This window comes from Pituophis catenifer, unplaced genomic scaffold (genome assembly GCF_029215685.1).
Source record: "Pituophis catenifer annectens isolate HBS135680 unplaced genomic scaffold, rPitCat1.0.hap2 SCAF_3, whole genome shotgun sequence".
Classification (NCBI taxonomy): Eukaryota; Metazoa; Chordata; class Lepidosauria; order Squamata; family Colubridae; genus Pituophis; species Pituophis catenifer.
In genome coordinates, this window is record NW_027256883.1 from 121111511 (window position 1) to 121255689 (window position 144179).

Below are 144179 nucleotides of genomic sequence, written 5' to 3' on the forward strand. Positions count from 1 at the left end.
TGCACTTAGAAATGGAAGATTTGCAACTGACATATCTGATTATTTAAAACATTAAACAACAGCAACAAAAGATCTCTCTCTCTCTCTCCCTATTCAATGTTCTAATTGAGTTTTTGTAGGGCTAAGTGCATGGGACACCTCCATGAATGATGGCCCCAAAATTAGAGTGAATATTTTTTTTGAACAGAATAGTATGCTATTTAAGGAAACAGAAAGAAATGAAAGGAGGGAAGATATTATCTTCAAAATACTTTTAATATTGAGGCAAGTAAAGATAGTCTTACGCTTACAACCAAAATTGAGTTCAACATTTCCATTGCTGAGCAAGGCAGTTCTTAACTGAGTTTTGCCGCATTGTATGACCTTTCTTGCCACAATCACTGAAGTTGTTAAGCTAGTAACGTGGTTGTTAAGTAAATCTGGATTCCTCATTGACTTTGCTGGTCACAAAAGGTGATCGATCACGTGAACACTGCAACAGTCATCAGTACATGCCAATTGCCAAGCCTCTGAATTTTGATCCTGAGACTATGGGGATACTGTAAAGGTTGTAAGTATGAAAAGCATCCATAAGTCACTTTTTTTCAGCGTTGTTATAATGTCAAACAATCGCTAAATGAATACTTATAGCTTGAGGATACTTGTACTAGATTTAGTAGCAAATCTAAATTACTACTTAGTCATTTAGATTTACTAAGTACTAAATGTTTGCCTGCTTCATATCTAAAGCTGAGAGTGGTAAAGAAACCAGGGGTACGGCATTTTCCGTGGGCACCCCTACCCTCTGGAACGAACTACCCACCCAGCTCCGGACAGCCCCGGATCTCCACTCCTTCTGTCGAGGCCTGAAAACTTGGCTATTCTAATGAATGGGCTGATTCTGATCCTTGGGTTTTTATTATTTATTATTTTAATCTGGTTTTAGTGGGTTTTTATTATTGTATATTTTTAATCTGTGTTCGCCACCCTGAGTGCTTTGGGAGAAGGGCGGCATATAAATTCTGTAAAACAAACAAACAAATAAATAAATAAAATAATTAATTCAGAGACAGTTCCATTGAACTCACTGGATCTTAATAAATGTTCTTGAATAAATCTGTCAACCGTGGTGGTGCAGTGGTTAGAATGCAGTATTGCAGGCTACTTCTGCTGACTGCCAGGAGTACGATCTTCACCGGCTCAAGGTTGACTCAGCCTTCCATCCTTCCGAGGTTGATAAAATGAGGATTCAGATTGTTGGGGGCAATATGCTGACTCTGTAAACCGCTTAGACAGGGCTGTAAAACAATCTGAAGCGGTATATGAGTCTAAGTGCTATTGCTTTTGCTATATCATCTAGTCTTGGTTCTTCCCCATGTTATTATTGACACTATTCCAATTCATCATCTTTTTCTTTATATGTTTCCCATATGTTCTCTATAATGCATTACAAATTTGCACTGGGGAAACCACCCTTAATTACACTGAAAAATGAAAACAGGATTACCTTCATTTTTTTTTTTAAAAAAAAGCATGATTGTATTTAGATTAATTTATTTACAGAAATTAATTAATTTCTTAATTTGGTTGTGTAGAAGTACTCTGTGAAGTATTAGGGAGGAGCTGTCTTCATCCTCTCCCTCTCACACATGATAGGTGGATTGAGGTATCTATTACTCCTCTGGAATACACCCCCTCCATCCTGAGAATCCACTTCCTCATTACATTCCATTGCACCTGCAGAACCAAAGATCTGGCCAAAATGAATATAAATACAAAATAGGATCCATGCCCTGAGAAAAACTGGTGAAAAACTCTCAGATACTGTATGTGCAGGGCAATATGATCCAAAACCAACATGGAGATCACACACACAGAGACACATACAGAGAGAGAGGGGGGGGAGAGGGAGAGAGAGAGAGAGAGAATGCATTTAATACACTAATCTCGAAAAAAAACTAAGCAATGTCATATCTGGCCAGTATTTGAAACGATGAGATCTCAAGGCTTGTAGGCTAGACGGGGAAATATTTTTTTAAAAAAAAAATCCACAAAGAATCAGCACACAAATTTATATTTTTAAAATGCTTATTACTCTCCTCAATCCCAAAGGACTCTGAGCAGCATACAACATCAAACAAAAGAATGAAAACTTAACTTGATTATAATTTACAAGTAGATACAAATCATGATCAGAAATAGTCAACCCTAAAATGAAAAGCCAAGGCAAAATCTGAAAGAGACCCACTCAAAATAACAGAATAGCAGAGTTGTACCTTGAAGGTCTTTTAATCCAACCCCTTGCTCAATAAGAAGACCCTACACTATTTCAGACAAATGGTTGTCCAATCTTTTCTTAAAAACCTCCAGTGATGGAGCACCCACAAACAAGACAAACTATTCCATTGATTAATTGCTCTCTTGGGAAATTTCCCCTTATTTCTAGCTTGGTTCTCTCCTTGATTAGTTTCCATCAATTGCTTCTTGTTCTGCCTTTGTCTGCTTTGGAGAATAGGTGGACCCCCTCTTCTTTGTGACAGCCTTTAGATATTGGAACACTGCTATCACATCACCCCTAGTCCTTCTTTTCATTAAACAGTCAGCTGATAGTATGCTGAAATAAAACAGGTTTAATTTATTTATGGAAATGCAGAAAGAAGGAAGGATACACATACTTTTTGGAGAGTGCAGATTCCACAAGGTGAAGGCTACTGCAGAGAAGGCCTACTCCCTTGTGCATACATATTTACAAAGAGGGTGAGATTATTGGCAAAAAAAAAAAAAAAACCCAAAACCCAACAACATTGATATTTCCACATAATGTTTAGGAAGGAAGGATAATCCAAGAGGGTTTTTACTGGGTTTGCAAAATATTAATTATGTGCTACTAAATCAGTATCAACACTTAGGGCCTACATAGATCATTTTCTCCCTTGAGGGTGGAGACAGCAGCCAGACATGGGTTGTGCTCATTGGTCAGAGGTTGGACTGAGCCTGTAAAATCTTCTTAAATCCTTCCCCTGTTGCTAGGGCACCCAGTTTTTTGCTCAGTCATCAGACTGGACAGTTGTGTGGAAAGTGTTCTCTATCTCCTTATCGAGTTAGGGATATATTTCTATCTGATTGATTCTGTGTTTTTGACTTTGGTTTTCCTACTGACTATTCTCTGGCCTGTTGAATTTTTTTCGGTGGACCTGAATTTCAGCAACTTTTTGTGAGCTGCTGAATGGTTTTCTCTCAGCTACGATTAACATCGACTAAAAGGGTTAGTGAATTCTGGTGGAGCTTTTTGCTCCCCCCCCCCTGTTTAGGGGAAAAGGGCAGCTTCTCGCCCTATTTTCACTAATTAACGCAATTACCTGGCATTTGTAGCCTGTGGAGCCTCGCGCCCCCCCCCTCCCCATTGGCTTCGACAGTCCTTTGACTGTTCCAATATATTGTGGAGTCTCGCGCTGTCCTAATTTAGCCGCTTGTCGGCTCTCGCAATCCCTCCTCTCTGACCTGCTTTTGAGCCCGTGCACTCCAAGGGGTCTTCTAAGGACTCCAATCTTGCGAACGGAGTAGCGGCGGCTATTCGTTAGCTCAGCTGTTTGGCGCTCATAATTTTAGCGGAGCGGCGCGCTCCCCGCTTTAGCCGTTTGTCGGCTTTATTTAAAAGGGGCTGTTTTCTTCTTACCTCAGCTAGCGTTTTCGGCTTTGGGAGTGCCTTTAGCTACCCCTCTGCTGTTTTAACTTCTCGCCCTCACCGGCCCCTCTTCCAGCAGATTGGCGCCGAGCGCTTTGCCTTGCTGAAGAGCCTCGCGCTCTAACGGTCGCTCTCTGGGGCGCCATTTTGTAACAGGAGAGTTCAAGCTCTTCCTGTCACTTGTCGGGTCGCCATTTTGAGGAGGAGGGCGGAGTCTGCAGGCCTAGTGAGCCTCTCCCTCAACAGTAAAATTCTCTGTGTTTGTTTTTTTGGCCCATTATAAAGGGTCCGTTTCTGGCGCTGTTGACATTGCTACCCTCTCTAGTCCTTATTGCTGACCTTGTGATTTTACTGTAAACAGTGGGTCTTAATTCCCCTCATTGGCCTACCTGGTTTGTTTGTTGTTACTTTTCTTTAGCCATGCCTAAGGCTCAATCTAAATCTAGGCATGGCCGTAAGGCCTCGGTCCGAGAACAATCGGAGGCCTCTTTGCGTGAAAACCAGATTCAGGCCCCAGACAACGGGGTGCGAGCTCCTGTTTCCACCACCAGACGACCCTCGCTAACTTCCAAGGCGCTTAAGGCCCAGGGGAAACCTCCTATTGAGGTGTCAAAGAGGCAAAGTGGTAATGAAGCCCCACTATGTAGGACAGCCAGAGAGTCTTCTGAGGGCTTGAGACGAGAAATTTCTTTGACTCCGGATCAAAGATCCTTGCAGGACTTTCCAATGTCCGTAAATTCAGCAGAAGTTTGGGGATCAGCTCCCTTAGCGGGGATTCGTTCTACAGTGGAGTCTAGCGCCCCCTTTTCCCCAAGGGTCCAGCCTCCTATTACTTCTGCTCCGGTCCGGGCCTCTTTGGAGGCCGGCCCGGCTCCAGGTCAACCTCCGGTAAATTGGCAGCCGGAAGACATTCAACGAATGATTTCCGTTGCGGTACATCAATCGTTATCTACCCATTTCAATCCGGCTCCGGGACCTGCTCCCACTCGCTCGGTCCCTTTAGAACAGACGGAATCTCTGACTGGGTTTGATATGGATGATGCCATTTCTCTGGCAGGCTCAGACTCTCCATCTGTTTCCGGGGTCAGTGATCACTCCAAAGATGTGAACATGGAACCCCAGGAACCAGAGCTCTCGGAGGATGAGGGATTGCCCCCTGATCAACCAGCCTTCATGGGCCTTTTTCCCCAGTCTCTTTTTAAATCACTGCTGTTTAAGGCGGTAAACACAGCCCAACTGGGGCCCACTTCGCTGCCAGAGCCTCCTCCATTGGCGGGCTCTTTGAATCCGCTGTTTGCCGAGCAACCTAAGGCAGTGACAGCTGTTCCTACGCCTCCGCTTTTCCTGGAGGTCATCCAAAAGCAGAGGTCTGCTCCCTCCTCGGTTCCAGTGCTAACTTCCACTGACAAAAGAAACTTCGTTGTTTCTTTGGACCTAGAGTCTCTGCTTCAGGTTCCCTCAGTTGACGCTCCTGTGGCGGCATTGCTTTCTTCTTCTTCCATTCCTGGGAATCCAGAGGAGGGTCTTCGCCCTGAGGAGCGTAGAGCAGAACAGGTTCTTCAGAGGGCCCACCTTAGTGTGGCTTGGGCTATTAAATCTGCATCCACCGCATCGTTTTTTAATTGGACGACTATCCTCTGGCTTAAACAATTACAGGAAAAGATGTCGTCTGAGGACCCTAGGTTGAAGCAGGACTTGAATAAAATTATAGCTGCGGTACAGTTTTCTGCAGATGCCACCTTGCATGCCACTCGATTCGCAGCCAAGTCTCTGGCCTCCTCCATTGCGGCCCGCCGTTTAGTGTGGCTTCACCATTGGCAAGCTGATGCGAGGCATAAATGGCGTCTGACTTCAGTGCCCTTCTCAGGATCAAAACTGTTTGGCGAGCACCTGGACAAGTTTCTCGTAGAGACCAAAGATAAAAGAAAAGTCTTGCCAGCAGTTTTCTGCAGGGGGGAACCTCGCGTCTTTCCTTATCCTCCTCGTTCTCAATTCCGTCCGGCGGAAGGGGGACTGGGTCCCCACAGAAACACGGGTAATTTCTACCCTGGGTCTTTAAATTTTAGGCAGAGGAATTTTTAGGACAGACCAGCTAGGGGGAAGAATTTTGGTCCCCGGCGGCCCTTTCGAGGGGGAGGGGGTCGTTCCATCCGTCACCGGCGCTAGTAGTACCGGGGATCCTCCCATTGGCGGACGATTGGGCCTCTTCGCCAAGGCTTGGGAGGGTACTACTTCAGATTGCTGGGTCCGGGCTTCCATCTCTTCTGGACTGGCCATTGAATTTGTCTCCATCCCTCCTATGTCCTTTATCCGATGTCCTCTGTCCCACATGGCCGATCATCGAGCTCGCATGGACGCGGCTATCGACCACCTTTTGACCATTAGGGCTATTCAGCGGGTCCCTCGCGACCAGGTGGGACAGGGGTTCTATTCTAGGGTCTTTTTAGTCCCTAAGTCATCGGGTGGATGGAGACCTATTCTGGACCTAAAACATTTGAACCAGTTCGTGGTCTATAGAGGGTTCAAAATGCAATCTTTGTCTTCAATTCTGGCCGGTGTTCGGAGGGGCGATCTCCTCTGTTCAATAGATCTCATGGAGGCTTACCTCCATATCCCCATTCGCCCTTCTCATAGGCGATTCCTTTGTTTTTCTTATGCTGGGGTTCACTACCAGTACAGGGCATTACCCTTCGGTCTTTCCTCCGCACCCCGTAGTTTCACCAAGATTTTGGCGGCCTTAGCGGCCCATCTCAGGCTTCAAGCCATTCGTCTCCAGTGCTATCTGGATGATATCCTTATTATGTCCTCTTCCCATCAGCAAGCCATGTCGGATCTTTTTCTTACGGTTCAGACACTGGCATCTCATGGGTTCTCTTGAAAAGAGCCACCTAACACCCTCTACTAGGATCCTTCATTTGGGGGCTATTATTGACTCGTCACAGGGTAAGGTTTTCCTTTCCCCAGACAGACAGGCTGCCTTGAGATCCATGATAGCTAAGGTGATGGGGGAGAGGAGGGTTTCCCCTCTATTTCTTTCCAGACTACTGGGGAAGATGGTTTCGGCCATCTCCATTGTCCCATGGGCCAGGTTACACCTTAGAGACCTTCAATGGTTTCTCTTGCCTTTTCAGAAAGTGGGCAAGGGATCCTCCTTAACCAAGGTGGCAGTTCCACGGGGAGTGCGGTCATCCCTTCGTTGGTGGACATTTCCGGCGCTCTCCAGGGGCTGTCTGTTCCTAGAACCCCAGCGGGTAACGGTGACTTCCGATGCCAGCAAGTCTGGCTGGGGGGCCCACTGCGGGACTCACTTCATGCAGGGGACCTGGTCCTCCGTGGAGGGGGCCCGAAGCATCAATTGGTTAGAGCTGAGGGCAATTTACCTGGCTCTCCGGGCTTTTCACCATCTGCTGTCTGGAGAACACATGCTGATTTTGACCGACAACACCTCGGCCAAGGCGCATGTCAATCGCCAGGGTGGCACCAGGTCACTCTTGCTGATGCGGGAAGCAAAGAGACTAGGTCTTTGGGCAGAGAGGCATCTGGCCTCCTTGAAGGCGGACCATATATCGGGAGTCTCGAACGTGACTGCGGACTGGCTGAGTTGCCAGCACTTAGACCACAGAGAATGGAGCCTTCACCTGCTCCTATTCTGGAGAATAGCGGCTCAATTCGGAACCCCACTAATAGACCTGTTTGCTTCACCTCAGAACAACAAGTTACCTCGTTTCTTCTCCCGCTTCCCTTCCCATCAAGCGGAAGCTGTGAATGCCCTGCGCTCCCCTTGGCCGCAAGGTCTGATGTACGCCTTTCCTCCGATTCCCCTCATCCAGAGGGTGATTCGGAAACTATTACTGGAACAAGCAGAGATTGTACTGGTGGCTCCACATTGGCCGAGGAGGTCATGGTTTGCAGACCTCATTCATCTGTCAGTATCTCCTCCTTGGAAGATTCCATGTTTCCCGGATTGTCTCAGCCAAAGGTCGATTGTCCATCCAGAGCCTCAGTGGCTTCAGCTGACCGCTTGGTGGTTGAGTGGGCAGCTATGCAGCGAGACCACATCCCCTCGGACGTGATCCATACCATCCAGGCCTCACGGCGAGCATCGACGGAACGGATTTATTCGGCTACTTGGCGATCCTTTTCCTCGTGGTGTTCATCCCAAGGTTTTTCTCCCCTTCGAGCTTCAGTCTTGCAAGTTCTTCGGTTCCTTCAGTCGGGTTTGGACAAAGGTCTGTCTCCTAATACCCTCAGGAGGCAGGTCATGGCAATTTCTTCCATCCTAATGTATAATTCCATACATTCATTGTCTCAGCAACCTCTGATTCGGCGTTTCCTCCGAGGTGCAACCAATCTCTACCCTCCGGTTCTACATAGGTATCCCTCTGGGGATCTTTCTCTAGTGCTGGACTCTCTTATGGGGTCACCATACGAACCTCTTGATTCGGTCAGCTTGCGCTTATTGTCTGGCAAGGTGGCCTTTTTGGTTGCAATTACGTCGGCGCGTCAAATTTCAGAACTAGCAGCATTGTCCATTAGAAATGACTTGTGTGTGTTTCATGAAGATCGGGTGGTCCTCAGATTGGATCCGACTTTTGTGCCTAAGATTAACTCTCCCTTTCATCGTTTGCAGGAACTAGTCTTACCAGATTTCTATCCTTCTCCTTCCAGTCCTGTGGAGAGCCGTTTACACACGTTGGATGTCCGCCGGGCACTGAGCCTCTACCTCCGGAGGATTGCTGATATTCGGCAGACAGAATCACTGTTTGTTTCCTTTCTACCGTCTTCTTTAGGACAACGAGTGACTTCCTCCACGGTGGGGTGCTGGATCCGTACGACCATTACAACAGCATGCGAACTCCGGTCGTTGCCTCCTCCTGCTTCCGTCACAGCCCATTCTACCAGAAGTGCTGCGACCACGGCGGCGTGGACCTCGAAGGCTTCTTTGGTTGAGATCTGCAGGGCGGCAACTTGGACGTCTCCTTCACCCTTTATTAGACATTATAAACTAGATAAGTTCGCCTCGGCGGAGGCTGACTTTGGGAGGCGTGTGTTACAGGGTGTTGTCCCTCGGGAGGGGTTTTCGGCCCAGACTGTCCCCTCCCGTGAAATGGGACAGTGATCTTTGGTATGTCCCACGTCTGGCTGCTGTCTCCACCTTCAAGGGAGAAGGGGCGTTGGTCCTACCTGATATGCCCCTTCTCGTTGAGTGGAGACAGCAGCCATCCCCACCCTGGTTTTCAGTCTGGTCGTTAATCTTATTGGTGTATCTCATTTCTTTTTTCCTGTTTTTCTTTCCACACACCGAGTCTGTTTCCTTCTCCTTCGACAAAAAACTGGGTGCCCTAGCAACAGGGGAAGGATTTAAGAAGATTTTACAGGCTCAGTCCAACCTCTGACCAATGAGCACAACCCACGTCTGGCTGCTGTCTCCACTCAATGAGAAGGGGCGTATCAGGTAGGACCAATGCCCCTTCCCAGAACAATCTGTTTCCAGTTTGGGCCTTTGAGCCTTCCAATGGTGTACCCACTAACCTTGTAATTGAGTCCATCCACCTTACAATGAATTACCGTTTTTTTTTTTTTTTTTTTTTGTTCTTCTTCCCATCCTTCCCAGAATTATAGACTTCTCTCAGAGCTAGAGCTTTGTATAATGTATCCACAGTTACTAAGTGACAAATTACAGTTTTTAAATTTTAAATATAGTGGCTGGTTTACATTACGTTAAGACCTATACTAAGATACATGCACTGTGTATGAGATACAGGCAGGCAGTTTTACAATCAAGAATCAATGAGCTGCAAAATTCCCTAAAAGAGCATCCAGATAAAAGTCTTTGAAACAGACAATAATACTTAATTTAGGGGAAGAATTCACACTCTAATATTTATAATAGTCAGAGTTCTAGCACCCATTTTATGAAAAGCCTTGCTAAGATAGCACATAACCAAACAAATGCATAAGACAATTAAAAGAAAAAAGATTTTGGCATTGTGAAATGTGGCAAAATCTAATCGGCTGAAAAAGTGAGTATTATAAGAATATTATGGCATCCTTAATTATATCAGCAAAGAATTCAGAATGACTGAAATATATTTTGCAAGAGGAAAGACTGTGCTGGCCACAATTGGACTAAAATGCACGTGCATACTTCACCACCACCACCACCACCCAACAACCCAATAATTGCAAAGTCCTTGGCAAGTCTCAACTGCTTTTTTAATTATTTTTCATTTTATTATGGAGCAGTTTTCTTTCTGCTTGCATTGTGCTGAATGCTTTGAGATACAGGACGAGAGAGAGAGAGATTGTCTTCACATGTTTTTACTGCAGCAAAAAAAGATAGTAATCAAAATGCACTAAAAATAAGCCCTGAGAAAAATTCAATTAAAGTTTGATTAATGTGTTACCTGCATGTTTTGGCTTTACAATGTTGAATCCCGCTCCAAGGTCACTTTGTGACATCCTGTATCCATAAAATATTTCTGTATAGAGTTTACATGTGACTTGAGTAACCTTGTACAGATGGATTGAACGGAACATCTGTATCTCATAATTTTGAAACTAAGGCTATATCTACAGCTCACACTTTAGAAAAATATTAGTGGTCCTTTGGAAACAATTGGCAAGTGACAAAGTGGTTACCATTTTATGATTCTGTTTTGCTGTTTGAGAGACATCTACTGTATACACTATACATCCTAATGAATATTAGGATTTTTATGAGAGGCTCCTTCAATGCCGACCTCACTTGTAAAAGTATGTGTGTTAACACATCTGGTAACCTCCTCCTGTGTCACTCCCAGACATAAGAATATACTCAGTAAGAATTCATTTGGGATCCACTCTCCCTGTTCTTAGAATGTGTATCAACAGACCTCTTCAATTTGACACCCTAAATTACTTTAATTGTTTTAACAAGTACTTTTATATGTTTGACAATCTTTTTTTACAGTATAAATTGCAGTGAATCATTTTATATCTTGGCTTGTGCTTTTTCATAGTGTTACTCATCCCAGTTGTTAGGGGTGAAAACACATGCTAAAGTAATGCTGATCAAACTCAGTCAACTGCACCAAACCATATCCTTGTAAATTTGTGATAGTTTATTGTTGCATGTTGTTCAAGATGTTTAGACTTTAACAAATTTCATATTGAAGGGACTAATAAAGCCAGTTCCTGATATGCTCTGTTGCCACATCATTGCATTAACAAAATGATTGAATTTCAGGAATTGGGAAATACTGTATTGTTAGCATACTAAATATAAAAGATGAACACGTGATAGCCAAAACAATTATCCAAAGGAACACATGCATTTTTGACAGTTGACTGTGTTTCTCTGCTGGGACAGAATGAAACTCCAAAGAACAAAAAGTACAGGTATAAAGCAGTATTATATCATCACATTCTATTGGGAAAGATGATTTAATGTTAGAATGGATAGACTGGTGAAGTACCACCTTCATCAATTCTTATTTTCCGTTCCTATTACTTCCTATTGTATTGCTTATAATACAAGTCAGGTAAACAGAAGATGATAATATGCAGAAACACTTGAATTTTTAACCTAAGCATACAATGAAGTGTACATGACAGTACACTTACTTGCTTGCTATACTATTCTCTACTATTCTAGCTCAGGAGGTTAGTTGGAAAATTATTCTATTTACTGTACACAATCAAAAAGTTTTAGGTGCTAAAATATACACCAAAAATTGGGTTCAGCTTATCTTGAATGGAGTTATCCACAAGTATACAGTATATGGGAGACATTTACATTTCCCTCAGCTGCACATTTTTTTTTTTTAATTTGATTTATATGCCGCCCTTCTCCGGAGACTCAGGGCGGCTTACAATGTGCTCAGCAATAGCCTTCATCCTTTTGTATATTTATACAAAGTCAGCTTATTGCCCCCACAACTGGGTCCTCAATTTACCTACCTTAGAAAGGATGGAAGGCTGAGTCAACCTTGAGCCTTGGCGAGATTCGAACCTGCAGGAATTGCAGGCAGCTGGTCTTAATAACCAGCTTAATAACAGGGTGCCTTACTACCCTGTACTACCAAGGCTACCTGCAGATTTAAACTACCTGCACATTTTTAAAAAATAATCTTTATTTACATTTTTCGTTAAAAAACATAGAAACAACACATCATAAAAAGATAACACACACACAAAAAAACAAAAAAACAATAAACATACACACTTCCTTGCTTCTTTGCAGTACCTTAATACATAAATTACCTGCACATTTTTTTTAATACATACACATATGTGTTTCATGTATATGTTTATCTACTGATAAACCAAACCTCAAATTTTTAATGAAAATACCATGAAAAGTGTGCCACCCATAACTAATTGTGAAAATTAAAGCACACTAATTTTTGAGGGGCAGCTTTTTCTTGGAATTTTGGTTAAAAATTTGAGGGTTGACTTATCTACAGGACAGGCTAATGCAGAAGTCTATGTGATATGATAGTTCCATTCAAAGTGGAGCAATATAATTACTCATTGTAAAGCCCACAAATGTCTACAACTGCAGTTAAGCATCCATGACTTCATCTCTGGCATTTTGATTTTTCAAACAATGTAAAAATGGCCTTTCTGGCCAAAATGACCATGGAATGAATCCCCAATGTGGCAGTGATTCCTCACCTTCAATTTTCCGAAAAGAATTGCAGGAAGAAACCCTATTATCTTTCTACAGCCTTATCATTTTTCAGAAGCATAAGGCCCTTGGGCCGTTGTGGTCATAATTATCAAGCAACATCACTACTCTATAGGTTTGATTCATGAAGCTCTTTAGATACATCTAAGTGCTTGCTCAGTATAGGGCTTTTAAATTATTAGAACTGATTGATTCTCTCTATTGGCAGAACTGCCAAGACATTTATCGTTTTGATGGGTAAAGCTTTCTTTCTTTCTTTTTTTTAATCAAGAATGATACAGTAGCTCTGTTCAAAATCTCATTATTATTGATCAAGTTATTTGAAATCCACAGTTTTAGCCAGCAAATACTGAAGCTCTACCGATTGACTAGTGTTTCAGGAATTTAAAGAGGCTGGTGTGCTTTTTTTTTTTTTTTTTTACTCCAAAGCAAGTCTATTAAAGTTAATAGAATCACTGCTGAGTTAGTGAGCTGTAAATTGTTGCCCAAGTCTCCTTGCAAGAGAAAGCGAGAATGATTTTGTTAAAAAAAAGTCCCATCATTTTGAACATGTATTCTGGGTGTTTTATATTTTTAGTGTGCAGCTCTTAAGAAGCAGCTGCTAACTTTTGGTCATCCAAAAATCACTTTCTGCTATAGAAGTCAGACTATCATTTCACCCTGTTCTAAAGAATATTGCAGCGATGAATAACTTCTAATTCTCTTACATGCCAGCTTTTCAGCATTAGCGCAATTTTACTCAGAGCTGAATTTACAAATTATTATATTGTCCCTCTTGCGCCCTGAAGCCACAGTGAAAAATTATTACTTACAATATACCAAGACTAAGTTAAATATATTTTTATTTTATTTATTTATTTATTTATTTTTGTCAAGAACGTATTTGGTAATAAGTATAAGCATGGATTGATAATAAGTATAAGCATAGGAGCCTTGGTGACGCAGTGGACTGAAGTGCTGTTAAGTAGCACTTAGCTGCCAGCTGCCTGCAATTACTGCAAATTCAAATCTCACCAGGCTCAAGGTTGACTCAGCCTTCCATCCTTCTGAGGTAGGTAAAATGAGGACCCGGATTGTGGGGGCAATAAGCTGACTTTGTATAAAAAGAACACCACTTGGGGGGGGGGCAAAAGCCATACTAAGCAGGTATATACAAAAGTATGAAGGCTATTGCTTAATGCATTGTAAGCCGCCTTGAGTCTCTGGAGAAGGGGGGCATATAAATCAAACCAATAAATAAATAAATAGGATAGGATAGGATAGGATAGGATAGGATAGGATAGGATAGGATAGGATAGGATAGGATAGGATAGGATAGGATACATAAAATAGGTACAAATAGAAGAAACATTAGGACAGGGATGGTAGGCACGCTGGTGCTCTTATGCACGGCCCTTACAGACTGCTTAGGAATGGGGTGAGGTCAACAGTAGACAGTCTTAGGTTAAAATTTTGGGGGTTTGGGGATGAAACCACAGAGTCAGGTAGTGCATTCTTGATATTGACCACTATGTTGCTGAAGTCGGCTTTGTTTGAGAGATCTTCACTTCTGAGCAGGGGTGAAATCTAAAATTTGTTACTACTGGTTCTGTGGGTGTGGCTTGGTGGGGGAGGGGTAATGTGACTGGGTGGGTGTGGCCAACTTTTTTTTTTTTACTTTTAAAAGCATTTTTTCTACAACCTTAAGAGGTTGCAGAAAAAAATGCTTTTAGAAGCCTCTGACGATCAAGCATCTCAGCTGGGATCATTAGAGGCTTTTAAAGGCTTTTTTTTTCTACAACCTCTTCAGCAGAGGTTAAAATGCTTTTAAAAGCCTCTGACGATCCCAGCTGAGCCACACGATCATCAGAGGCTTTTTTTTTTTACTTTTAAAAGCATATTTTCCACCAAAGAGGTTGTAGAAAAAATGCTTTTAAAGGTAAAAAAAAAAAGGCTCTGATGATTGCGCGGCTCAGCTGGGCATGGAAGGGGGCACAGGGATTTTTGCTACCGATTCTCCGAACCACCCGCCACCATCGCTACCCGATCGGGTGATCTGGTCCGAACCAGAAGCATTTCACCCCTGCTTCTGAGGCATCAGCTGTCAAGTGGAATTCCCTTTTCAAACCTCTACCCTTTTCCTGGCCTTCTGCTCATGGAGAATTGGATTATCTTGAGTAGTAGAAGCTAGTTCAAGGTAAAGACCTTTAGGAAGAATTTCAGAAACTGTCAATGGTGTCATTCATTGCCTGATGACTAATGGGATGAAAATGAAGTCATGTCTTTAGATCTACCAAATTCAGTTAGCAAAAATCTGACCTACCCTTAGGTAGCAGCAAAGAGATTTTTCTCTGTTTTGATCATCTCGTATTGGCTTTCTGAATTTGTACCCTGATGATATACATAAAATAGTTCTCCTCCTCTCTTCTTAGGTGCTATCTTGGCTCTGTGTTGGTATAAAAGAATAAATACAGTCAGAAGTTTTTGTTTCTAGTTAGTGAATGGTACTATTTGGTTGTTAAATTGTAAATTACCCTATCTGAAGATTACCCAGTCTTCACTTAGAACTTCTACCACTGGAAATTCTGACGTTCAGAAAGCCCTGCCAGCAATATACTGGCAAGCTGGGTGCCACAGGAAGGATGCTTGTTTCATTTTTCCTTTTCCAGTTTATTCTGTCAGTGCAATTAATGGTGGTAAATTTTGCTCTTTTTCTGGCATCACATTTTAGCTGTGGCTTCTGTCCAAGTCAAAGCATTGTCTTCACTAAATCTCTGTATACTGTGAGGTTTAACTAGCATATAAATGCAAAGAAGAAAAGAAAAAAAGTTACTTGGCCAAGCTTGAATTTAAATTTAGTCTATACATTTTCAACTTAGTGGCACAATAAATACCATGAATGAAAAGGGAAAAAAAACATTAGTAAAATGTAACTTGGCTCCCTCCAAAAAAAATTGCTTTTGTAGTTTGTAATTTATGGTTTAGCTACTTGTTCCAAGCTTGATTCTGAAGTCTAAAATAAAAATGCCACACCTTAAGGGGGAAAGAATCATATATCTGTGCTAAATATGAATGAGGGTTATAAGTATTCTGCAGTCAATCTTCATTAACTCTATTATATAGTATAAGAAAAGCTGGCTTCAGTTGTTGCTTGAGCTAGAATAATAAATTGACCTGGGGAACTGTCTAAGTCACACCAGTAGCTTTTCTTGATATTTTTACAATTACTTTGGGATCACTGCATACAAAACAAACAAACAAACAAACAAAAAAGATGCCACCTAGAACCAGAGAAATACATATTTAAGAAAGTCCAAATTATGTATCTCTGATTTTGAACCATAATCCTATAGATATCTAAGGATAGAACAGGGTGACAGATTAGACTACTGTTCATCCAAAAAGAGCACACTAGATACAATGTCCCTTTGAACAATTGTGATACTAACATGTGACTGAGAATGTGCACAAATAAGCCTTGAGCAGAACTTGTAGTCTAGAAAAATATGAGTAGACCTAATTGATATAAAAATTTATTAAGCAGCATTAACAACAACAACAAAAACCTTACAAATTGAGCAATTTCATCTTGTCTATGTTCTTTGATGATGGTTCTATGGTAATAACAGTAGTGAGCATTCTATATGTAAAAAATATAATACAGGGCGATGTTTATATATTAAATAAGGCAGAAGTAGAAATGAAAAATCGAGGCAGGGACAGTTCTCTAATATTTAGAGTGGGCACTCTCTGGAAATCTCAGGACTTTAGGCTAAATTGGAATTTTTTTTAAAAAAAAATAATTTATATGCCGCCCTTCTCCGGAGACTCAGGGCGGCTTACAATGTGCTAAGCACTAGCCTTCATTCTTTTGTATATGTATACAAAGTCAGCTTATTGCCCCCACAACTGGGTCCTCAATTTACCTACCTTAGAAAAGATGGAAGGCTGAGTCAACCTTGAGCCTGGTGAAATTCGAACCTGCAGTAATTGCAGGCAGCTGGTCTTAATAACAGGGTCCTTTAGACCACTGTACTACCAAGGCTCCTTTTAATTTAAAAAGAAACAAACCTTCGTTGCAAATGGAGATTGCAATTTCTCACTAGGATCTATCACTATCTCTAAACATATCCAACTATTGTTGTAGCTTAGTAACAGTAATACAGATAGGCTTGAAATTGTTTCAGTGATTACCATTGCTGGGTGATCCTATCAAGTTACTGTAAGTCATTGGTATGGAAATGGCCAATAATAAGCAACTTCTATATTCAAAGAAGAAAAAGAAAAATGGTGGGGGGGGGACTGAAATTATGGATAAGTCAGCAGAAGGTGAGCTTGATTTGAGAGAAGCTTCACTTTTCAATCATTGTAGTATCACTGTAGTTTTCAGTTCAGATATTCCAGAGGCACACTGGGGAATTAGAGTAATTGCATTGTTACACATCAAACACATTATGCAGATACTGCTTGCATCAAGTACCAAGTGACAAGTGTGTAGATAATGCATACATAGGCATATTGCTCTAAATCAACATAAATCCATATACCTGAAAAGTAAGTACCCCTTTAGACTTGATTTATAACCATCTACACTCAGGTTGTCATATTTTGATACTCAGCATGTTCTGCTAATTTAACTGATTATAAGTGAAAAACAGAGGGGTACACATTAATAGGCCTATTAAAATGGATACACTGGAGAAAAAAATGAATACATTGGAGGAATGACAAAAGGATATAAAATCACAGATTGAGAATATATGTGTCAAAATGCATGCATATTTGAGCACAATTCCCTTTGTACAGATTTAATTGCTGCAGATGCAGTTTGAAAAATGCAAATAAGATTGGTTTTGCACTAAAAACGAGCTGCACTAATTTCTCCCACTGTACTAGCCCTTCTCCTTCAGTTACCTCCCAACCATACTGAAAGATACTGCTGCTACTCATTTTCTCCCATATTTAGAGTGGGCACTCTCTGGAAATCTCAGGACTTTAGGCTAAATTGGAAAAATTTAAAAAGAAACAAACCTGGGTACCCATTTTCTTGAAATCCCTCTTTGAACCACAAGTCCCCATTACTTAACAGAAGAATAAGGGGTGAGATAGGTGGAAACTTCTATTGCCCTCACAAATAGAAGGTAAATAAAACAATATTGAGAACAAGGGAAAAGGGACAAGAAGCCATCTGCAGTTGGAAGACTTACCTTTTTTTCTGCCTAGGGTTTTCCTACAAGTGTAGGGTCCACTTTTTTTCAGATCAACCAACTATTGATCCTGTTGAACTGTTGAGAGGACTGGCCCAAAGTCACACAACCAGCTTTCATACCTAAGCAGGGGTGAAATTCAGCAGGTTCTGACAGATTCTGGAGAACCGGTAGTGGAAATTTTGAGTAGTTTGGAGAACCGGCAAATACCACCTCTGGCTGGCCCCAGAGTGGGATGGGAATGGATATTTTGCAGTATCCTTCCCCTGCCACGCCCACCAAGCCACACCCACCAAGCCACACTATGCCCACCAAGCCACGCCCACAGAACCAGTAGTAAAAAAAAAATGAATTCCACCACTGTACCTAAGGTATACATGATGTTACTAATTCTATGCCAGCACAGGATGCACAGGGTCCCACCCACGGAGAGATAAGGTAGGTAGCTGGTGGAGGGAGGGAGGCCTTTTTATTATATTCATGATGGATTTCCAAGTGGCAACCTTGAAACAAAGGATTTACTTGTAATGACCACTCTATGACTTAAAGAGAAGGATTTCTCAGAAATAGCTATTTTAGTCCACTTTTTAATTTACTTATTCATGACTCTAAGCAACTAAAAATTACACACACACAGAAACACATAAAGAAAAAGAAAATATAACACAAATCAAAACAGCAGCTAGGGTAAAAGCAGACCCACAAACTGCAAGTTAGCATTATCAATGTACGGGCTCTGCCTCACCTCATGACCTGCAAGCCCAATGCTTCACCCAACTGCATTCTCATATCTTCTTGACTGGAATCCTACCTGGTTTAAGTATCAACACATAAACACAGGTTAGCAGTACTGTCTGGTTTGCTGCTGATAGGAAATCAGTGACGACTGAGAGGAAAAGCAGTAATTCTCATCCATCATTTTAGCACACTTTACTATGGACTGAGAAGAGATAAAGAATTCTTGTCATAGTGCAGTTTCCAACTTCTGCACATTTCTTCCATTTCCTGTTTCAAAAGCCATAAATGTTAGTAAAGGCATTTATATCTGTGAAATAATTTCCATGAGGAAATGCATAACTAATTAGAAATATTGATGATTGTGGGTGCGTGTTTGTATCTGTGTGATATTTTAAACCATTCCTTTAAAACTTAACTACCCCAAAGCTTTTATTCTTATAAATTGTTTGACAAGGAGACTTTTTCGTACCTTTGCATGTAATTGACAGTTATAGCATTATTCCTTTCCTTGATATGGCAGAGCAGTTGCTGTTACAGCAGTCATAAAGCTACATGCATCATCTCTTTATTTGGTGTGTCACTACATTACTGGTTTAAGCTTCTTTGTGCTATATTAAATAAATGATCTTGCCTGCGGAGTGCCATGTTCTTAAATGTCATCCCTGAAAGAAATGTTTCATTTGGTATGGCAAAACCTCTTCAGGGCACAAGAGGTCTTTGTCAACCTAGAGGACAGTTGAAGTTAAGAAAACATTGACAAGGAGCAAGCCACAGAGACTTGTGAAAAACTGAGAATGAAGGGATTTAAACAGAGGGAAGGATAGGTTCTGACTTGCTTTAAGACTCTTTGAGGGGGAAAAAAAGTCAATAGTAAGCAACATGAAGCCTTATTTTATTGATTGATTGATTGATTGGCTGATTAAACTTCTATGCCACCCAGCTTGCCAACATGACTCTAGATGGCTTACAGTCTTTTTTTTTTTTAAATTATATTTTATTTTTTATTGACTTTTTCTCTTTACATACTGTATATTAATGGCGGCAAGGATTGTCTTTGCACAGTATTGGAAGAAAGATAGTATACCGCTGGAGGGATTAGTAATTCAAAAAATATACGCGGAAATGGACAAACTCACATTAGAGTTAAAGGGAAAGGATGATTCAGAATATTATGCGGTATGGGAGAAATGGTATGAATGGATAGATAATAGAAATAAGGAATGGAAATGTATATAAAGGAACAGAATGTTTAGAAATAGAATGTATACAATGTATTGAATATTCTAATTGTATGAATAATGTCACAGATCTGTTAAATATTTATTTATTTAATAGATTTATTGATTTATTTATAATTGAGTTATAAATTTCAAATCATGGAAAAGGAAAGGGCTACAGGTATTATCATCTCAGTATCCTTTTTCTAGGTTGTTGTACAGGTAGCAAAATTGGCAGACTTTAGACAATTTCACTAACTATGCATGACAATCAGAGGAGATCCATGAACAGTTGACCTGATCTTTATTCTATAGCTGTGATGGCGAACCTAGCATGTCCGAAGTAGCACGCGGAGCCATGTCGCCTGGCACACGTGGCATCACCTGTTCCTCTTCAGGGTTTCTGGCACATATGCACACGCGATGCTGGCCTTTGTGCGTGTGGCAGTCCTGGAAACAGGAAGAGATCATCTTCCAGTTTCCAGCATGAGCATGCACGCTGGCCAGCTGATTGGTGCATGCGCATGCATGGTAGTAACTGGAAGACTTGCTTGCTGGTGCCATGCATGCGCTGGAAATTGGAAGTACCTTATTCAGCACACGCATGACCCCTGGGCAGCTCCTCTTACTGGTCGCGGCCCTGACAAGCATGCACGAAGTGCTCCCTTTTCGGCACTTAGTGCCGAAAAAGTTCGCCATCACTGTTCTATAGCATTTGAAAAAGCCTGAAGAATGAGTCTGTTTTCCTATCCTATCCCATCCAATCATCTGCATAATGAATAAATAACTGTTAGAGCTGGCTGAATCCTCCTAAATTTCTGAAAGGAATAAGATTGCCAAAGGGGGCTGAATGCTTGCTTTTTAAATTTTATATATACAATTTAGAAGTAACAGCCCTGATAAATAGCAAAAATGAAATCAAGGAAAGATATTCCAGACACATAAAAATGAGTGGAGGCAAATTCCAATAAAATTAAACAGTTACAGTCTATTAGGCAGTAAAATATGTAACAATTATTATCCATAATTATTATGCATAACTTATTTGACACAATCTCTTCAAATACTTATGACAGGGAAAAGAAAACGAATTCCACAGACATTTCTAAAGAGAACTAAAATAGATGTTTCTTGTTTAATTTCTATGTGTACATTGCCTTAATTGGATATTTTATTTTTGCTAACTTCTCCGTATCTCATAATTTTACAAATCACAGTGATAAAGAAATTAGATAATTTCATTTCCCTTCTAGTGAGTTTGTCCACTGTTTATCATTCACTAGAATTTGAGGAATTTATTTAGCTATTGACCAGGTTAAATCTTCCATGTCACCTAAAGGAGAAATTTGTACTGGAGTCAGGAAGGAAGATTTTAAAAATGTCTTCCTAGAATTTTCTAATTTCTATGAAAATTATCTCCTTTCATGTACGATGCAGATAGTCCTCCATTTGCAACAGTTTGTGTAGTGACCATTCAAAGTTAAAATGGCATTGAAAAAAGTGATTTATGACCATTTTTCACACTTAGGACCATGCAATTTTTCCATAGTCACATGATCAAAATTCAGATGCTTGGCAACTGGCGCATATTTATGATGGTTGCAGTGTCCCAGGGTCATGTGATCACCTTCTGACAAGCGAAGTCAATGGAGAAAGCCAAACTGATTTAGCAATGGTGTTACTAACCTCACAACTGCAGTGATTGACTTAACAACCATGGCAAGAAAGGTTCTAAAATGGGGCAAAACTCACTTACCAAGTGTCTCACTTAGCAACAGAAATTTGAGGCTCAGTTTTAGTCACAAGTTGAGGACTACTCATATTCAGTATTTTTAGAAAATACAGAAATGGTTATGCTTTTAAATGAGATTCTAAAGGAATTAAATAATTAGCATTTTCCCCAATGCCTACTGTCACTGATAATGCTAAATTCTAGTAAGTGAGTAGGTCTTCATTTGAACTGCAGCTATTTGGAATAAAAAAACAGGAGAGTCATCACTTTAATACCTTTTTGGATAATCATAGAAAACAAATGGCTTGGCCACTGATGGAAATTCAGTACTAAAACATATAAAATCAAGCAGTGTATGAAATTTTCCTATTGCCATAAGGGCTTTCTCCAGAGTCAGAATTGGTGGTTAAAATTCCTTAGGACACCCAAATAAGCCACACATGTTGTCATACCTAACATTATGATCAAGCAGCAGCCAACTGTATTATTTATCATTATCCAAATATTTATCATTTTCTTGGGACAATGGTCTCTTCATGATTGGCAATTACTAATGAGTCTAGAACATATTTTTTATATTGAAGGTTCTTAAAAGAGAGGTCACTGGTTACATTGTCAATGCATACTGTGAACATGTGAAAATCAGACCCACAGATTAACTAGATAATTGTGAAATTTGGATTTAATTTAATTATAAGAAATAGAACAAAATTTTATTCATAAAAAATAGGACATCGCTTTCCCTTATCTCTTTTATGCACTAGGAGCATAAGATCAAAATATAATGGCACACAATCATTCATGGTTGTAATTAGAGCAGCATAAAAAAAATTAAACAGATCAAAAAGTCACTTATCAGACAAAATAAACAGGAAGTTCTATAGGCCTGAGAAAGTGGCATCTCTTAAAAACCTTAGCCTTTCATAAATCAAGGAAAAGTGAAGGCACAGTAAAGATACAATGGGAAACTTGTTACCGATGGCTTTGGGGTCTTGTCAGCTTTGTGCTCTTTATAATGTTGCAATGTTTTATGAGATGGGTAAAAAAGTGAGACGGTTGGAGAATAGAGACCAGGTTAAAATATTAAAAGAAGTGGCTAAGCAGAGAAAAGTAGATTTAAAGAAGCTTTTTTTTCCAACCTGCCCTGACCCATTCCAAGTAAACAGTAGTCCAATAAATGAATGAATGAATGAATGAATGAATGAATGAATGAATGATCAAGAGAAACTGTCCATTCCTCCCCTGCACTTGGACAACTTCAATATGAGTTGTACATCTTAGTCATTGCATTAGCAGTGTACAGTAATAAAATGGGTTTCCTGACAAATGTTGGTAATAAAACTTGAGGGGTCTTTGGAGCTAGCATCAAGGATTTGGGAGAGCTACCATGAAATATGTGTTGAGCTTTTTTTTTTTTTTTTTTTTACAATAATTAGCAAGTAAATTATTAGCTCTAGGAGATCTTGCACTATGGACCCCAGAAGTTCTAGACCATGTGCTTGCATAGTATTGTACTGAAGAATTAACAGAAGCTAGAAAAAATGCAGGCTAACAATAATAATTTGGCATCAAACAACATCTGCCAATCCCAGGTCCTTGGGAAGGACTCAATAGGTGGATAAAAGTGTCAAATCTAGTCTGAATATCTGTCTGACTCTGCAACAAATCATAAAAATAATAGAAGAGGAAGAAAATGTATTGGAAGAATATCTGAAGAACATTGAAGGAGATGCACTGAAGTTAGTATACCATGAAGGATTACTAAATACTGGAGAGGCCAAACTGATTTAAAAGAAAAACCAAATAAAGATTAGAAGAGAGACGTGGCAAGGCAAAGTATTACAGGGCTAATACATTTTAAAAAATAGGCAAAGCAAATAACAACATCACCACCTGACAATGGCTAAGAGCACAAAAGTTGAAGAAGAGACAGAGGGGTTTAATTCTGGCTGCTCAAGACCAAGTCTTAAGAACAAATGAATATGAAGCCAGAACTGAGAAGGTAGCAATTGATAGCAAATGCCGTCTCTGCAAGGAAGGTGAAGAAAGAAGGGACCACCTAGTTAGCTGCTGCAAAAAGATCCACAGGCTGACTATAAACAAAACAGCAATAATGCTGCATTAGATGATCTGCAAGAAACACTACTTGCCTGCAAGTGAGAACTAGGGAGACAGAAAAATAGACAAAGTAAGAAATGAAAAAGTCTGCATTGACTGTAACTAAATAAGAAGAGGGTGGGGGGGGGGGAAGGCTTCCTTAATAGAAATCAAGTTTTGGATCAGAAGAATTGCCAGCCACAGATTGTCATTGATCAAATTCTGTGGGTCAGTGCAAACACTGAGAGCTTAGATAGCAAGGACAATGAAAAGAGAGGAAGAAAAACAATGACAGTCAGTAGCAGCTATAAAACAAAAGCAGCAAAAAAAAATTTTTACAAAGATTCAGCAAAGTGAATGTTTTCTTTTGCCAGACAATTGGAAGTCGTCTAACCTTGGATTGTTCTTGATCTTTTTGTGAATTACATTGACTTACTCACTGTTTTATCCATCTCCGTCTGTTGCTTTATAAGTGTTCGCTTTTGCAACCGTAATTTATTTCAGCAGAGTTCCTTTGAAGATGATCCCTGCCGGTTGCCCTCCTTGGGATTTGTACAGCTAAAGCACCACGAGACACGCATCAATTGCTTCTTTTATATTCCGAGCTCTCTCCTTCGCTTTAATACCATCCTGCCCTATATTTGTCCAGCTCTGAAACAAGATTTGGGGTTTCAATTAAATGGCATCCTTGTTAACTTGATGAATAGTAATTAAAGCATGCTGCAGTCGTCCTATTCTACTCATCATCTTTTGCAATTCGGGAAAAGATGGGTATTCAGCCTTATCATAAGGAAGCTGTATGGCTCTGGGATTTGCATGTGCTAATTAACTATAAACTGGGCAGAGATGTTTGTGGGCAGAGCCTCTATTAAAGAGGTTAATTAACTGATTGAATGGCATAAGCACCATGATATAGAGACACTGAATAAACTCTAAGTAATTACGTACTATACATATCCAGGAATTCCTAGTTTTTTTAACGAGCAGAGACAATTGATTTATAATGATTTAAAATGCCACTGCTTTTAGAAAATACTCCCAGAAAAAAAGGATGACTTTCCCTCACCAAATTATTTGAATATCTCATCTTGTTCCAATGAATGAATTCAGTGACTATTATAAGATACACCACATACAGTAAATGTGAATTTTACATTATTGGAGTTTTCAAAAGAGAGCAAGGTAGAATTGAAAAGAAGCCTTTGATTAAGTAATCAGCTATTTAAAACCTTATTTAACACATAGTATGTGTCCTTTCTTAAAAAGAAATATCAATCAGGAATCATACATTTCACAGACAATGCCTCTAATTAGACTGGTTGTTTTTCAGTAATAGTTTCTTAATTTTAAATCTTTCAAATTTTTCTGCCTGGAATCACATTGGGTATTATATTTTTATTAGAAGCAATGCCATAAAAATAAGGTCAATCCAATGTATCCTTCACTTGAGTAGGGAACTGAAAAGAGACCTTATTATAGGTAGGAAAAATAATCCTGTATTCCATCCTGAATAATTTATGCTGGAGCCACATTATGAAAATGCTACACTTCTACTAAGATATTTGACATAATGATATCCAGGGAGCTAGTAAGACATGGAAACAAATTACCTGTATTTCATTTATTTTCATACCTTTCCTTTCTCAAGATTCATATTGGTTAACAAACCAAACAGAAGCAAATAAAAGAAAATCCATAGAACACAATCCATGAAGCACAAAAACCCCCTTATCATCTAAAATCCCAACTCCATGTCCTACACATGTGAAGAAAAGGACATGAGGCACCATTGCTGGGATACCCATATTAAGAACTAATGTAGTACGCTAAGGTGGGTAAAGGTTTCTTTGTACACAGGCCCTACTTACTGGTCTAGCAAGAGCCATGGATCTAGTAGGGCCCCTGGGTCAACTAGCTGTTTCTTCTGATGAAATAAAACTTTACAGAATCAATTTTGGAGCCAGGATGTTGACGGTTACTCATTAATTCTTGATTTTAATTTGAGTTTATTTCATCCCATCCATAGCCTTCAGAAAACAATTGAAGTTTTCCATAACATCTTTAGCTTAAGCTGGGATAGAGATGCATAACTGAGTGTCATCAGCATAATGACACCTCATCCCATCCCAAACCAAATAAAATGAAACAAGTTTTCTGATTTTAAATCCAAAATTAACATACAGTAGATGCTGGCAGTAAAAACAAATTAAAAACAACCATGGTTAAGATTTAGGCCTATTGGAAAGCTTATCCTGCTATTAGTGGAGATACAATGTTTTGATACAATATTCAGGCCTTCTTGCTAAATATATGTCATTTCAGGTAATACGTCACCGTCTCCAGTAATAAATTGTTTGTCAAATGTATCAGAGTCACCTGGCCTGATTTTTTTTTTTTTTTTTGTAATTAAAGGCTGACTTAATCTTGCTTAAATATCAGCTTGTCCCATGCCAACAGATGGCTGCACCATATCCAGTTTGAACCATGACTAAATAAACCACATAATCCACGATCTTCAATAGCTAACATTTTGCCACCTGCTCCAGAATCTTTCCCCAAGGAAAGATTGGAAACTCAACAGTTGTTGAATATAGCTGAATCAAGAATGGTCTGTTCAGGAAATGATGTAGCATGCCTATTCCAAAACTGCACATTACTATTTCTTATACTGTAATATATATGCCACCCATCTCACTAACACAATGACTCTGGATGGCTTACGATACAATAAAAAGTCAAATAGTGCTAAAAGCAATTAAAGTCCGAATAAAAAGATTAAAAGTTAAGAACCAAGATGATAGGCAGCCTGGGGATGAGAATCTTCTCTACTTGTCAGCCACTCCCAATGTAGCTGGCCCCCTGTCAGGTCCCCAGGCCAAGTTGCAGAGCCAGGGTTTTAGGCTCTTCCAAAAGGCCAGGAGTGTGGGGCAGGATGTGACCTCTGATTGGAGAATATTCCAGAGGGTCTCCCAAAGGTGCTTTTTCAGGAGGCAACTGGACTTTCTTGTTTTTTCTTTGAAAACATTTCGTTTCTCATCCAAGAAGCTTCTTCAGCACTGACTGGATGGTGGGGAAGAAGCTTCTTGGATGAGAAGCAAAATGTCTTCAAAGAAAAAAACAAGAAAGTCAGTTGCCTCCAGAAAAAGCACCTATGGGACAATCATGACCTGGATGACTGAAAATCTCTACAGAATTTTAGTAATTCCAGATAGTGGGAGCCATAGCAAAAAAGACTCTTCTCCTGGACTCTGCCAACTGAAATTCTTTAGCTGACAGGATTTGAGATAGGCCCTTTCAACTGGAATGAGGGGGGGCAGGTTAGTCCTATTGAGGTAAAGTAGTTCCTCAGATACCTTGGACCCATGCCATAAAGGGCTTTAAAGGTGATGACTAACACCTTGAATTGGATCCAGAAGCAAACTGGCAGCCAGCACAGCCCATATAACAGCAATGTCACATGGACCATCAGTGGGGCCTCCAAAACTATTACTGTGTTCTGTACAGTTGTAGATTCCTAATATTCTTCGAGGGTAGCCTCATGTAGAAGATACCACTTCTGCTCAAAGAGGAATTAATTATCTCCTAAATCCCATTTCATACACACATGCAGAGAGAGAGGAAAAAAAACAAAAAACACCATTACTTTCCAGGTGAGGCGGGTCGGGCATGGTCATGGATCTACCTATTTTTTTTTAAATTATTTTTTTAAAAAGAGTGACAGGAGTTTTATGGCATTGAGTTTTCCCCTTTGTGGGATGTGGTAAGTGCTAATTCTCTTTGCTCTTTAATTTTGTTTTATTTTCTTTGTGACAGTATATATGAAAATGGCACAGTTAAGAAACCTGCAAAAGATCAGTATGGTATGTTCAAAGGCTTGGGATTTTTAATAAATATAAATAGTTAAGAGGGCTGTTTTTGTCTTTGGGTATTCTGTTTAATTAGAAGAAAAGTTATAGAAATTGTAAAATGATAAGAGAGGGATAAAAAAATAAAAGCAGAAATGTTTTTTCCATGCTGCGCTCTTCTAGCCCAATAAAGTCTACAAATATTAACATTCTGTTTCTCTGAAATTGGATTAGCAAACAGGGTTGAATGCTGGAACATTTTATGACCTTGACATTCATCAAAGATCCCTCCTGCAAAGTGTTGTGATTAGAAAGCCCAGGTAAAACTATTCATCGTGATTAGGAGCTACAGCTGCCAAGTCTAAAATGACATGGGAACTTCTTCTCTTCTCTTTCTCTGCTGTTATTTTCTTCATGGGGAGAGCCTGGGGAGAAAACCAATTTCTGAAAACAAACTATCTTTCTCCAATTTCCAGTTTGCCCACAAGATTTTTAGAAAGGTTTGGATTTGGATCCAGACTGCTTTGGAGAAACCTCACTCAGATTGTGGACGTGTCTTGAATCCATCCAAGTCAGGGTGATTTTGTTCTGGATTTATGATAGGTCAAAATCTAGTGCACCTCAGCTCATTTTGTATATGCAGGGCACTTTCCATCAGACTTCTGCTAGTACATTCATACTGCTGTGTTCTTTCCTCTCCATCTGCTCACTGTAAAATTAATGAGCATCTTTTTATATACATCAAAGTTTCTTCGCATATACATAATGTATGTACAGTCAGAATGCCATAAAATGTTTGGCTTGCTCATGTTTCAGGCTTTTTCTTAAAAAAAAAAAAGTAGCTTGGCCTACTTTGATACTGTTTTTCAGATTAATTAGATATCAATATAATATTGCAGAAAGTTGTGGAGACAGAAAATAATATTGCTTATTTATTTCCAGACACCAGCTTCTGGATGTCACCACTTCCATTGCGTTCAGTGGTACTGTATTACCTGAAAAATTGTACATTCAGCAGAAACAGGTTTCTTTTATTAGAGGAAAAATCCCTTTCATTCACAGTAAATGAAACATGCTTAAGGAATTTAGGAGTCTACATGCTACCATTGAATCCTGTGCACAATTCTTGATCAAAACGTAAGTTCCTCTTGGTATCTGCCTTCCTCTTTAAATGTACAAATGTACAAAGTCCTTTGAAGGCTTCTCTTAAGTTTATTTTGCTAATTTGCAGGAGCTTCCTACTCTGTGTTCTCCACCGTGCTTCCAAAATGTCCTAGAACAGTCTTTTGGGGAATTGTGGCTGGGGAATTCTGGGAGTTGAAGTTCACACATCTTAAACTTGCCATGTTTGAAAAACTCCGTCCTCTATATATCATATAATGCTTTCCTGTTTTTGCTTGCACAATATTTTTTATCCAAAAAGATGGTTATCCCCAAGTACCAGTCAGGGCACCATCCCTCTCCCCACTTCCTGCCTTGCCTGTATAATTGGTATAAAAAGAGTTATTCTACATTAAATTCAAAGGGACATTGTATGGTGGGACAGCAAGCAGATTAAACAACCTTTTCCCACATAGACTGAATGGAGGTCATGAGGTGTTGTCATTTCCACAGATTTTCAAGAATATTTTCAAAGCATGGGTGCATGCTGTACTTTGTACCTGTTCCAACTGATTAAGCAGCTAGACACTGTAGATAGCTAGTTAACTTTATGGATGGTCAAGGACCAGGTGTCAAGAAGCAGTAGACATAATAGAAAAGGGCACAATTATAAAGCAAGACAATAAAAGGGAATATTGAAATTTAAAATCTGAAAGATAGAGGAAAGAATTAACCTTAGCCATGGCACAGAAGGAAGATAATATACATGGAAAATTAATAATTGGAGAACCTAAATTGTTAACTCGTGAAAAGCAATACAATTTGCATCAAAATTGGCGATCTTCCTAGAAGCTTCTGTATACACAGCAGCCAATAGGAGATAAACTTTCTCTTGAAAATTATGGTATTAAGTTTCTTTAAATCCTAGCACTACATTCCAGGAGCTTGAGTAGAGTGAGATGTCTGTAGTTGATTGTTGGCATCCCAACAATCAACTCCAGATGATGATTGCAGAACCAGGTTTTGTCCTGGTTTTATGGTTTATGTCTATGGAGATTCTCAGTCATTCAGGTCATGGTTGTCTCAAAGGTGCTTTTTCAAGAGGCAACTGGACTTTCTGTTTTTTTCTTTGAAGATATTTCACTTCTCATCCAAGAAGCTTGTTCAAGAGCTGAAGAAGCTTCTTGAATGAGAAGCGAAACATCTTCAAAGTAAAACGTGAAAGTCTAGTTGCCTCATGGAAAAACCACCTTTGGGGTTTATGGTTTATGTTTTTTGTTGGCTGGTTGGTTTTACAGTCCTGGGTTTTATCATTGTTGTGAGTCAGCCAAACTTATGTTTTAAGATAGGCAGCCATACAAATCTTTTAAATAAAATAAAATAATAATATAAAAAGAGAAATGCAATGCTACATGAGTAACAGGCTCAATATCCTCAGCTTGGTATGAACATGGTTGAGCCTGTGTTAGAGCATTATTATATCCCACTTAAACATAGATGGCAAAAGAGAAGATGCTCTTTAATGCATCAGATATATAAATCCAATAAATAGCTAACTGGAATGAATGTTCCTTTGCAGAGACTATTCCTCTCATGTCTGTATGGTGGTGGTGGTGGTGGGCCCACTTCTGAAGAATGGTGTGAAGCATAATTTGCTTGAAATTCAGGTTAGGTCCCTTGAACCCAAGTGAAACCAAATATTGGGTTGAAAGACCACAACATCTAAAATATAATCCAGATCATTTTTCCCAAGAAAATGTATACCCTGTTAAAACAAGACAAGACTAAAATGGTGAAAGGGGCCCCTCACTATTTGATTACTACCTTCTTATATAAGTTTTCACACACACATACACACACACACACACACACACACACACACACACACACACTTTTTAATGAGGTTTTCAATAGGAATAAGAGTGTATGTTGTTTCAAGTTTGGATTTCAGAATCTCTCAAATTTACTCAAAGGGAGATTTTTTTTAAAAAAGGGAAAGAAAAAGAAAGAAAGAAAGAAAGAAAGAAAAGGGGGAAGCCAGCATACTTAAAAGAAGTTTAAAGGGGACATCATTTATGATTTTTTTTCTTAAGTGTCTGTATAGAAACACTGTAACATTTAGAGCAAACTAGATCAAGACCACTCTAATCAATTATAATTATATCTAACTGATAGAGAGGAGTTTCAGATTATGATCTCTCTTGTTCAGTCTGTGCTTCAAACTGCAGATAGGGAATCGAATAAGGGGAATTCTCAGCATATAAACTACCAATGTCAGGGGTAAGGTTCAACTAAAACCATCTTCTCGACAGCTGAGTTTCCCTAGAATTCCTTAGTGTCTTCCCATTCAAATATGGAGCCTTTCAGACTTGAAATCTTGATAATCTGGTTGTCTGTTTTACCTCTTATAGATTTTTTACCAACATTTGACACAGACAAAACTTTATGATGAAGACTTGGGAAGTTTTAAGAGTCTTAATTCTTGAATAGAGCAGAGTGCCTATGATAGTTGGTTAATAACTTAGAAGACAGATTCATGCATGCATGTCCCAGATAGGTATCTGAATTAATCTGAAAACATTTCAAAGGGTGGAAGCTTTGCTGATTTGGGCTGGTGGTGGTGATGGGAAATAAGGGAAGAAATTACTGGTGGTAATCTCACTCATACAACAGAGGAATAAGTAGATACTCCTTTTTTTCCCCTTTTGTTCACCTAATAGGAGTATATAAATCCGGTAGAATGTTTCCTGGGATGGATTATGTCTATTGTACACATATCTAATTTAAATGATATCCCTGTAGTTCTATTGAAAGAAAAGAAAATCCAATGTATTAGCATAAGGGTCTTCTCTTTATTTTTTTTTTGGGGGGGAGGGGAGGGTTTCAAAGGGCATGATAATACAATAACATCACCAAAAAGTAAGTTACTGGGAGTTTCACCTCCCTTTTAATTGAGCAAATATTGGAGTATCACTTTTCACATTAATTTATTACATATTAACATGTTGTATATTTATATATTACATATTTTCACATATTATTTATTTTCATTTCCAGCCCCAAATGTATGAAACATGTCTTGCCATAATTTAGGATCTATCCTCTGAAATTTGGCAATGCAATCTTGGTGATTTGGGGGCCACATGTGAACTGTGAGCTATTGATTAACTATACCTATATAATGCCTTTCCTCCTTCCTTCCTTCCTTCCTTCCTTCCTTCCTTCCTTCCTTCCTCCCTCCCTCCCTCCCTCCCTCCCTCCCTCCATCCCTCCCTCCCTCCCTTCCTCCCTCCTTTTTTTATTTACAATTATATAGCTGTGCACTTGTCAAATGACTTTCCATGTCTGATAAGCAGTTTGGTAAATGGATTAACCAGATTTTAGGCAAAGTATTTAACTTTCTCAAGTTGGTACTTCAAGCGATGCATTTATATTTCTTGTTGACTATCTTCATGGTTTCTAAGTTATTCTATATATATTTTCTGTAATCTGTCAACCCTTGTCAACATGTCATTGATAACTAGACCATGGATTTGTTATGCTGATATAGTGGTAAATGGAATTTTATTGATTTCTTGGATTTAAGGAAAAGTAATTTTCGTGTTGTTGAAACTCACTTTAAAAAATAGCACCTATAGTTCTGAAAACCTTTTGAATAATTCATATTAAATATGGAATAAGTACTGAAATGATACCTACCTCCTCTGCATGTAACAGGAATGTCCATGTGCACACATACACTTCCACACAAAAATATAATTGTTTTCATCATCTACAGATGATAAAAGTAGTTGTCCTCTTTGCATTTGTGCATATGTATGTGTGTTACCTTGGAAAGTACATATTTTATTGAAACCTTTAGCTGTCATCACCTCTACTTTTTGCTTCTTGAAGTAGTGGCAATAAATGTCAGATGTTAATACCTGTTGTTAATACCTAAGTTCTGAGAATTATGTTTTGCCATGTTCCATATACCATCTAAGTTGGTATATAAAGCTGTAATTTAGTAGCAGCTGAAACCACATGGTGTCATACAGTTTGTATATAATTTTGCTTCCATTTCAAAGAGGAAAAATAGATTTCAGCTGTGCACATATAGTGCTGGTCTCTGCTTCCTCTAAATATTAATCTGTTCCAAAAAAACAACCTTAAAGATTGTTGCATTTGAATCAGAATGTATTTGTTTAAATTCTTCTAAATGCTAACATGTTATTGATGACCACATAGAAATGACCAGAATCCTTAGATTTCTATTTCTTTCTTCTATGGGTTTGTGCAATCCTGATAGTTTCCCTTGCCCTTTCAACATACATTTTTTTTAAAAAAAAATGTATTAGTTTGATCTTTCCATCTTTTCTGTTATCATTATCAACAGACATGAATGACTATAGTCTCTGAGGGTCACAAGAAATGTAATTGATGATTACATGTGATAAAAGTATTTTTTTTGTAACCCTGGATAGTTATTTGGTCTGTTTATTTGCTTGTCTAAGAAGATGGAGAGGCTTTAAGGATTAAAATTGGTATTTTCAATCTTGTAGAGGCTTAGATCACCCATTTTGTCCTTTAACCCCTTCAGATTCTCAAAGCACACTTAATATTTTGGACTTATTATTAAGGTGGCTTCTGGTACTGTGAGAGTATTTTAAAAATTGCAACAGAGATGCTTGGATATATAATACACCAACCCACAGATTGTGCACATATAAACCAGATAGACTCGGTCTTTTCTTTATTGACTATAAAATACTACACTATAAAATGTATTACTCCAAATGTTACAACAGCCGAAAACAAGGACAGTGACAGTTTAGTTCACTTGCACAACAATGACAGATATACAAAATACTTGATCTTGTTGGATCTACTTGTGCATAGCCATAGCGATCTCTCTTTCTTTAATCTCCTCTATTTGGTAAATTTAGCATAGATCCTTTGAAATTGCCCTGGGAGATGCAGACATGTTGTTAATGCAGGAGGGAGGAAAACATCCTAACATTCATCTATATAGCCGCTTTCAGGCTAATTTAAAATAATGAGCTCTTACTGTACAAATGCCAACACATTTATTTCTTTAATGTGGAATGGATGTGTTCCATGGCAACTTCTGTATAGCATAGTTCTCCTCTGGATTGATGGCTTCTGTTTGCTGCTTTAAATATCTTACACTGCCCTAGAATGAAACAAGCATCTGCTTTTCTTCATGAAAGGCCTGATATCTCTGATTAAGAAACATCTCCATTAGCAAACTTGAGAAAAGCTCTTCCAAAATGATTGTGGACTAGATTAGCCTATATTGTGAAAGAGGAATGGCACCTAACAGATTGTTCTGTCCCCAACCACACGCACACACACCAACAGACGTTCAAGAGTTAAAGACCAAACCAGCTGGCAAAATCCTTTTCCTTATGATAACTTGGAACTTGGCAACAACCTAGTGGCTGCCTGCCAAGAGTTTATTATTTACGAAGAGGAGAGATAACTTCTCCCCACTCCTGGTACATCAAAAGAAACAGCTCAATAATTACAGAATCAATCAAGTCCAGAGATAATCCAGCAAAAGTCCGGCAATGCAGAATGGCGTGGAAGCTTTCAGCTTTGTTCATCACAAGGTTTGACTGGCCACCACGCTCCCTTTTATATCCTGTAGGGTGTGGTCCAGTGACTCAGCCTAATCTCGGGCACGCCTTTTCTTCTGTTGCACGCGCTTATCTCTGCGATGCTGGCGTGGATCCAGCCAAGATACATTACCCTCATCACTGTCCATCTGTGGCTGCGTGGACATGCTTGGCCCCGGCCCTATCTCTTGCCCTTCAGCGGACACCAAAGGCATTGCCAGAGAGGAGGGTCCTGGAGAGGGAGGCCTTGCCAACTCCTCTCCTTCACTCTCGGAGTCCTCTCCTGCCGATGACACAGGCTCAGGTAACGGAGCCACAACACAGATCTGAATAACCCATTAAACGTACTGAGCTTTTGGCAAGAATAACTGGAGATAATGTTTATTATGGAGTTATATGCTTAGAACGAATGGATTCATTCAGTTTGGTCAGGTGTAAGTAACCAGGAGCATTCACTGAGTTCAAAGCAAAAAAGAGGTTATTATTGCTACCTATACACAGAAATCTAATCAATCAATGCTCAAAGGTAAATTGACCATAGATAAGGATCAAAAGAATTCATGTGGAACTGGACTTGGGTCCTTGGTGGCAATGCAATGACTCCAAACTGATGACACATTTAACTCTGCCTTCTAGCTCAGCCTGCTCTTCTCCTACAGTTCTGGGTGCCACTTCCTTATGACTTGTGGGAGATACTTCAGTATTACATAAGAATTTGTATGCTACTGCTCTGGGTTGGGCTTGGGGCACCCATATTTTTTTGTACATTCCAACACAGTCAATAGAAACAGAGCTAATATATTTTATGGGAGGTTGTGGGATGTACTAGTTAAATTAAATGGATGGATTTACTAACAAGGATAAGCCAAATTTTACAGATTAAAAACAGAGAAAATATATCTGATGAAACAGTTCTGTCACTGAGTTGAAATATTACATAAGTCGATGGGTTGAAAATATTATATCATCTTTTTACAAAATATTACTCTGAATAGTATAGTCTTAGGATATACCACAATTGTTTTTATAAAACAGAATGGACAACCATTCTAGAAGAGAGAATTAGTTTTCTGTCTTTGTCTGCCTTTCCAGAAACTGCTGTGTGGGTACCACGAGACTTGTCACAGTATTACTTCATTCTTGATGCATTAGAGGATGCTAGATCAAATATCACTCATTTAGTGCTTCTGCAGCACAATTTTGAACATATCTATTCTAAGAATGCTTCACTGAATTCACCACTATTGTTGATTCATGCATATAGAATTTTAGCCTAAAAAGATTGCTTATTCTTTTTTTCTTAGTCTTTCCCCAAAGTTCTCAAAATGAGACTTACCAAATTACAATGCATGGGGGATGCAATTTATTCTGATGAACTGTTAACCCAATGTGAAGATTTCAGCATTGCTTTCATTGTCTCAACTTGCATATTGACATGGAGGCAAGTCAGTGTCTCTAATATAATGCAAATGATTGGATACATATACAGGTAAACACTGTATATGATAACACTGTATACAGAAATGCAAGCACCTTACACTTAGAATTGTTTTTTATTTGATTTAATAAAAAACAAAGATAACAGATATAAGTATAAACATAATTATGAATACAGGATAAGGATACAAATAAATGGGGACAATAGGACAGGGAGGGTAGGCACGATTGGTGCGCTTATGCTCACAGACCTCTTAGGAATGAGACGAGGCCAACAGTAGACAGTCTAAGGTTAAAGTTATGAAGGTTTGGGGAAGGAACCACAGAGTCAGGTAGTGTATTCCAGGCATTGACGCTGTTGCTGAAGTCATATTTTCTGCAATCGAGTTTGGAGCAGTTTACCTTAAATTTGTATCTATTGTGTACTTGTGTATTATTGTGGTTGAAATTGAAGTAATCATTGACAGGTAGGACATTGTAGTAGATAATTCTGTGTGCTACGCTTAGGTAAGACTGAAGGCGGTATAGTTCTAAATAATCTAATCCCAAAATTTCAAGCCTGGTGGCATAAGGTATTCTCTAGTGAACAGAGGACTGGAGTACTCTTCTCGTGAAATATCTCTGAATTCGCTCAATTGTATTAATGTCCGATATACAGTGCGGGTTCTAGGCAGATGATCTGTATTTGAGAATTGGTCTAGCAAAGGTTTTGTATGCCCTAGTTTGCAGTATAATATTACCGGAGAAAAAGCTTCGCAAGATTAGGTTAACAGGTCTTAATGTCTTTTTGACAAATTGTTGCAGTGAGCTGTGGCACTTAGGTCATTTGAGATGAGGGTCCTTGATAGAATGAGGGTTGTCTACGAGGTCGTATCTGCCCAGCTTGTATTTGATGTTCTGATTTTTTATTTATTTATTTATTTTCCTGATTTTGTTGCAGTGTCCTACAGTCATGTGATTGTGAGTTCCCTGCCAGTCTCCCACAAGCAAAATCAATAGAGAAACCAGCAGTTAAGGTTGCAAATTGCTTCCACACCCATCTCTTTTTCTCCTGAGAAGTTCACTACAGTAGAGTATGCCTTCCCACAACACCCCACACCCACATTCCATAATACACACCCACCCAACCAATTGTATTCATACTCTGCCATAGCAGCCTCTGCCTGGCCTTGCTCACACCAAATTATAGCACCAACCCACTGCCCATGCACATCCATGACACAGTGCCTCTTCCACCCAGTTGCATTCATACAAGGCTGGGTCACAACATCCACCCCTTGCCCATCCACATTCCCCAGCACTTACCCATCCTCCTGCTTGCAACCCACCTAAGGCTTGTTATGATTCGAATTTGCAACTTCTTGCTGGCTTCCCATTGACTTTGTTTATTGGAAGCCAACAAGATGTTGCAGATTGTAGTCATATGAGACCCCTGCATAATGACCCATGTTCTTCACTTAACAGTGGCAATGGGATTGCTAGGATTGCCATCGCTAAACCATATGTTCACGTGAGGTTATGTTTTATGACTACATTAATTAGTAAGAGAAATTCTGGTCCTAATTACTATTATTAAGTAATGACTACTTGTAGAAATATGGGCAACTCATTCATTAGACAATAACCCCCAGGGAGGCACTACCTTGATGTGGTTGTGGGATTTGTGTGTTCTGAAAAAGCTAAGGCTATGCCAAAGGTTCAACCATACTGAGCAGGTCTCATCAGAGGAACCAGATGAAGAATGTCAGCAAGCACTTTATACTAACACAATCAGAATATTACTGTAGGCAGTCAGACATATATGGATGTCACTGGGAAAGAAAATAAGCATTGATTCCATGAGAAATTTGAGTTGTATTTCAGAGCAGGATAAAAAAAGACTTGTCCCATAACAATGCAAGCCTTTAAGGGATTCTATTTCTTATTCCATCCATAGAAAAGCTGCCCAATTATTCTGTGTTTTTGTTCTCTCTTTTTTAAATTAGTTAACAATCCATAACAGTAAAAGGGGATGCCTTCAAAAACTAGTGTCTGTAGGTATATGTGTGTGCCTCTATATGAGATAGACCTCAGTGGTATGCATGGATAATTGTCCACCCATTTCATCTTCACGTCAAAAGTACGAGTGTTAGACTGAAATATCTTAATTGGCTAATAATGGCCCCCGATTGAACTTTGGGGCTAAAGAGGCATTTGAATGGGCCTTTACTTTCCTTGACTCAATTGATCACTTATATGCCAATAGGTCAATGCCAACTTTTAGCAACCTGCCTTTTGCATGCTCCAACAGTATCCTCATTGCCACTGTTGTCAATCATTTTATGTTTTCGATCCATGTAGTTTTCTTGGTGGAGTACAAGAGTGGGACCATTGCTTTCTCCCATGCAGTATATGAAATGATGTTTATGCCTTGAGATTATATGCTCAGGCATTTTTTTACTCCTCTTTACATTTAGATAAACACCTTCACACCACCATGATGTGGTAGCACAGCACATTCTTGGGGGGCTGGGGGGGGTCTTTAACTTAATAGGTAAAGGTAAAGGTTCCCCTTGCACATATGTGCTAGTTGTTCCCGACTCTAGGGGGTGGTGCTCATCTCCGTTTCAAAGCCGAAGAGCCAGCGCTGTCCGAAGATGTCTCCATGGCTTTGTGGCCAGCATGACTAAATGCTGAACGCTATTACCTTCCCACCAAAAGTGGTCCCTATTTTTCTACTTGCATTTTTTATGTGCTTTCGAACTGCTAAATTCGCACAAGCTAGGACAAGTAACGGGAGTTTATCCCATTACGTGGCACTAGGGATTCGAACCACTGAACTGCCGACCTTTCGATTGACAAGCTCAGCATCTTAGCCACTGAGCCACTGCATCCCCTTAACTTAATAGTCTTTAATAAAACACGATTTATCATTATTTCACAATGAGGTGTGAAGGGTGAGCTTAGGAAAATAGTAATTGTGGTTTTATTTTATGTTCAGTTCTCTCACTGCGTGCAGTATGTTCTAAAGATTTAGCAAATAGTTCTATTCTGACCCAGTTAAATATTTTTACAGGGAAAGAATATCTATGCAAAATTATATGTGGGTTTACTTCAAAGGTAAGCTTCACTGAATTCAAGTGGGTTTACTCTCAGGGACCAAGCCCTTAACTGGGATCAGCTGTAAATCTCAGGTCCCCAGATATTTAAATCCTTATTCCTCAGTTATCAGTAAGCTCTCAGGCAAAGTTTGGCTGGTTTCTCTATTTTGAGAAGAAAAAAGTTATAGATACAAAGAAAGTAGCCCATTTCGCTAAATAGCCGTGTTTCTGCCTTTCCAAATCAGTAGTAGATATTTGACCATTTTCTTGAAACTCAGAAAGCACAAGAGCTATTTTGAAATAACTGTTCTGTTTACTCTTGTGCCTGTCTCACTAGCTTTACTTCTTATACCCAAGGTTCTTATTCACTGTGCATTTATAAGGTGAAACGAAGTGGGGGGGGGAAGTTTTATATGAATATTAACACATATTTTATTCATGTAAGAGAAAATTAAATAGCTCCATCTATCTATGAAATGCTTTAATATCTTCAAATGGATTAAGTGATCTAATGAGTTTGTTTATATTAGTGGGCAACACTAAACATATTTCTAGATCAGGTACCTCTGTATTAGTTTATAATACATATTAGTTTAATCTGGACTTTTGGGAATAATTTGTTATGGCATCTGCATGGTATTGTCCTTTATTTGTAAACCTCTCCTTTTTTTTTCTCACCACTTCTCTTTTTTTGTTCATGAGAACATCTGTTTAGATGAAAAAGATGGAATAGCTACATAATCCCTTTTCATTGGCAGTGCTTCAAATGTTGTTGGTTTTTTTTTAGAAAGCATTTCTATTTTAGAAGCATTGCTTTCTTTTCTTGTTTTTCTCGGAACCCTCAAAGGTTGGACAGATATGCACAATGCCACTACACCAGGGACTTATTCCACTTATCTGCTGAGAAATGCATAAACTGGCTTTCAGTGTTGGACTCTCAGGTTGGTTACCAAATAATATACCAGCCATATCATCCTAGTTCATTAAAACTATAACAAAAGCTGCAGATGATAAACATAGAAAATCAGCCGCAACCCAAAACTCTGAAACCTCAAAAAAAGATATGTTAAAGACCATGTGAAATAATATAAAGATATTTTTTATTTGTGCATAATAAATACCCATCGTGCTGTTCCTTTTTGGGGTAAGCATGTAAAGCACAGAAAGAGAGCAACAAAGAGTAAGCAAAAAAAAAAAAAAGACATACGATAAGAAAAAGAAATATAAATCCATCTAATTTGCATCAGTAGCATTCACTGTAGTTTTCCATATCTTTTCCTTCTTGCATACTTTAATCCTATCTTTTTTACAGGTTAAAGGTAGTCCTCGACATACAACAGTCCATTGAGTGACCATTCAAAGTTACAACGGCACTGGAAAAGGTGACTTATGACCGTTTTTCCACAGTTACGACCTTTCCAGCCTCCCCATGAGCATGTGCTCAAAATTCAGATGCATGGCAACTGGTTCATACTTATGACCATTTCTGTGTCCCAAGGTCATATGATTGATCCACTTTTCCGACCTTCTGACAAGCAAAGTCAATAGGGAAGCCAGATTCCCTTAACATCCGTGTTACTAAGTTATCAACTGCAGTGATTCACTTAACAACTGAGGCAAGAAAGGTCATAAAATGGGACAAAATTCACTTAACAAATGTCTCACTTAACAACAGAAAATTTTGGGCTCAATTGTGGTCATAAATCGAGGACTATCTATATTCAGTTTTTCAATCCCACTGCTACTGCCCATTCATTCATGATCCTATTTCTTCTTGTTTTACACAACTTAAGAAACTTATTCCTGCTGTGTTGTCCTTAATTTTATTTTCGCCTGAATACCCAATTCTTACTTCTGTTTAACAAGCTGGGCAGAAGCATGCTCTTTTGGATTGTATTGGTTTTGCCTAGGGGTGAAATCCAGCAGGTTTGGACAGGTTCTGCAGAACCAGTACCGGAAATTTTGAGTAATTCAGAGAACCAGCAAATACCACCTCTGGCTGGCCTCAGATGGGGTGGGTATGGAGATTTTGCAATATCCTTCCCTCAGGAGTGGGGAGGGAATGAGGATTTTGTAGTATCCTTCCCCTGCCACACCCACCAAGCCACGCCCACCAAACCACGCCCACAGAACCGGCAGTAAAAAAAAAATTGGATTTCACCACTGATTTTGCCTATTCTTGTTCATTGTTGTGTTGTATTTTTTAATACAAAAAAAATATTATTATTTTAAAAAGTTTTGTTCTTTTTTTTAATTGTGAAGCAGCCACAATTTGGGATAAGGGTTAGGATTGAAATGAAAGCTGAATTCAAGCTGAAAGCTGAAGGTTTTGGGGATAATAATGAGCAGAAGGATTTTCTTTCATTGTTGCTGTAATTGTTTGTTTTCACTTTATGAATCATTGGTAGAGAGTGGAGGTGTTATTAGAGTTGTGATTTAATTTTATTTGTTTGTTTCCTTATTGTGAATGTTTTATTGTACTTGTTTCTTCTTTGGAGTCTGAATGAACATTCAATACAACATCAGCAACATCAAATGTGTTGTATGACATGTCAACACATATACAATTTATATTCAAGTCGGGTTTGGCAGTAGTTTCAATGCAAACCATTTTAGTAATTAACTTATACACAGTTTAACTTGAGAATGCAGTGCAATATACTTTCTGGCACTGTGTTTATTTAGTTTATTAATAGCTGTATGAAATTAAGTTCTTAAACAATTGAGGATTTCATCTGTTTCTTTCTTGTTAGGTCTGAAATTTTGTTTTCTAAAGCTCCAGTGCTGCCTAACAGTCCCGAAGTCTTTTACATTCACACCATATTGTCTGTAAAACATTCCATCATTTATTCTAAAATAAAATCAGTCTCATTGCACAAGAGACAAATTTCCTTGAATGTGCTTTTTTATATCCAAATTTGCCTAATCAGTCAAATCAGAAAATATAGGCAAAATGAAAGGTGTGCTGTAATTGTGTGTGGTTGCCTCTATGGAGAAAGGGGAAAGGAATACCTTTGTATATCCATGGACATATATCCAAAACTATAAGATGGGCAGGCAGTACATTCAATGATTGACAAAAAAGAATGTGTCCTGATTGACTTACTGTATTTTTCAGAGTATAAGACGCACTGGAGTATAAGACACACCTTAGTTTTTGGGAAGGAAAATAAGAAAAAAGCTGATTGGCAGATGGATCAGCCTCCCAGAATACCCCCAATCAGCTGTTCCCAGAGGTGAATTTTAGCAACAGGTTCCTTGGTTGTGAGCTCTGTGCCTTGCTTTTTTTTTTTTTTTTTTTTTCTGCTTCTGAAACTCTGTTTCAGAAAAAACTTTGTTTTCTGCCTCTGAAAGCCTCCGAAACTACTTCAGAAAAAAAAGCCCCTGAAGCTCTATTTGGGGCTTCTTTTCTGAAGGTCTGTTTGGGGACTTCTTTTTTCTGAAGCTTCATTTCTGATGCTTTTTTCAGCCTCTGAAACCTCCGTTTGAGAAGCTGGGCAGGGCTACATTCAGAGTTTAAGACACGCCCAGATTTTCACCCTCTTTTTTGGGGGAAAAAAGGTGTGTTTTATACTCTGAAAAATACGGTACCCTCTCAGTGGTCAAATATTTTCTGGCTCCATCTGAGCAATGATTGGCTGAAGGTATCCTCTTTGATCTTCAGAATCACAGGCATATGGATAACACAGAACAGAATGCTTTTCAGATCTGAAGCTCCATAGCAGTGATTCAAAGGGAATAATTTGCATATCAAAGGGTGATGGTATAACAGAACTCCTTTTGAATGGTATGACAATAGCTCTATTGCTCTTCAGCCAAATGCATATAAAAAGAGATAGCTTGGTGTCTATTCCTTAGTGGGAGGAAGTATGAAGCAGCAGGAGGAACCAGCTAATTTCCTTCTGTTGGCTAGCCAACAGGCTTCAACAGAGGCCCTCTTCTTCTTTCTTCCACCTCAGTTGTTCATGACACAATGTACTGCCTATATACATTGAAGTAGATTATTGAGAGTAATGATTATTATTCTTTGAACACATCATTTTATATTTTTATTCATTATACCTTGATGCCATTTTTTTCTCTAGGAATTCAGAGTGCCACACACAGATTTTTTTTTTTGAGAAAGAAAGGCCACAGGTTTGACACCGCTGGTGTATGGGTTTCCACAAGTAGCTATATTTGAAGCCCTGCTTCACCTATGTAATCATAAATATGTTATAAAGATCATATTTGCCCCAAAATGACACTTTAACTGTAACATTATTCTTGTAACCTCACTCACATTCCATTTTGGGAAGGCAAACATAAGGGTTTTTTTTTTTTCAATTTGGGCTACTTCCATAATGTCACTAGCCAGCTACAGTTCTAAAAACAGATGTTATAATTAGCTCATTTCTCAATGCACACAATGTGTTTACCAGACACCAATGAAGAAGATTCAGGAAGAGTACACATAGTACAGGCAAGAACAAAGAAAATGTCAGTGGCTTCCTATTCACAAGGCCAGTCCTCTTTCTGCCTTCACCTAGATGGAACCTTCTGTATTAACTACTCACCTGTTGTGGTCTGCCAGCAGCCTGTGGAGCTGGCAATAGAGTGAGACAGTAAGGAGGCTGGGGAGGAACATGGACCCGTCCTGGAGTCTGGGGAAGGCTCGGACAAGGGTTCTGCATTGGAGGCAGAGAAAGGGCCATCTGGGAGGTTCTGTATGTGCTGCCTCCGGAGCCTCCAGAGTCGGACCTCAGCGAGGCAGAGAAACAGGGGGAGCCTGTTCCCAGTGTGCTCATGTGCAGAACTGCCAAAAGGCTAGAACAGTTAAAACAAAAGGGATGACTCGGGAGTAGGACTTGGAGATGATTGGCCCCTCCCATAAGACTTGAAAAAGGAGGAAAGGCACTTGGGCTTTTGCAGGAAGCAACGCTGCTAATTCTGTTCAGTTTAAAGTCTGAAGCTCTGTTTGATTCTGGACTCCATGTGGCTTTGCCAATTAGGTCTTTGTCAGTGTGTCATGGGAAATAAAGGTGGGTGATTATCAGCCTTATCCCGAAGAACTCTTTACAACTATTTGGGACTCATCTGTGAATGAACAGAATTCACAGCTGTTGCAATAAAAGTGGTTTTTGGGACTACTTGTGCGTTTTACTGACTCAGGAAGTCTAGGTCAGAACATCACTAATAACATCATTTCTCCAAGACTTCTCCCAATGCTACCCCTCTGTCATTTCTGTCCAATGTCTCTCTTCTCTTACATGCAATGTCTTCCTGCTGAACTGTGAGCAGATTCAAATAGGTAATAGGCTACCCATAATGGGATGTCTCAAGGCCATCAGAACTGTTAGAATAGCTTGTTTGACCTTACAGTATTGAAAACATTCCAACCTCAAATTGGATTTTATGGAGTCAAGACAGTTCAGCCACAAAACATTTTACACATCTCTAATCACTAACAAACAAACAAACAGATTTTACATAATAAAATTTGAGATATGCTCCATTTACATGCCTATATTGCCAGAACTATTTATTCCTATTCTGTTTCTGTAGTTTAATATAGTATTCTGTTTCTGTAGTATAATATATAATTATGGTAAGTCATATGGTATGAAGTATTTGTCCACTGCCTACGCCTACGCCTAAGTACATCCAAAGAAAGGGAAGGCATGCTAATTAAAAAAAAAAATAGTCATGAAAATATTTATTTTAAACCCTAAAGGTTATTACATTCAATGAAATCTTAAGGTAGAACTCTGAAGTATACAGCTTCAATTGGAACCAAAATTTCTAGAACTAGGCAATATTTTCAAGGAACTTTCTGAGGAATGGAGTTTTGAACTAGTTCTGAATAGTTCCCATCATTTCACCAACTTGCTCTTAGTGCCTCTGGAAATATTTGGCACAGTTTGTTAAAGGATATTACTTGGGAAAGAGAATGGCATTGCTAAGTGAAGTGAGTGGGTTGTAAATATGACATGATTAGTGTTACTCTCAAACTTTTGATGTATTTCACTTCAGTAAACATAATATAAACTACAGTAGCCAGCCAAAATAGCAGGGGAGACACAGGGAAAATGTGCACAAATTATTTGATGTTTCTATATTACAAGAATCCAATCTGGGTTCCAGACTGTCTCTAGATAGGAATGCCTGCACTATAACTAGTGACATCAATTGACCCAGCTTGATTTTCTGAAAAAACTAAGAAGAGGGCAATGAAAATAATAAATGGTGCTTTATTTATTATTTGACAGCAAAAAATAGGTGAGTCACACCAGGCTGTAGGTGATCTGCTTCATCATTGGAGGTCTTTAAGAAGAGACTGGACAGTCACTTGTCTGAAATGGTACAGGGTCTCCTGCTGAAGCAGGGCATTGAATAAGAAGACCTGCAAGATTCCTTCCAGCTCTATTTTGATTCTGATTCTATAAGTAATAAGCTACTATTGCCAGGAAACAAAAAACAGTGCAACCTCATCTAGGACCAAAAATAACATAGTCCTAGAACTGGCAGGCCCCAAACCAGTGGTGGGTTTCAAAATTTTTTACTACCGGTTCTGTGGGTGTGTCTTGGTGGGCGTGGCATGGATGGTTTGGTGGGCGTGGCAGGGGAAGGATACTATAAAATCTTCATTCCCACCCCGCTCCAGGGGAAGGATACTGTAAAATCTCCATTCCATCCCCAATCCAGGGGAAGGTTACTGCAAAATCCCCATTTCCTCCCGATCAGCTGGGATTTGGGAGGCAGAGACTAGATGGGGGCGGGGCCAGTCAGAATTTTTACTACCGGTTCTCCGAACTACTCAAAATTTCTGCTACCGAACCGGTAGTGGAAACCCACCTCTGCCCCAAACCCCAAATCAGTCAAACTTGCCACTCTTTGCTGAAGCCCATCCAGACTCTCATAACCTCTAGGCAACAGGGTGATATATTTGTTAACGATATTGTTGAGTTACACCCGAAGTTGTGGTTTATAAAGCAGAGTACTGTTAGAGTTTTACACACGGAAACGTTTTGAGAGTAATTGTGAATAACATACAGACAAACTGGGTTTTATAGTATTTTACTTTTAGGGAAAATCAAAATCATAGTCCTTTAACAATCCAAGTCTTAGCCATATAAAATGCAATATAAGATCAATCCAGCGATATAAAATCTTCTTACCAGTTTGTAGAAAAATACAAGGAACAATCAGGAACAAAATAAAAACAGTTCAATAAATATCAGAAAGCAGTAAATAAATAATCATGATCAATCGACCATATAGAGAGATAAAAAAGAGTTACAGCGTAGCAGCGTAGGTTCACACTAACCATAATTTACCTCTCCTTAAATACATTGGCTACAGAGCTCAGCCAATCAGGATGCAGAATGACTCAGCACAGTTCTTAAAGCTACATAATACATTCACATAATACAAACATACAATGTTGGCTTATATATTTCCTGGACAACCAATTAGGCAATATCCATTTCCTAACAATATTTAATTTTAATTCTATAGGGATAGAAATGTGTAATTGGGTATCATCAGTGTACATCAGCCCATGGCAATGGATGAGCTCATTCAGAGACCTCGTTTAGATGTTGAATAGGAGTGGTGATATGTCTTTTCTTGGCATCTGAGCACACTGAGTGATGTCAATATCCAATCCCACCCTGCATCATAATAGAGGCAGGTAAGAGGATTCTCTTAAGAGAATCACTGTAAGTAGAATTGCTACATGTTGTCCTGTTTTGTTATCAACGTTGAAAAGGTACAGGAAATGGCAAAGAAATTGATTTAGTAGCTGAAACAACTTCCAAATGAGGCAAAAATTGCAATGTTTGAGATTATATGTGATTATTATAAAGATACATAATGTTATTCATGGATGAAGTGAACTGGGAGACAGGACAATGATGTAGCTCCATGACATCAAAAGTAATGTTCACATTTATGTCTATTTCATTGTAGAATACATGGATGGTCCATTAGGGTTTGAAAATGCCAGGAGCCATCTTCACAATTTGGGTTATAGATTTCCAAACTAGTATCAAAACTCAAACAGACATGTGCCCCCATTCTATCTCTCTTTCATTCTAACTCTGAAATTTTGTATGGCCTTCAACTTGGCCAATTTCTGCAGACCCATAGAGACATTATAAATCTTTCCTCTTCAGTAGTATGCATGTATAACTCTTTGGAGTCCCAAAACCACATTCTCCTTTGTTGTTCTCTTTACAAAGAATCTCAGAAGAATATTCACATATTCCATTTTAAAGAACTGCCTTGGTAGAAAGCACAGTGTTTATCTGTCATGTCTTCTATCCAACCAGGTCTTTGATATGTCTTTCCAGGTTGCCCAATTTTATTTCTCTATTCATCCCACCTATGACTGAAGTTTAGCACTAATCTTGATATTCATCACTAATACTTATACTATTATGTTATATTATGTAATACCTCTTATATTTTTGCCTTCTTTTTAGACATCAATAATTTTAGCTTTATGAGTTTTCTATGTAGTATTTTACAGTCAAAAGGCCCTAATAAATGTTTATTGTTAGATTGGGGGATTTCATGTATCTTTGCCCTATAGCTACATTAGAACCTCCCAAATAGTACAAAGTTGTACGCGACTGTTAAATACTTGTACTAAGGTAGAGATAACAAGAAGATTTGTTGATGAGGATAAGTGAGGGAGATTGAAAATGTGCAAACACACAAAAAGAAATAGCATTGAATTACTGAATTCAGATTATGATCCAAACTGGAGAAATATGTGGGACAATCTATCATAATGCTTGATTTGAAACAAATCTTCTGAGCTATTAAAAACTTAGCCTAAATGTAGTAGGTTCTTTTCAGGAAAAAATATCTTACATTGCTTGAAGTTGAGACAATGGAAGGTGTTTGAGATAGATAGGTTTAGAAAGAGCAAATGCTATAAAGTCTTTGAATAATTAAATCCATTAATTATTCCCCTTAACTATGAGGGATAGAAAGGCTGTAAAAGAGCAATTCAGATTGTAGCATAACATCAGGGGTCACTTTAATTGAATAGTTTCCTTGTTCTCATATTTAAATCTCAGTAGTCATGGAGTAGTTAGATATAACTATAAATCGCTCAGATCCGGATGGGTTTAGACTCTGACTGGGCAGGGTCTGACGAGGAGATGGGAGCAAGCCTTGAAGGCAACATCTGGGTTGACTTTGAGCCTGTATCTGTAGATGAAGTGGACAGGATTGTTGGTAGATTGGGGGCCTCCACGTGTTTGTTGGACCTGTGTCCCTCCTGGCTTGTTGCGGCAACCAGAGAGGTGACCAGAGACTGGATCCAGGCGATTGTCAACGCTTCGCTGAGGGATGAGGTCTTCCTTGCCACCCTTAAGGAAGTGGTGGTTCGACCCCTTCTCAAGAAGCCTGCCCTGGATCCGGCCTCCTTGAACAACTTTCGTCCTGTCTCCAACCTTCGCTTTATAGCGAAGGTTTTGAGTCCGTTGGTGGTACACCAACTTCCACAATTCCTGAAGGAAACGGATTATCTAGACCCATACCAATTGGGCTTCGGACAGCCCCTGACCTCCGCTCTTTCCGCCGTGACCTGAAGACATAGCTTTTCCAACAAATTTGCTGATCTGATGGGCGATTTTTAATTGGGAGATTTTAATTGATTATTTTAGTAGCTATTTTTATTGTTTTCATTGTTTTAATTTCTGTGAGCTGCCCCGAGTCCTTTGGGAGAAGGGCGGCATATAAGAAAAATAAAATAAAATAAATAAAATATAACCCAGTAAATATTTTCACAGTTCTTCATATAAGTATTCCCAGACTTGTATATTTTCCTTCCATCAGCAGATGGCGCTCTCAGTTTAAATTTCAGTATTGCCACTAGTCAGTCTAATTTTGATTGTTTTAATCATAATTCAATTATGGAAGCAGGATAAGTTTTTAAAGTAAATAATTCCAGCATTTTAAGATGCCTTCCTGTTACCACATCTTCCCAGTTTAAGAGTCCAATTTTCTTTACTTTTAGAAATTTATTGTTTTTCTTTCTTTAGATCTTTTCCTTCCGGTCTGGTATTTTTCTCAGAATGCTTAATCGCTGCTTTAACAGGTAATCCTGAGCAAATAGTTCTAAATTGTTCCCTGGGGTTAGGTTTTAAGTAAAAAGGAATCATCTCCCCCAGTTCCAGTCATTGTTCATATACTTCACTCCAGCACCAGTCTTAGTTGTTCCTCAGTTGTCGCAGCTTCGTGGCAGCCATATTTTGGCTGCCTCTTCTCCTCTCCATGGCTGAGAGGGAAAAAGAACCCTCGGTCAGACAGGAGAGTTGAGACTCTCCGTGACCTTTCGGAGCCCACCAATGGGGAGAACTTGGCATGGGAGCATGGAGACCTATTCCTCATGTCCGATCTTGCTGCGACATCAACCAGAAGTGGCATGTATTACTATTAGAATTATATAGATTTGATGATTGTAAAGAATATGATTAGAATAATCTTGTATATTTAAATAATATTGTGATTGGTATTACAACTGTGTATTGAAACATTGAATAATGAAATAATGAATTATTGTATCTTAATACAAATAGATGCAAAGAGTGAAACACGGGAGGTAAGCTAAAAAGGAACAGGATTTAAAGCACCAAAGTGGGCGAGAGATGTTAGATAGAAAGAAAATGTCTTTTAATAAAAAGGTGACATGATCAAAAGTCAGAATAGAGACAGAAATAAGAGAAAGGGGGAATATTAGTATACACATTTTTACCTAATAAAATAAAAACAATAACAAGAGTGAAATTTAGAAATTGAATGGCAGTATTATTATGTAGGTTTAGATAATATGATGAGTGGCATTAGAACTATGGAATAATTTAATAATGAAAGACTATAACGTAATATAAATGTATATTATTATTAGAAATATATAAGCTGGTTGAATGTAACAATTATGATTAATATTACTAGTTTCATTTGTATTAAAATGTATGACATCCAGGTGCCACACTGTTCACACATTGATATGTATATACAAAATAAAATAAAAAAACTTGGAAAATAAAGAAGAGCAATTCAGATTGAAATTCTGCTGAATTTTATCCTAAAAATTAGTATATTTCAGGGTGTTTTTCAGACAGTTGAAGTCACTCCCACTTTTTCATTAACCTTTAGAGCAGTGGTTCTTAACCTTCCTAATGCCGTGACCCATTAATACAGTTCCTCATGTTGTGGTGACCCCCAACCAGGGGTGGGTTCTAAATTTTTTTACTATCGGTTCTATGGGCGTGGCTTGGAAGTCATGTGACTGGGTGGGTGTGGCTAGCTAGTCATGTGACCGGGTGGCCATGGCTATGTATATAGGGACTATTCAGAGGGCTGAAAAAAGTCATTTCTGACAGATCCTCGCACTTTTGACCGGTCCTCACATTTATGACCATCCTCACATTTATGCCTGTGCAGCATTCTTAATAACCATGTCACTCATTTCACAACTGCTTCTCTTCACCATGGTGATAAGATAGGGCATAAAACATAAAACGTGAGGACAGTCGTAAATTCGAGGACTGGTCAAAAGTGCGAGGACCAGTCAAAAATAACTTTTTCAGCCCTCTGAGTAGTCCATATGGATAAAAGGATACAGCAATAGAGAGGGATGAAGGAAGGGAAGGGAAATTAGAGTAGGAGTGAGGGTAAGAGAGGGAGGAAGAGAGGAGGAGAAGGAGAAAGGAAGAGGAAGTAGGGAGGAGAAGAAGAGGGGGGGGAAGAGAAAGTAAGAAGGAAAGAAAAGAGAGAGGTGGTAGGTTTGAGGAGAAAGATTACTGTACAATAAAAAAGATGAAAGGGAAGAAAACCAACCCCAAACAAATATGAAGATATTAAGATAAAGAATGAATTGTTAAACTTTAAAGAATAAAAGAGAACAAATATGAATAAATAGCAATAATTAGAAACACACATACAAACATACAATGTATTTTCTTTGAACAGAGTATTTGGCCAGTTCACAAATTTAACCAGTGTTTAGTCATTTCAATTAAATTTACAATTTCTATATTTTTTTTTTGCCATATTTATTCATCATCTATTTTTTAAAAAAACCAATATTACCCTTCATCCTCATCTCTAATCTTAATCAAATTCAATTTTTCCCTTCTATTCTATATTATACCCCTTCCCATTGTCATCTATTTTTATATCCATCCTCACATTGGTTAATTATGTAATTATGTTGTTGGAAGAAATATCCTTCTGGGTTCTGCTCCAAGTGGGGAAAAAGACACTGGAAACATGGAGGCTGCTTGGAAAGATGGTTTAATGGTGGACAGGATCACATGGCTTGAGTTCCTGAACAGAAAAGGGCAGATACAGTGAGTTTTTTGGGTTTTATGCTCTCTCTGGCTTTGAACTTCCTGGGACCCAGAAAGAGTACCCTGATTGGTTGTCAGACTCCCAGGGGATGGGGGGTCTTAGCTAGCCTTGCTGGCTGATGTAATCTTCCCAGGTGCCATGTGGTGAGTTTCTGTCTAGATGGGTCCCATTGTGTTAGTTTCTGTTGCTATTGTGTTGCAAATGTCCTTTGACAAAGGATTGGGTTTCTGCCTCTGGCCCATTAACAAAGGGTGGGGGGCAGGAAGGTGGGAGCTGCTGTGTCTGTAAAACATGCTTCTCCATTTTCATACAGGGAAACATAATATTCTGCCTTTTTAAATATTTCCTAAAAATATTTCATTCCTCTAGAAATGGGGTGGGTGCTAACTTCCTACAATGTAATACAGTTGTTCAATAGAAATTCAACATTTTAATATAAATCAATTAGTTATATAATTATCTTTTTTGTATATCAATCAATATGAACATGAATATTCCAATTATTTCCATGCAATCCAATTTCTTACAAATCAATTAATTATATTTACCAATAATAATAAATTAAATAATTTCCCCCATATATTCCTCCAAACCACAACTTAACCATTTCTGCTTTCAACACAATATACAATTAATAGTATCTCAATTATTACAATTCCCTAGTTAAATAGAGCTTTTTTTCTTTTGTGTTTTAAAATCTTGAACCTGCTCTTTTGCCCTAAATTTCCCATTTTTTGCAGTTTTGCACCTACCTTTTTTTGGTGAGGAAAAAGAAAAAAAATCTCTCTCTGCCTCATTTTGTCACATTGCAGCAAAGACCCTGCTTTACTTTCTGTTTCGTTTTTTCAGCATAGCTAGGGGGAAAAAAAATCTGCTCCTCTCTTTGCAGCTAGCAACAGAGCCCTCCGCAAAACAGCTGAGAGCAAATCAGCTGAGAGTCCGGAGGCTGATCAAATCAACTTATGGTAATTAACCTATGCTGAAGCTGAAAGGGGCTGTTTTTTTCTATTTTTGCAGGCACCAGTCTTCTCATTTGTTTTCTTTTAACACTGATCAGCTGTAGGGCGGCCCTTTGAAGCCCCGCAGCAAGAATTTAAACGGTTTGTTTCCCTCTAGCCATCAGCTGGGACTCAGGAGGCAGCAATAGATTGGGAGTGGGCAGGGTAAGCGAACGGCAAACAGCAATCCAACAGAGGCAGAGGGTGAGGGTGAGTGAAGTCGTGGGGGGGAGCGAGAGAGGGCTTTGGCGACCCCTGTGAAATGGCCGTTTGACCCGAAAAGGGGTCATGACCCCCAGGTTGAAAACCGCTGCTTTAGAGCATATCTCAGAGCTGATTTATTTCCTAGACACTTGGTGAAGGAGCAATGTATCAAAAATAGAAGGTTCAATTTTTCATAAATTGTGATGGTGACATATTTTCAGTCTGACTCCTTTGTGTCTCTATTTCTATAAATGTCTATGTCTGTATGCCACAAGAATTTGGAGGAAGTGTGTAATATATCAGCTATGATGATGATGATGATGATGATGATGATGATGATGATGATGATGATGATGATGATTCACACTGATTATCAACTATGATAAATTAACCACTATTTGTTTAGGAATCTGAAAATATAATAGTTCATCCTTAGATCGGCTTCAAAATCCAAGGGATTTGTTTAAAACAGATAAAGGAAGATCATGTCATTGCTACTTGCATAATACAGGATGGAAAAAGGTGCTCCCCAATCTTTTTTTAAAACCCAGACAAGAAATAATCAATTTTAATCAAATTAAAAAAAAAATAGGTCTCAATAATTCAAGTGGTTTATGATATCATGTCAAGGCCCCATGTTAATCTAAGCTGCTGTAAGCAGTTGCCTCATCTGTTGTGTTATGGATGACAATTATAGTGCTCCCCTGACAAAAAATTCCATGTTATTTCACAGGCCATAGAAATAAAAATATAGATAGTAAAGGATTTCCATTTTCCATTCTTTCATCTTCTTCTTGTGCCATATCCATCATCGGACGTTGGCGATCATGTTGGCTATTTTTGTCAACAGCTTTATGAAAAAGTGCTACTGAGTTTTGTCCAAACCAGTCCTTTAGGTTTTGAAGCCATGATGTTCTTCTTCTGCCTGGGCCTCGTTTGCCTTCAATCTTTCCCTGGAGGATTACGTGAAGGATGCCATATTTTTCTGGGTGTCGCATCCCATGTCCAAAATATTCTAACTTTTGCTTTTTAATGGCTTAGATTATTTCCCTTTGCTTTCCCAAGCGGCTTATCACCTCCTCATTTGTGATTTTATTAACCTAACTTATATGTAAAAGTCATCTGTAAATCCACATTTCAAATGCTTCTAGTTTCTTCAAGTGGTTTTCTGTCAGAGACCAACTCTCTACTCCATAGAGCAGGATAGAAAAGATGTAACATCTGACAAGCCTGATTTTCAGTTTTAGGTTTATGTCGTGACTGCAGAAGACCTTTTTTATTATGAAGAATGTTGTTCGAGCTTTCTCCATCCTTGTCTTTACTTCACTGATCATGTCCCAGCTTTCATGTAAATTAAAACCGAGGTACGTGATCCTTTCAACTTTTTCTAATGGTATTCCTTCCGAATTTATCTTCCATTACATTAAAAAATATATTATCATAGTTGTATTTGGAGACTCTGAAAATGCAGATTATGCATCTCAACAGGTAGCAGTATCTTGATGAGCTCGCCTGGGAAACCATTAGGGGATACCAGATTATAATGTCACAAACCTCCCAGAAGATAAGTGGCAAATCGCTTTAATGTAATCGAAGGTGGAAATCCTTTACTACCTGTATTTTCATTTCTATGGCCTGTGAAATAACATGGAGTTTTGTTGTCAGGGGAGCACTATCATTGTCATCCATAACACAACAGATGAGGCAACTGCTTACGGCTGCTTAGATTAACAGGGGGCCTTGACATGATATCATAAGCCACTTGAATTATAGCATTCAGGGATATAGTCAAGCACCTTGAGTGCTTGGCCTCTGCATATCAATATAAGAAATCTTTCTGCAGATGACAATGAAATAAAATCCACTAGGAAGCATATGCTCCAGCAAAAGCATGAGCAAGAACCTGATTGTAGTTACAAGTGCTCTTTCAAACAAGTAGCAAAAGAAGCATTTTCAAGCTATTTCATTGTCTGATTTGTCTTCCTAACTTTCTTCCTATCCAGTGAATTGGCACTAAAAACTATTTTCCTTAGCAGTAGCTCTAATATTAATTCTGTTATACAAGCAATGTCTTCCCATGAAGGAAGAAGATGGTAAAGAATGACATGGATTTTTTCCTTCCCAATCAAAATAATTTTTTGAGCAGGAGGTCCCTAATCCCCAGGCTTCAGTCCACTATTGGGCCTTGAGCCTTTCGGAAACAGTCTATGGAAGTGGTGGGCGAGTGTACACATAATGCAATGTATACTCATAATACAATGTGCATGTGTGACTCCCCTCATGTGGCCCACCCCCTGTGCATGCGCATGTGACCCCCTGCATGCACCCCACCTATGTGCATGCATGTGCAACCTTGCACATGCATGCATGATCCCCCATACACGACCAAGCCCCCACACATGCACAAGTCTCTCCCACATACCCCTGCCCCCCACTCATGGCCACAGAGACCTGAAAACCAGCTGGCCAGTGGGAGGTGCACTCGCATGTGTGGCAGAGCTGAGCTGGGGCAACGGCTCGAGCCATAGGTTCGCCATCACGGCTCTAGAGCTAAACCATATACCAAATAAAGAAGTTTCATTTTATTCCTTGCTATACAGTCCTTACTAAGCTAGACAGCAAAATGTACCTGATCTTGACTGAACTTGAAATGCTAAATAGGATAATCTTTGGGGGAATATAGATATGTGAACTTTTGCTTTCTTAAAGATTGTATTTATAAATAAATCAATCTGATTTCCTGGATAAAAAAAGGTTAGAATACAAATAGTGTTCCATTATTATACCTTAAAAAGGTTTGCAGTATTATTGTTGGATCCAAACTATTTACTGGGGAGGGAAAGGTTTGTTCTTCTTTCATTGAACATTGCAAATCAGTATAAAAGGGAATGGAATTTTAAGCATTTGAAAAACTGGCACAATCTCATAAGTGACTGCACAATCTATGCCAATTCTAAACCTCGGTTGTCCCCTCTTTCTGGAGTCCTGTGTAGGCTAAAGTAGTTGGTACACCCATACTTTGAGTGTGTTTCTCTCAGCCATTGGAGGTAGGCCAGTCAACATGCATAGTAGGGATTTCAAGAATACTTCTTTTAATGGTGCTGAAGTAGAACAACAAAACTTTGAAAGCCCATCTAAGATTTTCTCTGTCCTATCTTATCAAGGCAGAGTCTTTTGAGTTTCCTTTTATACATCCCTCTTTATTACAACTCTACAATATTTTCTGCAAGTCTCCCCTTAAAGGTTAATTTCTTCCCTGAAGAACTTTCTCATTCCTTTCCCAAGGTACTAATTTTCCTTCCCTTACAGGTACTGATAGAGCAATTACTGTACCTTGGCATTTCATTCATGGAAATTCATCTGTTGTACATTCAGGTACCAAGTGAATCTGTACTTGGTGAAATGCCTGTTTCCCTGAAAATTATAAAAAGAGAGGAATGTGATAAGTGATATGAAAACAGTTAATTAACTTAATATTAATTTGTCTTACAAACAGATGTAAGAATGTTCCTGGTTATCTGGCAAATATTACATAAAACATTTGCTGTAAAGAACATCAGTAACTTTCCTAAACCTTGTTGAGTACAATATGCAAGATTTTTTTTAAATCATTTTATTCCATTTAGCCTTTTAAAACTCTTACCTCCTTTCAGCATAACACTTTACAGATACTTATATCAGTATACATTAAAAAAAAAACATGGTAAAGGAACTGAAAACTGAATCTTGGAAAAACATTTTTATTCTGACTGCAGACTTACTTATGGAAGAGGTAATTATCCTGTTCAGGGCAAAAAGAAAAGAGGACAAAAAGCAAACAACTTTTTTGTGTTTATGCAGTTGCTGTGCCCTAACTTTTATCAAAGTTAATGATTAGGCAAATTTAAACATTCTCTGTCATTTAATTCTTCACTTGCAGTCTTAAATGATAATTAAGAGTAAAGTTGCTGTAATGGTTAAGACACCAGACTAGAAATCAGGAGAGTTCCTAGTCCTGCTTTAGGCATAAAGCTAGGCTGGTGACCTTGGGCCAATCTGTATCTCTCAGCCCTAAGAAAGCAATGGAAACCACTTCTGAAAAACCTTGCCAAAAAAATTGCAGAGACTAGTTCAAGCATTCTCCATTAGTCAACTTTAACTCAAAGGCAAATAAAAAACTGCAAAGAATATATAACATAGTCTAGTATTCTACCTAATATAGTTTCATGGTTTGAGTTGTTGCTGGCAAGATGCCTTTTACACAGAAAAGTCTGAACATCTGTAGTATGCTTCTAACTTAAAGATAACTTTTGTCTTTGTTACAAAATTAAACCTATTTATAAATACACTTTTCTTCTGTAGGAAGTTAGCACCCACCCCTTTCCTGGAAGAGTGAAATATTTTAGGAAATATGAAAAAGGCAGAATATTATATTTCCCTGGTTGAGAAATATGAGAAGCATATTTTACAGACAAAGCAGCTCCCACCTTCCTGCCCCCCAGCCTTTGTCAATGGGCCATTAAGGCCTGGGCCAGTCTATTCTACATAACAAAGATCTACCTCCTTCAGGCAGAGCCATAGTAGGAATTGCCAAAGATAGGATTAGCCCTCTACACAATAGCAGCAGAAACTCACCACATGTGACCTGGGAAACACATGTGACCATCAGCCAGCAAGGCCCCCACCCCCTGGGAGTCTGACAACCAATCAGGATACTCTTTCGGGGCCCCAAGAAATGCAGAGCCAGAGAGAGCATAAAAACCCGAGGATTTTCTGTATCTGCCCTTTTCTGTTCAGGAACTCAAGCCATGTGATCCTGTCCACCATTAAACCATCTTTCCAAGCAGTCTCCATGTTTCCAGTGTCTGTTTCCCCACTTGGAGCAGAACCCAGAAGGATGTTTTTTCCAACACTTCCATACAAGTTTACAGTGGGAACTCAAAGATGTGCAGGAACAAAATATCTTAGCATCCCTCTGAATGCATTCAAGGTTTGTAGGAACTGGAGGTACTGCATGGTGGATTTTTTTAAACACACACAACTTCTATTAGTTTAGAAATTATATTATGGAAATATTAAAACTGGAACCATATGGGAAATGTAGTGCAAAAGTAGGCAGAGCCAGACAAAAGAAACATTTCCACAGGAAGGCTAAAGCTACTGTTATTGGCTATAATAACAGAATGTTGATTGTGTTGTATCTACTCTCCCTTCCTATATCCCCATGGATTAGAGAGGTGTAGGTCTGAGCTACTTCCAATATTATCTGTCTGTTATGGACTTAAATATATATTTTATACCAGTGGTGGGTTGCTACCGGTTTGCCCCAGTTCAGGTGGGCCGGTAGCAGCAGAGGTGGGAGGCTCCACCCACCCACCCAGACATCATCAAATACGATCTGCGCATACGCAGAAGCTTCTGGCACGAGCGAACTGATAGCAAAGGTAATTGAAACCCACCCCTGATTTATATCTCATTGTCCTGGCAAAGAAGCTTTGATAGCTCCATAAAGGTCATCTTCTTTCTCTCTATACATGGAATATTAAATAAATAAACACCAATTACTTAAATCAATGCATTTTGGCAACATTGTTTCTATGAGTAATTTATATCATTGAACATTTTTACACAATTTGCAACTATGAGCAACTATGAGGATCATTAAGGAAAAGCTAATACCATAAAATCTGTTGCTATATTTAAGACCAGGTATATGCTGCAGAGAAACATTTGTGTAAACTAACAATTTAATTTTCAAAGTTCTAAAGATACACTCAAAGTTGCACCAGTTTTTATACTTCGATACAATTTGACTCATTAACTTCTTTCTAATTTCATGTGGTTCCTAAATCGAGATAGAGCAGGGTATGGAACAAATAATTTAATATCTCAGTCGAACCCCCCAAAAAAATGTTTCTGCTAAATGCTAAATTATTTGCAAGTTTGTGGCAGTAGTATTTCAGTAAAAGATGTATCTAGTTTTCAATTAGCTTCTCCCTTTGAAAATCTAATTTCACAGTTTCACTATTTAGATTCTCATTTCTGATGTAGTTATCTGTTTCTCTTCTCCTCTTTTATGAAGCTTCTCTGAATCATAAATTGCATTGCAAGTTCTAAAAATACTACATAAAAATCATTCAGGGAAAGAAGAGCTATGAGAAAGGCATTGTGCACTAAAAGCAATGTGGAAGAAAAAGACTGTAACTAAATTATTCTACAGAAAGATTCTTTTAAGAGTAGAGCATAACTGGCTACTTGATTTGCAAGGGAATAAACTAGTCAACCTGTTTGGGTAATATATAAACACACACGCACACACACAGAAGTGTGTGTGTGTGTGTATATATATATTCATACTGTACATATACACACACATATACACATACATATGTAAATATATATGTATCTATGTATTCCAGTTCACACATTACCAGTGATTCCAACAATAAAAAAAGAAAAATAACGATCCACTCATCTGGTATAAACACATATCGCTAACTAGGCTTCTGAATGCATTTGAGTGGATGCTATTGTGCACATATGCGTATCTTTGTGATATATGTTCCAGTTCCAGAAGAAAAAGTAAATTAGCTGGGTAAAATACTTGAGCATTTGCATGGACATGTGGCTTCACTTTACTTCTTAGGAATTCATATAAATTTTCTACATGTAAATAGAGAGTAAAGAGGCTATTAAATGGCTCTGTGCAAGTAACAAGTCCAACCATGGTTAATGTAAAATTAAATTACAATTTGTAGTCACCTGTAACCTAGGAATATCAATCAAGTTTAGAAGCAAAGTTGAGCCAATAATTGTCAAAGATTAGAACGTGGGATAATAATTCTCATTCTATATTGAATTCAGCTTAAAGAACAATAACAACAACAAAAAGGAGGGGATAGAAAATAGTTTTGTTAGTTTTATTTATTTATTTACCATACTATGAAAATAGGAGGAGAAATGGATAATGAAAATTGATACAGTTATACAACTGTCTCAGTTTTTCTGAATATAAGTAATTATATAGATGTCCATGAAATGGACTCAGTTTGGCTTTGGGATAATGCCAAGTTCTATGAGTTGTACTTCATGAATTTATGATCAAAAGTTATTACCCTTGAGTAGACCATATAATAGATCCAAATTATATAACATATACTGTGTTTCCCCGAAAATAAGACCTGGTCTTTTTTTCCCCCTCCAAAATAATAATAATAGTAACTTTATTGTCATTGTACATGTATACACAGTATACCCATACAACAAAATTCACTTAACACCCAAAGACCAACACCCATAACAATCCCCAAACATACTCCCACCCACCACAATTCCCCACCCCTAAACCACCCAAACATCCACACAACATCCAAGTAATGCTGTCCAACAACTCACTGATGGTGGCCCTTTAGTTCATTGTTGAGTGCAATTATAGAGGCATTAGGTCTTATTTTGAGAGAATATCTTCCACTGTTTCATTTCATGGCAGTGGCAACAACAGTCCCACCCAGCAGGAGCTTGTGTGGCTTCAGGAAAGGCCTCTGCAGCTGAGAAATGAGCTCTGGATTTTGCCATCAGAAAGGCCTCTGACAATGAAATGGAGGCAGGACGGGGGGGCATACATGAAAAAAAAATGCTACAAAACTGAAGGTGAAATGAAGTTATTTTGGGGGTGAAACTAGAAAAGGGCTGAAAGTGAATTTGATGAGGCTTTTTTTGCCTCAGAAATAGGTATTAACATTTACTTTCCTTGCATGCGTTCCTTGCATGCGTTCCAAGAATGTCTGTTTTGGGGTAGTTTTTGTTGACTTTACAGCTGAAATATGGATTTGGGATTGCACTGAGTACTTGTATTTGCATAATTTGAGATCATTTTATTGCAGTACAGATCATCATCAGCCTGAACTGAATCTTGGGTTCTTACAATTGCTTGACCTTAATAAGGCTAAAAGTGGAGCTATTTGTTCGGGATTATCCTGCTTGCTTTGAATTTCTAATATGAGTTGCTCAGCCAAGTAGGTGACAGCCTCTCTTCTAATTAACTGTTTTGGTCAAAATAGTCTAATTGAAAATTATAGTTGGGAAAGCTATGGAATGCTAGAAATAATATTGCACTGGAACATCCTTAGCAGCTATTCTCTGAGAAGCTCACTGGAGCATAGGGAGTATAAAACCTGTTTATTTTGACAGATTTCAATCTTTTATTTTATACCTTCTGCAAAAGATGACAGGAATACATTCTGAACTCTAGGTGCAAAAGCAGTTTTCTCATATTTTGTTACTCTGCTGTGCTGCTTAAGTATTACTGAGGGACAGATTTGTTTAACAGAGTTTCGGCATGATGAACTGAAGATTAAGTGAGGCTTCATCTGGTTCTAGGAGGAGACTGCTTCAGTTGTAGATTGTCCCCAATAATTAAAAAAATATAATGAACAAGCACTTATGCTTATAAACTTTACAATGTTATAGCTTTATTAAGGCTATATTTTTTTTGTGAGAAGTTGTTACACAATTGCTCTTTAATGTAGAGACATTGTAAGCATGACTTCCCTTTCCTTCTCACACTGAAATGAACAGTAATAATCACTGGATGTTAAGACTTGCAGAAAAGCAGGAGTGCACCCAGATGAAATTGAATTTCTAACCAGAAATTTCACTTACAAGTCATTGCTATTGCTCTCAATACTAAATCCTCAATAATAATAAAGCTAGCAAGGCAGCTAATAATCCCTTCCTTTTCCTGACAATCAAAGCAATATCAGAACTACCAATAGAACTGCTATTTAATGAATATTGAAATGATTATATTCAAATGAAAATCAGGAAGAAGAGAAGAGCAGGTAAATCTGCAACTTTAAAAATCTGCTACTATATAAAGTAATATTCAGAGGTGGGCTGCACTTACATTCACAATGGGTTCTCTGGTTGTGAGTGTGCGCGCCCCTTTGGAACTGAAACGGAGCTTCAAACATGCATCTTGTTATGTATGTATCTATTTTGTGCGGGAAATTCAAATGCACAGTGAATCCTGATTGGTTCTTGGTCGCCTCCAAAAGTATATAAAGAGGGCTGTTGCCTGTGTTCCTTTGCTGAAGTCTCACCCTGAATTAAAGAGCTGTTGTTACTAGCCTGTTTGTGCCTCTCGTTATTCCCGCGCTACAACATTGGCGACGAAGGTGGGATAGAGGACACAAGAGGCAATTCAAAAAGAGCTTAGAGTTTCAGCCAGGGTGACTAGCGAACACGAAGACACGGCATGTCTGCCTACGTTCCGCCAAAACCCTTTGACCCGACCCGAGAGAAGTGGGGATCATATCTGACCAGGTTCGAGCGCTCCCTGGAAGCGAGCGAAATGCAAGGGCTCTCGGCGAACAGAAAAAGGGCTCTGTTCTTAAGCCACTGCGGGCCAGACGTTTTTGAGATGGCTGAATCCCTCTGCGAGCCAACCCCAGTCCAGACAGTTCCCTGGGACGTCCTCCAGACCAACCTGAAAGCCCACTATGCTCCAGTCCCGTCTAAATTCGTTCAGCGCTATGAACTCCGGCAACGAGTTCAAAAAGAAGGAGAGCCGGTCAGTGCTTATGTGGCCGCGCTTCGAAAAGCCGCAACACATTGTGACTACAGAGACTTAGACGACGCATTGCTTGAACAACTGATTTGCGGGGTTCGAGATACCCGGTTACAAAGGCGTCTTCTAGCCAAGCCAGACCTAACGCTAGCCAGTGCGCTAGATGAAGCCCGAGCACACGAGGCATCAACGAAAGCTTCGGAAGTGCTGCAGCGTCCCAGTTCAAGCAAAGACGGGCCGAAAACAGCCCCCGTCCACAGAGAAGAGGTGCGAACCAGCACAGAGGAAGAGTCGGATGAGGACGTCTTCCACACAGAGAAGAAATCGAGCAAACAAAGCCGCCACCACGAGAACTGCCCTAGCTGTGGCGGGGATCACGAGAGACAGTCATGTAAATATAGAGAAGCCATCTGCAGGCGTTGCGACAGGAAAGGCCACCTAGCATGAGTTTGCAGAGCTGAATTTCCGCGTAGTCAAAAGTCACGTGACTACCGTGACCAACCAGAACCGGCTCATTCAAAACAGCCAATCAAAGATGATGGCGCGAGAAAATGGCGCGAACCTCAAAAGCGGGAGACCTACAGCACGAGAATCGCCCAGGCCAGCACAACTGATGATGAGAAAGTCTACACGAACGTAGAAATCGATGGCAAATCGTGTGAAATGGAGATCGACACCGGGTCTACGCTATCGAACATGTCCTGGTCAACACTCAAGGCACTCCTGCCCAAGCTCCAGAAGAACCAGCTGTCCCGTCAGAAAATCCGCCTACTCGACTACCAGGGAAACTGAGTTCCCTTTGAAGGTGTGGGCACGTTCCGGGTCACCTACAGCGAGTTCCAGAAAGAGCTGCCACTGACCGTCGTTAGTAAGCCCTACCAAGTCTACTGGGCATGAAATAGTTCCGGGCCCTAGACATGGGCTTCACAGGCATTCACAGCATCAGCGGATCATCACTTAAAGAAACCCTGCTCCACGAGTTTCGGGACGTTTTCGAAGAGACTCTAGCAAGTACATGGAGACCCCTATATCCTTTAATTTAGACCCCAACGTAGCGCCAATCAGACTGAAAGCAAGACGAGTTCCATTTGCTTTAAAGCCCAAAATCGATGCGGAGCTCAACAAGCTCATTAAGCAAGGGGTGCTCGTTCCCATAGATCACGCTAAATGGGAAACCCCTATAGTCACGCCAGTCAAGTCGGATGGCTCAATTAGAATTTGCGCTGACTATAAATGTTCGTTAAACAAGGTGTTGCAGCAGAATGCCTATCCGGTTCCGATAGTCCACCATCTACTACATTCCCTGGGGCCTGGCAAATTATTCGCAAAACTAGACCTTGCACAGGCGTACCAGCAACTGCCAGTAGATGACACTACGTCAGAATCACAGACTATAGTAACTCACAGAGGTGCTTTTAAATGCACCAGGCTTCAGTTTGGGGTCAGCATCGCCCCAGGACTCTTTCAAAGCACAATGGAGTGCCTCCTACAAGGCCTCCCAGGTGTCGTCCCGTATTTCGATGACGTTTTGATTAGTGGCCAAAGCGAGACTCAGTTAGGCCAGAGAGTTAGACAAGTCCTAACGAGGTTCAGAGAAGTGGGACTTAAACTCAAGCGCACGAAATGCAAGATAGCGGTTCCATCAGTGGAATTCTTAGGCTACAGAATCGACGGCATGGGCATTCACCCCACAGAGAGCAAAATTAGGGCCATCCAAAGCACGCCCACCCCCAAATCAAAATCTGAACTGCAGGCCTTCCTGGGCCTTCTCAACTTCTATACGATGTTTCTGAAACACAAAGCCACCGTTGCGGAGCCTTTGCACAGGCTCCTTGGAAAAAACGTTCCATGGGTTTGGGGCAAGCGAGAAGCGGCCGCTTTCAACACAGTAAAGAGACTTTTGTCGGAGGACAGTTTCCTCATCCAATACAATTCCGAACTGCCTCTAGTATTGGTCTGTGACGCTTCCCCCTTTGGCGTTGGCGTGGTTTTAAGCCGTAGACTGCCGAACGGGTTAGAGGCGCCCATCGCCTATTACTCTCACACTTTGTCTAGTGCTGAAAGGAACTATAGCCAGCTAGATAGGGAGGCACTAGCGGCTATAGCTGGGGTCAAAAAGTTTCACGAGTACTTGTTTGGCTGCACTTTTGAACTTGTTACGGACTACCAGCCTCTTTTGGGACTTTTGGCTGGAGATAAACCGACTCCAGCTGCTCTTTCCCCCCGGATGACCAGATGGTCTATTTTCTTAGCCACGTACTCGTACAGACTGCTCCACTGGCCAGGCAAAACTTTAGGACATGCTGACGCCCTCAGCCAATGCCCCTTGCCCGAATTGTTGGACAACCCGACCCCGGAAGCCCTGGTTTTGCTGCTTGACATTGTTTCCCTGGGCCCCATTTCTTCAAATGAGGTGGTGAGGGTTTCTGCCAGAGACTCTGTTTTGCACACTGTAATGGGCTGGGTAACGAGGGGTTGGCCTACCAAGGTGGACAGTGGTGACTTTCAATTGTAGTTTAACAAGAAAAATGAACTGTCAATGTTGGGGGGTTGCTTGTTGTGGGGAGACAGGGTGGTCATTCCTTCATGGTTAAGGCACAGAGTTTTGGACATGTCGCATGAGGGACACCCTGGTATTGTTCGCATGAAAGGCCTAGCTCGTAGTTATGTTTGGTGGCCGCATCTTGACCAAGATGTCGCTGAGTGGGTAGGGAAGTGTAGACCCTGCCAGGAATGGGAAAAACCAAAAGGGCCATGGGGGAAGATTCACATTGATTTTGCTGGCCCATTCCATGGCCAGAACTTTCTTATTATCACCCTGGTATCCGACAAGGGGGCCCCAATTCACGGCTACTCAATTTGAAGGCTACCTAGCCGAATTAGGCATAAGACATGCATTATCTGCTCCTTTTCATCCGGCTTCTAATGGCCTTGCAGAGAGATTTGTAAGAACGGCCAAAGAAGCTCTGTCCCGGCTTGATGCAGGGGACTGGCAGGCTAGAATAATGAGTTCTTAGTGGTACAGGATGCCACCCCGTGCCCCACCTCGGGCCGCAGCCCAGCCGAGCTCTTAATGGGCCGAAAGCTAAGATGCGTCCTCGACTGACTGCATCCCAATTACTCCCCCGATAGCTTCAAGGGGGAAGGGGGAGGACTAAGACAATTCCAAGTAGGAACATCAGTTTTTGCTAGAAGTTACACCAATGGGCCCTTATGGGTGGAAGGAACCATCGTAGGAATTACCGGCCGAAAGTCTTATACAGTCGATATAGGGCATGGTAAAATCTGGAGGAGACATATCGATCAATTGCGTAAACGTTTGCAAAATGAAAACTCATGTCCTAACTTTCAAGGTCTTCCTGACACAGCTACCTCAAGCCTGAGTAAGCCAGAATACTTATCTGGCAATCCTGAGTTCCAGCGCCGCCTCAGCAAGCCAACACTCCCAGCCGGAGATAGCCACACCTCCAGAGAAATCCAGGAGGTTCCATTGGTGGAGCCGGGAGAGACGGGAGGTCCCTCCAACCGGCTCAACGCCTTGCCAACAACTGAACTGCACAGGTCAACCAGGATTAAGACACGCCCTGGTCACCTGTGTGATTTTGTATGTAAATATGTAAATAGATAGAATAAGTGCCTTCTGGGAGTGGAGGGGTGTTATGTATGTATCTATTTTGTGCGGGAAATTCAAATGGACAGTGAATCCTGATTAGTTCTTGGTCGCCTCCGAAAGTATATAAAGAGGGCTGTTGCCTGTGTTCCTTTGCTGAAGTCTCACCCTGAATTAAAGAGCTGTTGTTACTAGCCTGTTTGTGCCTCTCGTTATTCCCGCGCTACAACACATCTAATCAACTCAGGCAGCTCCGTTGAGTACAGCAGGAGTGGCATGGAACTCAGCTGGGCAGTGTGGGTGGGAGGAATGAGCCAGAAAGTTGGTTATATATGGAAAGCATAGCACAAGGGCAGGTGGGCGGGCCCAGCCAGCGATCACAGCTAAGGGTTCACCCGAACCTGCGCGACCATGTAGCAGCCCACCACTGGTAACATTGAACAAGGAAATAGCATGCTGATGAACCCTATAAAGGAAAGAAATCAAGCACATAATTTTTACTTTTAAAAAAATAGTCCCGTTCCTTGGTGGGGCCAACCTAGCATTCAAGGATGATCCAAACAATCCTACACAGGTGATCTAGAATTGTAGGGGAATCTGGTTGGGAGCAAATTCTCCCAGGCTGATACATTAGATCACTTTCATTATAAGGGTCTACCTGGAACACATTCATAGATATAATACTTGCTTATACCTCAGTGTTTGTAGTCAGCCCAAGTTGAACAATACAACACATATCAATAGGCTAATGTAGAGTACTCTCAGACCATGACACCTGTTTCTTTTAAAACAAAGGAGACAATTGGCCCCCTCTAAAGCAGGGATGTTAAACTGGCGGCCGATGGGTCGGATGCGTCACATGCAAGCCATGCCCACCCCAGCTCCATGAAGGGGGAAAACATCGTGAAATGTTATGTGATGGCAATGTGATGCCATGAGTTTGATACCCGTGCTCTAAAGCATACAGTAGTTACTAACATGGAATCCAAACATGGGTTAATTTTCAGATACTAAAACTACTTGCAAACTGTATATCTGCTATTTCAGGGAAATGTAGTTTAGTTCAAAGGTAAGCCTATTTCTTTCCTGTAAATGGCCTGTAGTACTACCATTTGCTTGATTTTATTCACCTTCTAAAGTCAATAATTACACTCAGGCAAATATGGAATAATCATGCCTTAAGATGAAACAGGAATACAAGAAATAAGTTCTGAAGGGGGAAAAGTGGGTTTGGAGATTTTACTACACAAGGAATCAATAGATTTTTGGGGGAGTAGTTTTTTGTTTTTTTATTTCAGTAACACAGACAAATATATAAAAGGAATCAGGAACCATTTCATTCCTGGCTACTATTGCATAATTTGACATGATGGCCTAAGTATCATCATTAACAACCATTAATTTTCATACAAAGTCTAGCCAGATGCTTATAACATTTTGGTACAGTAGTCTTGGGCATTTTTTTCATGAGATTTCAGTACCCTCATGTGAAATCTCAGTGTTTCAGTATCATTCAAGATTTTAGTCATCTGGGGAAGTGGTGCTATTCAGCAGGTTATGAGAGGTTCTGGAGAACCGGTAGCGGATATTTTGAGTAGTTTGGAGAACTGGCAAATATCACCTCTGGCTGGCCCCAGAGTGGGGTGGGAATGGAGCAGTGGTGAAATCTGAACCAGTTTGCTACCAGTTCGCTGGCTGCGCATGCACGCTGCATGTGCACTGTGTGCGCGTGCAAACCACACACCAAAAGGAGGCTTGGGAAAGTAACTAGAAGTGGAGGGAGGTCAGCTGTGATGCATGATTTAGCTTCACTAGAAAGCAGGATTTCCTGCTTTCTAGCAAAGCTAAACCCCGCTGCACAGCTGATCCCCCTGCTATTCTACTTACCTTCCCAAGCCTCCCTTTGGTGTGTGCTGTGCAGACGCACATGAGCAGGATGTGGCAAAAGGAGGCTTGTGAAGGTAAGTAGAACAGCGAGGGGGGGGAATCTGATGAGGTGCGTGATTTAGCAGGAAATCCTGCTTTCTAGCAAAGCTAAACCCTGCGCCACAGCTGATTGTTGGAAATACCAGTTCGGAGGAGCCGGTAACTTTTTTAAACTACTGGTTCAACTGAACTGATAGCTAACTACCGGTTCGCCCAAACCGGTAGCTTTATTTTTACTACTGGTTCGCCTGAACCAGAGCTACCGGTAGCATTTCACCCCTGGAATGGAGATTTTGCAATATCCTTCCCCCAGGAGTGGGGAGGAAATGGGGATTTTGCAGTATCCTTCCCCTGCCACGCCCACCAAACTATGCCCACCAATCCACACCACACCCATCAAGCCACGCCCACAGAACCGGTAGTAAAAAAAAATTGAATTTCACCACTGATCTGGGGAGAGGGGCATGTTACCTCCTCTACTTGGAGATGGTCACATAAGTTATCTCTGCCTTACATACTGTAACTACTGTTAATCACTTACTCTATATATGTCATTTATATTATGTAGATGTCCTTAAAGACAATAAACATTTTCTTTTAAAAAACTGCATAGTTTACTTGTGATATTATTTGTTTCTTATAACTGATTAGAAAGTTAAGTATTTACAATGCTATTAATCCTCATTACAATTTAAATGTGAAATTAATTTAAAAATACATTTGATCCCCACATCATATATACCTCCTTCAGGAAAATTGTATATTCCTCCTTAAAGGAAAAAAAATATTGTTGTTCATATTCAGAATATAATGGTAGTTTGGCATTGCTGATATTCAGATAGGATCTCTGATGTGATAATATATAGATCCCAGGGAAGCAGTATATGGCCCATGGGTTTTGCAGTTCTTCATTACACCAAGAAGTCAGTTTTAAGTGGTTCATTTAATCATATGGTTTCCTCTGATTGTGTCCCATAGATCTTAACATTCTGCCACCTTATCTTAGAGAAGAATATTGCTTGGATCCAATTCAATCAGTGATTACCTGTATCTTATTATGATTTATGTAGGATGGGGTTCATTCTTTCCTCTTAAACCTTTACCCTTAAAGCTTTACAGTGGAGCTGGTGTGAAAAATGCCTCATTGGCATTGCACATTTTAAAGCGTAAAGACTTACAAAAGGAAGTTGTGTATCTGTAAGAGAAGGCCATTTATTCAAGGTGTTTTATCAGTGCAAGTATGAAAATACATTTGCCCTATTTTTCCTTCCTGTAGCTGATCCATTTACCAATCAGAGATAATCACTACTGGTATTTGACAAACAGCCTTACTTTCACATTAGATGCAACATTACAGGTGCTTTTACCATTAGTTAATTTGGGATAATATGTGGAAATGGAGAGGAAATAAATGAAAACAAAAGACAGGAACAAAATTTGCATAGAATAGTACACTGAACTAAGTGGGTGCTAAAGCTATATTTTAAAACTAGTAGCATATCTATTTTGGGGGGGAGGGGGTACATAGGCCAAGATGCCAATGAAAATGCTACCACAGTACAGATATCCACATTTTCACATGGTTTTCTAAAAACATATCTTTTCCCAGTATCTGGTCAATATTACTGGTGCCCCACTGAGGAAGACTTTTACTGTATATCCCTTTGCTTGAAGACTACAACTTTGGCATATTTTGAAAGGAGATTTTAGTAAATGTCCCATAGAAAAATATCTCTATTCTTGTGCTGGATAAGTGGAGAACATTATTCATTATATCCTCCACTGCTCTAATCTACACTGAGATTAGGGCCAAATTGAAGGTAGGTGAATTCTGAGGGTCAAACAGTTGAATTATCTTCTTGCAGATGTGTTTCTAATTGTTGCTAAGAGCATTCAAGATGCTGGTTAGCACCTAGAAATCCTATCATGATATTGAGCCTGGCTATCTAAGGGACTATATACTGTATCTCTGGTAGTTTTTTGATTGGACAGAATTGGCATGTTTTAGATCCCACCAATTGTAAAATACCATCTAAGGAATTATTTATTTATTTATAAAATTTATTGGCCTCCCATCTTACCATAGAGTAACTCTGGGCAGCTTACAGTTACATAAAATCTAAAACATAAAAAGTTAAAAGCAAACTTTAAAACCAAGACACATGGAGAGAGCGGGGGTGGAGTGGGGTGAGATGGGATCTGTTATTACTCAATCAACCACCTCCATAGCGCTGTTTGCCCACTGAGGCTCCAAGCCAACTGGCAAAGCCATGTCTTTAGGCCCTTATGAAAAGATAGGACTGTTGGGGCCAACCTCACATTGAGGGACAAGATGTTCCAGCAACAGCTGAGAAGGCCCTCCTCCTGGACCCCGCCAGCCAGAATAATTGGGCTGACAATGCTTCCTCTGCTGGCACAAGTGGTATGGGCCAATACCAGTGGGGTGAGATGGTCCTTCAAGTAACCTAAACCCATGCCATGAAGGGATTTAAAGGTGATCACCAACACCTTGAGTTGCAGTCAGAAGCAGACTGGTAATCAATGCAGCTCACCGAGCACTAGGGTTACAGGGGCCATTTTTGGGCCCCCAAAACTACTCACACTGCTGCACTCTGCACCAGCTCTAACTTCTGAATGCTCTTCAAGGGTAGAATGCATTACAATAGTCCAGTCATAAGATAACTAGGGGCTGAATGACTGAGTGCAGGGAATTCTGGTCCAGGAAAGCTCACAACTGGCACATAACATGAAGTTGTGCAAAGGCTCTCCTAGCCCCGACTGCCACCTGTTCCTCAAACAGGAGTCACAGTCCAGAGGAACCCCCAAATTGTGGACTGGATCTTTGTGGGGCAGTGCCAACCCAGCCAGAATCAAAGATGACAAAGTCCTGAATCCCGGATCCCCCATGTATCCAAAGCCATTCAGTCTTACCAGGGTTCAGTCAAAGCCTATTGTCCCCCATCCAGGCCCCCACAGCCTCCAGGCACCACAAAAGGGTGACCACAGCATCACTTGGGTCACCAAGAGTAGAGCTACAGTATATAGTTGAGTGTCATCAGCATACAATATATATTTAATATAAGTTATGGCTTTTTTGTTGGCTTGCCTGTTCTATAGAGTGGCATTCCCCCCGAAGATCCATATGAATCCTGTCCTGCCTTTATTTAAAAAGTTATTTAAAAATATGGTTCTTTCCCTAGGTAATGGGGTTAAGGTGAATGTCAAGACTTTTATAATACTACCTATGTTGAAATGGGTATTTTTCTCTTCTGGATATGCATTTATTTATTTTTTTCCTTTGTTATATTCATTTTGTAAAGTTCATATTGTTGCAAGCTTCCCAGAGTTGGCCTGAAGTCAGATGAACTTAAAAATCTTATATGGAATTTTATGATAGGTAATATGGGAGGGTGGAGATGATAGTAGCTAAGTCTGTAAGTGCTGCAAAGAACACTGGGTAGTCACTTCTTTAGGCAGCTTCCCTTTTTAAAAAAAATTGTTGTTATCCTTTTTCTTTTATCCTTTAATAATTTCTTCTAGTGTTTTTGTAGTTTTCTCTGGTGGCAGTTGTCTGATAGACATAATGCTGCCAACCACCATCTTATAAGCTTTCTGACTCACATCAGCAAGCTTTATGGATGCTATCTACATTGGATATTTCAAAAATGGATGGCTAAGGAACCTAACCAGGGTTGCAAATAGTTATTTAATAAATACCTTTGTTAAATTTCAAAAACAAACTTGAAAATACAAACTGAGATTAAAGGAAAAAAGGGAAAGCAATTATAGGATAAGTTTAAAAAAGAAAAAAGAAAAAAATATAACACAGAGATGTACAACAAAAATGAGTGCCAACGTTTTCTAGTTCAGTGATAATAATACAATAGCAAGCTCTTTCTAAGTTTAAACAAATAATATCAATATTTAAAATATCTTAAAATACTAAAATCAATGTTCATGATATATTTTTCTCTTACTTTACTCTAATAATAAACTATGAAATATGGATAACTATACTTTAAAATATTTCTCTATTCTGGAGCATATTCTTGTTTTATGTCACCTTACTGTAAAATAAGCGGAAGATGTATGGCCTCCCTTTATGCAGCTTTGTGACTTCAAGTCAGCATTTGATTTGATTTCAATTTCTTAAAGGTGAAACTCAAGAATCTTAGCATTGCAATTACTGGTTCCAATCAAGAGGATATTTAATGATGCCAGGATTAGATGACCCACTGGGTCTACTATCAAAGCCGATTTCTGTACATAAAGGAATTAAGCAGAGATGTATCCTTGCTCCTTTACTATTTAATCTACACATACATGCCTTGGATATTGAACTTTCAGATCCCAATTTTCCTCCCCTGGAATTGCACAAATCAATGTTCCACTATTACTTTATGCAGATGATGCAACTATTATTTCTAGACCTTAGGCATGCTTTTAACATCTTAGGAAGGGACACCAGGTTGGTGGAAACCACCAGAAGAAAGCAATGCTCTTTGCTAAAATATTTAAGAAACTGCAATAGGGAGCCAAAAGATTGAGCAAGTGGGGACTTTTAAATACTAAAGTGAGATTTTTTTTTCAAAACACAGGTGCATGGAAGGCACATATTGATTCTGCAGTCTTGTGGGTGAAGAAGCACTTCAGACATGTTAACTTGTTTTTCACACTAAAAGCAGAGAATGGACCTCACAGCTTTAAAGATTGATTTGCACTTCAATCTCTAGCTCAGCTACTGTATGGTTCCCAGCTAGGTCCTTACCCAATTTCTAGCTTGGTGGAAGTGGTACAAATTAACTTTATCAATGTATTTCTCTATGTCTCAAATATGTATCCAATGTAATCTTAAGGCCTGAAACTGGCCAAAAGAGGATTCTGTTAAGAATTTGAGTATTGATTATTAATTACTGGTTTAAGTGTCACATTTGCTACCTCAGTGGATTGGTAGTGGGCTGCGGCATGCCAGAAACTGGGACATGCAAACAAGCAAAGTCCTGTCTGTGGGATGCAGGCAGCACACAAAACCACATCCCTTCTGGTCTGTGGAAAAAACTCTCTCCATGGAACCAGTCATTGGTGCCCAAAGGATGGGGGCCAGGGGTGGTATTCACTTACCTTTGCTACTGGTTCGCAAATGTGAGCAGGGCCTTCCGCGCATGTGCAAAGTATCAAAACCAGGATGTGATTACATCCGGGCGGGTGGGCGGAGCCTCCCGCCACCACCCCTACTGGTTTTCCCATACCAGATAGAACCGGCTGAATACCACCACTGATGGGGGCCACTGTGCTAGCTGGACCAATTTCACTCATCTTTCCTGATGAATTTCTGTCTTAATGATCGTAAATAATTGATAAAAAAAAATGCATAATTCTTTTTTAAAAAAATGCTTTCTTTTGTGGCTTTTTTAAAAAGACATTATAGTTTATTGAATTTATTCAAGTAAGAGAGTCAATGGCTCCTGGACACTGATTATGAGAATGAGAAAGGTCTTATTCCCAAATCTATCTCATGTTTTTAACCACTACAGATGGAAATCAGCTCATTATATGCATCCATTAATCTCTGTATTACAATCGAGATTCTTTTTTAAGATCATATTCAATAGTCTTCCTTTGTACTTTTTTATGGGAAATCTAATAAGGTCCCTATGGCTAGTTGAATCTAGTTGAATGTAGCTCAAATAAGTTTGTTATTGTCAGAATAAAAAAAAAACATGATTTCTTGAGAACACTGTAGGAGAAAAATTTAGCTGATGAATATTAATGACATGGCAAAGAAACAGTAACCAAGTTTTGAAACTATTTCCTTTCCATGTTAAATTTTTGGAGAAAATTTACTTGGCATGAATTTCTTTCACATATTATCAATATGTGTGAGAAAGATCTCTTTGTATTCTTGTACGGAGTGCCATTTTAATATCATCATTTTGTTTCATAGAAATGCAGAGCAAAGGAAGAATGTATATCCCTTATGCAAACATCGTACAAATCATCTATACTTTTATTAGTTCAAAAGTTTCAAGAGAGTTGAGTATTTTAAGATTGATTTTTCTGCTACAATTTCACTGTTTAAAAGCTTGGCTTTTAATCTGTAAATTGACACAACTGAATTAGCGCCTCATTAGAATAACATTCTTTGACTGTAAATAATCAATATTGTGTTAGCCAAGACCTGACTTTATTCATGTCAGTGGGTTGTCATGGGTGAATTAGCTTTCAATAAAACTCAGTCAAAACAACTGACTGAATGCTTATATAAGCAGAAGCATGGGGCTTAAATGTAATAGTAATCACAACAAAAGCCAGTTTTGGTACTTGCCACAAAAAGGTATGAACTGAAATTCTTTTATACAAGAGCAACATGTTCCTTGACCACTAGCCCAGTGCTTTCATGTAACCTTGACATAATCTCATTTTAGAATTGCTAGCCGAAATATATCAGTGCTGGTACTTTGATTATGTTAGCTTGAAGGTGGCTTAATTGAGGACACCGATGGCTAGGAGTCAAACTTTCCTTAATGAGCCTGTGTTTAAGGGAAGCAAATATAACTTGTTAACAATACATACAGTAATTAAATATCATTAAGTGGAACATTTGATAGCAGAATTCTTTCCTTCAATCAATTTGTTCACTTGGCTGGATTTAATCTTCCACTTCCCATTCTTTCAGTTCCAGTTAATTAATGCATGGCACTCTATGTTCTTGCAACCTCAGAACTGTTTACTGTTGTTCATGTAGAACATTTGCCTTTAAGGGAAAGAGGACATGAGAACTATATTCCTCCTCCTACTAGTACAGTGATAAACCAGGGAAAAGCCTCTGTGTAACTACATTACGCTCAATTCAAGAGAAAATGAGTTTTCTGAGGTTTGCTACCTCTGGAAACATATAAAAAGAGACTTATTTGTCGTTAATTTCATTGAATTGCCACTAAGATATTTTGAATCTGCTAAGAGATTTTTCTCTATTAGCATCCAATTTGATATAGATTCACACAACCATTCATATACTTGCTATGTTGCTAAAGATGGTGGAAGTTGTTAACTAATAAGACATAATAGAAATACATCAATGGGCTACAGGTGACTACAAACAGAAGTTCTTTAAGTATCTGTTTTGTACTCAGAACTGAGGAATAAAATCTCTAATAAGAACAGAAAAACAATAAGGACCATTAGTAGAACTATTATTTTTAAATTGCTTTTACAGGTGTAATGTAATTTATTTGAATAAATTTGAAATCCTTCCCTATGGCATGTTACCTGTAAGTATTTACAGGAAAATCACAAAGTCTTAGTAAACCTCTGGGAATTTAATTTATTATAATACATGGGAAAATAATTTTAATAAATATTTTGGAAAAGATACCAGTTCCTCACAATATGTGAATAATACTTGCTATTATACTTTTATAATTCTGCTCTCCCTGTATACATTATGAACCAATACTTAAGTTAACACTCATTTTTTAAAAAATGTTCCCCTGCCCACAATTGGACTGGCTTGATCCCATAGCTTTGGTTAATTTTAATTGATTTTAATTGGATGTTTTAAATTGCGGCCAAAAATATTTAATTATTTTTAAACTGTTTTTAAATTTTGTGTGTTCTGTTTTATTCTGGCTGTTCACCGACCTGAGTCCTGCAGGATAAGGGCGGTATACAAATTAAAACAAATAAATAAATTAATTAATTATGCTATCTAATTAACAATAGTATTATTTGTATGGTTATCCAACATCCACTTTAGAACAGGAATGGGAAAATATGAAGCTTGCAGACTTAACCTGGTTTAGCTAGCTTGCCCCTATTTGATAAGCCCCATCAATGCTCCTTTCCAGTGCTAGATCTCCAACTGACAATGTAACTTTTGCTTTACTCATATTCATCCTTTTTCACATGGGTATAATGGGCAGTAATAATAATAATAACTTTATTTTCATTGTACGTATATACACAGTATACCCATACAATGAAATTCACTTAACACCCAAAGACCAAGTCCAGCATTCATAACAATCCCCAAACACACTCCCACCCAGCACAATTGCCCACCCCTAAACCATCCAAGCATCCACACAACAGACCAAGTAATACTGTCCAACAGCTCATTGATGGTGGCCCTTTAGTTCATTGTTGAGTGAAATTATACCTCTAGGATAATGCCAGTAGCTGATCTCGTTGGCATTTCTACCAGAATACCAACAGTTCTCATGCTGCTCTTCCTCCCTGAGAAAATAGCATTAGGCTGGGCAAAATCAGAAGGATCAAAAGGAACCAACCTCTGGTTTATTAGATGGAACTTTGAATCACAGATGTAATTGCCATTGAGTAGAAGTTCCTAATGTAATGGTTATTATTTCATTACAGTCTCCATATTAGCATCAGTATAGTGAAAGGATATGCTAGATCTGGCCTTTGATTTCATGCCATTAAGTTATTGCCAACTCTTAGGGTTCACATTCATAGATTTTGTCAATTTATTTATTTATTTATTTATTTATTTATTTATTTATTTATTTATTTATTTATTTATTTATTTATTCAAATTTCTATACCGCCCTTCTCCTTTCGGACTCAGGGCGGTGAACAGCCAAGATAAAAACATCTATACAAAACATCACAGTTTAAAAATAAAGTTAAAATAATTTATAATTTGGCCCATAATTTAAAACTTGTCAATTAAAATCAATATTAAAATTTTAAAAACTAACCCTAAAATCAAGACAGACCGGCTAACTGGAAAAAATGAGTTTTTAGGGCCCGACGAAAAACCCGAAGGTCGGAGATCACTCGTATCTCTGGGGGTAGATTGTTCCATAGGGTAGGTGCCACCACAGAGAAGGCTCTCCTCCTGGGGGTCGTCAGCCGGCATTGTCTGGCAGACGGCACCCTGAGGAGGCCCTCTCTGTGAGAGCGAACCGGCCGGTGGGAGGCTATTGGTGGCAGAAGGCGGTCCCGTAAGTACCCTGGCCCTAAGCCATGGAGCGCTTTAAAGGTGATCACCAACACCTTGAAGCGCACCCGGAAGTCCACCGGAAGCCAATGCAGCTCGCGCAGGAGAGGAGTCACATGGGAGCGCCCCGTCGCTCCCATAATCCCCCGCGCAGCCGCATTCTGCACCAGTTGGAGCCTCCGGGTGTACCCCAAGGGGAGCCCCATGTAGAGAGCGTTACAATAGTCCAGACGAGAAGTGACGAGTGCTTGAGTGACCGTGCGTAGGGAGTCCTGGTCCAGAAAGGGGCGCAACTGGCGTATCAGGCGAACCTGACAAAAAGCCCCCCTGGCCACGGCTGTCATATGCCCTTCTAAAGACAGCCGCGCATCCAGGAGGACACCCAAGTTGCGGGCCCTCTCCGTGGGGGCCAATGATTCGCCCCCAATAACCAGCGATGGCGTCAGCTGGCTATACCGGGACGCCGGCAGCCACAGCCACTCGGTCTTGGAAGGGTTGAGTCGAAGCCTGTTTCTCCCCATCCAGACCCGCACGGCCTCCAGGCACTGGGACATCACTTCCAAGGCATCATTGGGATGGTCTGGGGTGGAAATGTACAGCTGAGTATCATCAGCGTACTGATGGAACTCCACCCCAAAACCACGGATGATCTCACCCAGCGGCTTCACATAAATGTTGAACAGGAGGGGCGAGAGGACCGACCCTTGCGGCACCCCACAAACAAGGCGCCTTGGGGTCGACCGCTGCCCCCCTGTCAACACGGATTGCGACCGGTCGGAGAGATAGGAGGAGAACCACCGCAAAACGGTGCCCCCCACTCCCAGTCCCTCCAGCCGGCGCAACATGATACCATGGTCGATGGTATCAAAAGCCGCTGAGAGGTCTAATAGGACCAGGATAGAGGAAGAACCCCTATCCCGGGCCCTCCAGAGATCATCCACCAACGCGACCAATGCCGTTTCCGTGCTGTACCCAGGTCTGAAGCCGGACTGGAGCGGATCCAGATAGACAGCTTCATCCAGGTACTGGGGAAGCTGTCGCGCCACCACACTCTCAACAACCTTCGCAATAAAGCGAAGGTTGGAGACTGGACGATAGTTAGCCAAAACAGCCGGATCCAGGGATGGCTTCTTGAGGAGAGGCCTCACCACCGCCTCTTTCAAGGCAGGCGGCAGGACACCCTCACTCAAAGAAGCGTTAATAATCCCCTGGAGCCAGCCTCGCGTAACCTTCCGGGAAGCCAGCACCAACCAGGAGGGACACGGGTCCAATAAACATGTGGTTGCGTTCATCCGCCCCAAGATCCTGTCCACGTCCTCGGGAGCCACAGGATCGAACTCCTCCCAGATAACACTCTCAAGGCCTGCCTCAGTCATCTCGTCTGAACTAACCCAGTCGGCGGCCAAGTCTTCCCGAATCTGAGTTATTTTATCATCCAGATACTGTACAAAATCCTCAGCTCGGCCCTGCAAGGGGTCCTCCCGCGCTCCCAGATGGAGGAGGGAGCGGGTCACCCTAAACAGGGCGGCTGGGCGGTTATCTGATGACGCGATAAGAGCGGCAAAATAACTAGATTTCGCCGCTTTTATCGCCACTAGGTAGGTCTTAATATGAGACCTTACCAGTGTCAAGTCAGACTCGGAACGACTGGCCCTCCAACCGCTCTCTAGGCGTCTTTTCCGGCTTCATCTCCCTCAGCTCCTCAGAGAACCAAGGAGCTAAGTGAGTTCGGTGCCGGGTCAGAGGCCGCAAAGGCACGACCCGGTCCAAAGCCCCGGCAGCCGCACTATCCCAGGCAGCCACCAGGTCATCAGCCGAGTCGTGAGCTAGAGTCTCAGGAAATGGCCCAAGCTCCATCTGGAACCTATCAGGGTCCATCAGGCGCCTGGGGCGGAACCACCTGGTCGGTTCCACCTCCCTGCGACGGGGTACGGCGGTCAGAAAGTCTAGTCGAAGGAGCGAGTGGTCAGACCATGACAAGGGTTCAATATCTACATCCCCTATATCAAGGCCACTCAACCACTGACCAGAGATAAAAACTAAGTCCAGAGTGTGTCCCCCCATATGAGTAGGGCCGTGAATTACTTGGGTCAGGTCCATGGCCGTCATGGAAGCCATGAACTCCCGAGCTACCTCAGATGTCTCACCGATGGATGGCAGGTTGAAATCCCCCATGACCACAAGTCTGGGGGTATCAGCCGCCACCTCGGCTATAACATTGAGGAGTTCGGGCAGGGTCGTTGCCACGTGGCAGGGAGCCAGGTACGTGATCAACAGACCCATCTGCACCCCACGACCCCACTTCACAAAAAGGGACTCACATCCGGCTATCTGAGGTACAGTGGTCTCCCTCGGATCAAGACCCTCTTTTAAAATGACCGCCACCCCCCCCGCCCCTGCCCTGAGCTCTCGGCTGATGAAATGCACGGAAGCCTGATGGGCACATCTCCACGATGATGATCTGTACCTAATCTGGTGGTTGAGATCTTCCCATAGCACTCCAATCACCACTATAATTGAGTCTATCCACCTTGCTGCTTGTTATTCTTTTAAGAGTGCAAGAGTTTCAGCTTTCTGTATCTGTGCAGCTAGAGCTATGGTAGTGTAGTAGTTAAAATGCAGTACTGCAAGTTACTTCTGCTGCCTGCCAGCTGCCTGCAGTTTGGCAGTTCAATTCTCACCGGTTCAAGGTTAACTCAGCCTTCCATCCTTAAGAAGTCAGTAAAATGAGGACCCAGATTGTTAGGGGCAATATGCTGACTTTGCAAACTGCTTAGAGAGGGCTGTAAAGCATTGTGAAGTGGTATATAAGTCTAAGTGCTATTGCTATTGCTAGAAGGATCTTAGGTTACCTTATCAGCCTCTTTATCTATTCTTTCCATTCAGCCTTCCTTGTCATAGGTTGAAACCAAAAGAACATTATTTAAAAACAGGCTTAAGCCTCACTTCCCTTCTCAATAGCACTCTAGCTTTATGGAATTCAAGAGAACTGATTGAGTGATAGAACATGTTTAGAAGTAGCATTTATTCATGAAATATCAAGCTAGATTATTAAGACTGAAGGGATAAATTGTGCTTGGAGTAATACATTAGGTTTTAATACAACTGTAATGTGCTTCTGGAAACAAATTTCCACTGCAACCAATTTTCACATATCTCTGACCATATTGCTCCTAGACCCTTTAACCTCTGCCTCTTTTTGTCCATATCCTTGTCTTCCTCTTTCCATTCTGCTTGCCATTGTAATCCTATTGTAATCCTTGGCTCCTGCTTCATTGTAACCTTGCTTTGCTTTCTCTTTTAATTCTAGTTCAATGGGAGGAACCCTGGGTTCTGATGCAGAATGAATTAGTTCAGTAGCCTTGCCATGCAAATTAACTGAGCATACTGCTCTAATTTATGACTACTTGTAAATACAGTAAACTCAGACAGATATTGATTTTAACCAGATAGTTAAATTTGCACTGCAATCTTCCAGATGAAACTTGTATGATGCTCTGTAATAAATAAAAATCCAGATAGGAGAGGCCTATCTGGATTTAGATCCAAATAGGCCTATCTGTCCTATTAATTTTATGTGACATCTGTATTATGCTTCCTTTGAAATGCTGAAAGTGAAACTCATTAAAACCTCTGCATCTCTTTTTCTCATGAGAATAGGCATTCCATATGTTGGCTCACTATATTTTGCTCTAATGCCTGCAACTTTGGATTTTTTTTCAGCGGCATTTCCAAAACACAACCATTCTTTTCATCAATTTGTATACTATTCATCCTTAGTTTGCCTTTGCTCCAGTTTGCTTTTACTTTTCCATCCTCCTGGGACATGCTATTTTTGGGGGGCTCATCATAGTCTCCTCATCATGACTATTGCAGGAGCAATTGCTATTCCAGAAGTGGCATTTTTGATGTTACTAAGACAGTTACAAATATGTATAGATATAAATAGGAAACATAATGTAACTTCAAATTAATAACACCATAAAACACATTATATTGTTTAATATTATGGAAAAGCATTCTTTTAACCTTTTTTAAATGTAGTGTTTCATGCCGCAAATAAATGCAGAGCACATATAGAATATGTTATCTAAAACAACAGAGTCAGCAATAGCCCTGTAGTGCCAGAGGTGGTATTTAGCAGTTTCTGACCACTTCTGGAGAACTGGTAGTGGAAATTTTGAGTAGTTCAGAGAACTGGTAAATACCACTTCTGATTGGCCCCCACCCCCACCTATTCTCTGCTTCCCGAGTCCCAGCTGATCGGGAGGAAATGGGGATTTTGCAGTAACCTTCCCCTGGAGTGGGGAGGGAATGGAGATTTTACAGTATCCTTCCCCTGCCATGCCCACCAAGCCATGCCGTGCCCACCAAGCCATGCCCACATAACTGGTAGTAAATTTTTTTGAATCCCACCACTGCTGTAGTCCTATTACTATGCTAGAGGTGTATTATTCATACCTGGTGCATTTTCAGTTAAAGTTCAGGCACAACTGAACCACATAGCTCTTTCACCCCTTTTAGAGACGCTGCATTTTAAATTCTTAAGGAACATGTTTCAAGTCACACAAATGTGTTCCTAATGTGGTCTTGCATCATGAAGTTGATGTGACCAAATTTCAAACTCATAGTTGATTGAAGTTCTTGCTTAAAATTGATTTTCCCTCCTTTGGACTGAACAGCTCTGATTTTAAGTGATTATTCTGTTTCATCTTGGCATAGGACACTGTATGAAAAACTTAAATGCCATGGTCTTCCACTTAATACAGTCCTGGGGATAGGTTAAGAGCATGCATAGGTAGTCTTTAAACATTGTGCCAAGGATTTGGAAGCCCAATCAAACTTGGTTGCCATATTCAAAGGTGTGTTTCTGGAGAATGATTCAATATTTTTTTTTCAAATAGCTAGATAATTTAAGCCAAATAATACTTCTCCAATTCAGAAGAAACTTACCCCTGGCAAGTTTGAATAACCTACCAACAGTTGTTTTGGAGAATATCCCATTTGAAAACAAAGTTGCCCTCTGTGGTGAAAGGGTTTCTGAAAAATTACCTCATGTTATATTGTTCCCATTATAAAGATGTCCTCTATAGTTAATTCTCAACCAGCCAGTTTTTCAGGACATTTGAATCCATTTTATTTATTTTATTCAATTTTATTTAAAGTTATTACTACCTGATTAGTGGAATTTTATTTCTCTTAATGTGTCTAAATATTTTAGTATATGTAAAATATGTCATACTTTGACCATATGAATTTTATAATTATTGGATTTCACTTGCTGTCTCACAATTTGTTTTCTCTTTCTTTTTTGAGCTGGTCAATGTCTTTAATAAAGTGCTAATGCTACATGAGTATTTTTAGAGACATCACTTTTCCCCACCACAGCATTTAAATATAATAGTATGTCTTGGATGACCTTAAAAGCAAATTTATAGTAATGTAAGCTTTTAGTGATTTTAGGCTATAAAAACATGAACCATAACATATTTTAAATTCATAGGCTATTATATTTATTAATCCTACTAGAATGCTGCAAACAGTATGCAAACTTTTGAACTTTTCCTAAATACCTGGGTGTGTATAAATGTTATTACAAATTTTAAAGAGAGCATAAAAACTATCAGAAACTCAGGAACTAATACAGAATAAAGAGAACATATTGAGATAGAGAGAAAGTGGGCGGGAGAAAAAGTGCAGAAAGAAAGCTGCTTCCAATTTTCTTTACAGTGTTGGAAGAAATCTCCTTCTAGGTTCTGCTCCAAGTGGGGAAACAGACACTGGAAACATGGAGACTGCTTGGAAAGATGGTTTAATGGTGGACAGGATCATATGGTTTGAGTTCCTGAACAGAAAAGGGGCAGATACAGAAAATCCTCGGGTTTTAATGCTCTCTCTGGCTCTGCATTTCTTGGGGCCCCAAAAGAGTATCCTGATTGGTTGTCAGACTCCCAGGGGGGTTGGGGTCTTAGCTAGCCTTGCTGTCTGATGGTCACATGTGCTTCCCAGGTCACATGTGGTGAGTTTCTGCTGCTATTGTGTAGAGGGCTAATCCTATCTTTGTTGGATCTTTGGCAATTCCTACTATGGCTCTGCCTGAAGGAGGTAGATCTTTGTTATGTAGAATAGACTGGCCCAGGCCTTAATGGCCCATTGACAAAGGATGGGGGCAGGAAGATGGGAGCTGCTTCAAAACATGCTTATCCCAGGGAAATATAATATTCTGCCTTTTTCATATTTCCTAAAATATTTCACTCTTCCAGGAAAGGGGTGGGTGCTAACTTCCTACAACAGCAAACGCAAATATAACTACAAAGTTATCTCTTATTCTATTACTTTCTTCTATTATCCAATGTTCTTCTAGTCATCAAAACAACAAATCATAAGTGCATTTTTTGTTTCATGCAAAATGTCTATAAAGAGTTTTCAGTTTTTGAATCTTCCAAAAATACTTAATCAGCCTCACTGCAACAAATCACTTAATTATTTTTAAATGTCTAGAATATGCATAGTTGTTTTGGATACAACATACAAAGTAGCATTTAAATGTACATTTGCAACATAATTTCTCAAAGAACAGATGTTTCTAACATTTTTAATTCGAAGTAAAAATTACTTTGGTATACAAACTCTTTTTGCTGGGAAGTGTAGGTAAATTTTGAGAAATGCAAAACCTACAGAATTATTGCATTCTAAACTATTGTAGGTAATATAGATCAGGTCAGTTCAAATGCCAGCCAAGAAGACTGAATCTTCAAGCATTCCGATGTGTTTAGCCTGTGTTGCTAAACCCAAATTGAACAGAAAATACTTCTGATGTAACTCTCAGGTCACAATCTATTTCCTTGTTCATTCATTTACTTGTATTTATAACTGATTCCATAGAAAAGGGTATAATCACTTTAAAACAACACACACATTCATTTTTTTAAAAAGTAACCAAGAAAACCACAAAAATAGTTCAAGCTGTAATCATCAAGACCAAAGCAAGACAACCCTAGAAAGGTCAGTCTAATCTCCCACTGTTTGAGGAAGGGAATAACAAACTAATCTGGAGCTATACAAATATATATTTCCTGTAATTGATATTGTAGTTACCAAGAAGGAGGGGGGGAGAGAGGGAAGAGACACCATTTAAAACTACTTTTTTTATAGCAGCAGTTTGAGCTTCTGTCTTTGTTTGCCCCAGTGGTGATAGAAATGTTTTTCCTGACACAAACTGGGATTGTGTATGTCACATACTTCTATATGTAGATTGGTTGTTTTCTAAAAGAAGGACTAGGGGAGACATGATAGCAGTGTTCCAATATCTCAGGGGCTACCACAAAGAAGGGGGAGTGAAGCTATTCTCCAAAGCACCTGAGGGTAGGACAAAAAGCAATGGGTGGAAAATAATCAAGGAGAGAAACAACTTAGAACTAAGGAGAAATTTCCTGACAGTTAAAACAATTAATCAGTGGAACAACTTGCCTCCAGAAGTTGTGAATGCTCCAACACTGGAAGCTCTTAAGAAGAGCTGGATAACCATTTGTCTGAAGTGGTGTAGGGTTTCCTGCCTAAGCAGGGGGTTGGACTAGAAGACCTCCAAGGTCCCTTCCAACTCTGTTATTCTATTCTATTCTATTCTATTCTATTCTATTCTATTCTATTCTATTCTATTCTATTCTATTCTATTCTATTTATTCTATTCTATTCTATTCTACCCTACCCTACCCTACCCTATCCTATTCTAAAATATTTGGGTTAATTTCAGTTTTACTTTCTACTGTCCACCACTATATTCTAATCATGAACCTCTAATTGATTCTCAGCATACCCTTGAAGAAGGCTACCTAAATAGTAGGGCAGATTAAACCTTTCCAACTTCTCTTCCTCTGTCTTCTCTTTAAATCAGAGACCATAAGCCCAAAAAAAGTTAAATAGCTATTTAAAAATTTAAAATGGTAGAGGTTTTTTTTTTTTTTAAATGTGCATTGGAAATAGGCTTTGTTGAATTCTAAGTGAGGAATGATTAACTAACATATCTCTGAATGAAAAGAGATGACATCATGGCCATGATCAAAGGATGGGTGAATAGATCAATCCTTAAGAACCTCTCAGGAAAAGGAGAGGATGGCAGATTGCCCACTTATGCTCCAGATAGCTGTTCCTCATGAAGGGATCACAGGACAGTGGCTGCTTACAGGTTTGAGCACCAGGAGGCACCAGAGAAACCATTAACTTCTCAACCATGGCAGAGCCTTTCCAAGGACACTGGGTTAATTAACCACAATGTCAAATTACTTTTAAAAATTAACTAATTAAATATCCTAAGGGTATTAAAGATCTTCAAAACAATTAGTATCCAAAGCTACATGGTGAGTTTACCTTCATTCCAGAATAAAAGAAAAAATAACATTTAACTTAAAAAGTTAAAGAATATGAAATAAATAAATAAAAGTTAAATAAGACTTTAACTCAAGAAAGTTATAAATGAATTAAGAAACCAGGAAAATTTGAAATATTAAGACTTTTGCTACAAGATAGTACAAAGCATGTGGACTTTTTGCTGATACCAGGACTGAAATGTTAATAATATATGGATTTGCATATCAATCAGGGATGGGTTACGGGAAGAATAAATACTTCCATGTATCGTACAGAGGATGATGAATTTCTAAGTCTGCTCATACTTGTGATGAAGTGACTGGAAGTGACTTCTTTAAATATTTTTCTCCTTTTCTTAGTTCTGCCTCTTTTTTCTTTCTTTTTTCCTTTGTACCTTTTAGTCTCTGTTTTACTTTTCTTTCTGAGTTTAACTTGCAATGTCTTTTAATATTGTTATTAAAATTTCCAATAAAATTATATTAAAAAAGGATATACAGTAGGTGTTGTTTGATGGAATTTAAACTCTATTGGATTATCATCACAAGAAATGAAGAGGCACACACATAAATCACCTATATCTATATCTGACTTCAATATGTTTAGCTACCACTGAGTCATGTTCAGTTTAGATATGAGTGAAAATAATGATTGAAAGAGCAAAAAAGGAATAACTGCAGAAGTAAGGGAGCATCTGTAATGTTGGAAATAATATTCCATTATCTAGTTTTGCATAACATATTGTTTGCATTGATAGAGGAGATGGAGATTCTTTTTTAAAAAAAATAAAATTCTTTTCAATTTTGCATTTGGGGACAAACTCTTCAAGTTGCTTTGGTATGATTATGTGTTTTTGAAAAAAAATAGTCACATCTTCCCATTTACTTTTATTAGCAGACTTTCTCCCCAGGAGTGGGATGATACAATATGGCACTAAAATCACAAGGGATTCTGAAGGGTCTTATTTATTCATATAGCAATAACCCAGATAGGCCTTTATTATCAAGTGCTGCATAAAATTCAAATGTGGTGCCTCTGCAAATTTTCTTTTTGGGTATGGATTGAAATGTATCTTGCTGAAAAATCATGACTCACTGGAAGTGGTAATTATGCTTCTTTTGACAAATTAGCATTAAAAATATGTTCCACTTCCAAAACGTACATGATGTTCATTTTTCCCCTTCTCTTATTGTTGGAACAGAATGGATCGGCACATGTAAAAGCAGTGATGAAATTGGATGTCTGCTGAATTTGCTGATGCTGATAAAATGCATAAGGCTTTTGCTTTTCCATTGACCAGAATACATTTATACAGACAACAACTCTCGCATTCAGGGTACACATCTGAAAGAACCTATTCCATTTATTATTGCTTTTACTTGTATTGTTGCTTTGCAGTACATCATCTTTTAGAATGAACAGACACAATATAAACATTTCTGTGTCTCATCTGAATTTTTGCAGCGCCGTTAAGAAAGGTCTTTGGGAATTAATGGACAGACACACAAACACACAAACATTTAACTTGATTCATTGGCTTTTTGTTGCTCTCTCTTCTTAGGACATTTGCAGAAATAATATTTCTAAATCTCTTTCTATTTCAACTTATCCAGATCTTCAGTAAGCTGTAATGCCAAAAAATATTTAATTTGCGGTTTATAATCTAACTTTTCAAACTTGGGAATTGCTTTCAGATAGTGGAGTGGTTTAGTTAAAATGAATGTTGTTCCCCATAGATTTGAGAAACAACTTTTTTTTTTAAAAAAAATCTGGTATTAATTCAACTAAGTACGTTTACATAAACAACAGCAGTTCTGAAAGACTGCAGAAAAGGTAGATGCAGATTTAAACAACTGGCCTACCCTCTTTCCTATCTTTAAAGTTTTCATTCTCTTATTCTGTTAACTTTTGCAGCCTTTCTACTATTCAGATTTCCAACTCTTGATATTTAAGTTGTGTACCTGACTCTGTGATTGTTCCTTCAGCTCAGTGTCAGAGTACTGTCCATCACTCACCCACAATGTTCTTTCCTGACATGACAATTTTTCTTCTAGCATCACTTGTTCTTTCTTTTACTATTCTAAGGCAGACCTGCATGAGGTCGAGGAGAAAGAGTCACACCGATAATTAAAAATAATCACAGGCGCAAAGAAATACCTGGTATACTAATCAGGTGTTGGGGGCTAAGCAGAATGGCAGCAATGCTGGAGCTGGCCCTGTGAAGGTTGAAGGTCCTCAGTACAGTGGTGAAATTCAAAAATTTTTACTACCGGTTCTGTGGGCATGGCTTGGTGGGTGTGCTGTGGCTTGGTGGGCGTGGCTTGGTGGGCGTGGCAGGGGAAGGATATTGCAAAATCTCCATTCCCACCCCACTCCAGGGGAAGGATACTGCAAAATCCCCATTCCCTCCCCACTCTTGGGGGAAGGATATTGCAAAATCTCCATTCCTACCCCACTCTGGGGCCAGCCAGAGGTGCTATTGGCCAGTTCTCCGAACTACTCAAAATTTCCACTACTGGTTCTCCAGAACCTGTCAGAACCTGCTAAATTTCACCCCTGCCTCAGTAGCACATTTTTATGGGGACACAAAAATGATGGTGGCGGTGAATTACTTTTTTAAAAAAAAAAACTATATTTATTACTTACAAAAAATAGTCCAGTGGTTTGCATGAGCTGTTTGGTGGGCTACTTGCAGTCTGTGGACTGTATGTTGTACAAGCTTGTTGCCATTCATCTATGTTGTGCAAGCTCCAACTATCTGGAGCCCAAGTGGACAATCTCCCATTGTGCTTCCACCAAAATAGTTTTAGTTAAAAACATATATACATTCATATACAAAATACATACATACATGCATTTACTGAACTTATGTTACTTTATTGTACATAGCCATTATGGAATACAATTGATAGAGAGGTAAAGGAAGGTGCTAAGTTTTCTCCAAGTTGTTCCAACACAAGCTTGCTTATTTGTTTGCTTGGGTTTTTATATTGCTCCAATCCTGAAAGTCTGACTAGCTTATATATCCCTGTTATAATAAGATTAAAACACAAACATAAAATTAAAATTACTTTTATACAACACTGAAATGAAAGCCAAGAATTGGCTCTTTCAAAGAGTTCAAAGCTCCATTACCTATCTTTCTTCTTCCATTCCTTCCTTCCTTTCTCTCTTCTGTCCTTCCTTCCTTCCTTCCTTCCTTCCTTCCTTCCTTCCTTCCTTCCTTCCTTCCTTCCTTCCTTCCTCTCTTCCGTCCTTCCTTCCTCTCTTCCGTCCGTCCTTCCTTTCTTCCTCTCTTCCGTCCGTCCTTCCTTTCTTCCTCTCTTCCATCCTTCCTTCCTTCCTTCCAATGGTGGTATTCACTTACATTTGCCACCGGTTCGCAAATGTGAGTGTGCGCCTTCCGCACATGCACAGAGCACCAAAAACATGGATAAATGGGACGTGATTACGTCCAGGCGGGTGGGCTGAGCTGCCGCTACTAGTTCACCCAAACCAGATAGAACTGGCTCAATATCACCATTCCTTCCTTCCTTCCTTCCTTCCTTCCTTCCTTCCTTCCTTCCTTCCTTCCTTCCTTCCTTCCTCCCTCCCTCCCTCCCTCCCTCCCTCCCTCCCTCCCTCCCTCCCTCCCTCCCTCCCTCCCTTCTTTCTTTCTTTCTTTCTTTCTTTCTTTCTTTCTTTCTTTCTTTCTTTCTTTCTTTCTTTCTTTCTAGTTCAAGCTGACTCTGAGCACCTTCTCAAAGACCTTTTCAAAGAGCCAAGACTAGGAGTTCTCCATGCCCCCACTACCACAAGTGGGGCTACCAGCAGAAACCAATTCAGAAGAAAGTTGTCTTCAATCTTATCTTACAATTGTACTATGTTAGTTGACAAACATTTCAAGACATAGATAAAGTCTTCTCCTTTGCCATTGTTTCCCTCCCTCTCCCTCTCTCTCTCTCCCTCCCTCCCCCCCTCCCTCCCTCCCTCCCTCTCTCTCTCTCTCTCTCTCTCTCTGTGTGTGTGTGTGTGTGTGTGTGTGTGTGTGTGTGTGTATGTGTGTGTGTATACCTGCCTGAACCCCTGACCTATGTCTGAAGCCTTCAGGGACCCATTGCTATCAGAAGTAATGTGGCTCATGAGACATGAGATTGCCTTTTAGACAGGAATGCTCCTTTTGTAGAATGGCTCACTTTAGAAGGCTCACTTACTATCTATTTGATTCCAGATACAGGTTTGTTTTTTTTCCCCAGAACATTTTAGTGTTCTATGCAAGTCAATACAGTTAAGATTATTTACATTTTATTGCATTATACAAAATTGGTTAAAAACAAGTGTCATAAAAGCAAAAGCAAAAATCCTGATGATACAACCTGTCTATCTGATTCAGCCAACAACACTATCTTTAAGCTTTCACCACTCCCTACGTCAGTGCTGAGGGAAGAACAGGTTTTGTAGGCCTTCTGGAAGTTAGAGACAGTGGGGGCTAATGGAACTCAAGGAGAAGAGTATTCCACTGGCTAGGAGTTGCCAAAGAAAAGGCATGATTCCTAGGTCCCACTATACCCACTTTTTCCATATTAAAGTTTGATTTCTTTTAAAGGAATGCATTTTTCTCTGACCAAGCTGAAAAGGAAGGCCATTAACTCTAGACACCTTATTCTTCACAATTCATTTAATGATAAGCTCAAGTGTCTGTTGGCCAGACTCCAATTTTTATGAACTTGGAAGCATTGGCAATAAAAAAAAAGGACTGTAGTACCAGAAAAACCTTTCAGTTGGGTTTTGAATAAATGCCATCCACTTGACAATTACCATTTGCAAATTGTGGAACATTTGATCCATGAGCAGAAACTACTTCACGTTTCCTACTGAATTAATTTATTCAATCTTCAGTGTAATTAATAACCTTTTTATACCCTTTGGTTGGGAAACCAAATATGCTTCTCACATCCCTGAATGTGCATCTGAATTATTCTGAACAATAGCATTGATATAAAGTTCTTGGTCCCAAATGCTCAAACAATCTCTAGGTCACACAAGCTTAACCTTTTTAAATTGCATGCTTTCACACTTTGCATTAGGAATACTTTCCTATGAATATAGTGCATTTTCTAGGATATTGTAATTTGAGGTATTATAAAAGCCTTTCCTGAGATTCTAAATGGTGAGAAACCATGGTTTATCATGAAGAAGGCAACTAATTCAATTTTACTTTTGAAAGGAATAAATTAGATTATATCCAAAGGAGTTTCCAAATGCTTTACAGGTTTATCAGTAAAGATTAAAACATGACCTCCACAACATTGCTGTCTTCCGCATCCTGCTCTCTTGGTTTTGAAATATTTCACATCAAATGAATGAAATGAATTAAAATCCCTTTAATTTTCCCTTCTTTGGAAAACTGTCATGTTTCTTTTCCCTTCGTACCCCTTACCCATGTCCTTTATGCTTCCTTAGCCTACAGTGGTTTTGAGTACCAATACAGAAGGATACATCCAATGGCATCCATTTGTTTGTCTTAAATCTTATGTATTTAAAAAAAGAATTGAAAGCTGACCTACTACAGGTAAGCTATCAACCTATTAGCAAATAGTAAAACATTGAGCTGCCAGAAGAATAAAAAATAAAAGGCTAAAAAAGCTAAACTTACTAAAAATCTACCTCAAAACTTGGTATTAAAATACTAGGATACAAAGTACTAAACTAATAGAATATTAAACCATAGAAATGTTAAAATACTCGTCCTACCTATCATCAAAGTATCCTCATAAACTTCCTCTTAATCAGTCCATATCCATATCTATAGCCAGCAGAGCCCCAGAAAAAAAATTGGCTCTTGTTATATAATGTTGGAGTCATGACTATTGGACTTTCTGGGAAATTTAGAAACATTCCTAAGTCCTTAACAAGTATTACACTATATAAAGTAGTAATGTAAAAGGATATGTGACATAAATTTCATCACTCTGTCTCAAAAATCATTGAGGATAGCACATTCAAAAGAAGACAAAACACCTTATTTAAGTATTCCATTGTCTTTGAACCATGGGTCTAATGCCAAAAAATTATACTTGTGGAAATGCTGTCATTAATCAATTGCATATCAATGAGCTTCTGTCTCAGGTGCTGCCTTTGTTTGTTCACCCCAACCCCAGGGTATTTGCAAGCTCTTGTGCTTTAATAATAATAAAAAATCATGTTATACCACAAGCTCCGTCCCATCTGGTTGTGCTTGCAGTGCCTTGTGGTTGTACAAAAAAGGGTATAGTTTGCATCATGTTAGCATGACCCAGCTCTCATCAGATTGCCTGGTTTACTTCTCCCTTGTAGAGGTTGGTGTTCATATCCCAACCTATAATTATAGCACATTTTCTCATTATTCCATAAATCCACAGATTATTAATGTTCCATCAATGTTGGAAAACCAAGACCTTTTGGAAGAAAATTCAATTTAACCAATAGTTAACCATGTTTAACTAGGCTAATGATGGCTAACCTTTTCCAGACTGAGTGCCCAAAGCATGAGCATGAACCCCCCAAATGCATTGCACCCCTCCCCCATGCATGTGTGCCCCACACATGCCCCCCGCCCCCCATGCATGCATATGTGGGCCTCCTACATGCTCCCTGGCCCTGTTCTGTCCCCGTACCACGCACACACCCAACCAGCCAGCCAAGGGTTAAATAAACTCTTCAAACACTCAACGTCAGTGATAAGGAACTTGGCAGCAACTCCGTGGCTGCCTGCCAAGAACTTTTACTCCGATAACACAGACAAAAATACACACAGTTTGAATAGTCCAGTTTGTAATTAAATCCACAGCAAATAGGTGTTGTGTCCGAAGGTGCAAAGTGCCTCGCCAGAGATTAGCTTTGTCTGTCACAGTCTGAATGGCCACCACACTCCCTTTTATAGCCTGTGGGGTGTGGTCCAGTGACAGTTAATCTCTGGCACGCCTCCTTTTCTGCTGCGCCCGCTTGTCTCTCCGACGCTGGCATGGGTCCAACCACAATGTTTCTTCGTCACTATCCGACGGCTCGGAAACACCTGGCTCCTGGCCAATCTCTTCTCCTTCGGGAGACACCTGAGGCATTGCCAGAGAGGAGGGTCCTGGAGAGGGAGGCCTGGCTGTCTCCTCTCCTTCATGTTCGGAGCCTTCTTCCTCCGATAAGATAGGCTCGGAGGACGGAGCCACAACAGGCCCTTGCGCATGCACCCGCCCCCTACTTGCACCCTGGCCCCCCTCACATGCATGGCAGAGACCTGAAGACCAGCTGGCTGGCGGCAGGTGCGTGCGCATGCGAGGTGAAGCTGAGCTGGGGCAATGGCTCATGTGCCCACATAGAGGGTGCTGCATGCCACCTCTGGCATGCGTGCCATAGGTTCGCCATCACAGAACTAGGCTATGTCTGTACTTCTAATAACCTGCTTTAAATTCCATGTTTAAAAAATAGATGGCCTAAAATAAAAATTTCTCATGCATTTGAGCTGAAAGATCTCCAGAACAAAAAGTATATTCCCTAAGCAAAATCTTAAGCATAGTTCTGTTAAAAAAATCTCACTGTACTGGAATATCATAGGTTTCCCTGGTGAGAAAGGACCGAGTAACAGTTGAATTGCTATATGCATTACGAGCTGCATTAAAAAATAATTTTACATTTATCTGAGTCAAGAATTATTATTTTCTGGTAATAGAAGCATGTTAGTTGCTAATATCTCTATCTGTTGATGATCCAAGGAAGATGTTTCAGTCTTTCTGGAAAAATCATGATTTTGATGTTACTTTTGGTGTTACTTTTTAGCTGTGCAGTTGGTTATTCTATCTGATTTGCTAACTTCCTCCAGTGGTGGGTTTCAATTTTTTTTTACTACCGGTTCTGTGGATGTGGCTTGGTGGGCATGGCATTGCTTGGTGGGCATGGCTTGGTGGGCATGGCAGGGGAAGGATACTGTAAAATCTCCATTCTCACACCACTCCAGGGGAAGGATCCCTGTAAAATCCCCATTTCCTCCCGATCAGCTGGGACTTGGGAGGCAGAAAATAGATGGAGGCGGGTCCAGTCAGCATTTTTACTACCGGTTCTCCAAACTACTCAAAATTTCTGCTACCAGTTCTCCAGAACTGGTCAGAACCTGCTGAAACCCATCTCTGACTTCCTCTAAATACTACCCCTAACTGGATTCAATGTCAACGTTGTTTGTGCAATGTTAGTACTGAGAGCCAGTTTGATATATTGGTTAAGGCATCATACTAGAAACCAGGTGATGGTGAGTTCTAGACTCACCTTCGGTATAAAACCAGCTGCGTCACTTTCTGTCAATTTGTTGTGAATAGTGTCTATAAAGAGGAAATTGGTGTGATGGACTACAGTGAAGTGGCAGTTTTCAAAAAAGGAGGGAACACATTCCAAGGAGGGTGCATTAGACAAGAGGCAACATAACCCAAAGCTAGATCAGAGACAGAGGGTTAGGATAACAACTCCCTAGAATTTCTCAGAATATATCCATTAGGGTGAGAATAGTATTGATTTAATCTGGCAAGATTCTGTCTATTGTATGTAAGTAAAAGGAAGAAGAATGGCTGGATTGTTCTATGTCATTCTTGGGCTGGGCCTGACATAGTCCAAAGAGACAATAACAAACCACTTCTAAACACCTTGCCAACTTCTTGTCCAGCCAGTCCAAGAATTGGACACCATTGAGCACAAGGAATAAATAGTATTATGGTCAATCCAACAGATCAAACATCCTAACTGCTGGGAACAGTTCCTTTCTTCAATTAAACTGATACCACTATATGCTTGAAGGAATTTGATGTGCATATTTACTTGGGAAAAAGTTTGAAGCTCAGTGTCACCTTCCACGATTCTGTGTGCATTAAATTCTAGTAGCAATATACATTGATATTAAAATAACACAAGAATGACCTTTTCAGCTATGATTGGGCACTATCCCCATCAACTCTTCACATTTGCATTACTGATTACTGGCTCTTGGTGAAACACTGGCAGATGTAGCAAAATAAAATTTGCATAAGGTAATGTTGCAAGAATCCTGAGCTTCATCTATTGTTTCCTATTGTTATTCAGAGCAACAGTCACATGTTTTTCAATAATTTATCCACAGTTTCTTGAACACATTTTATTATTGAAAGGGGTAGGGAAAATTGTTTCAATGCTGTCAATCTTTTGTAATTCTTTTGCTCAGACCAGGAGAGAAGGCGTTAGCTTAACTCAGTTGTTTAGCCAAACAGCACATCAGACACTTTTTAGTTGTTTTTGTTGGTTCTTTCTGACTTCCTTGCTTTCCATTTTTCCCCAGTAGGTCTATTTTGACCAGCAAACTAAGCAATGCCATGAACATCTTATCCTACTGTCTGCAGGCTCTGGGTGTCTGAATAAAGAACAATAGGCTTCAGCAAAACCTGCAAGACTAAGTGGGCTTTGAGGCTTTCTGGTTCCAGAACAATATTTATTTTTAGTGCGAGATGGAGATATACCGTTTCAGACAGATTTAGTGAGCAATCTGAGAGTCTTCCTACACTCTTGACTGCTGCTCAAGAAACAGGTTGTGGTTGTGGCTAGGAGGGCCTTTGTACAGCTTTAGATTAAACAGGTAATCTGTTAAATCTTTAACAGATTAACAGAGTTGGAAGGGACTTTGTAGGCCATCTAGTCCAATCCCCTGCTCAAGCAGGAGACCCTACACCATTTCTGACAAATGGCAGTCCAATCTCTTCTTGAAAGTCTCCAATGGTGAAGCTCCCACAACGTCTGAAGGCAAGCTGTTCCATTGGTTGATTTTTCTCACTGTCAGAAAATTTCTCCTTATTTCTAGGTTGAATCTCTCCTTTATCAGTTTCCATCCATTATTCCTTGTCTAGACTTCAGTTGCCTTAGAAAATAGCTTGACCCTCTCCTCTCTGTGACAGCCCCTCAAATATTGGAACACTACTATCAGGTCTCCCCTGGTCCTTCTCTTCACTAGACTAGCCATTACCAGTTGTTGTGGTCCACCAGCAGCCTGCAGAGCTGGCAGCGGAGTCGGACAGAGAGGAATCTGGGAAGGACAATGGGCCAGTCCTGGAGTCAGGGGAAGGCCCGGACAAGGGCTCTGCGTCAGAGGCAGAGATTGGGCCAGGGCCATCTGGGAGCGATGAGCGGACTCCGGAGCCTCCAGAGGCGGACAGCAGAGAGGCAGAGGAGGAGCCTGTTCCTAGTGCACACATGTGAAGAGCTGCCAGAAGGCAAGAGCAGCTAAAGCAAAAAGGACGACTCAGGAGTAAGGCCAGGAGATGATTGGCCCCTCCCATAAGGCTTAAAAGAGCAGCAGCGGCTCTTGGGCTCTTTGTAGGAAAGCAATGTTACTACATTTGTTTCTTGTCCGCATCTCTTGTTTCTGAACTTCGTGGGACTTTGCCAAGGAAAGCCTTAGCAGGGTGCCAAAGAAGACAAAAGTTTGTGATAAAGCCAAAACACTTTTTCTGAAGGACTTGTTTTGGAATTAATTTGGACTAAGCTGGGAATGAAGTAATTCTCAGCTGTTCTAATAAAATATGTTTGTTTAGGACTGATTGTGTCTGGTAATAACTACTTGGGCCTAGGTCACAACACCAGTTCCTGTAACCGTTGTTCATATGTTTTAGTCTCCAGTCCCCTAATCATCCTGGTTGCTCGTCTCTGCATTTTTTCCAGAGTCTCACCATCTTTTTTAAAGTATGGTGACCAAAACTGGATGCAATATTCTAGGTGTGGTCTTACTAAGGCTTTATAGAGTGGTGTTAGACTCCAAGATCCCTCTCACAGTTACTGTTATTAAGCCTGGTTTCATCCAGTCTATATGTGTACTTTTGTTTTTTCTTGCCTAAGTGTAAGACTTTACTTTTCTCTACATTGAATTTCATTTTGTTAAATAGAGCCCAGTGTTCAAGTCTGTCAAAATCCATCTGGATCTTGAGCCTATCATCTAGAGTGAAAGCTAGTCCAGCAAGTTTAGTACCATCTGCAAATTTGGTAAATTCCCCTTCTATTCCCTCATCTAAGTCATTTATGAAGATATTGAAGAGTACTGGGCCTAAGAAGGAACCTTGTGGTAGTCCGCTGCTTACTTCCCTCCATGTAGATGTAGACCCATTAAGGACTACTCATTGAGTATGGTTTGTCAGCTAGTTATGAATCCGTCTGGTGGGGATCCTATCTATCCCACTTTTTTCTAGCTTACCAAGTAGCTTGTGGTCTACTTTGTTGAATGCCTTGCTGAAGTCTAAGTATATTATGTCCACTGTATTTCACTGGTCTACATATTTGTGCACCAGTTGTGTCTGTTATTGGAACAAGTTATCTGATGATCACCTCTCCCCCATTATATCAGCCTGACCCATTAGATCTAAAGAGGTGATGGTGTGGATACCATCTGCCAGGGAGCCACATTTGGTGGGTCCCAGCCAGTAGGCTTTCTCTGTTATGGCGTTTATCTTATAGAACATTCTTAACATTAAGATAGCTTCATCCCCTTTAATGTTTTGGAAGTCCTTCAAGACCTGGTTAGGTCACCAGGCCTGAGGATCCTCGGAAACCAGACATCAATTTAGATGACTCCACTATTGAGGGGGATGTACTCTGTCTCTGCTTAAGATATTTGTGTGTGTATGTGTGTATTGTTAGTCAACTCCATTTCAATGTTGATTTTTAAATGTCTGTTTTTATATATGCATTCTTTTTTACCAACTATTGTACATCACTTAAAGATACTTAAAGTCATGAGATGGCAAACTATATAAATTAGATGATATGATAATATGATATGATATGATATGATATGATATGATAGATAGATAGATAGATAGATAGATAGATAGATAGATAGATAGATAGATGATGGATAGATAGATGACAGACAGACAGATAATAAAAAATTGTCAAGAATCTAATTCTGGCTTCATTTTCACACTCAACCACCTCTTCGACAGACTCCAACCATGGACCTACCACTTGGATCAGGAATTTTACTTCTTGAGGACCGAAAATAGTCACATCCCAACATGAGAAGAAAAAGGAGGCATTAAACATCATATTTTTCCCCAATTTTATCCTTCATTTTTTCATTTGACTACCTTCCTGGCTGATACCTCCCTGGCAGCTCACATATCTATTGCTGGCATCAGGATTTTTCCTTCATGAGGACCAAACATTGACCCATCCCAAAATGGCAAAGCAAAGACTTTTCTAGATATAAAACAGTGCCAGAATTTCATTCTGACCTTCAGGGTTTTTTTTTTCCAATCACCTACCTCAAGGACTAGAACTCTATAGACATTGTTCAAAGAAAAGGTGATTTTTCTTTCTTTCCTTTGCCTTTCCCTCTTCAGTTAAGAACAAAAAATCCTCTATTTTACCTATCTAAATTCCTAAATTTTGTGGTGCAAATGTTTCTTCCCCTCAGCGCCTCTGTACACATGTACATGCAGTGGTTGGATTCAATTTTTTTATATATATATAATTTTTATTAATATATTCTATACACAAATACACAAATAAAATATACAATCCTGCCACCATGGTATAATATGATTACATTGTCCATAAGTATAAAATCATTCCTTTATACATACATATTTGCCACCATATATATATACATCATCATATATCTATTCTATCCCACCTTTTCTGGACCCAATCGTACCATACTTTCCAACTGTTATAAAATTCTGAATCTTTTTTACCATTGATCAATCTAGTTAGTCTATCTGATTCCGCACACTCATTAATTTTATATATTATTTTCAAATCTATCGGTAAGTATTGATTTTTCCACTCCTGCGCATATGCTAATCTTGCTGCAGTGATAATGTGAATCAACAAGAACCATATATCTGATTTAACATTCAAAGGTTTTGCCCCCAATAGGAAAATCTCAGGTCTTAATTCCAAATTAATCTGTGTAATTTCCAAAATCCATTGCCGTATTTTTTTCCAATATTTAACCGCCTGCGGGCAGGTCCACCATTGGTGAAAATAGGTTCCATTGCTGTAACCGCACTTCCAACAGCAGGCAGATGTCCCGGGAAACATTTTAGCTAATCTCGCCGGGGGTAGATGCCACCGGTAGACCATTTTATATATGTTTTCTTTATATGAGGAGGCCATGGTTAATTTCATATTTTTCAACCAAATCTGTTCCCATTGCTGGAAGTCAAGGGGATATCCAAAATTTCGCCCCCATGCTATCATACAATCCTTCACTACATCCTGTCCTATCTGCAGAGACAATAAATATGCATAACATTTAGATAATATCCCTTTCCCTCCTTCTAATAAGATCTTATCCAATTCTTGTCTTTTACGGTAGATTCCTTCACTATGTAAATCTTTTTTATACCTGGAGTGCACTTGAGAATAAGACCACCAGTCTATCTTATATCCTTGAAGAGTTAATAATTCTCGTGACTTCGGATTACCCTGAACATCCAAGAAACCTTCATACGTCAAGGTTTTCTCCCCTTTATACAATGTCGGGTAAACCTGAGCTTCCTGCGCCGAAATCCAACATGGAACTTTTGTATATACTCTTCTTCTAACCTTTTCCCAAGTGTACCCAAGCGTCCTACGTAAATAGTGATCATCAAAGTGTCTAGGACGGCCGGATGCTCCCGGCCATAGAAAATAGTGCCAGCCATGTTGAAGACCGGCTCCCTCAAATGTCAAAAGTCGTCTCTTTTGTAGGACCATCCATTCTTTCACCCAAATCAAGTTCGCTGCTTGGTGATAGAGCTCCCAATTTGGGAGTCCAAATCCTCCTCTATTTTTGGGTTCTTGTAATATTTTAAGTCTAATCCGCGGCCTCTTTCCCTGCCAATTTTTTTACTACTATTTCTGTGGGCGTGGCTTGGTGGGAATGGCATGACTTGGTGGGTGTGGCTTGGTGGGCATGGCAGGGGAAGGATACTGTAAAATCTCCATTCCCACCCCACTCCAGGGAAAGGATACTGCAAAATCCCCATTTCCTCCTGATCAGCTGGGACTTGGGAGGCAAAGAATAGATGGGGGCGGGGCCAGTCAGTGGTGGTATTTACCGGTTCTCCGAACTACTCAAAATTTCCACTACTGGTTCTCCAGAACTGGTCAGAATCTGCTGAATACCACCTCTGTACATATGGAACATCTTATGGTACATTATCTTCCTCTTTGTTATGGCAGGAAGCCTCCCAAACTCTGGCTTCTTCATTCTTGTGACAAGCATCTCTGATTTTCTCTTTCAGGCTTCTCCCCTCATAGCCTAGCAGTGTATCAAGTAAATCACTTCTTTTAACTTCTTTCCTTTCCTCTGCTGCTCTCTGAATTCCTACTTCATATTTCTCTCATTAAATTGAATATGCTTTTTTCTGAGCCCCTTGCCCCTTGCATAAACTGTACTAAATGCTCATATATCAATGGCTTTTTATTTGATTGACTTGTATACCAGCTTCAGAGGAATTGTACTAAATTCCTCATAAATTGCCAACTAATTGCCATTAGCTTCAATTATTTTATTTTATTTTAAAAATGTATTGATTGATGGTTAATTATGGTTCCCCTTTGGGCTTTCAGAATGTATAAGCCTGTTTAATACCTTACAGTATTAAACATTTGACAAAATTGATGCTGTGTGAGCCCCTAATTCATAATAATTGTCAAAAGTAACGTGTTTAAAGCAAATGTTTAGGTCTATTAGTGTTTGCAATGGGATCACTGCATCATTTGTGTAAAGCAATACATGTGTGCACAAGTTTTAGTAGATGAAATTCTTTTTTGTTAATTGCCAGTGTGTTAATGGAGCAAAAATGCAGCCTTATCTAATATTCACAGTAGTAGACATTAGTAGGTTTAAAACAATGTTCAGCTGTCTTGCATCCGAGTAAGCAAGCAGAAATTGATTGGCGTGGCCTTCAGGTTTTCCCCATAATTTCTCCCAAGTAATGCACTCAAGGTTTTGCTTAGAAACCAATAAAAACATTAAAAAATACCACATACCTTGACTTATTTGTATACTCTATCTTTTCAGCCTAATCCCCTGATAATTCATAATTCTATCTTCTCTAAAAGTAGTCTATTTCTTGGTTGAAAATAGTCTGATGATCTACTCATCAGCTTACAGTATGAATGTCTGACCAGGTGCTAGTATGTTTTACAAACACATTGGGTGATAATTTGCAGGCATTTTCCCTCTTCCCTTTTTAATTGGATTGGTATTAAAACCCATACAATGGGTAAAAATCTAATATTGTTGCAATATATTTATCAATATTCAACAAAAGGAGATAATATGTCCATCCTTGGTTCTGGGGGGAGAGAAAGTGCCCCCTTCAGAACAGGCTCTCAATTTGGGTGTCCTTCTAGACTCACAGCTGAGATTGGAACAACATCTGACAGCTGTAGCTAGGGGGACCTTTGCACAGGTTCGTCTGGTGCACCAATTGTGACCCTACTTGGATCAGGAGGCTCTCCTCACAGTCACTCATGCCCTTGTCACCTCATGGTTGGACTATAGCAACACGCTATACATGGGGCTACCCTTGAAAAGTGTTCGGAGACTACAGTTGGTCCAGAATGCAGCCATGAGTTATAGCGGGTGCACCTAGATACACCCACATTACACCAATTCTCCGCGAGCTGCACTGGCTCCCTATCGGTCTCCAGGCGCAATTCAAGGTGTTGGTTATTACCTTTAAAGCCCTACATGGCTAAGGACCAGGCTATCTTCGAGGCCACCTTCTACCACATAGCTCCCAGTGACTGGTAAGATTCCACAGAGTCGGTCTCCTCCGGGTCCCATCAGCTAAACAATGTCGGCTGGCGGGCCTGTGGGGGAGGGCCTTCTCTGTGGCTGCCCCGGCTCTCTAGAACCAATTACCTCCTGAAGTCCAGACCGCCCCCACCCTATTGGCCTTCCGGAAAGCGGTGAAGACCTGGCTCTTTCGGTAGGCCTGGGGCCATTGATCTCGTTATAGTGATCTTGCGAGACCCGGCCACAAATTGGAGTGTATGTGTTTTAACATTTTAATGTTTTAATGTTTTAATGTCTTCTTTTAACTTTTGTATGGGATATTGTTGCATTGTTTTATTCTCTGTTGTAAGCCGCCCAGAGTCCCTTGGGAGTTGGGCAGCATAGAAATGCGACAAAATAAATAAAATAAATAAATGTGTACAGTATGCATGTTTGTGTATTTTTAATGCACTTTTTTTTCAGTGTCTTGTTTTCGTAGAAAATTTCTTTCTTCTCTCTCTCTCTCTCTCTCTCTCTCTCTCTCTCTCTCTCTCTCTCTTTCTTTCTGAGTTTGTATTTTAACTTTTTAATCGAAATTAAAAAGTTGATTAATGCTAAGATCCAATTGTGTCATCATTACATATAAACAACCCAACCACAGTGGTAGTTCACTTTCCAGAGTTATTTTTAATCAGTTCTAGGGATAACAAGTCTTCCCTTTCCCAAGTTTAAACTGATTTATCAGTTTAGGAAACTTTGGGCAAAAAGCTATGGCTGCTTGAAGAGTCTGAATCAGAAATGCATAATATGTAATAGCGTCTGGCACTAAGTTGGTTCCCTATGAGGGATGCTCTAAACTGTAAAAATTATGTGAAGTTCAGCATTCCATCATATTAGTATTGGCTTCACTGAGCATTTTATATAAGAAATTCTAACTTCTGCTTTCATTGCAGTTTGAAAATACTCTGTGGATATAATCCTTGCTCCATTGGATGGCATTTCAGGATTAATGGTGGTTAGTCATCATTTAAGTGGATTTCAATTTTAAGACTGTCTAGTGACTGCTGAAGATAAGTGAGAGACACCTACAAAAGCCAGACTACTCACAGATGACAACTGCCATCGTGAATCTATATTAGCAATACCTTTTAAAATAATAGCAATAGCACTTAGACTTATATACCACTTTACAGTGCTTTACAGCCCTCTCTAATCGGTTTACAGAGTCAGCATATTGCCCCCAACAATCTGGGTCCTCATTTTACCCACCTTGGAAGGATGGAAGGCTGAGTCAACCTTGACTGAAAAAAAATTATTTGCTGAACATTTACACTAAACACAGTCCAGCACAGTCATATCTCATATTGTTCAAATGGCAAGGCAGGAAGGAAGAAGATTCTTCTTCTACATTTGGGGGTTATTGATGAATTTTAGGATCTCCACCTGCTTTTACAAATGCACTTGTAAATGTAGCTAACATTGCTCTTGCAAAGGTCACTGGCAGTTGAAGGCTAATACACAAAGCCCAATCTTTTAGTAAAAATAACTATCATTCATTTCTCCCTTGGCTTGATTCTACTGCCAGACAATCTGAATGAAATCTATCTAGATTAACCTCTCCTGTATCCAGGTCTGCTGAATAATCCACCCAATGCAGCTAAAGAACTAATGAGATCAGCTTCTCTACATTGAGCTTTTAACCTTCTATTTTCCAGGAAACCACGTTTAGGAGAATGGATAATTCAGCATTAGAGACTGTTAGAGAATGTGACATCTGATTCTATTACAGATGTTATATTTGAATAATGTGCAAGGAGGATAACCCCAGTGATAACTCCTGCTTCAAGCTTATTAAGCAATTGTCTCGCTCCCTCTCTCTACTTGATTGAGATTGCTAGCCTCAAATCTATTCTGGAAAATATACACTGTGTATTTAATTATCACTGAACAATAATCCTACAGGTGGAATTGTATGGTCACATGGACATTCCAGTAAAGAAGCTAAGTTTCACTTAAGAGCCCTATCCATTTTGTAATTTACAGTTCTCTGACCTTAAAACAAGATGCCTGAGTATTTTGTTTTTAAAAAAACACAAAACTCTAGACAGAATCAGAGAGTGGGAATTGGCCTTACAAAACAGGAAATAAACATCATTGAATTTACACACGTCTCTCCTAGCTTATCTACTTAGTCATTGTACTGGCTAGAAATTGTAAAAGAAGTTCAACATATCTGAAAACTATAAGGTTCAGTACATTTAATTTAGGTACACATGTTTTATACATAGTTTCCTGAAAATATAATAAATATCTCATTGTAATATTTCAAAGCAGCTCAAAATAGGATATTTTTCCTGTTCTTAACATAGAATAGAATTCTTTATTGGCCAAGTGTGATTGGACACACAAGGAATTTATCTTTGGTGCATATGCACTCAGTGTACATAAAAAGACAAGATACATTGGTCAAGAATCATAAGGTACAACACTTAATGATAGTCATAGGATACAAATAAGCAATCAAATCATACTAGCAAACAATCAATATCAATATAAATTGTAAGGATACAAGCAACAAAGTTACAGTCATGCAGTCATAAGTGGGAGGAGATGAGTGATAGGAACAATGAGAAGACTAATAGTAATAGTAATGCAGCCTTAGTGAATAGTTTGACAGTGTTAAGGAAATTATTTGTTTAGCAGAGTGATGGTGTTTAGGAAAAAACTGTTCTTGTGCCTAGTTGTTTTGGTATGCAATGCTCTATAGCATTGTTTTGAGGGTAAGAGTTGAAACAATTTATGTCCAGGATGTGAGGGGTCTGTAAATATTTTCAGAACCCTTTTTTTGACTTGTGCAGTATACAGGTCCTCAATGGAAGGCAGGTTGGTAGTAATTGTTTTTTCTGCAGTTCTAATTATCCTCTGAAGTCTGTGTCTGCTTGTTGGCTTGCAGAACCAAACCAGACAGTTATAGAGGTGCAGATGACATCTATAGACATACTATAAGATCATACTCCTGCTGGAGGTGAATTAGTTTCTCTTTGAGAGTTCACACAACTGGAGACAAATTGAAGAGAAATAAAGCTTTCCTTGACACAGAAAAACATTTCCAAATAAATAACAGTAGGATTTAGGTGCTATATCCTGGGGAAATCTAGGAAAGAATAAATAAGTACTCTTTTCAAAATGTGGCAACAGGTCACCTCCCTGTTACCCAGATTACTGTAAATATTTCAGACATCAAATGATGTATTCCCTCCACAATAGAAGCTGTGTGCTTAGGATGAGTCTTCAGGCAATAGAATATCTCTAGCATTGAAAATTTTTCCCAAACAGAATTCTGTGGTTGAGGTTGGACATAAAGAAGTGATAACAGACCATCACAGAGATAAATAGGCTGATAACATTGTTACAATCCAAATGGAACCCATACTTTATAGTAATATATACAATAACAGTCATTTTGAACAGGCTATCTTAATATCAAGCATAAGCACAACCATAATCTCCTCAGTAATAAATTTGTGCCTATGTTTTCAGGTGAATTAGTAAAATTTAACAACTTGGAGTGTATTTTTAGAGACCTTGGTGAACTGGAGATATCTAACATGTCATTTCTCAAGCCATTGAAGATTTTTTTTTTCCTAATCAAAGACAGTACTCCACTTAAAAACTACAATAAAACAGGATGTTTGCCAATATTTCAATGGCTCTTTGCATAAAAGCAGTTTATAATAAAAAGTGTAAGTCTTTAGACTTAAAGGCTTCAGAACTAAAATAGATACTGTTCACAAGACTTACTAAGGCTTAAATTGCATGTCTTGTTCATGGTAGAAAAGCTTCTAATAGGATCTATAATAAATTCTAAATTTGAGGCAATCAATTCTAATTCAAAGCTATTTGTGTATTTGGGACTGAATCAGGAAAACTGTCCTTTTAAGGACATTTCCTCTCTTCTTTACAAAATATTCTTCCATTCTTTCCTAGTTTGCTCTTGTGCTTTTATTATAACTCAGCTTTATTTGCTTTTACTGGCTTTTGACTGCTCTTTGCTTATGCTGTTAAAACAAGAAAAACATCATCCTTCCTTCCCCATCAGCAATTCCAGCACAATGCATGCTAGCACATCTGTTTCTTTTTTGATCCCCTTCATTGCTAAAAAGAAGGGGATGTTTATAAGGAATATTCCCTGGAGGAAAACAACCTAGCTAAAATTAATCTCTTTAATTTTAATAAATCTCTTTCAGTAGCATAGGTTCCTGAATATATGGCATGTCTCTACAAAAAATACATTATTACTACCAATAGATGTAGAAGGCCAGATCCTGAAAATGAAACTCAAATACTTTAGCCCCTTAATGAGAAGGAAGGACTCACTGGAGAAGAGCCTAATGCTGGGAAAGATTGAGGGCAAAAGAAGAAGGGGACGGCAGAGAATGAGGTGGCTGGATGGAGTCACCAAAGCAGTCAGCATGAGCTTAAATGGACTTCAGAGGATGGTAGAGGACAGGAAGGCCTGGAGGAACATTGTCCATGGGGTCACAATGGGTTGGACACAACTTTGCAACTAACAACAACAAGATGTAGTGGTAGTGTGAAGAAGTTGACCAAAAAAGACCCGTGTTTACCTTTTCTCAAACATGTTCTTGGCTTAGTCTTATTCTGTTAGCTAAATCTTACCTTACAAGATTATTTTAGAAATAAAATGAGAATGGGTGAGCAGAGAAGTAACTACAGAGGCTCTCTGAAACTTGTGGTAGAAAGCCTAGAATATTGTAAGGAGAGAACCAGATTGGTAGAGTAGTTAAAGCACCAGGCTAGGAACCAGGATACCATGAGTGCTAGTCCCATGTTGGGCACAGAGTCAGCTGGGTGACCTTGGGCCATTCCCTCTCCCCTAGCCTTAGGAAGCATATAATTCTGAAATCTTGCCAGGAAATCATCATGGTCTAGTTTAGGAAGTCAACAGAAGTCAACAGTTTGCTTGTGACTCAACGTTTCTGACTCAAAGGTACAGAAACATAAAAAATACAGTATGCTATAAGGCATTTATACAGGTCTATTTACATATTTATCAGGGAAGAAGAAACATTTTTTAAAACTAGAAGTTGATGTAAAAATGTCCATAAGAGCAAAATTGTATTGTGATCAAAACTGAAATGTAGGTTTCATATTGCTATATTTAGCGTTTGGCTCCAGAATTTGAAATAATTTTCTCTCTCTCTATTCTAAGGAATAGAATATTTAAGCTTAGGTATCCACAGAAAAATTACTATTGTCATTTTATATATTTACATAATGCCAATAGCAGCACTTTAGCAATACCAGTAGGAAGTCAGCTTTATAGAAAACCCACACACTTTAACTCCCATCAGTGCATCTTGTTATGGCAAGTGGTCCAGAAAGTCACTGATTTAATTAATGCCTATGTTAGGTGAGACTTGAGGGACTGCTTTTATAGGCAGACTGCCAGTGGGGCTGTTATTTTGCTGTCAGTAAAGGGGAACAAATGGTCTAATTGGTAGGTTGCCTACTTGACTTTTATTAGGACCCAAGCTGTCAGTAGCAACACATATAAGCATGCAATGGCATTTTGATATGCGGCAACTTAATCATGCTTTGGTAGTTATAACTAATCACTTGGTTACCACACTAAATATGTCCAGTTCATACATCAAAAAGCAGCCTGCAGGTTTTCTTCTCACCAGTACTTTAAAGCTCAGAATTAAAGTTTTCAGAAAAAGAGAATTTCTGAATTCAAGTCTAAATTAAAGGCCTATCTCAGCCTTTAATCATTCAAATTCACACGAGAACATGGCTGTGAATATTATGAAGATGATATTGGATAATGTATGATATTATCATTTTTGTTGACTCATGGCAATTGCTTGGACAAGTCTACAAAGTTTTCTTGGCCAGAATTTTTTGGGGAAAATGGCTTTCCCTTACCTTCTGTCTAGGACTAAAAGAAAGTAACTGGCCCAAAATCATCCAGTTGGTTTTGTGCCTAAGGCAGGGCTAGAACTCCTGTTCTTTTGGTTTCTAGCTTTAGCCTTTAACAACTTGGCAAACTGGCTCTTTTCTAACAGTCACTGCCCCTGATGAGCATCTGGGTTAATTTCCGCTTCAGGAAAAATGGAAGGCTAAGTAACTGTGGAAAAGACCAGAGGGTGAAATAAATGGTACCACAAAGAAATAGTTAATTCTTTATTATCGAATATTCCTTGCATTTTAATAGTATTTTACTATTTAATAGACAAGCAAAGTGGAGAGGAGATTTGCCCTCATACCCACAACCATGTTGTCTGAATACTTCAGGGATGAAGAACCGTTGCTACTAACCTTTCAAAAAGGGATGGTAGGAAGTGTTTAATAACTAGGAGCAACCCTAATATTGTGGAGTTAGGATGAGAATTCAAAGTAGAAAAGTCTACTTTGTGCAAGTTAGCATGACTGAGATTTCCCTTTTGTTTTGTTTTGCAGACTATCCGTTTGAGTTCTGAAACTTCAGAAGTGCTGAAAAAATGGAAGTATCCTGGACAAAAACAAGCTGAACAAAGAGTACAGATTTGGGAAAGGCAAATCTCTGGTTTATGAATTTATTATATTTATACTCTATTATCCCAAGATCAAACAAAACCCCCAAGGAAAATTGTTATGTCCGTATATGGGCATCCCCGCTGGATTGGCTGGTCCACCGGCGGGAGATTTGAAGATCTGTCATTGGCCGGCTTGCCTGCCGACTCCTTTTTTAAGGCGAGCCCGGCAGCACAGTAGGCTGTCATGATTCTCTTAATAAAAGTGCTGAATGGACCACTCGCTGCTCGCGTATTCTTTTTCCCTGCGCCAATCTAACAAAAATAAATAGTAAATCATTTAAAAACATACAATGATCAAACTAGTGACATGTACAGAGAGGAAGCTAAGGGGAAAAGGTTGGGTTAGGCTAAATAGGTTATCCCAAATTCAACAGTGAACGCTTTTCACTTAATGTCAAAAGGCTGGTGATCAGGTGAAGGATAGGGAGAAAGTCCAACTTGCCCATTTATGATAATCTCTGTCAGGCCCAAACAACTGGACCCATGTGTGCATATTTCAAGCTAACTACTTTATTATGTTCTGTTTATAATACAGGAATCTTCCCAGTCTGGCAGCCTATTGAGAACAATTATCTAAGGCTTCAAAGAACTTCAAAGGCTTCAAAGGGTTTCCTGCCTGGGCAGTGGGTTGGACTAGAAGACCTCCAAGGTCCCTTCCAACTCTGTTATTCTATTTCTAATTTGGGGGTGGGGGTTTAATCCTAGCCCTTTCGCAATGACTCCAGGCTAACTCCATGCTTGATCTCCCTTCCCTGCTAGGCTGGCTGCTCCTCAACATTCTCCCAACCATGGAACGTAGACCAATTCTTAGACTGTAAAGGAAGGTGTTCTTTAATTATCCATTATACCTGCAATTCTAGTGCACTTTAACAGGAGGTAATTAGAATAAGAACTCTAGCCAGGCCATTCCTCTCTGAAAACGGTATAATCAACTAAATCAAGACAAATGTCTCCCCTGGACCACTGAAGTCAGCTAGGCCTTGATGGGCAAAGTTGAATTTGGAATCCATCAAGTGTTCCCAATTGGAGCTACCCAATTTCCAAACCATGTACTAACTATCTCAACTTGCTAGTATGAGTGCTTGAGAATGAGAAGTACGTGCTTCTCATTCAGCTCACTATATGTTCAGACACCAATCTAACCCTTGCATCACTTCTCCTGATTCTGATGACAGGGGAAACTAGATAACATCTCGTTGGCAAAAAAAAAAAATAATAATACCCTGATGAGCTCACCTTTTTCATATGGAAGTTAAAAATCAAGGATGTGACAGAATGAATCCTTGCAGTTTGCTGTGACTTAGCTGCCAAAAGGCCAAACACAAGATCTCTGAAGTTCTGATCTAAAGTTAAATCTAGAAATAGAAGCAGAAATATTGAAGAGCAGTGCCTGCCACAGCAATGCCAGACAGTCAACTATAGTTGATGTAAAAAGCGGCTGTCAACTCTAAAATGATCAGCAGAATTATACTCCTGTCTTTCTCCTGCTCCCTGATAAAGTAGATTGCTTATCACAGCAGTCAAAGAAGTTTTGCCAAAAAAAAAAAAAAAGTTTTGCAAAATCAGCTCTGAAATCATGTTGTCCAAAAATGCTTGCTGCAAGCTTGTTGACTATTATTCTCACAATTATTTTTCTCAATACAGAATTCTCAAACATATTTAGATCTTTTATAGGAGGAGTCAAACTTTGCCTTCAAGACAGAGGGAAATATCCCTTAGTGTAACAAGGCATTTGCACTCATTTCTTTCTCTCTTTCTCTTTGCTGTATATCCTTTAATATTTCCATTTATGTTTGCAGTTATAAGAATAAAAGACTAATAGAAACTAAAAAAGGAAAAAAAATCACAAAATAGGGGATAGAAGGTACATAAAAGAAAATATAAAGAAAAATTAAAAATAAGAATAAAAAATAACATATTCACCTTTGTTACAAGGTCAAACAATTTCAGTAACTTATTATCATTTCTGAAAATACAACAAAAGATCTTTTCTTCCCACATCTCCTCACTTATCTATAAACAAATAATTCAAGTCTCATCATTTGCCTTCAGTCCTTCACCAGTAAGAATTACCAGCAAACAATACATTTTAATGAAACAAATCAACTTTATATTTCTTCCTTTAACATAGCAAATTATCATTTTTCTGAAACATATCACAAAGATACTTATTTGCAAATCTTAAAACTTTGTCATTCAGTCCTAGTCAGACAAAATCCATTAAGGTTATCAAAAACAACATATATATTTTAACCTTGATGAAATAAATCAACTTAATATCCCTTTCTTTCATTTCATCAAGCTTGATCTTTAGTCACTTTACATAATCTCCCTCAGCTTGATTTCTTTTCCTCTTTGTTTCTTCTCAGAATTATTTTTTAAAGTCTTTTTTGTAAAGATCATCCCATTTAAGAACATTTACCCTTGGGAAAGTTTCTTATAATTAATTTCAAAATTATTTCAAATCCCTCTGGACGCTTAAACTGTTTATTACTTCCTGAAATCAGGATTCTATTCATCTTTTTGCTGTGTATTTTCCTCCCATATACACCATTTTTTTAACGTCCCCAATCTTGCATTTAAAACTTCTTTCTCCAAGGATTGAAGAAGACTCACCCAGTGAATGCTGTAAAACCTGTGATCCAAAGGTTCTTAATTGAACAGCAGTTAAAAAGCAATTCTAAAAGTGAGTAAGAAATGAAGCTTGACTGAGATTTTGTCCATACAGGTTCTGTTAATGGCTATGAACATGATAGAGTTCCTTTGACTCCCAGCTGCACTATGCATGAACTTACCATAAAAACCTGCAGTCTACTCATGAGAAGCAGCTGTCCAGAATACATGTGGGCAATCTCATGAACTCAGAGAGATTAAAAGCAGCCACTGATCTTTGGTGCAATGCCATCCCTGCACTTTCAAGGGCATTCTGATCAAACTCTCTGTATCTCTTCTACATCTCAATATTAAGACAGGCATGGATCAAGACTGTATGTGGTACATTTAACAAATTTAAATACAATACCCCATCTTTATCAGATGGAACTAGAAACTGAATCTAAATCCCCCAAAATTAGAACAAACTGATCTGACCATTTTTAAAGAAACTTTTCATCAAGTTTCATATGAAGATCAACAATAATATACTTAGCAAATCTATTATGGCAGGTAACTGAAGCCTCAGAAGCTATTGCTCTGAGGCCTCTTCTCAGAAATTTCTTCTTGCCTACAACAATTCTGCCACACAACATCTTTAAGATGCGGTGGAAGAAGTGCTTTTTTTCCTGGCCTCCTTCATTGCTATATCACAGGCAAATATAACACCTTCAGCTGTGTCCTTTTGCATTCGTCTTTAAATTTATGCTACTGCCATGCAGTCCATTTTATTATTTGAAATAGATCTGAGAAGCAACAGGCATTCCAGGTCTCATAGCACTGAACAGAGGATTTAAAGGGAACTAACTGGAGCAACTAAACTAAAAGAAGCTTCTTGGATGAGAAGCAAAATGTCTTTAAAGAAAGAAACAAAGTCCAGTTGCCTCATGAAAAAAGCATCTTGGAGACTTGAGAAAAGGAGATGCACCAGTAGTGAAATCCAAATTTTTTTACTGCCGGTTCTGTGGGCGTGGCTTGGTGGGCGTGGCAGGGGAAGGATACTGCAAAATCGCCATTCCCACCCCACTCCAGGGGAAGGATACTGCAAAATCTCCATTCCTTCCCCACTCCTGGGGGAAGGATATTGCAAAATCTCCATTCCCACCCCACTCTGGGGCCAGCCAGAGGTGGCATTTGCCGGTCCTCCAAACTACTCAAAATTTCTGCTACCAGTTATCTGAACTGCTGAAAATTTCCACTACCGGTTCTTCAGAACCTGCTGGATTTCACCCATGAGATGCACCCAAAACACAGGATGGCTGTCAAACAACTAACCCAAATTTCAATTGAAATACTTGCTCCTCAAATGCCCTACCTTTGCCTGCATAGAAAGGCATACCTTTCTTCTCCTTAACTCTCCTCTCCACAATGGGCATATAGGCAATCCCATTTATAGAAGTACTAATGTGTTAGGTTTTTGTATGCAGGGCAGTGAGAAAAGTGGGACCAGATTCATCTGAGTTCTTGAAACTGTTTTCAGATTTAGCATATATTTCAGACTAGCTGGATGCCCATGCTTTGCTACGAAACTATGTGATCGGGCATGATAAATTGATGCTTAAAGCCTGAAACATAATGTAGAATGTGTAATTCTGTAGTATCAGATCATGTTAATATAGGCAATTGGCAGTTGGAACAGAGGGGGAGGAAGAGAAGAATGTCCCAGCCCGCAGGCCAGATGAATCATGTGCTGGCCACGTCTACTTCCGATTTAGTGAAAGGGTAGCATCAGAGTGTGTTAATATAAGGCAACTGACAGTTGGAACTGAGCTCTTTTCAGGTGGGGAGGGAGAGTAGACTATCTAGCTCCTTAGCATCAGAGCATATTAATATAAGGCAACTGGCAGTTGGGACTGAGTTCTTTTCAGGTGGAGAGGGGGAGTAGAATGTCTAACTCCTTAGCATTAGAGCGTGTGATTATAATACTGTATATGAAATACTAATGATCTGATGGTCATTTCAAAAAATCCTTTTTTAGCAAGCACCTAGAAGCCAAGAGGAACATAAGTGCCAAATTTCAGGTTTGTAGGCTTTACCGTTCTGGAGATTTCGTGGTGAGTGAGTGAGTGAGTGAGTGAGTGAGTGAGTGAGTGAGTGAGTGAGTGGCTTTTATATATATAGATGAATCAGAAGCAATTTAATATAAAACTATTTTTTCCTCAGTACCCTTCTAGAAGTGCTGGGACAAATACCTTCCCAAATTTCTGAGCTGACTAAGAAGCTAGGGAGTTTTGAGATCAATGCATCTGGAGGTATTGATTTGAAAGTGGGGGGTGTGTGATAAGATTTCTTGTCTTGATAATCCATTGTCTTCATACTTTCCATTGTACAATGTAGTGTGGAAAGCATTATGCAAATAAATTGTAATATTGTTTTTAATGTGTTACATTTTTTCTCCTCAAACCTTCCTTTTCATAGATCATTGGAGACTTCACCACTTTTCTCAGATGAAGCACAACCAAGGGAAAATATCTTATATTGTATTTTCTATTTAGCCATCAACCATGAAAATTATAGTCATAGCAACTTTGATTCAACTGTGCATACTAAAACATTCTCCTTCATCTAAATCATTAAAGAAAAAAGAAAGGAGAAAAAACTAAAGCATCATTCATTGTTTGTGCGGTGAAAGAAAAGAAAGGAAAAAAAACAACTTCAAGTGAACACTGTTATTTTAGTTGACCTTCAGTTTCCAAGAATACTTCCCAATTTAAAGAACTTCCTGAGAACAGCTGCTGTGGTTATGCTTCTCTGCTCCCCCAGGTTTAATGACTTTTTAATAGGTAGAATTGTTTGAAGCATCCCATAGCTGAAAAATATTTCTCACTTCTTAAATAAAGGTGTCTTCCTGAAGTATAAAGAATTGCACTGTTTATATATTCTAACTGTGTTCACTTATTGCTTTTCTACTTCTCTGTGGAGTTCCTAACCAGACTTATAAAGCTGCAAGCTTCTGAATACTTTTCTTCAGTCAATCTAATTTAACTGGCCGTGCCCACTGTTATGTGAAGCATATTTCTAGATTCTTGCATTACAAAGGAAGAGGGTTAATTGAAGAGGCTTCTTTATGTTGAATGCTCAAAAAGTTTGGATTTTTTTCCCACAACAGGTAGCAGGAACTAGCTAACCTTTAGTACAGCTTATTGTGCTTGGAGGGGAGACCACTAAGAAATTCCATAGCTGTAAATTAGAATAGGAAGTTGCAAAAAATATTCTAAAACAAGCTGGCAGACAACCATTTTTACATCATGCAAAAAAAAAAAAAAAGAACATGGGGACATCCATACAGTCCATGTAGTTACCAGAAATTGATCCTGAGTCTACAGAGATTTGCTTTAAACTATATTTAGTTTCTGACCAAGTCACTCTTGAAATACTTTGACCAGAAATGAGCACATCACTAAAGTAATGTGGCTGTAAATAAATGTAATGCAACTTTAGAATGCATCAAAGGTTTCCAAATCACAAAGAATTCATAATTTCACTTCATTTTGTGATTGTCAGATATCTGCCTGAGTCACTTCCAAATGTTATCTCATTTCTCTGGACCTAAAAAAACCGACTCAATTTCCCCTTTTGCTTAAGTAATAGTTCTTAGATATTTCTATCAAGGTCATCTTTCTGACTCTTCTGACAAGAAGGCAGTAAGGATGGTCAGGGAATGAGAAACTAAGTAGTGTGATGAGAGATTGACATAATTGACCCTCAAGAAGAAAAAGACTAAGGGGAGATATAACAGCATTTGTCAGATCTATGATGGGATATCACATTTCAGAATTCAGGGCATGGATTTACATTTCAGGAAGACAGTTCCAATTGAATGTTAGGAAAAGTTTCTAACCTTGAAAGCAGTTCAACAAAGGAACCGGTAATTATCTGGAGATGTGGAGGGCTCTTCCTTCACTGGATGTATTTAAGTAAAAGCTGGACAGCCATCTGTTGTCGATACCTTAATTTGTGTAAGTGCAGGAAGCTGGTGAGTTGCTCCTGATGGGCTAAATGACCCCCTCCAACTCTATAATTCTATGGTTCTGTGAACTTTTATGTACTTCCAATAGTAGTTTAGAAGTGGGATTTTGCCAGTTGAAGTTTGTCCCACAGGAGACACATTGCCCAAAGCAGCATGTTCTAGTCTTCTTTGTCTACAAATGATGCTGAGACAACTCAAAGTATATTTAACTAAGCAGATGGTGCAAAGTGAGTTTTGCAACAGAGTTGTCAAGGAGACTAAACTTTGAAAGAAAAAAAAAGAAAAAAAGCTACCTTTCCTTTCTCTTAAAAGGAATTTCTCTCTCTCTCTCTAATCTGGGAAATTATCATGACATTATCCTCTTTTCAAGAAATTGAGCAGCTTGGAGGGCTATAGAAGGAGTTGGAGGACTTTCACATTGATCATTAAATGAAGGGAGGAGGCAGAGATCAAAGCAGCCCAATCATTTTAACCAAAATAAACTGAGTGACTGTCATGGAGTTTACAAAGGTACTCTATTGACTGATTCTTAAATTAAGAGTGGGTGGTCTTAATTTTTAAGACAAAATTATCTTAAGATAGATATTAATAAACAAGATGGTAGAAATATGGTAAACACAGTTGTTGTTAATCACGAAGTCGTGTCCGACCCATCGCAACCCCATGGACAACGTTCCTCCAGGCCTTCCTGTCCTCTACCATCCTCTGGAGTCCATTTAAGATCACACCTACTGCTTCAGTGACTCCAACCACCTCATTCTTTGCTTCCCATTCTTCTTTTGCCCTCAATCATTCCCAGCATTAGGCTCTTCTCCAGTGAGTCCTTCCTTCTCATTAGGTGGCCAAAGTAATTGAGTTTCATCTTCAGGATGTGGCCTTCTAAAGAGCAGTCAGGGTTGATCTCCTCTAGGACTGACCAGCTTGATCACCCTGCAGTCCAAGGGACTCACAGGAGTCTTTTCAAACAACTCAATTCTTTGGCGCTCAGCCTTCTTTATGGTCCAACTTTCACAGCCATATATTGCAACTGGGAAAACCATAGCCTTGACTATATTCACTTTTGTTGGCAGGGTGATGTCTCTGATTTTTAGTATGCTATCTAGATTTGCCCTAGCTTTCCTCCCCAGGAGCAAGCGATACAGAGAGAGACCCAATTCTGGAAAAATCATGATAAGTAATCTCTTGTTTTCACCCACTTTTTTACTCATAGAATGCTGACTACAGTGGTCAGATCTGTGAAGATGGGCAATGCCTTTCCCCCAGTTAGTAAGCTTAAGATAGTGACCATTTCCCATTAATTCTGAAATTAGTTAGACATATTTAGCATGTCTCCTGATTGGGGAATACCTCTGCTTCTCTAGCCTTTCTGGATCAGTAAAAAAAAAAAAAAGTATTTTTTTCCTGGCACTTGAATTAGAAGGAGAAAGTGGCAGAACACTTGCCACTTTCAGCTTTCTTTATTCCATCCTTTCATTGTTTAATCAGTGAATTTGTAAAAAAAGATTTTTTAAAAAAATGGTGGTGGAGGGCAGCAATCAGCGGGGAGGAACATTTTCATCAGAATACACTGTAGTCAGCTGGAATGGGAATGTTTCTTTACATTTAAATAAAATGCAGTAGATGAATCAGCCAGCCCTGACTGAGTTGATATAAGACATACAGCACTGGTTTTGACAGAAGCAGGAAAAAAACAGTCCAATGTTATCTTTCCAATGAGCTGGGGAAATGTAGAGGATGCTTTGGCCAATGTTCGTTCCTGACCCTGACCTCAAGAAATGATCAGTAGCCTATACTGATGCTGGGTAAAGCAATGGCACTTAGACTTATATATTGCTTCACAGTGCTTTACAGCCCTCTCTAAGCAATTTACAGACTCAGCATATTTTCCCCAACAATGTGGGTCCTCATTTTACTGACCTCAGAAGGATGGAAGGCCGAGTCAACATTGAGATAGTGAGACTCGAACTGCCAAACTGCAGGCAGTCAGCAGAGTAGCCTGCAGTACTTATATTCTAACCACTGCACCACCACAGTAATAGTAAGCTGGTATACAGACACACAAACATAGATACATACACACTCACATATACATATACACATGTATACATGCACATACATGCAGATGATTTACATATTATTTTTATTAATTAAAAGAAAGCATTTGGTTTTAATTCCAAGAAATGTATTTTGGATGAAGCTGGCACTTTCCCAAAGACCAGTGACTCCTTCTTCTGATTATGAAACTTCAACACAAATTTAGTTCAACAAGTGCTTGCAAAATATATTTATCAATTCTAGTCCAAAAATAAATGAAACTGGAGTGCGTTTTGGCTCCCTTCCCTTTTAATCTCTTCATTTATCCCCAGATCCCAACTTTGTAGACTACTGTAGTGAATTTTACTTTCTTATATTGATTAGTTAGATCTACTTCATTTTCTTTGTGCTGATGATTTAGCTATCCTCTCCACAACACAAGTGTATTTGAGGCAGACTTCCAGCCATGGTTAAATATTATGGAAAAGAGAGATATGTCAACAAATATTCTTAAAACATTAAGTGGCAGTCATTGCTTAAAGACTCAGTAGCCATAATCAGGAATGGAAAATAACTAATGTAAATATGTGTGTACACTGTAATATGTAAGAATTACTTTTCAATCTTCTATCACCTGGAAGGAACAAATTAAAAGCTGACACTGATTTGGTCCCATAAGCCTGCTAAGGCAACCCTGTGTTTTGCAGATAGTGGAGGCACTAACTTTCTGCCTGCGGCCATAACCAATTAACCTCATGCTCTTAGAAAGACTTAAGGTTTATTAAAATGGATCCAATCAAATTTTTAAGAAGTATTTCAGGTATCTTGGGCTATACCCAACTTCTTGTCTTTAGATTCAGGAAGTGCTTCTGTGGTAAACCATTCACTTCAGCAAGCTAGATGTTAATGAACATTTTGTCTGTGCTAGACTAGTGAGCAGTCTTCTTGGCAAGATATTTTGCCATCTAGGGGAGTAGAAGGGAAATATAATAACATTCCAATAAAACCTCAGTTATGTTCCTTCCAATTAGTGAATACTGTGTGTCTAACTCTTGTTTTATTGTTCTGCTCATTTTAGATAGCTCAGACTCAGGCCTAATAACCACCTTGCTGCCAGATTGGTCTGAATGATCTGGTTTGAAGTAAATTCATCTCCTTTTGGCTGTTCTGCCTTGAACAATATCTAATAAGAAGCCAAATTTTGTGTTACTTTTCATGGTGCTAGGAGGCTAATAATTTAAAGTATCTATTTATTGAATATTAAAGAATGCAATATATTTATGTGTAAAGGTAAAGATAAAGGTTCCCCTCACACATATGTGCTAGTCATTCCTGACTCTAGGGGACGGTGCTCATCTCCATTTCAAAGCCGAAGAGCCAGCGCTGTCCGAAGACATCTCCTTGGTCATGTAGCCTGCATGACTAAATGCCAAAGGCACACGGAACACTATTACCTTCCCACCAAAGGTGTTCCCTATTTTTCTACTTGCATTTTTTACGTGCTTTCGAACTGCTAGGTTGGCAGAAGCTGGGACAAGTAATGGGAGCTCACCCCATTACGCAGCACTAGGGATTCGAACCGCTGAACTGCCGACCTTTCAATTGACAAGCTCAGCGTCTTAGCCACTGAGCCACCGTGTTCCCTTTTATGTGTACATGTATGTACATTATGTGTACATTGTACATTTATGTGTACAATGCAATTAATAAGAGTATTTAGGTTTTTATCCTTTTTTTTTTAACCTTAAGGGTTTCATTTTATTGTTTTTACACCCTGCTTCGCAGGATGGCACAAATCACCTGGCTGACTCACCCTGGCTGATTCATTGCAGCCAAATTGAATTGGGACCATTCGCTGTGGGACAATTTAACATGGGATAACTCAGGAGAGGGACAAGAGGGACATGTGACTCCATACTCTGACTCACCCAAGTCTCGATGACTTCTAACTTGAGAAGGTTCAAACCTAAAGCAAAACAAGGCACCCTGCAATTCTCTTATCCCTCTCTTGAGTTGAACTGTTTTATGGCGAATTGGCCGAGGCAAGTTGGTCACGGCAAGATACCCAGGGCGAGTTAGCTGCAGCGAGTTATCCTAGACTCCTGCTTCATTCCTTTCTTTGGTATTTTGATTGTTTTTAATAGCTGACCGTAAATAAAATTTAAAACCATCTAACTAAATAATCATCAGCCTGACACTCCCTTCTTCCAATAAAACCCTAATTTCTATTTTATGAAACACATACACACATGAAATAATACCTTGCTGAAACATATTCTTCATTTTTTCCCCACTTTCCTAATGCTAAACAATTTTCAAAAATCCTGGGCTGGTCAATGATCAAAATCAAATAATTTGACTTGGTTTTGACTATAAAAAATCCATTGCTACTGTTTCAGATATACTGTATGTATTCTTCCATAAACTGAATTAATAACTATGAAGTTCAGAGAAATATAATCAAATAACAGTGACAAACATGCAATTTCCAATCTTATGTAAACATATTTTAAATTATTAATATATTGAAACTCTATTATAGCCCAATAGAATTGCTGGACTATTTAAATGAACTCGTCTAAAGTAGATTGTTTTTATTTGTATTTCATGGTTCTCCTGAGCCTTTTGTTCAGGTAGTCCTTATTGTTTCTATTTGTTTTACTTGTTTGTTCATGTTTATGTTTATAAATAAAACATCTGGATGGCGGGCCTGATTGTAATGGATATCCAAGACTTCATGACAATATACTTACTCTGATCGTTACTTGTTATTTTGTTATCTTCAACAGATAAATGTTTTCATATGAACCTCCTCATTAAATTATTTAAGAAAATGGTCAAGCATAGAAATCAGTAGTCCAGGCAATTCAAACAAACATAGATTTATAGTATGCTAATGCTCTCTACAAGAATCTAAACTACAAATTTTGAAAGCAAATTGCCGGCAGATAAGAGTCAATGGAATTTTAGGAAGGCTGGACTTAACTCTCTTGTGGGCACAAAGGGGCTTGAGACCGATGATGCATTTGATCCCTTCCTCAGGCTCAGCCTGGTTATCTCCTATATGTCTTCTGAATAGTTTATTCCAGGAGTCTCCAATCTTAGCAACTTTAACACTTGTGGACTTCAACTCCCACAATTCCTCAGCCAGCAAAGTTGCCAAGATTGGAGACCCCTGGAATATTGTGGATGAGTTTGATACCACTCTTTTTTTTATTTCTGTAGAGACAATTCCTTCCAGGATGACCTCTCAATTTAAAAATTAAATTCCAGATATGAGTGTGCATTGCATTTCCACAAATGAAAAGCATGACTGATTCAAAATGAATGCCATCAGTAATGAATGGATGCATATGGGGATCCAATTCAAATTCATGCCTATTCATACCCAAATGAATTTTCGCTTTTCCCCCTTTGAATATCCTTTTTCCCAAAATGAATTTTTGTTTTTTCCAGAACAGCACAAAAGCTAATTTTGGAAGTTGCTCCTGATTTTTCCATTTTATTTTCCATTTTATTTTTTTTCTCAAAACACTGGATGTTATGGTTAACCCATGACATTATAAGAATAAGCAGTGACTAGCCATTATTTCCCCTCCCCTTACAGTTCCCAAATGGCACAGTATTCTCAGTTCTCTGACAATATAAGCACAACTGAAAACAGAACTCACAATATTCTGCTGTTGTTGCAAACATAAGTGATAATGGAAGACAGGTGGAAGCCGTGAGAAGGAATAAACAAAGAAAAATATACAGAGGAAATGAAAGTGTTTCTGTTATATGAGCAAGAGGGTTAATATGATTTTAAGAAAGAAAAATATTTCTTAATAAAACAAGGCAGAACAGTAACATTTGCCTTATGAACACAATTGAACACAATCATCCCTAATGCCAAGATGTAGCCATAAATATTGTCAGACCATATCTCTATTTTCTTTGCCTTAATAGTCCTGTATCATTATAATTTGTTTCAATAGTCTTATATCATTGAGATACATGGTTAAGAAATTGTACATATTCTATTTTTAGACATGAGCAATATTAACAAGAATTTTAAGGCTTCATTTAGGGTCTGGTTCCCTCATGAAAGCTGTTATTTCATGCTCAGGATGATCCCAGGTAACAGAATAGAAAATTTGCATTCTCTCCATTGATAGAATGAAGTTATCAAGTGAAGGAGGCACTAAAGAAAAATGTGACAATTCAGTTTTTTTTTTCCTTTTCTTTTCTGTTGACTTTCTTGAATAACCTCTCCAACCTCTCTAGATCTTGAGCATATGGTCGAATGAAAACAATTCCAACACTTGCAAAAGACTTTCTCCTACAAAAGGATGAGTGCAGCTCAGCCTTATCATAAAAAGGCAAAAAAAAAAAAAATACAGCACACAAGAAGGCAGGTGAAGAGAAGAATATCCTCAGAATCCCATAACAAATGTCAGCAGCAGGTGCAGTACAGAGAGGGCCTGCAAAAGGGAGGTTGTGACAAAAATGCCAAGAAATATTGGCAATTTTGACTTCGTCCAGAAATGGAAAGAGGGTTTGGAAAACAGAATTTAAGTAGTTCCTCTGTGTGAGGAGGAAAGAAGATAACTCAAAAAAAGCCTAAACAACCTCGCACATGTTGGAACTATAAAAGCTTCCAAGAATCTGTTAGAAAAGAGAAAAAAAAAAACACTCGTCAAAAGGAACACTGATAAGCAGACTTGGCTTAATAATACTCTATAACCTGTAGTATCAGCATTGTTGAAAGGGGAAAAAAGGAAGAGGGAGAAGAAGCAGTATGCTTTTGCAATATCTTGTCTGCTGGAAATTTCTGAAGAACTGAAAAACCTGGTCATTCTTCTGAGCCTTTTAGGCTAGTCCTATCCAAGATGTTCCCTAATTATGAGTACAACATTCTTTTTGTGCTACCCTTGATGTTCAGGAAGCATATAGGAAAGGGCAGTTTTGGCTGATGTTCTGACTTCCACTCACAAGCTACAGGCTAGACCAGGGATGGCTAACTTTTTTGCCATCGCATGCCAAAAGCGGGGGGAGTGTAGGGTGGTCGCGCGGGTGCATGCCCACACCCATAATTCTATGTCCCCTGCATCCCACGCATGCATGTGCGGTCCCCTGTGCTCCCCCCGCTTTTGGCATGTTTTGGCATGGTGGACCTGGTAGGTCCATTTTTCACCCTCCCCAGGCTCCAGAGGCTTTCTAGGAGTCTGAGGTGGGCAAAAACAGCATTCCCCACCTCCCTGGAGGCCGAAAACAGCCCATTTTACGACTTCCGGTGGGCCCAGAAGGCTCAAAAATCAGCTGGAGCGTGCTGGAGCTGAGCTAGGGCAATGCTCACGTGCCCACCAATATGGCTCCATGTGCCACCTGTGGCACACGTGCCATAGGTTCGACATCACGGGGCTAGACTGATATATTGCTCAAAACTGCAGATGGCAAGATCAGGTTAGAATAGAATAGAATAGAATAGAATAGAATAGAATAGAATAGAATAGAGTAGAGTAGAGTAGAATAGAATAGAGTAGAGTAGAGTAGAGTAGAGTAGAGTAGAGTAGAATAGAATAGAATAGAATAGAATAGAATAGAATAGAATAGAATAGAAGAGCCCCTCAAATATTGGAATACTGCTGTCATGTTACGCCTAATTCTTCTCTTCACTAGACTAGCCATATCCAGTTCTTACACCTTCCTTCATATGTTTTAGCCTCCAGGCCCTAATCATCTTTGTTGCTCTTCTCTGCACTCTTTCTAGAGCAGGGGTTTCAAACTCGCGTCATCACGGTGGTGTCACATGACATATCGGGACTTTTTTCCCTTTCACTAAACCGGGCATGGGCGTGGCCAGCATGTGACGCATCTGTTCTAGGGTCTAAACATCTTTTTTATAGTGTGGTAACCAAAACTATAAGGTGTAGGAATATAATGCAAGCAATTCTATGTTTGAAGACTTCAGGTGAACCTCTAACTATCCTGGAATATTTTATCCAATATAGTGCTTTATTCCTCTTCACTTAATGAAAAACGTATTGCATTATTTTCAGGACAGATCTGGTAAAGCAAGCCTTCCTGTAGTGAGATTAATCACTCATGAAGAAAATGGGGACCATATTTCTCTGTCAGAAGTCTTTACCTTGGCAACAGATTGGCTTCAAAATAAAAATGGAATTGCTTGGTATTTTGTCTGCCCTTGACAACTAGATGAATTCTCAAAGTTTCCTTACTTTCCCTCCCTGACAGACACTCTATGCAAGTTAGGCTATTAATTATCTCTAAAAATATAAATAGAAACCTGCAGGTGTGAGTTTCTAGCAACTGTGCTTTAATCAAATAATTGAGTGATATCCATATTAGACCAGCATTTCCATATGCATGCTGTTATGTTGCAAAAATAAAAAAATAACTTGTTTTGCTTCAGTATGTACCTAAAATTCAGTGATCCTATGGCGGTAAAAGGCCAGATACATGAGAAATGCACAAGACATGTGAGAAAAATAAGAGGAGGAAGGTGTGTTGGATATGTTCGCTGCCTCGAGTTATTTATAAAAATAATACAGGTGGGAAGTTTGGAATCCAGCTGAACTCTGGAGGATCTCAGAAAGACTGTAGAAATCTTTATTGCAGGAATCTGTTTGTCTCCAAGGTTCATCTAGAATTCTCCAGGATTTTATGGTCTAGTGCAGTGGTGGGTTGCCCCCTGTTCACACTGGTTCTATAGAACCGATAGTAAAACCGGCGGGAGGCCCCGCCCACCGACAGCAATGTCACCAAAACGGCAGAAGAGCACGCGTGCAAGAACCGGTAGTAAAGGTAAGTAGAACCCACTCCTGGTCTAGTGATGGATCTGCTTGATTTTGGGGGAGGGGTTTAATTGCCTTTAGTGTATTTAGGCAAAGCAAACATTTTAAACTTTGAGCTGCAAGTTCCAACCTCTGTGAATTTTGAGTAATCTCAGTTCCTGTTTATTTTGTGACATCTTAAGTTATTTAAGTCACAGATACAGGCCATTGTGGATCTGTAACTAGGTTTGCCTAGCATTTTATGCAATTGATGCTAGAGGGGATTTTTTATTTGTTTGTTTTTTTGTAATTTCTATCAGTGCCTAATGTCTTTTCAAAGGAAAAGGCTATCGAAAGTTGCAGGGGCCAAAGAGGTGAAGCCATATTTTTTTTCCTATTTGCATCATTATTGCTAACACTATTATGGCATTCCCTTCATCTAAAATGAATTATTTCAGCGGGAAAGCACCACATAACATTTTTGTCATAGAAGGCAGGTGGGACATTAGGAAGCTCCTTGGGAAGAAGGTGGGAAAAAAATCCAGTCTAAGCATCTGGATGACTGTGTGACTAACCATAATAACCTCCATTTTTAATAGAAAAATCTTTCATTTGTATACTTCAAAAGAGGACTTTATTCCAGATCTGTATTTTTCAGAATGCCACGATGCAATTGACAATACCAAAATATGCATGTAAATGTATATATGTTAGAGAAAAGCACATTGAGAAATAATAATGTGCCAAAGTGTCCATGTGTATCATAATGGTTAGCAAGTAACAGGCAAATAAAAGCATACATATATTTTAATTGTTTGTTTGTGGTTTATTAAGGGTCTTGGTGCAGTAAAAAAAATAAGTATCTAAAACTCTGGCTGCAAATACAAATTTTCCTGCCCACATGTCTTTTTCTCCAAATCTTGGTCAGCGTTTTTGCAAGCACAATTTTAGGTAGAGGGAAATTTTCCTTTTCCAATGCATTCACTTTTGAATAAATAATTCATTATGAAAACAACAACTACTATAAAAACCTGCCATTGAACATGAATCTATTGGCTTTGAAGGATAAGATTGCTTAGCTGTCTCGCCTAACCTACATTTCTTTCCCAGTAATTTATACCGCTCAAGAAACTGCCAACCAGACAACCATCAATTTTTCATTCAAATTATTACAGATACTTGGGACAAACCTCCATTTGTACAGTCCTGGCAGTTCTGGATTAAATTTGTCACTGTAGGAAATACATATATAAAATGTGCAACATAATTCTCATGCAAATATTTTATTTAAAAATGAAAGGTAAAGGAAGAAATATATGTTTTTTTTTTCCAAAAGATCCTCACAAAATAGTTCTAGTGCATATTTCTGTGGATGCCAGCACCAGGCAGGAAAGGAAAAAAAAGCAGCTATCAGAAGCAATATGATTATGCATTATGTCCCCCACACAATAAGATAAAAAGGAACCTGTTATCAAAATCCAGATCTGTTTTTTGTACTTAAATTACACTTCTCAGGTAATCAGTAAAAGTTGACTCTGCTTGCCCTGAGCTGTTCATCAACGTAACATCTTTTCCTTGCTTCCTACAATTTGGAATATATAAAGCATGGCATTAAAAATTGATTTTGCAATATGTTGATACATTTATTTGTTCTTAAATGTATATTTTACTTTTCCTGAGAAGCTCAAGGCAGTATCTAAAGCATCTCTTCTTTATTTTCTGGTAAGGTAGTTGGGTTAAGAGCTATTAGGAATCTCCTACATATCTATGTATTGTCCATTGCCTGTATACTTCAATGAAATCCAAGATGCTAAATACATTACTTTGTCGCTAAAATCTTTTCTTTTCATAGTGCAGAATACGGGAGGGATCACCTGGTATCCTGCTTTCCCTCTCTAATCTATTGGTTAATGCACGGTAAAGGTAAAGGTAAATGTTCCCCTGGCACATATATGCTAGTCATTCCTGATTCTAGGGGGCGGTGCTCATCTCCGTTTCAAAGCCGAAGAGCCAGCACTGTCCGAAGACGTCTCCGTAGTCATGTGGCCGGCATGACTAAAGGTCAAATGCGCACAGAACACTGTTACCTTCTCACCAAAGGTGGTCCCTATTTTTCTACTTGCATTTTTTACGTGCTTTCGAACTGCTAGGTTGGCAGAAGCTGAGACAAGTAATGGGAGATCACCCTGTTATGCGGCACTAGGAATTCAAACCGCTGAACTGCCAACCTTTCGATCAACAAGCTCAGTGTCTTAGCCACTGAGCCACCACATCCCTTAATACACAGTATCCTTTTGTATTGTCCTTGCTGTTGCTTACGATATTGTTTCCACAGTCTCTAGAAAGTTCTGTATCTTTAGAAATATAGTATAGATATAGATAATGTAACTTATTATCAAGTCCTCTCATCACATTTTGCTAAATAGAGCCTATTCTATTCTATTGTGTTCTGTTCTGTTCTGTTCTATTATTATTGCCTGACTATTGATCATGACTTTCTCTTTTCCTGCTTCTGCCCAGTTTTTCAATTTATTCTTTTTGATTTTTGCAGATGTAGAGCCATTAAGAAACCTCATGGCCAAAGGGTAGCCAACAAATAAAACAGATAAAACAGTAAATATGGCCTAAGCATATTAAAAGAAAACTTTGACTTACTTAAGAATGTATTAAAAGAAGATCAGTCACAGCCTTTTTGAGGTTTTGTTGGGCTCACTTAATTGTAACATGCATTCAATAAACTTGATTGTTGGGAAAGGGGAAAGAGTATTCTTCCTATCACAACTATTATAGCCATTGATAAAATGTGACAACACTTGTAGAATTTCTCACATGAGAGGAATGACATTTCCTCCTCAGACTGGAATACAAGACAATGAAACAATAGATAAAAATTACCTGTGCTTAAACTGATATTGACAAAGAGAATGTGGCTATCATCATTATAGAACATCAAAGGAAAGAAAACTTCACCATTGAAAACCTGATTATAGGGGAAAAAAATTCAATGCAGAGTATTTTAAGACTTGTTTTTCCATTCTGAGCAGCTATCAGGAGGACTTGTTTTCCAAACAAATTCAGTTGAACTAATGTAATTTGTAAACATACCAATGATCATTTTAGGAGATTGGTTGTAACTGATTATAGGAGATGACCAAGCTGAGGCCAAGGGAGGGGTCAAACATGTCATAAATCACAAATCCCTGCGTGCTTGCAAGAGATCTAATACTAGACCACCTTGAATGCCTTTCTTATCTCCTGTGCATTTCCCTTGACCGCTAGTTGGTCAGATTCTTGTAGAGAGCTTAAGCTTGCAATAAATCTTTATACTCATTTGAACTTTCTGAATCTCCTGATTTCCTCGGTGCTTGACACTGATAAAAGGGATGGTGGAATATTTGAGCAAAAAAGAAGTAGAATCTTATTTATTGCAAATATGAATCATTTATTTATTGAATTGCTCTAGTGTCTGTGAACTCTAAAATATCCCTTTCCAAGTTATGATATATAAAACTGTTCTAAAATAAACAACCAACCTGACCCCTGATGTAAGTTTTTTTTATTTTGTTTTGTATTTTTGCAACTAGTTTACTATGTCTTTTTCTGGCAAGTTTTCGGTTTCATTTCCCAGTCTAGTGTGTATCCTTGATGTTTCTTGAAGATCTCCCATCCAATTATAGCCAGATCTGATTCTGCTTAGTTCTTTTAGTTTTTAAAAGAACAAGATTGTTCGTTGTTTGCCATTCTAGAACACATGAGTATAGGGCAGGTATTAATACCTAGTCATTAATGTCGTAATAGTAGAGGATGAAGCTGTGCAAAGAAATGAAGGAAACAAATGAAAATGGATCCCAACATCTTGAAAATGAGTGTCTTGGACCAACTTTTTCACTAAGAATTAAAATAATGAATTTGAAATATGCAGTTATAATTATAGCCTTCTTTCACCTTCTTTCTCTATCCATATATAGAGAAAGAAAGTGATACATTGCATACCACCCCACCAATTGCTATCAATACTGGTAGTGGATGATGGAATCTTTGATGGCAGACAATGGACCACAAATACACCACTTCCTATGTTCTGCTGTGACACCAGAGTAGAATGCTACAATTGCAGCATCCTTGAAAACTCTCTTTTTCTCCTCTTCTCTCCAAAAGATAGATGGGTTTATACAAATGGTGGTTGGCCTTTCCCCATTCATTACCATACCAGATTAATACCATGACCATAGCAACAGTAAAAACTATTATTCCTTTCTCAAAGCTAATCCTACATTCACAAACTAGAAGAGAACCATTTCAGTAGCTTCTACAAGTATTTCAGCAATTGCAGTTGCATAAATACCAAATAAAAAAAATGTTCATAGTTAGGTCCTCTCTTTTTGCAATGTCCTCCCTCATTCTTTGTCAGTCTGTCATTCTTTCTCATGTCAAGAGAGTCAGACTTGGCTGATTTAAAATGCCACATATAAAAACTCTGTCATTCTATATTATCAGCAATGAATATCAGTGTCAAGGTAGTCATAAATAAGATTCAGTAGTTTACAACACTAAGCAAGGAAGGATGACTCACAATGGAATTCATATTATATACAACTGTGCACAACTTGGGAAATAATTTATATCCATTAATATCTTATCACGTTGTATATAGACAGAAAGCATTATCAAGATAATCAGAACCAAACAAATATTAGGTGTTGATAGTTAATTCCTATCCATTAAGAATCATCCGGTTAAGTAACACTATAGTGAAATCTCCTTTTAATGGGTCGTTAAACTGCCAGCTCAATTCTGCAAAAAGTTAGGAACATTTAAAGCCAGGAAAAGTTCAAAATCAATTGTGCACCTGTTCAGTAGTAAAATTCTCCAGGCCTATTAGACACCAGGTGAAAGCACTTCAAGCATTCTGATTGAATCCCAATGCATGCTAGGATAAATTGAAATTTATTTCAAAGTCCAGCAGAATAGCTGATTGTGAGGTATATAAATGATGCTGTACAACTGAACAAACCTCTTCAGTTTTATATTGGCCTCCCAGGCACAACATCATTTCTCTGTTTCTAGAGTATAATACAGGGAGTGGAATTTGGCACTTGTACTAGATCCAGGTGGCCATTCTGTTAAGCCTTATTGTTTGGCTCAGATGTTACTGAATATAAAGAAGCCTCTAGCTTTAAATTTTTCCTAGAAAACAGTGATTTGTTTTAGATCTCATTAATGTTCCAATAATCCGTTAAACATCTCCTTCTTTAATCATTTGAAGCAGAACTTAAGACGTAGGCGTAAATGTCTGCTATCATTTGTTTTAACATGAAACAGAAAATCATATTCATGACAGAAAGGAAGCATATAAAAGGTGCACACTGATCTGGATGATACATTTTTTAAATGTGACAATACAGTTTTGATATAGCCTTATATTCATTTAATCATGACGATCTAAGGAATTGGGTGCTTTTCATGAAAAATTTGGACAATAAAGGGCATGACATTTATAAGATTATTTTGAAAGTATTGCCTATTTAAGAATCATTGCCCTTACTCAAAATTAACTTCTTTTGCCTTCAGCATTGCCATTACATAACCAAATAAAATTGCTTACAGATATTTGACACAATTTTCTTTTATTCAGTCACCTCGGATAGGCTGGAATTTCTCACATGAATAATCCAGAAAAAAAGTTACATCGATTATAACGGAGAAAATGATTGCAAAGACTCAGAAAATGTCCAATAAAAGACAATTCTGACAACAAAATAGACGATTTCAGGAAATACCTAAGAATGGATGATATGGTCAATTCTGCACAGTTACATTTCCTAGTACAGTGATGGCTAACCTTTTTGCCACCACTTGCCAAAAGCAGGGGAAGTGCAGGGGGTTGTGCGCGTGTGTGTCACACCTATCATTCTATGCCCCGCCCCCCCACGGATGCATGTGCGATCCCCCGTGCTCTCCTCACTTTTGGCACATGATGGCATGGTGGACCTCGTAGGCCCGTTTTTCACCCTCCCCAGGCTCCAGAGGCATCCTAGGAGCCTGGGGAGGTGAAAATGACCTTCCCCACCACCACCCCGGAGGCCCTCCAGAGGCTGGAAATGACCCATTTGCTGACTTCTGGTCTCACCAGGAGACCAAAAAACGGGTCTTCCAGTCCCATCAGAAGTCGGCAAACTGGCTGTTTCTGGCCTCTGGAGGGCCTCTGGGGGGATGGGGAAGGCTGTTTTCACCCTCCCCAGGCTCCTAGAAAGGCTCTGAAGCCTTGGAAGAGCAAAAAACATCCCTCCCCCCCCCCCCGAGGCCCTCCAGAGGCAGGAAACAGCCTGTTTCCCTATTTCCAGTGGGCCCAGAAGGCCCGAAAATCAGCTGAGCTTGCGTGCCCACCGATATTGCTCTGTGTGCCACCTGTGGCACGTGTGCCAAAGGTTCACCATCATGGTCCTAGTATGTAAGAGTTTCTTTCTTTTTAGGAAGAAATTTGCAGAATTGGATCAATTTTAATTATAAAATTCTAATTATAAAAATGAAAAGCTACATTTAATTCTCATAACCCATTTTAATTTGGCTTCAGATTCAAGCTTGGTATTGAAATGGCTTGATTGCCATGTAGATTATTTTTGCTGGGAGTGGGTAAAAGAGCGTATTCTATATTGATGTTCTTGTACTTCTTAGTTAAATATAGCAATTTATTTATTAGCATTAGATCCTCCCATGCCACATAGCACATTGGGCAGCAAGGAATCTCCAGCATTTTGAGTCTTGGGCGAGTACTTCAGCATCTTCCATTGTGATGTTTAGAGTCTTAAGACTTCCATGAAAATTCTTTGCCACATGTTTCATGGTCATTTGGCATTGTGGGGGGAATCCATCCCATTGCCATCTTGGGGATCCGATCAGTGGTGAAATCTAAAATTTGTTACTACTGGTTCTGTGGGTGTGGCTTGGTGGGGGGGTAATGTGACTGGGTGGGCGTGGCCATTTTTTTTTTTTACTTTTAAAACCATTTTTTCTACAACCTCTTCGGCGAAGAGGTTGTAAAAAAATGCTTTCAAAAGGCTCTGACGATCCCAGCTGAGTTGCCTGATCGTCAGAGGGTTAACTCAGCTGGGATCGTCAGAGCTTGGATCGTCAGAGACATTTAAAAGAAAAAAAAGTTTTTTTTTCTTTTAAATGGCTGTGACGATCCCAGCTGAGTTGCCTGATCATCAGAGGGTTTTTTAAAAACCCTCTGCCAATCAGGCAACTCAGCTGGGATGGTCAGAGCTTGGATCGTCACAGCCATTTAGAAGAAAAAAAGCCTCTGATGATTGCGCGGCTCAGCTGGGCATGGGGGGGGGGCAGAGATTTTTGCTACCAGTTCTCCAAACCACCCGCCTCCATCACTACCAGATCGGGCGATCCGGTCCGAACCAGGAGCATTTCACCCCTGGATCTGATTGTTCTTCCCATGGAAAATATGACCTGCACGTTGGAGTCTTCTTCGTGTGACAATGTTATGTAATTTTCAGGAGGAACTCTTTTGGAGCAGCTCTCCATTAGTAATACGGTGAAAATAGTGAATCTTTAGGATTTGGTGAAGCCATCTTTGCTGGAAGATGTTAAGTCTCTTGCTAATACTTGCTGACATCTTCCAAGTCTCACTGGCATAAATGGCTGTCAAGCTCACTATAGAGCAAACAAATGGAATTTAAGTCGAGGACCAGATTTTATTCATCTGGAAAACAAGCTGTTGTTTTTCCAATGCTGTGCCTGATATCCATCTCTGCATCTCCATTTTGGGTGATTACACTAGTCCAATAGGTAAAACTTTCCACTTCCTCAAGTCTCTGTGATCTGAGTATGATTCCCTTGTATCTGTGCTGTGAAGTTCATGTACTTCACCTTTGATTTCTCGGCACTTATCCTGAGGCCAATTTTGCAATGTTTGTTGCTTCTTTGTCTAAGGCAGTCATCACTTATTCTAACTTCATCTTGTCTTCCTCAAGTAGGATATGCAAAATCCACGCATAGTGTCAAGACTGACTCGCACTTTCACCTACATTTTTGCTTCACTTGAAACTTGACAGTGACAGGGGTGTGTTTGGATGGCATGGAATGCAAGCAGGGGGGGAATGGTATCCAAGTAACCATCGGTTTCCATGAGGCATTGCTGGCATTTTCAAGGACACACTGAGCAGGTGTCCCAGTGTGGCTGGCTGTTTCCCATAACAAAATGAACAGAAGTGATTGGTGGACGTATTGGACTGTGGGTGGCCCATAGGAAAAGGGAGGAATTAACTATGCTTGTTTTGCATAGGAAACCCAGAGTTTGTTTTGCTTCTTCTGTGCCATTGTGTTTTTTTTCAGTAAAGTTTTATAGTCCTGGTAAAATAATATCCCAGGAGTTTCTTTTTCTGGATTCGTCAGCAAGACAGTTGACACATAGCAATAGCATATAGGCTTATAAACCATTCCATAGTGCTTTACAGCACTCTCTGGGCACTTTACAATGTAGGCATTATTTGCATTTCCCTCCACCCCTCGAACAAACTTGGTCCTCCTTTTACCAACCTTGGATGGATGGATTCTTTCTTGTGATTGCAAAATAAAAAGGCAGTTTACAAAAAATATATATTGGAAAACTTTACAATGAGTTCCACAAAGTTCTATTCTGTCTCCTATTTTTTTTTTTTTTTATCAGCTACGTGATATTTTTGAAAAACAGCTTCATAGGACTGAGGAGTGAGATGCAGTCAATATGCTTATGAAATGCAGCACTAATTCTTCTTATCACTTGAAACAGGCTGTAGATGTGCTGGATCAGTGCCTCAAAGTAAAAAATTGGTTGGATTATAATGGCTCCCAGCTACCCAGGAACGTTTGATTTGTTCTTAGTTTAAAAGCCTGTTCTGTGTGGAATCCCGAGGAGCTGATTATATCCAAGAAGTATTCCTCAATACAGCTAAGGTATTGGAAGCTCATCAGGCCACATTGCCACTGGCAAGTCTAAGTGAGCCATTCGCTAATATCTACTTACTGGAACTTTTGTAAAGTGATTATATGGTTCTGCTCCTGCAAAATGGCTACTGTAGATGTCAGAATGCTGATAAAAATAGGTATTGTTATTATACATCATTGAAAGATCTATATTCTTTTCTGGGCTGAATTCAAGATGCTGCTTGGAATCCAAATACCTGAAGCAATCCATCTCTTCTACTAGAATTTAGATTTAGAGTAGGTAAAGTAATTGGGCAGAGAGAATCATACTGTGTCTATACACCATGCAGTTACTAAAATAGAGAAGCATGTCAGTGTCAAGTAAAAAATGCATAAGATTTTACAATCAAAATGTTCCATTTTAAGCTCAAAAAGCCCTCATTGAAAGCTGAAAAAGCTGTCCTCACTATGAAATGGGTTGTCTCGTTAATTTTGGAACACTTTCAGACTTGAGTCAGGATATTCTGAATTCAAAAAGGTTTGAAGAAACATTTGCACAGTCCTTGTGGCATGACTAATCTACTTCTGTAAACATGGCTGCATTTGTTAATAGCATCTGTCAGTTTGGCTTTCTCCCTTATTCATGTTTTAAAAAAACATCTGAAGGTCTTTTATCACATATTGGAAAAACATTTCAAGTTTAAAAAAGTTTTAGGTTTTTCTTTCAAACAACAAATCAATGGTATTCTCATCCATACCTAAACATATTTTCCCACCCCAGCAGCATTTTCTTTTCTATATCTACACATATCTGGATTAGAAGAACTTTAATAATCAATAGAATTACAATCTAATCATTACATGGGTTGTATTGTGTGGAAACTTCCATTAATCCAATTGTTCCTCATAGAAAGATATAGTGTGCTATGCAGGTATTTGGATCCAGAAAGGTAAAGATATTTTGGAGCAGGGTGTCAGCATGATTACTGCATCTATTAATGGAGCCTTAAGGAATTTATATCTTTTCCTGGGTTTTCATGAGAGTCATATGGTTTCAGGAAAAATGTCCATTTAAGGTAAGGAGAAACTCAGGAAGAGCCTCTTTTGTTTTCTGTTGTATCTTCTTAACTCAAATCGTGAGATGGGCAACAAATAAATTTTAATAATAATAATAATAATAATAATAATAATAATAATAATAATAATAATAGTAATAGTAATAACAACAACAACAACAACAGAATAACACAATAATAGAGTTGGAAAGGACCTTGGAGGTCTTCTACTCCAACCCCCTGCTCAATACCTAAAGCAACCAAAGAACACTATATATTTGAAAGAGGGGTTGTCACATTTGATACAGGGCTACCACAAAGAGGAGGGAGTCAGTTTATTCTCCAAAGCACCTGAAGGCAGGACAAGAAGCAATGGGTAGAAACTAATCAAGGAGAGAAGCAACCTAGAACTAAGGAGAAATGTCCTGACAGAACAATTAATCAGTGAAACAACTTGCCTCCAGAAGTTGTGAATGTTCCACCACTGGAAGATTTTAAGAAATTGGACAACCAATTATCTGAAATGGTACAGGGTTTTTTGAGCAGTGGGACAGCAGATTTCTTGAGCAGGGGGTTGGACTAGAAGACCTCTAAGGTCCCTTCCAACTCTGTTAATCTATTATTCTGTTATTTTGGTGGATTTTTAAAGGCCATAATAACTGTGAGAGCTAAGTAGAGAAATGAATTATATTTCTAGAATGGAATATTCTATTTGCAGCAAATTGAAGTTATTCCCCCAAAAGATAATACACATGCAGTAAAACAAAACAAAACAAAACCATCTTTATGCGCTGTCCAAATACCTGACACAAGTGTATTTGTTGTGTGCTTTGTCACATTATTGTAGCATCATTGCAGATACTAAAGTTCTATGGCTCTATATAATTTATGTTAGCCTGGCAGTGGAGGCATGATCAAGACTTTGGCCTGAAATAACTTATACTCTATTCCTTTATACACAGTCTGTCTCTGATCTCCTTTTTTAAAAATTATGTTAGAGCATGGCAAAGATAGTAAATCTGGAAACTGTTTTCTTAAGTATCCGTTGTAGTGATTTTTGGTATTAATCTATGTAGTTAAAGTGTTTTGCAAATCTATTCTAATCAGGGTTATTAATATGAAGAGTGTTTCAGCTTTTTTAAAAAAATGTAATTATAGTGCCTTTTAATATAGCAAAATCAATTTCAAGTAATGATTTTAACTGCAAGTTCAGCACCATTTTTTTCAAGATAATGTTAATGATAATTGCAGTTTCCACTGATTCATTTATTCTGATATAAATAGAGGCAAGGCAAAAAGACCTAAGAGGAATAGATATGGCAATGTACCATTAATAATGTTATTTATCCATTTTGTTTATCCATGCTATTTAATTTTCCTATTTTTGCTGGTACTGAGATGAATTAATGCCATGTCTTCTCCAGAGACCAGGAATGTATGGCTTTGAGAATGCTGAGCTACAATTCCCAATGTCCCACACTTTTGTTTATGCTTGTTTGACCTTCTGAAAGCTATAGCTCTGCAAAATATGGGGAAAGATAGGATGAATGGTGGGATTCAAGTAATTTAACAACCGGTTCTTTGCCCTAATGATTTCTTCCAACAACCAGTTTTCCAAACTGCTCAGAAAGTTAACAACTGATTCTCCCGAAGTGGTGTGAACTGGCTGAATCCCACCACTGGATAGGATCATACAGAAATAAAACAAACATTGTAGGGCACTCGTCTCGATCAACATTACAGCTAAATAACAGCTTACAATTGCAATGTCAATATGTTCTTTACATTCTCAGTCATTGTGAAAAAAATAAGATTATAGCATAGGATTTGTGTCGTTTCTCCACAGCTCTGCAAACATACATAAGTAACAGATGACATGCATAATCCTCTCACCAGCTTTTCCAGCCTCCCATGATGTTTTGCAAGCATGCTAGGAATTGAATTCTGGAAATCTTAAAGTTATTCTTAACACCTGAGAAACACTATTTTAGATAATTTTGTAATAACTGAATATTGAAAGTTTGACAGTTTTTCTTTGTCCTCTTTTATACCACGCTGAATCAGAGGGGGCTATTTTGAATCCCTTCTTAACATTTCCTTCTTTCCCAAGGCTGAGATTTTGTTTACTGTCTATTTTAACTGTCAATAGCTTTCACATTCCTTTGCAATCTGTTCTTTCCTTTATAGACCAGAGTAGATAGAGAACAATCAAATTGATGCCTAGAGTAGTTTTTGAAATAGTGCCAGCAGGGAATCTCTCCAAGAATAAGGTATCTTTGTAGGCATTATCCACAATATAGGACTAATTACCTGCTTTACATGCACATTGCTAAGCAACCATGTGCAATCTGGGAAGTTAGATTTTGTTTTAAACATGAGTTGATTTGCTGTGTCATGGTGGACTGAAGATGTTACTTAAGAAGCATGTCTCCTCCCCACTAGCACTTGCCCCCCTGGCTCTGTTTCAAAGAAACCTAAAATTTGATCCTTCCCCTATGCCTTTGATAGAGTAAAAGGTGAGTCCTATATATATTTCATTATTTTAGAACATGACTGTCAAACTCATGGCTCGCAGGCTGTATCACGTGCTGTATCACGTGCTGACCATGCCCACGCCTGGCTTAGCAAAGGGGGAAAAAGTCCCAATATCTCACATGATGCTGCCATGATGACATGAGCAGGGCCGAGGATTTCGGACAATACCTGTTTGACAAAATCGCTCAGATCCGGGGGGATTTGGACTCTGACTGGGTAGATTTGGGCAGGGTGACGAGGAATAGTCTTGAGAACGTTATCTGGGAAGAGTTTGACTCTGTGACTCCTGATGATGTGGACAGGATTTTGGGGAGACTTAGTACGGCCACATGTTTACTGGACCCGTGTCCCTCCTGGTTAGTACTGGCTTCCCGGGAGGTTACACGAGGCTGGCTCCAGGGAATTATCAATGCTTCGCTGAGTGAGGGTCACTTCCCCGCTGCCTTGAAAGAGGCGGTGGTGAGGCCTCTCCTCAAGAAGCCTTCCCTGGACCTGGCAGTATTAGCAACTATCGTCCTGTCTCCAACCTTCGCTTTGTGATGAAGGTTGTTGAGAGTGTGGTTGTGCGACAGTTTCCACAATTCCTGGAGGAAACATCTTATCTAGATCTGTTCCAGTCGGGTTTCAGGCCTGGGCACAGCACAGAAACGGCATTGGTCGCGTTGGTAGATGATCTCTGGAGGGCTCGGGACAGGGGTTGCTCCTCTGTTCTGGCCCTGTTAGATCTCTCAGCGGCTTTTGATACCATCGACCATGGTATCATGCTGCACCGGTTGGAAGAGTTGGGGATGGGGGGCACCGTGTTATGGTGGTTCTCCTCCTTTCTCTCAGACTGGTCGCAGTTCGTGTTGGCAGGGGGGGCAGAGGTTGACCTCGAGGCCTCTCATTTGTGGAGTGCCTCAGGGGTTGGTCCTCTCGCCCCTTCTGTTCAACATTTATGTGAAGCCGCAGGGTGAGATCATCCGTGGCTTTGGGGTGAAGTACCATCAGTACGCTGATGACACCCAGCTGTACATCTCCACCCCAGGCCACCCCAACAATGCCCTTGAAGTGATGTCCCAGTGCCTGGAGGCTGTGCGGATCTGGATGGGGAGGAACAGGCTCAAGCTCAACCCTTCCAAGACTGAGTGGCTGTGGTTCCCGGCATCTTGATATAGTCAGTTGACTCCATCACTGACTATCGGAGGCAAGTCTTTGGCCCCCGCGGAGAGCGCGCATAATCTGGGAGTCCTCCTGGATACACAGCTGTCCTTGGAGGAACATCTGATGGCTGTAGCCAGGGGGACCTTCTGTCAGGTTTGCCTGATTCACCAGTTGCGGCCCTTTCTTGGTTGGGATTTCCTGTGCACAGTCACCCACGCCCTCGTCACCTCGCACCTGGACTACTGCAATGCTCTCTACATGGGGCTCCCCTTGAGGAGCACCCAGAGGCTCCAACTGGTCCAGAATGTGGCCGCATGGGTAATCACGGGAGCCGCATGGTGCTCCCATATAACACCGCTCCTGCGTGAGCTGCACTGGCTCCCAGTGGTCTTCCGGGTGCGCTTCAAGGTGTTGGTTACCACCTTTAAAGCACTCCATGGCATAGGACCTAGTTATCTTTGAGACCGCCTGCTGCTACCGATGACCTCCCACTGACCTGTGCGCTCCCACAGAGAGGGCCTCCTCGGGGTGCCATCAGCCAAACAATGTTGACTGGTGACCCCCAGGGGGAGGGCCTTCTCTGTGGGAGCACCTACCCTCTGGAATCAGCTGCCCTCAGAGATAAGGAGAATCTTTCTTTTTTCAGCAAGCCGGGCTGGCTTAACATATTTTTTAACATATTTTTAAATATTTTTTAATTGGTTTGTTATCTTAAATTGGGGCCAAATTAATATATATCCTTTTAATTGTTTTTAATGTTTGTATTGTATGTTTTTATCTGGCTGTACACCGCCCTGAGTCCCTCGGGAGAAGGTGCGGTATATAAATTTGAAATAAAATAAATAAAATAAATAAAAAAGTTTGACACCCCTGTTTTAGAATGTCTAGCATTTTTTTCTGGATATATGTATTTTTATTTTTATTTTAGTGTTTATTTTCATGTATCACCATCTGATCTCTAAATAAGTTCCCCAATGAGGAATAGCTGAATAGCTGCTTGGAAATGTGCCCATCCATCTTAAAAAGAGGAAAGAGGTATCAATGATAAAACAGAAGATGATAAAACAGAAGATCCTGTCCAGTGGTGGGATTCAAGTAATTTAACAACCGGTTCTCTTCCTTAATTATTTCTTCCAATAATCAGTTTTCCAAACTGCTCAGAAAGTTAACAACTGGTTCTCCCGAAGTGGTGCAAACTGGCTGAATCCCACCACTGATCCTGTCCGAGGAGAAAAGAAGAATGGCAGGTGTCATTCTAGTAATTGGCTGACTTTAACTAGTCACATTCTTTTTTTCCCCTATAGCAATGTTTCTTAGTAATACAGTAATACATTGGACAAACAAAGTGTCACACACAGCATTAACTTCACAACTAATCACATCCTTGTGGCAGCCAATTATTGAAGAAATCCTATGCCTGCCTTCCTTCCTTCCTTCCTTCCTTCCTTCCTTCCTTCCTTCCTTCCTTCCTTCCGAAGAACTTTCCCTGTGTTTGTTTCCCAGCTGGAAAGCAGTCACCGATGCTGAGAAGAAATAGACATGAAAGCCAGCTGCCAGAAAAGGGATCCTTTAATTCAGGAAGGCAAGAAAAGTAGGAACACAGCTCAAATGTTCCTGCTTGCAAGCAGATTGGGATGGCAAGCCTATACCTTTTTATACTTAATTTTCCTTTGAAGCTCCTGCAGCTTGATGGTTTTGATGTGTTTCAAATCTCCTTTAGGATTTGAAGCCGCTGGATTTGAAATAGCTTCCCTCTGAATTTTAACATCCCTCTGCTGTTCTAATATCCAATATACAGACCTGACTCTCTTCACTTCCTCCTTCAACCTGATGTCACAACTTTGAGGATAATACTTTCCCACAGGGTGGCAGTCACATTCACTTCATCACCCAATTTTTTTTCCTGTGGGTGAGATTCCAGGGCAGCAGAACCCTTTGTTCTTCCTTCCACCTTCTGATAAATGAAGTTGCCCTGGTTTTGTTTTCCTGTTTTGCTGAGTTAATCTTGGTCTCAGGTCTTTTGTTATTCTTGTCCTAAGAGTTAATTCTGTCAGGGGGAGGAAGAAGGGAGTTTCAGTTTACCTTGGAGAGTTTATTTTTAGCCTGATTCCCCTTATCTTAATGGCTCTACTTAAGTGTTTCTATTGTCAGTTCTGTTAGCAGGGCTGCTTTATGTTTTTCTTTCAGCTGGTGCTTCTTGGTTTTCTTGAAGCGGGAAGGGCTGGCTTGAGTTTCTTGGCACTGTTTTCTGAGGTTTCTGGTGCTATGAGGTTTCAAGCACTGTCCTTTTGGGGTATACTTTCCTTCCTTCCTTCCTTCCGCATACACAGTATATTCTCAGACTTTTCATATTCTGCAGTGCAAAAATGCTCAACATTTTGACTTCTAAGTAGTCTGCCAAGTTGGTCAGACTGTGGGTGAAAAGTGGGTTGGACAAAGAAAAACTTATTAAAAATCCATTAACAAATCATTTTGAAACAGAAGAAAATAAGCATCCTACTCAAAAGAGAAAAAGTTTATAGAATACCTACCCACGGTAAAGGGAGTTTGTGAACAATTGACCAAATACCATCTGGATTTTAAGATCATTTTAGTCCTATTAGCATAGAATTAAATCATAAAAAATAAAGATATTTTGGTTCCAATAAAAAGTTACTACCTCCTATATATCAGTCCTTTCTTCTGTGGGTATTAACAAGCTATAGAATATTCTAGAAGCTAAGGAAGTTTTTCATTTTGAGGCATGCATCTTTGCTGGAGTTCTTGCAGAATCAGGTTACTTATTTGCCTGTTTTGAAATGGATGGCCTAGTTTGGTTCCCATGGAAACCTTGCACTGAAGCTTGTCAGAAGCTAGTCAGCTAGTATATATTTCATTTGCTTTCCTTTTTCCCCCTTCTGCTGTGGTTAATTGTTTTTTTCTAATGCTTAATAAACTGAAGAATGCTAAATTACTGAGAATTTCAAATGTTTTATTGGAACCTTCTAAAATTACTTTCCTGCTTGGAAAAGATAAGGGACCAAAATGTTTGACTCATTCCTCACTTCCCAACCTCTCCCTCAGCTTTTAATGTAATGTTAATGGTTGTAGATTAGTTTTATGGGCTCTTGATAAATGCAACACTGCAATACATCTCATTCCTATGTGCTATGGCTCCTGTTATTTTTAAACAGCAAGTTTTGCAGAAGTTGTATTACTTAGTCTGCTGATACATTTGTAGTTTTTTTTGTTGTTGTTGTTGTTTTGTTGTTTGGGTGACACCTGAAGGTTACTCATTGTAGAAGCTATGCTGAAAGATGTGGATTGGCTGGGTGGCATCAATCAGCTGTGTATAGCTTGTGACATAAAAGGCCAGCACTATCTGAAGGCATGTCAAGGTTCAAATCTCTCTGGGGAGTATTTGTAAATTATAGTGTCCCTACGTGAAGGCAATTGTTTTTCTTCAAAAACCACAAGTGCTTCGATTAACTCAAGGGGAAAAAAAGTGGTTTCTTGAGAGGATTAAAAACACTGCTGACTTAATAGTAAAACTGGAACTTTTCTTTTGGGATTGACTAATAAAATCCATTTTTTGGCTTTCCATCTCTTGAGTGCTAATTTTATTTAAAAATGTTTATTTCTCAAAAATTAAAATGGAAGAGGAGGAGGGGAGGTGGAGGAGGAGGAGAGGGAGGGAGGGAGGAAGTACCATTACAACTTTGTTAAGTTGGGTGAATGAGGACGCAGCAAGCCAGAGTAGTTAGTGACAACAGCTCTTTATTATATGGTGAGACTCCAGCAACTGACCCAGGGAGCCAGCTCCCTTTATATACCTTTCAGCTGTGGTGGTCAGCCAATCAGCTGATGGTCAGTTAATTCGAACTTCCCGCCAAACAAACCTATTTACATAACACTCCTCCCCTCCCAGAAGTCACTTGGGGTGTTATTTACATACAAAGTCTCTGGTGACTAGGGCATGTTCGAGTCCTAGTTGACCTGTGCAGTTCAGTCGGAGGGGCGGCGTCGAGCAGGTCGGAGGGACTTTCTGTTTCTCCCTGCTCCGCCAATGAGGCCTCCGGGACCTCCTCATGGGCGGCGACTTCTCCGGTTGTTTGGACTACTTCGATGGGGTGGCGCTGGATACCAGAATCCTCAGCTAAGTCCTCCGCTCCACTCGGGCTTGTAGTTTGAGTTTCTGGTTGGTAGTTGTGGTCAGAGATGGGGTCGTCTAATTTGTCGTCGGTGTCTGTGGTGATTCGTTTTCTTAATTGGTCAATATGTCTGCGCCAAACTCTCCCGTCCCCCATGTCTACCCTGTATGATTTGGGCCCCGTGATTTCTGTGATTGTCCCGGCCTCCCAGAGCGGGCCCTGTCCATAGTTCCTAGCGTGTACCGGTGTTCCTATGGTGAACTCTCTAAGCTTCCTCTCCCCCCCCCCTTGAAGACCTCTGGGGAGTAATTGGGGTTGAGCCTATCTAGTATTCCTCGGAGTTTCCGCCCCATTAATAGTTCTGCCGGACTTCGGCCTGTGGCTGTACAGGGTGTGGAGTGCTGAGCTATTAGAAACTTGTCTATCCTTTCCTGCCAGTCTCCGGGACTTAAACGTGAAAGGGCCTCCTTTGCTGACCTCACAAATCTCTCAGCCTGTCCGTTACTAGCCGGATGAAACGGGGCCGAAAGGACATGTCTAATCCCAAGTCCCGCTAAGTAGCCCTCGAACTGTGTTGCGGTGAATTGTGGCCCGTTATCTGACACTAGGATGTCCGGTAACCCATGGGTGGCGAATAGCTGTCTTAGCTCCCTGATGGTTGTGTCGGTGGTAGTGGCCTTCATTAGCTTGATCTCCAACCATTTGGAGAATGCGTCTACTACGACCATGAAGGTCTGTCCATGAAACGGGCCTACAAAGTCAATGTGTATCCTGGACCAGGGGCCCTGGGGCTTTTCCCACTCCCTCACGGGTGCTGTTGTTGGATCTGATCTGGACTCTTGGCAGGGTTGGCATCTCCCCACCCACTCGGTAATGTCTGTATCCATGCTGGGCCACCAGACATAGCTCCTGGCTAGCCCCTTCATTCTTACAATCCCAGGGTGCCCCTCATGCAACAATGTTAAGACTTTTTCCCGTAAACGTAAAGGAATAACAACCCGATCGCTCCATATCAAGCAACCCCCTTGCATTGTCAATTCGTCCCGTTTTCCCGTGAACGGTTTAAATTCCCCGCTCCCAATCTTTTCCGGCCACCCCCTCATGACCCAACTTGCGACTGTCCGGATCACGTGGTCTTTGGTTGAGGCTCTTGCAACCTCGGCTGATGTTATGGGCCCAGAGTCCAAGACATCTATCAGCAAGATGGGGATGCCGGGTGTGGGGTCTTCTAGGCTGTCGGGTAGTGGGCATCGGCTGAGTGCGTCTGCGTTGCCCATGTCCGCCCCTGGTCGATGTATCAGGCGATAGGAGTACGCTGCGAGGAAGATGGCCCAGCGTGTCATCCTGGGCGATAGTGCTGCCGGTGTTGGTCGATCTCCCGCGAGGAGACCCAGGAGCGGTCGATGGTCGGTGATTAGTTCAAAATCCCTCCCGAACAAGTACTCGTGGAACTTCTTTACTCCCGCAACGACGGCGAGGGCCTCCTTGTTGAGCTGGCTATAATTTCGCTCGGCGCTTGATAGAGTTCGGGAGTAGTATGCGATGGGTGCTTCTAGGCCATTCGGGAGTCTATGGCTCAGGACGGCTCCCACCCCGAACGGGGACGCGTCACATGCTAGAACAAGGGGAAGCATTGCGTTGTACTGTATTAGAAAGCTTTCAGCTGATAACAGTTTTTTAACGCCGGCGAATGCCCTGTCTTCCGCCTTCCCCCATTTCCAAATGGCTTTCTTGGTTAACAGTCTATGTAGGGGTTCTGCCACTGTTGCCTTGTCTTTTAGGAAAATGGCGTAAAAGTTTAATAGTCCCAGGAAGGCCTGTAACTCTGCCTTGTCTTTGGGGGTGGGTGCTTCTCTGATTGCCCTGATCTTGCTCTCTGTTGGGTGTATGCCGGTGCCATCTACCCTGTATCCTAGGAATTCGACTGAGGGGACTGCGATCATGCATTTATTTTGTTTCACTCTAAGTCCTGCGTCCCTGAATTTCCTTAGGACTTCCCTCAGTCTTTCTCTTAGTTGTTGCTCATTGTCGGCGGTAATGAGCACATCATCAAAATAGGGCACCACCCCGGGGATTCCCTGTAGTAGCCGCTCTATGGTAGTTTGGAAAAGTCCGGGGGCTACGCTTACTCCGAATTGCAAGCGGGTGCACTTGAAGGCCCCTCTGTGGGTTACGATAGTCTGTGCCTCTGCGGTAGCGCCATCTACCGGCAGCTGCTGGTACGCCTGCGCAAGATCGAGTTTTGCGAAGATCTTGCCGGGGCCCAGGGAATGCAACAAATGGTGGACGATGGGCACTGGATAAGCGCTCTGCTGCAGGGCCTTATTAATTGTGCATTTATAATCAGCGCATATGCGCACTGATCCGTCCGGCTTTACCGGTGTCACAATTGGGGTCTCCCATTTGGCGTGGTCGACTGGAACGAGCACCCCTTGTTTGATTAATTTGTCCAGTTCAATGTCAATTTTGGGCTTTAGGGCGAACGGTACCCGCCTAGGCTTTAAACGGATGGGTGCAATATTGGGGTTGAGATTAAACGAAATTGGGGTCCCCACATACTTGCCAAGCCTTTCGTTGAACACATCCTGGAATTCTTGCATCAGGTCCTCCTTCAGGGTGCTTCGAACGTTCCTTACTCCGGTGAACCCCATGCCTAGGGCTCTAAACCAGTCCATGCCCAGGAGGCTTGGGAGGTTGTCGCTGATGATGGTAAGGGGCAGTTTCTCGGTAAACTCCCCGTACTGTACTTGGAACTCGCCTCTTCCTTCGATGGGTATGCGGTTCCCCTGGTAATCCTTCAATCTGCGTTGCTGTGGCTGGAGCTGTCGCTTGCGTGCGCTGGGGATGACTTTCTTTAGGTTCTCCCAAGACATGATGGATATCGGCGATCCCGTGTTGATCTCCATCTGGCACTCCCGTCCCTCGATCTCGACCGTGGTGTAGGTCTTTTCTCCGGGCGAGGTGCAGGTCTGTGCGATGCGTATGGTGTAGGCCCCAGCGTCTTCAAATTTCGCACCCTTCCGGTTTCCGCCATCTCTGTTGGGCCTTCGGTGTGGCGCCGGCTCGGATTGGAAGGGTTGGCCACATGGTTTGTAGCTCTGGTGTGTCTTGGATCTGCAGACCCGAGCGATGTGGCCCCTCTTCTCACAGGAACGGCAAACGGCGTCCCTGAACTTACAGTTTTGTCGTGAGTGGGACCCTCCGCAGCTGGCACATCCGTCTCTGGGCTCCCTGCGTGCTGTGCGGGACTGCTCGGTGCGGTAGACCTCTTCTTCAGACTCCCCCTCGCTCGCGGTGCTTACGGCCTCTCGGTGCACCGGTGCCATCTTTTGCGTTGTTCTGGTTAGGTGGGAGCTCTTTAGTTTCTCTGCAGCCTTTACTGACGATTCTTGCGCCCTGGCCTCATCTAGCGCGATGAGTAGGGTCAGGTTTGACCTCGCAAGCAGTCTTCTCTGGAGCCGGCTATCTCTTACTCCGCAAATTAGTTGCTCTAGGAGCATTTCATCCAGGTCTCGCTACTCACAATGGGTTGCGGCCTTATGCAGGGCAGCGACATACTCGCTGATCGATTTGCCCTCCTGCTGGAGCCGTTGCCGGAAATCGTAGCGTTGGACATACTTCGATGGCGTTGGTGCATAGTGGTCTTTCAGCAGGGTCTGTAGCGTTGACCAGGAGATGTTGTGGACTGAATTCGGTTCCGACAATGCTTCGGCTGTGTCGAAAACCCTTGGCCTGCAGTGACTCAGGAACAGGGCTTTCTTCCGAATGTCCGGTAGCCCTTGCATATCGTTTGCCACCATGAAGCACTCCAACCGAGACATGTAGGATCCCCACTTCTCTTCCTTGGGGTCGAAAGGCACTGGCGGGGTGTAGGCAGACATCGTTCGGGATTTTTTTTTTTTTTTTAATTTGATTTATATGCCGCCCTTCTCCGAAGACTCAGGGCGGCTTACAATGTGCTCAGCAATAGCCTTCATCCTTTTGTATATTTATACAAAGTCAGCTTATTGCCCCCACAACTGGGTCCTCATTTCACCTACCTTAGAAAGGATGGAAGGCTGAGTCAACCTTGAGCCTTGGCAAGATTTGAACCTGCAGTAATTGCAGGCAGCTGGTCTTAATAAGCTTAATAACAGGGTGCTTTAAACCCCTGTACCACCAAGGCTCTTCAATTTTCTTGTGCTCCACTCGCTCGCCTGGCTGGATTCGGACGTGGTCTCCGGTTCCCTTCTCCGAACGTGGCTTCAGCTCTTTTTTGAGTGTGGCTTCAGCTCTCCTCTGCTTCTGGCCT